Source organism: Pteronotus mesoamericanus, unplaced genomic scaffold, assembly GCF_021234165.1.
Source record: "Pteronotus mesoamericanus isolate MK-2021 breed Mesoamerican mustached bat unplaced genomic scaffold, CSHL_Meso_final scaffold_408, whole genome shotgun sequence".
In the NCBI taxonomy this organism is placed as follows: domain Eukaryota; kingdom Metazoa; phylum Chordata; class Mammalia; order Chiroptera; family Mormoopidae; genus Pteronotus; species Pteronotus mesoamericanus.
Genome location: NW_026555315.1, coordinates 3,377,121 through 3,505,443, shown reverse-complemented (window position 1 = coordinate 3,505,443; position 128,323 = coordinate 3,377,121). Strand labels below are relative to the sequence as shown.

The 128,323-nt window shown below is 54.5% G+C and overlaps 6 protein-coding genes across 18 annotated transcripts; 2 read left to right on the top strand and 4 right to left on the bottom strand.

The window, feature by feature from the left end:
• Positions 1 to 14,880: 14,880 nt before the first annotated feature.
• ST6GALNAC1 (ST6 N-acetylgalactosaminide alpha-2,6-sialyltransferase 1) lies at positions 14,881 to 29,937 on the bottom strand. Its single transcript, XM_054593306.1, has 9 exons — positions 29,671 to 29,937; positions 18,714 to 19,359; positions 17,822 to 17,990; positions 17,489 to 17,660; positions 17,105 to 17,243; positions 16,777 to 16,880; positions 16,568 to 16,657; positions 16,392 to 16,491; positions 14,881 to 16,137 (listed from the first exon to the last, which is right to left on the bottom strand). The coding sequence occupies exons 1-9, from the start codon at positions 29,796 to 29,798 to the stop codon at positions 15,895 to 15,897; spliced, it is 1,791 nt and encodes a 596-aa protein (XP_054449281.1). The 5' UTR covers positions 29,799 to 29,937; the 3' UTR covers positions 14,881 to 15,894.
• A 14,597-nt stretch (positions 29,938 to 44,534) lies between these two features.
• On the bottom strand, positions 44,535 to 69,385 carry MXRA7 (matrix remodeling associated 7). 3 transcript variants are annotated; one of them, XM_054593062.1, is made up of 5 exons: positions 69,068 to 69,385; positions 56,099 to 56,171; positions 52,502 to 52,598; positions 51,342 to 51,422; positions 47,386 to 48,565 (listed from the first exon to the last, which is right to left on the bottom strand). In XM_054593062.1, exons 1-4 carry the CDS (start codon positions 69,332 to 69,334, stop codon positions 51,389 to 51,391), a joined length of 471 nt encoding a protein of 156 aa, XP_054449037.1. In that variant the 5' UTR covers positions 69,335 to 69,385; the 3' UTR covers positions 47,386 to 48,565; positions 51,342 to 51,388. The 3 variants fall into 3 exon arrangements, with proteins under 3 accessions (XP_054449036.1, XP_054449037.1, XP_054449038.1); XM_054593061.1 differs by lacking the exons at positions 47,386 to 48,565; positions 51,342 to 51,422 and adding an exon at positions 44,535 to 45,906; XM_054593063.1 differs by lacking the exon at positions 51,342 to 51,422.
• Positions 69,386 to 74,525: 5,140 nt separating this feature from the next.
• On the bottom strand, positions 74,526 to 79,721 carry JMJD6 (jumonji domain containing 6, arginine demethylase and lysine hydroxylase). Of its 2 annotated transcripts, XM_054593046.1 has the most exons (6): positions 79,380 to 79,721; positions 78,491 to 78,879; positions 77,926 to 78,212; positions 76,996 to 77,131; positions 75,597 to 75,735; positions 74,526 to 74,944 (listed from the first exon to the last, which is right to left on the bottom strand). In XM_054593046.1, the coding sequence occupies exons 1-6, from the start codon at positions 79,506 to 79,508 to the stop codon at positions 74,813 to 74,815; spliced, it is 1,212 nt and encodes a 403-aa protein (XP_054449021.1). In that variant the 5' UTR covers positions 79,509 to 79,721; the 3' UTR covers positions 74,526 to 74,812. The 2 variants fall into 2 exon arrangements, with proteins under 2 accessions (XP_054449021.1, XP_054449023.1); XM_054593048.1 differs by lacking the exons at positions 74,526 to 74,944; positions 75,597 to 75,735 and adding an exon at positions 76,415 to 76,517 and having other exon boundaries at positions 79,380 to 79,720.
• A 178-nt stretch (positions 79,722 to 79,899) lies between these two features.
• Positions 79,900 to 84,454, top strand: METTL23 (methyltransferase 23, arginine). Of its 2 annotated transcripts, none has more exons than XM_054593129.1 (5): positions 79,900 to 80,254; positions 82,170 to 82,274; positions 83,746 to 83,983; positions 84,062 to 84,146; positions 84,289 to 84,454. In XM_054593129.1, exons 2-5 carry the CDS (start codon positions 82,191 to 82,193, stop codon positions 84,452 to 84,454), a joined length of 573 nt encoding a protein of 190 aa, XP_054449104.1. In that variant the 5' UTR covers positions 79,900 to 80,254; positions 82,170 to 82,190. The 2 variants fall into 2 exon arrangements, with proteins under 2 accessions (XP_054449104.1, XP_054449105.1); XM_054593130.1 differs by lacking the exon at positions 79,900 to 80,254 and adding an exon at positions 80,877 to 80,931.
• Positions 84,455 to 84,692: 238 nt separating this feature from the next.
• Positions 84,693 to 88,160, bottom strand: SRSF2 (serine and arginine rich splicing factor 2). Of its 8 annotated transcripts, none has more exons than XR_008530824.1 (4): positions 87,588 to 88,160; positions 86,607 to 87,302; positions 85,864 to 85,955; positions 84,693 to 85,353 (listed from the first exon to the last, which is right to left on the bottom strand). XR_008530824.1 is itself a non-coding variant. In XM_054593127.1 (3 exons), the coding sequence occupies exons 1-2, from the start codon at positions 87,947 to 87,949 to the stop codon at positions 86,999 to 87,001; spliced, it is 666 nt and encodes a 221-aa protein (XP_054449102.1). In that variant the 5' UTR covers positions 87,950 to 88,160; the 3' UTR covers positions 84,693 to 86,710; positions 86,992 to 86,998. The 8 variants fall into 8 exon arrangements, 4 of the variants coding, with proteins under 4 accessions (XP_054449102.1, XP_054449101.1, XP_054449099.1 ...); XR_008530823.1 differs by having other exon boundaries at positions 84,693 to 85,955; positions 86,607 to 86,710; positions 86,992 to 87,302; XR_008530822.1 differs by having other exon boundaries at positions 85,864 to 87,302.
• A 276-nt stretch (positions 88,161 to 88,436) lies between these two features.
• On the top strand, positions 88,437 to 104,129 carry MFSD11 (major facilitator superfamily domain containing 11). Of its 2 annotated transcripts, none has more exons than XM_054593123.1 (14): positions 88,437 to 88,454; positions 89,068 to 89,238; positions 89,741 to 89,796; positions 91,358 to 91,465; positions 92,039 to 92,118; positions 92,241 to 92,337; positions 93,387 to 93,445; positions 93,965 to 94,109; positions 95,852 to 95,892; positions 98,551 to 98,616; positions 100,056 to 100,181; positions 101,993 to 102,167; positions 103,027 to 103,162; positions 103,675 to 104,129. In XM_054593123.1, exons 2-14 carry the CDS (start codon positions 89,143 to 89,145, stop codon positions 103,837 to 103,839), a joined length of 1,350 nt encoding a protein of 449 aa, XP_054449098.1. In that variant the 5' UTR covers positions 88,437 to 88,454; positions 89,068 to 89,142; the 3' UTR covers positions 103,840 to 104,129. The 2 variants fall into 2 exon arrangements, with proteins under 2 accessions (XP_054449098.1, XP_054449097.1); XM_054593122.1 differs by lacking the exon at positions 88,437 to 88,454 and adding an exon at positions 88,587 to 88,604.
• Positions 104,130 to 128,323: the final 24,194 nt, after the last annotated feature.

Here is a 128,323-nt window from a genome sequence, read left to right as displayed (position 1 = left end):
CTTGCGAGTGAACACTACTTAGAATTGGTGGTTTCAAGTTTGTTTGTTGTTTTTTTTAAATTTCAATCCTCATGGTTGTCAGGCTTCAAAATCGCTGCACGTGTTACTTATTCCTAATCAGTGCTTCCTCCCACTTCCTCAGTGGTTAATAAAATAGCAGACCCTCTCTTCAAACCCCTAAATCCCATGCCCACCCCTCACTCTGAGCAAATGCCCCACCTCGGCACTGGGTCCCCGCCACAGCCCAGCGTCCGCCTGCCTGGCTGGACTCCAGCCTCCAGTGCGCTCCAGGCCACCGCGAGTGCTTCAACGGCCATATTCCATGCAGACCAAAGCCTCCCGTCCACCCACCTGCAGTTCCCATCCCTACTCTGCAGCCTCACGGGCCCCCCAGCCTCTCCGGCCTGCCGCTGCCTCCCAGCATAGCAGTCAGACCTGTGCCTGAAGCTTTCTTCCTACCCAGGCAGGACCCCGCGGGTCATGATCTGAGCTTCTGTCTCGAGGTTACCCAGGTTCTCTTGTGTCCCTGGCTTTCTGCCCACGGGGATTCCCGCTGGGACCAGCCTGTGCAGCGTACGCCCCCCTGTGTGGCCTGGCTCAGTGCAGCTGCCAAGACCCCATTGCAGAGGAAGGTACCACTCCTTCGGCAGCAACCCACGCCGGCCTTCTCCGGGCCATCTGCCCGGCCGTTTCCAGGACACCGACAGAAGACCCAAAATTCCTGGGTCAGAGACAAAGGATTTTATTGGCACAGCAGGCAGCGCTGGCTTCGTGATGGTGTCGCTCCTCCGCATCACTCCCCGCATCACTCCTCCGGCCCCTCAGCCCCCGTGAAGGCGAGGCTCGGGGCCCAGGAAGGGCCGCACGGTGGGCGTGCTGTGCCGCCGAGGAGCCCTGAGCCAAGGGAGCCCAGCGCTTGCCCCGTTGCCCTGGGCAGTAGGAAAATCTGCCCTCTGCTCCTGAGGAGGACACTGTCTCTCTTTTCCAAGGTTGTTCGCTCTACCGACATTTTAAAAGCGGAGTCTGGAACCAAAGGGCAGTCAGGGCCTCTGCTCGTGAGGCGTGCAGAGATGTGACAGACCCACCAAGAGCGGCTGCCTGGCGTGTTCGCGCACCCTCGCCCGCCTGCCTCCAGGCTCGCTTCCCCGGAGAGCTGGGCTCTCCGCCTGCCGGTCCTCCTACCTGTTCCGGCCGCGCCTGGACTGCCACCCTGTCCTCTCACACGAGATCCTAGCCCCAGCCTGTGAATGCACCCCCAATATCTCATCCTGACCAGCAAAACAAAGTCCAGCAACAACCTCTGTGGAGCTGGCCCTCCTCTTAGCTACTCACTTTTCTTTTCATCCGAGTTCTTGGCAGGGGAGGGCCCTGCTGTCTCCAGTTCTCTCTCTGCTGCTTCACCTACCTCGTCACGCAAACTATCCCCACTGAGGCCACCAGGGGCCTTCATCACTCCCAACGGAGGAGACGTCCCCCAGTGTACAAGTCATGCTTGCCTGCTCGCCGGCTTGTGCCATGCATTTCTGTTAGAAACTGGACATTTTACATAGCACAGTGTAGCAGCCCTGAGTACCCATAAGGCCCCGCCCCAGGCTTGCTACTTGCGTTTGTCTAGTGGCTGGCAGGCTTGTTTTTGTGAAGGGCCCACCCTCCAGTCCCTTGAAGTGTGAGACTTGGATGTGGCTCTGCAAGGACAGGCCCTTTAAGGTGTGCCCATTGTCACCTGAGGTGGCAGTGATTTGGGCTGGGCCCTCTTTACCTCGTTCCCCGATCACACCCCACTGGTAAGCACCACGCAGTGCCAGTGCGAGCTGATTGCCCCATGTTTACCAAAGTGCCCCGGGGCACAAGTGGTTCTACAGGCCCAGGCCCCTTTGCAGGTGGAGCTCCGGGGGTTGCAGGACCTCAGTGGGCGCCTCCAAGCTGTCCCCTGTCCCCGTTGCCTTTCCCCACGGCTGCCACTGTGTTTGAGAACACTTCCAGGCTTGAATGTCTCCACCCTCTGCTGCAAACAAAGTGTGTTCCTTGGTGGAGAGATTAGGACCTGTCTGTGTCACAGCCTGCTTTGGTCCCGAGGCCAATTCTCTGAGCCTGGGCTCTGGAGCTGGGGTGGGGACGATGGTGTGTGTCCCTCTGAGTGACACCCCCGCTGGGAGGCCGGCACATGGTGGACGGAGGCGGCAGCCTCACGTCTTCTTGGCGTACCTCTCCCGGCATGGAATCGCCCCCCGTATAAGCCAGGGCCAGGATGGCCAAGGTTCCAGTGCCCAATGTGACATTGTGCCAGGGCAGAGCCTCTATTCATCAAGTGGGGGCTGAGCAGAAAAAAGGAGTCCTCACCGTGTGGCTTTGCCCCACAGCACTTGCCCCAGCAGCAGGTCGCTGGGGGAGGAGAGGCACCGGGAAGGAAGCCTGCCTGTGGCCGCACAGATCTCGGCAGAGACTTTTCTCACGGAGCTGGGAACGGGGAGAGAGGGAGCCGCTTTGGCTCCAGCACCACAGGCTGGTGTCACATTTTAGTAGATTTTCTTGACTGGATGTTTCTTGATGCGCCGCGGGCCCTAAGCAGCAGGTGCAGACTCTTTCCGTGGCTGTCCTCCACCCTCCACCTGGCGCCCAGCGCGGGGCTGCCCAGCGTCTGGGCCCTCACGCTGCACGGCCGTCTCCTGCTGGGGTTTCAGCTTCACGTGGGCTCCCCTGTCGACTGTCTTCAAATGCTGCTGTTCAGCTCAGGGAAGTTAGAGGGCAAACTGGGTGTTTGGGGAAGCTAACGAAGCATTTAGTTTTCAAGTGTGATAATAGTACTGTGGTTCTTTTAAAGAGGTTATTACCTGTTAGTCATACATATTGAAGTATTTACAGATGAAACAATGTGATGCATGCCTTGTGCTTAAAATAACCAGGTCCGGGCTGTAAGTGGGGAGGGGTGGGGGTACAGATGAGACAAGATGGCGATGAGTTGATCATTATTATGTTATATTAATAATTTTATAGATGATTATTATAGGAGCTATAAACGGCAGTCCTTTACCCTATCCTTTTTACTTTGACTATGTTTGTATACATTTGTTTTGTGTATGCTGGAAGTTTTCCATCACATAAAGTGAAATTTATTTCTTTGTCTACATGCGAAATATACCTCATCAGGTGTTTTTAGAAATAAGGTCATCATCCAGTTGAATTAAAACCTTGAAAAGTATATATACATACTTTTCACCCAGGAGTTGCATTATGGTTTTACAAAACTGAGAAATGAAAACTTCAAGTATTCCATGTTCTGAAACAATCTTGGGTAAGCATCTTTGTGGAAAATGTATTTTTACTAAAATCAGTTTATTTCTTGCTATCTGAAACAGCATGAATTTCAAGCTAGTTCCTAATCAAAGTTTATTAGATGTTGCAATGGTATCTCACAGGCTGGTTTTGTCATTTCAATCAAAACCATTCTTAGATGATTAATTATTTTATGAAAAAAAGCCATGATGAAAAATTGTTCCAGTTGTATTTCCAGAATTTATACTAAGACAAATTTATGCACCGAATTGAAGCTGAGTAGCAACTGAGCTTGCGAAAGGAAAATGCAGTTGATGACGGAATCCTGAGTGTCAGCTGCGCTGTTCTGGGTCAGCGTGCGTGTGGATTAGCACTTGTGATTCTAACAATTAGAGCCTAATGCTCAAGATTTAAAAGCGTTTTAAATATTTTTTTTTCTATAGGCCTATTACTGGGAAGTTTTCTTTTTCCACCTCGTGGAAATGTCAATTTCTTAAAAAGATAAATGATAGGTGTCAAAAATGAGAAACTAGTTTTGACAGTAGATAATCTATTTGCCTCCTTGTTTTCTTCAGTGCAATTGATAGGTTTCCACAGTTACAATTGCTCTTGGCAACACTAGGAAACAAACATTTTAAAATTACAAAATTTAAAAGGATTCTATTGTTGATCTCATTGTGCTGCCATAATATTTTATTTATTGTGATTCATTAACTATTTTAAAATAAACCGTAGTGATTAAAATTTTTTTAATCTGTGGCCCTTAAAACTGTCAACAGCATTTTTTTTAATGAGTTTGGAATCCAAATTGAACCCATTTGCCATCTTGGTCCTAAACACTTTTCATGCGCGTGTTCATCTCTCCACCCACGCTACACGCAAGTGGCTGCCTCCGCCTGCATTGCGGTTGTCTTCGAATTCACTTGCCTGCCTTCCTGTTTGTCCTTTAGCTTCACTTTTTACTCACTGGCTGCCACTGTGACTGAGGCCTCTAAGGTGAAGACCTGACCCTACGTGCCCTCTGCTTGAGAGTCTCTGCGGGTCCAGGGCACTGGCAGTGACTTCCCAAGTGCAGGAACGCGGACAGGAAGACCCCGCCCTGCAGTGGGAGAAACATCGTGTAGACATTACATTGCCAGTTTCAGAGATTCTAAATAATTATAAATACAAATGTATTTACCCGCGTGGCTCCTGCTGGGGATACTGAAGCCACGCGGCCATTCTTGCTTGTAAGGGTCCAGATGACCCAGAAGGCCTACAGTGAACTTTTAGAAGGACATCATTGAAAAAAAAAAAAAACACTGAACTAACCTTCCTCATAGGGTTCTGAATGAAGATGACCGACTGAGTATGTGCATCCAATTCTGTTCCCTCTTAACTCCCCACTAAGATGCTACTAAAGGGATTTTTATTTTATTTTTTTAAAGATTTTATTTATTTATTTTTAGACAGGGAGAGAGGGAGAGAAACATTAATGTGTGGTGTGCCCCCTGCTGGGGACCTGGCCGGCAACCCAGGCATGTGCCCTGACCGGGAACTGAACCTGTGACCCTTTGGTTTACAGGCCAGCACTCAATCCATTGAGCCACACCAGCCAGGGCAGGGATTTTTAAAAGCATAAACGTACACGGTAGGGGAGGAGAGGCCTGGTGAACCACAAGAACACAGCTCTGAGAATTGGAAGCAGAAGATAAGAGGTAACAGATTTAGCATCTCAATATTTAGTGGGGAGCCAAAAGCCAAACCAATTTATACTATAAAAACTTCAAAAGGGTTAGGAATGTTTGGAATCTGGAAATGGGATGAGGCGGTTAGCTCTAATAAGGACTGGTAGAAGTCTGTTTAAGATGATTCACTTCCACACACTCTTCAGCCATTTGACGGCCCCTCCCAGCCCTGGCAGAAGACCAGAGGTTTTCCCACTGGCGTGTTAAATGGAGTCTTGCTTGGCCGGGAGGACACCAGGCAGCACTGAAGATGTGGTGCATTAGTGAAGTCAGGCACGTTAAGGGAATGAGTGAATACTGAATGCTTTCAGAAAGGAGGGCAAAGGAGACCAATGGATAGAAAATAGGAGGAAAAATTAAGAAAAATTATAGGGCAAATGTAGGAAACTGAACAGCCCAATAATAAAAGTTCCAAAAAGAGTGAGAACGTGGAAGGGTATAAATCATCAATGAAAATAATCCCATAAAATTTCCGAGCCTTGAAGGACACGAATTTCCAGCCTGAATGGGCCCACAAAGCCCAGAGAAGATTCTACAGGATTCCAGAGGAAGAAAAACAGGTTACATGAAAAAGACCTAGAATGGCTTTGGATTTCTGAAAGGCAAAAGCAGAGGCCAGAAAGCAATGGGGCAATGTCTCGAAAACTATGAAGGAGAACAAATTTCAATCTAGAATTCCACACCTAGCCAAATTATTGATGCAGTGGAAGAATAAGGTGTTTTCAGCATTAATGTCTTTAAAATTTTCCCCCTGTCCTACTCTTTTATAAAGGAAGCTCCCAGAGGACTTGCCCCACGAAAATGAGACTATAAACGGAGAAAAGGAAGACACGGGGTAAATAAAGGAGACCCAGTGCAGAAAAGCGTGGCCAGGGCCTAGTGGAAACAGGGCCGGTAAGGAGGGCACCGACCAGGCCAGACGGCAGGAGGTCAGCTCAGGGACAGATTTCCTCCCCAAAATAATGACACGGATAGAATCCCTGGTGGCAATCAACAGCTTGAGTGGATAGTTAGGCAACTGGCAGAAAATTCGAGATAAAATTTGTGACACCTCTATAATCTAGATGACAGAGCCAATCCCCACATATAACAAGTCAATGCCAGGGCCGGGTGGGGGGACGTTGTGCAGGAAAAATACTTAAGAGTTCACTGCACGGCCTCGCTGTGGCTAGCATCTCCGTAGCTAGCAATGGGAACCCTCAGTTCTGAGCTGATCGGAGGAAGAGCGCGACCACGCAGGGAGCCAGGGAACGTGCTCATGCGCGGTGGGGCGCGAGTTGCGCGGGCAGCCAAATCCCGGGGTGAGCCAGACACCTGGTGAAGTTGCTTCACTCCCACACATGTGGGATGCCGGTAGGTACTGCCTAGAATCAAAAACATAAGGCGTCTCAGTGCCAGCGTGTCATTTAGGAGTAGGGAGGGAAATGCCCAAAGGTTCGCCGGAAGACGTGCAAGCGTGGGCTCTGTACAAACGGCGGGGGAGGGTGGCTGCGGACCACTGACTTTGAAAAACCAAAGCCCCCCCGGAAGGTACAGAGGGCCTCGTGTCTTCAGGCCCAGTGCTTGCAGGACACGCCCGACCTCTGGCTCTTCTCGTGCCAGGCCGTCCGCGCGCTGGGCCTGCGGCTCTAACGACGTTCCTGCCGCCCGTTTTCTGTGCCAGCGCCACCTCCCTTCCTGGAGGTCTCACTGCGCAGGCTGTTCGCCCACTAGGACCCTTGCCTCTGCGCTAGCCCTTGTCTGGCTTGTTTCTTCTCCACCCCCCCACCCCCCACCCCCCACCCTTCACCCACCCGGCTGTCACCTTTTTTCCTGCCTTCCTGTGCGTTACTGTACTTTCAGCATTTCCTTTAGATTTATCTATAGTGTTTTGAGTCTATATCTTTATTCAGCCTTTTAAAAAAAGTTTATTTATTTTTAGAGAGAGGGGAGGAAGGAGGAGAGGGAGAGAAACATCAATGTATGAGAGAAACTTTGATCAGTTGTCTCTCGCACGCCCCCACCCTGGAATATGACCCATAACCCAGGCCTGTGCCCTGATCGGGAATGGAACTGGTGACCCCGTGGTTCGCAGGCCGGCGCTCCGTCCACTGAGCCACGCCAGCCAGGGCTGTGTCTAGCCTTTTAAGTGCTTGCTCTAGGCATTAGCTCTCACAGGTGTGTAACTCGTTGCAGCCTATTGCTTCCCACACTGTACCGGTTTGTGCAAATGTATAAACCTTACTTCCGTTTAGGGCCCTTTAGTCTCCACCGTTGTAATTCCATTGTCTTAAATATTTCTCTTTTTTTGGGGGGGGGGGGATTTTCATAAGAGGTTTTCTGAGCCCAGCTGACGGCATGTGCTCGGGAGCAAGATCGGAAGCGCTCCCAGCCGGCTTACATGTCCCTCCACGCAGTTAGCACCACAGTAGACAGTGGTATCATTTTTGGTTTAAACCATCAAATGTTAAAAGGGGGAAAAAAGGAACAACTGTCATAGCGTAATCAGTAAATACAATAAATATACTTGAAAAATAAAAGTAAAAAGCTCCGGAGGAGACGGGCCCCCTTCCTACGGCCCCCGTGTTGAGCCTCCTCTCGCTTCCCTGTGTCCCGACATCCCACGGTCCCTCCTTCCACCCTTTCCCGTCTGTCGAAAGCCTCTCCTCTGGCCGTTCGCTCAGGGAGGCTCCGCTGTGCATCGCGCCTGGACTCCGTGACCGCGGCCAGCCTGCCCTGGGCCGGCACCACGTTGCCTTAATCAGCGTTGCTGTGTACACATAGGAGTGTCTGGCAGGGCCAGGCCTCCCTGGCCGTTGTGTTTCCTCAGCGTTGCCAGGGCTACTCTTGGCCTTTTGCATTTCCGCATGCATTTAATTTTTTAAATTTTTTTTGGTTTTATTTTATTTTGTTTTTAGTCTTTACTTTTTTATTGAACTTATTGAACTCATTGATTAATGAAATTGTACCAGTTTCAGGGGTACCGTCCTGTAGCACGTCATCTGTATATTGTACGGTGTGTTCACCAGCCAAGCCTCCTTCCACCGCCATTTATCCCCCTACATCCTCTCCTCCCTCCCCCACCCCCTGTCCCGCTGGTAGTCACCATACTGCTGTCTTCCACTTGCATTTTTAGAATCAGCGTGTTGATTTCTATGAAAACCTATTGGGATATGACTGGGGTCACGTTAAATCTATAGATCGATTTGGGTGGATGGGATGTCTTAACAATATCGAATCTCCCAATCCATTAAGATTGTTTCTAGTACCACTTACCTGGGTTCTTTAGTCTCTCAATAACGTCTCATAGTTTTCAGTGTAGAGATGTGGACACATTTCTTCTTAGATTTGTTCCTCCTTGGTGCCTTTTGATACTATCTGAAAAACTTGTTTTTGAAAATAATGTCATTTGAAAATTTTCGTTTCTTATTGGTTTGTCGCTGACATATAGAAGCACAAGGATCTGTTTACCTGACTTTGTATCTAGAGATCTTGCTAAATTCCCTTATTAATTATAATAGTTTAGAGGTCATTTTGGATTTTTACGTGTGTGATCATGTGGCTGGAGAACAATGCCTTTCCAATCGTTATGCATTTGATGTCTGTTACTTGCCTTGTTGAAGTGGCCAGCACACCCAGGCCAGTGCTGAACAGTCACGTGACGGCTGGCATCTCTACCTTCTGTCCAATCTCAGGCAGGAAGGTTTTCATCAGCTTCTTCCACGTCCACCCACTGGGGGCAAAGTTGTTAATATTTTGTCATTCAGAATGATACTTGTGGCTGGCTGACTTTTTTTGGTAGCAGCTCTTTATCAGATTAAAGAAGCTCCCCTCTCTGCCTAGCCTGCTAAAAGATGTGAATGGGTGCTGAATGTTCTCAATGCGTTTCCTGCTTCAACTGAGAGAATCCTGTTCATTTTGTTAATGTGAATTACAAGGGACTGCTCTTGACCATCTCCTGCTTCTCAGTACCGACATCTCAGTCTAGTTTAATGCAGTCTGGCTACCACCCAGACCCATGGAGCCCATACCCCAGCCAAACCCAGACGTTTCCATGATCACAAAGAGTCCCCTCGCTGCCCCTCCGGCCGGTGTGCCATTCTGGAGAAAACCACTGTTCTTTCTCACATCTAAATTGGCTCTAATTGTCCTCAAACATCACGCAAGTGTAATCATACACTTGAGATTGTGGGCACTGGCAGTTTGTTCCCTTTTTCTGCATTTATCATTCTATTGTGTGACTACAGGGCACATTTTTTTATCCATTCTTAGTGGTGGACATTTGGGTTGTTTCCAGTTTCCAGCTATTATGAACAAATCTGTTACATTTTGTACAAATCTTTTTGCAAATACCTGGTGACAGCCACACAGAGGTGCTGTCCCCAGCGGACGAGATCTTGGACATAATCTGAGCTGCCTAAACATATGACCGCCTGTTTAACTTCCTACCTTGTGAGAGCACCACCTGAGAAAAATAGACATAATTCAAATTGTGTGTGTGTGTATCCAGGAGGCGTGGGGCGGGAAATGCTAACAGCAGTGTTCTGGAACTGGGCGACCTGCCCCACCCTCCTGTCCACTCTGGCCAAGTCCCCTGGGGCACCAGTGGGCTGCGCTTTCTCCCTCAGCGCAGGATCCAGCACGCTCTCCTGTCTGCTGCTGGTCCCTGGCGGGAGCCCCCCACCTCCGCGCCAAAACACATCAAGTCCTTACCTGCTCCCTTCCCCGGGGAACCCTGGAGCCAGGTGTCCTTGCAGAGCCCCCCTGGCTGCCTTGCTACTTCAGAGAGGTGACCGGGGAGAGAAAGAGGCGGGGGCATGTGCTCCGGGTCCTGCCCTCCTCACCCCTGATCCCTGAGCATGGCCCCCTTGGGTTAGACAGAAGGCGGGAGGAATGCCAAGGAGGGGGATCCTTGGATCCTTCCAGATGCCTCTGAGGCCGACTTGCATAAGGCGGCAGAGCAGATGTTCAGGAGGGTGGGTTGCAGAGCCGGCACTCAGCTCTACTGTCCCCCGACTGTGCGGGCTGTGACGGGTTCCTTACTCTCTGCCTCAGCTTCCTCAATCGTAACATAGGAACAGTAACACTACCCGCGTCATAAAGATGGCTGTGCTCATTCAAGGAGCCCGTAGCCATCGCGGAAACGTGGGAAGCGCTGCGCCCATGGCGCCTGTTGTGGCCCCTGCAGACAAAAGAGTAAGGTGTCGGGTGTTGCCAGCGGAGACCGCGAGACGGGTCCTCCCACTGTGAATGCCTTGAATGCTCCACTTTCCACAGGGGCTCAGGCCCGTTTCGCCGCTTTGACCCTGGGCTGGCCTTGTGACTTTCTTTGGCCAATAGAATGTGGTCAAAATGACACCAGGTGCCGCTGACAATTGGCCTCAAGTGGCCTTGCAGCTTCTGCTCTGGGAAGCCCCTGCCACCACGTCCAGGAGCTCCGTCCAGCCCCCTGGGGGGCAAAGGGGAGCCGAGGCAGCCGGCTGAGAGCCGCGTGCACTGCCAGACCGAGGGCTGAGGCGCCTTGGGTCACCCAGCTCCGGGGCGGCCCCGGACGTCCGCAGCTGCGTGGGTAATCCCCGCCCAGAGCAGGAGGAAGCTGATCCCTATGGCTGATCCATGAAATCAGGAGCAAACACATGGCCATTTTTTGAAGCCTCCAGATTTTGGGAGGCGTGGAAGGCAGCTTCACAGGCAGCCGCAGCACTTCCCGCAGGGCCTCCGCAGAGGGCTCCTGCTTGGCTCTTTGTCTACCCTTTGCTCACAAATGTGGAAGCTGTTATTTCTGACATCACTTCTGCTCGGATCCCAGACGCCCGGCCTGGTCGCTGACGAAATATTGGCTTGGCCAAAAAGTTTATTTGGTTTTTTTCCGTAAGATGGCTCTAGTAGCGCTTAGTTGTCTTTAATATCATCCAAAACAATTTTGTTAGATTGTATTGTGACAGCCGTCATATCAGCATGCTTTAAAAAAAAAAAAAAAAAGCTTGTCAAAACTGGTGATTTTCCGTATAGCCATTTTAATATTGAAATGGAAGAAAATAAGCAACATTTTTGGCATATTATGCTTTATTATTTTAAGGAAGGTAAAAATGCAACTGAAACACACAAAAAAGATTTTTTTTTTTTTGTCGGGAGAAGGCACCGTGATGAACTGAATGTGTCAAAAGTGGTTTGCAAAGTTTCATGCTGGAGATTTCTTGCTGGACAATGTTCCACGGTCGGGTAGACCAGTTGGAGTTGATAGTGATCAAATTGAGACATTACTTGAGAACCAACGTTAAACCACACAGGAAATAGCCGACATACTCAAAATATCCAAATCAATATGGTTATTGGTGAAAATGAAAAATGTGTTTTCTATTTTACAGAAAAAGCTAAAGGGACTTTTTTACCAACCTAATACAGAGCCCTAAGCAGGCCAGCAAGATTGGCTTCTTTAGAGGATTGCACAGCCAGAGGGAGGAAGATTGAGCTGACACCCAAAGTGTCGCCCACTGACCCAGAAAGAGGGAAGGACCAGATGGGAAGAGTAACCAAGCAGCAGTAAGAGTCCTTTTAAGAAGATCCTATCAGAACATTCAAAAAATGTTCTGGGACAAAACAAAAAACAATAAACAGACAAATTTTAAAAACCCGTGATTTTTACGTTAAAAAATTTTATTAGATAACCTGAAAAAAGAGGATAGTCTTTGCTGATATCCAAGTAATGGGTACACAGGGCAACAAAGAAAAGTTAAAAAGATGTAAACTACAAAACAAACGAGACTTGGAAGCTAGACCTCTAGGAGAAGACAGAGAAGATGTACAGTGATTGGTAAGTGATAGAGATGGCGCCGATATGACACAAAGGGAGCCGGGTCTGCAGCTTAGCGGGGACTCACAGACCCCCGGCGGGGCTATCTCTGAGAAGATGGGCATCTAGACCTTTCCCCACGAACCTCCGGAGCCCAGGGACAGTGAAGCTTTCCACAGCAGCCAACTTCAAAGACGCAGGAATTAGCCTAACACCGGTCTTGGCCTAGTCCCTCCCCATTGCCGGAGGCTTGAAGACAGCAGGCAGGGCAAGGAGGCTCCTGGGAGTTGAGCTGTGTGGGTGTTTATACATTCATCAACTCCCCCAGCGACAGATGACACGTGTCTCCACACCCAGCCGAGCTCCCGTTGTCTAAAAGGTGTCCATCGAAGTCAGAAAGCTGCCTGTTCCCTCACCCGAACCTCCGTTGCCCAGCCCCTCTCTCCGGGACTCACGTCCTATTACCTGGATGTGTTTTTTAAACTCTTCTTTTGCCCCTAACGCTGGGGTACCGATAATTGCTGCAGTTTTGCGACACCCCCAAAATGACAAGCAACGTGAGAGCCACACGTTGACGCAGCTGGTGGGGAGGAATTCTCCGCGCGGGGCGCGGCTTGGCTTTCGGAGGCCGCGGCGCCGGGGCCTGCTTGTTTTCCCAGCACTCCGGCCAGCGCAGCTCGCCGTGGGAACTCCGGTCGCGCGACGTCCTGGGTGTGCTATTCGCTTCCGGATCCTGCGGGCGCTAGTGCGTGTGCGCATGCGCGTGCGCGTGTGCGTGCAGGGGTCAGGGCAAGGTCTCTGTTGCCACGTTCCCTGCTCCTGTGTGTGCCTGCCGAGAACGTGGTGGTCCGGGGCGTTCCTTGTTTTTGTATAAACTGATGTGCAAACAATTTGGGGGACAAGGTGTATCAGTCCCCAGGCTTGGTACGATATGCGTCTCTCCTGGGGACACAGGTGCTCGGCTGTCACCTTTCCTTCGCGGGCCGACGAGCCCGTCGCCCGAGGACGGCTTTGAGGGCGGCCCCGGCCGCCGCCAGTCTCCAGAGGCAACTCCAGGCCTTCCGCCACCGGCCCAGACCGGCTTGCGCCCTGCGTGTCCACCTTCCTCATTTGTGCCATGCCCTGCACACCCAGGGACCGCAGTGTACCCTGTCACCCACTCTTGTTTCCATCAACTTCGAAAATGCCAGAAAGCTTCCTCACTACAGAAAGAGCAAAACCGAAAACTGCCGACCCAGAAGTGCGGGCAGAGCAGAGGTGGACCAGCAGGAAGCCGTGGGAGGCGTCAGAGCCGAGCCTCTTTGAGGGGGTTGGCGCTGTTCATGTTTTGTGCTATTTTTCCATTGGGTTTTTGGTCTTATTTCCTTCCATGTTGAGTTGTTTATATATTAGAGATGTTAATTCTTAATCTATGATAGATGTGGCAAATATTTTTTTTCTCCAGTTTTTAAAAATTTGGCTTTGGCCCTACGATGATTTTTCTTTTTTGGTCAAACAACATTTTATCATTTTTAGTTAGTCAAATTTATCAATTTTTTTTACTGCCTTTGAGTCATATTTTAAAAACCGTTCCCTACCCCCAGCCTATGAAGTGTTCACCCGTAAGGTCTTAGTATGCATGTCATTTCATTTTCTTTCACGTAGACCTCGGAACCGTCTGGAGTTCATTCTTGTGTGTGGTGCAGGTTGTAGACCGAGTTTGATCTCTTTCCAAATGGCCATATGGTGGTCTGAGCACCATTAGTCACAAAGTCTGTTCTGACCCAGTGATTTCTGTATGTACCTGGGTGGATCTCTGGACTTTCTATTTCATTCTTCTGGTCATCTGACTACGGAAAGACAAATCTACCCAATTTATTCTCGGCAGAGGACCTCCAAACCCACCTCCTCAAATTTAAACTCAGGATACTCAGACATAAAGGCTGGGCCTCGTTTATCTGGCTCCAAAGCGGAATAAACTGTTGAGTTTACTCACTCTGAAGGTATCAGTCAAAAGAATTAGATAAGCAGCAGTTAGAGGCATAAGAATTAGAACTCTGCATGCAGATGATATGACAGTATATGACAAAATCTACTACATATTATTGACATAACCAGGAAGCAGGATATGGAATTCACATAGAGAAATCCGTACCCTTCATATATAATATAGAGAAAACCCATCTGCAGTAGCGACAAAGAGGATAAAATACTTATCAATAAATTTACCAAACATGTTCAAAACCTGTGTGCGGGAAGCATTAAAACATTCCCGAAAGGCACAAAAGTAGATTTGGACAAATGCAGAGTTGTTGGAAAAGATGACTCAGTGTGATCAATTTGTCGATTGTCCCCCAGAACATTTATACATTTAATGCAGTTTGAATACATACCAAAACATTTTTCTAGGTCCTAAATGGATACTAAAATTCATATGACAGAATAAATATGTAAAAGGAGCAAGGGAAACGGAAGAAGCTGGGCACCCAGGAGAATGGGGTACCAAGATGCCAATGCCGCCACCTGCCGCCTTAGGCTGGTACTGCACCCTCATTGAACGACACAAATCCTGATCCTCTCAGTATTGATTAGCTTTTGGACCCTGACCGTTGTCTGAAAGGAAGCTTGCTGCTGCTGCTGCTGCTGCCGCCGCTGCTTTTGTTTGCCTTTCACTCCCTCACTAAGGGCCCATATTCTGTTTAGCATCTTTAGAGTTCTGGGCGTCAGAAACCAAACCCTGGAGACAGAGCTCAAAGCAGTAAGACACACTGAAATATCTCTGGTTTAGCCCCGATCCTTATCGTGGGGTTTGATTGATGGGAGACTAGAAGAATAAAAGAGGAAGGAAAACTAGCTCCTTGTTGCATCCGATGTTTGAGACACAGGATTTTTTTTTTAATCCGTGTGAAATGGATACCCTAAAAATCATGTTACAGACTAGAACACAGTAGCCTAAGAAAATGTAAAGGGATGTTTTTTAAAGGGTAAAATTGTGACTCATACACATACAAAATGAATACAGGTCATAGATTTTATTTAACTCATTGATGCACGAAGGAACGAGTGAGATGTCAAAACTGGTCCCCAGGAGGACACAGAGGACAGACACACAGACTAGAGACAGTCAGGGACGTCAACAGGAGCTTGCTCAGCAATGAGGAACGGGTCGCTGTCCACGGGGGGATCATCCCCTGTGCCTTCCCTGTGCAGCATTTGTGTACATCTCCGTGGGCGAGGACTTTTATTACCCTCAGTTTTCTGCCACCCAGGGAGTTGTCAAACAGCCCAAAGACAAGGAGTGGTGCAGACTGTTTTAGAATCAGGTAACTCCTGGAAGGGTCCTCGAGGCCAGCAATTTTCAACCTTTCTCATCTCACGGTGCACGTAAACTAATTAACATTCTGTGGGACACCAAAAGATATATTACATTTTTTGCCAATCTGACAAAAGAAAAATAGGTATAATTTTGATTCTTTCACACCAGATGGCTATTGGCTCATGTCATTAAATTTTTTTAAAAATTCATTTCTAGGTCCTATTTATTTATTTTTTAGGGAGAAGGGAAGGGAGGGAGAGAAATAGTGATAGACTGCCTCTCTCACATACCCCAGCCGGGGACCTGGCCCACAAACCTAGGCACGTGCCCTGAGTGGGCATTGAACCAGCAACCTTTCGCTTTGCAGAACTACGTTCAACCAGCTGAGCCGTGCCAGTCAGGGCCACTCTTGTCATTTTTTAAATTTGACAGTCTAAAGAAGAAGGGGTCAGTGCCCCTGACTAAACAGTCAGGTGTTCCACGTTTTAAAAATCCTTGCGGTGCACCGGTTGAAAACTGCTGCTCTGGACAACACAGAGTGAAATGCACAACCACCTTCAAGGTTTCACAGCTGCTGAGTGTAAGACCTGAATTCAAACCCAAACCTATGGTTCCCTAAATTCAGCCTCTTTCCTCTGTGTCAAGTGGCTTTCGGATAGTGACGGGTGATTCCAGCAGAGATTTGTGCTGACCGCTCATCACCCCATTTCGTTAAAAACCCCTTGGTCTCAAGAAGGGAGCCCTTCTTCCCCATCCTGGCAACAGAAACGTCGGCAACGTCCCGAGGTCTCCAAGCCACTCAAGGGCGACCCTCTGTACCAACATCCTCAGAGGCCTGGAGAGGCGGGGAGCCTGGTTGGGGCCTTGGAAGGGCCCCAGTCCGATTTTTGGTTGGAAGTGATGGGGCGCTGGTACAGTCTGATGATGCCTTCATCGTGTAGCCGCTTCCAGAGCATTCTCTCTAAGTTGAAGTCATGGTTGATGTAAAAGACTGTCTTTTTCCACGATGTGTCATAGTAGTGATCCGAAAAGCGCTCGTGGCCCTCGGTGATGAAGCCGTAGGCACTCACCTGTGTAAGGGGAGGGGGAGGAATAGGGCCTGCCTTGCTCCCTCCCAGGCCCCCTCTCAGGGGCTCGCTGTGTGTGGTGGGGCGGGTCCTTCACCCGGGTTCCGCCCCTCGAGGTCTGGGTGCATGCCCCTGGGTGCACCCGCGCCCACTCCAGCCCAGCCGCCACCCCGCACTGAGCCGGCTGGGCTGGGAGGGAGGCGGGGAACACCTCAGAGCGGTTCCCCAGGCCCTCCTGCTTTGGGAGCAGGCCTCACCTTGTCACAGAGCTGAAGGGCGGTGAGCAGCAGGAGGGCCCCCGTGGTGGGGCGGTATAGTCTCCAGTGAACAGTGTCCAGGGTCTTAGACCTCAAAAACCTGTAAAATGCACCCCCCACACTGTCAGAGGCTGCCAGGACGAGAGGGCCCGGCCCACCCCTTCCTCTGCTCTCACCTGTTCTTCATGTAGCGGATCGCGTCTGGGTGCAGCAGCAGGTACTGATCCAATCGCATTGTGTCCCGGAAAGCTTCCTGGGGCCTGCTCCTGCGGGCGGGCGGCTCTTTCAGGCTCAGTTCCCCGCCTCATCTGGTGGGGGCCTGTCCCACCCTTCTAGCTGCTGGCTGCACAGCCCAGCCTGGGGGGAGGGGAGGGCCTGTTGGTACCTGTACCAGAAAAGGCTCTTTTTCACGAAGGTCTGGTTCAGGAGCAGAGTTTCCAGCCAGTCGTAGTCCCGGGTGCCTTCCAGGAAGTGCAGGTAGTGGATGTCCTGGCGACCAAGGTCAGCAAGTGGCCCAGGAGCACCGCCTGCGGGACCGCGGGCTGGGAGGCCCGGCTCTGACCTAGGTCTGCCCAGGCCTGGTCTGGCATTGCCTGCTGCCGCGCTCCCCACCCCCCCACCCCCCCACCGGCCACCTCGTCCCTGCCCTATAGGAGCCTGCACCGGCCCCTTCTCCCGAGCCTGTGCGGCCAGGCCCATTCCTCTTTGCTCACCTTCCCCAGCGGCACGTGCGGGAAACCCCGACGGCCCAGCGCATAAAGTGACTGAGTCAGGGAGAAGGCCGTGAAGCCGTAGAAAGATGTCCGGGTACCCACGTCCTGTTCGTAGCCCTTAATGACAGCGCCGCTCAATCTGTGCAGAAAGACACGGATCAGACAGGACACAGGAGGCAGGAGGCAGGAGGGAGCTGTGTGGAGGCGGGCAGCAAGAGGAAGGGGAAACGGGGAGGCAGCGGTCATAAGCGGAGAGTCCTGGGTGGCCCGGGAATTGTGCCTTCCAGATGCAGGCATGGAACACCTATCAGCTTGCGGAAGAGCCTGTCTCTGCAGGAAAGGTGTGGCGGGGGGCGGGGCGTGTCGCCGGTGGGGGTGGCTCACCGGAACACGTAGTCATGGCTGTCTATCTCGTGGCCCACGTGGGAGTTGTTCAGGATGCCCCCGTTGCCCACCACGGCACAGGTGATACACTGGGTGCTCCCAGCAGGGAGGCGGGCCAGGAGCAGCTGCTGCTGGGCCACTGGGGGGAAGCGCGTCACCACCTTCTGCACCACTGGAACAAGGGGGACCTCCGTTCAGAGTGGGGGAGGGCCAGGGGTCTGGTCCGTCATCTTTCCCAGGGCGCGTGGCTCTCCCCCGCCCCGGGGAAGAGGCAGACCCAAGGCCCAGAGCCACAGCCGAGCGTACAGCCAGGCTCCCGGGGCCGGGACTCACAGGAGTAATTGAGCTCCATGAAGCCGAAGGGGGGCACGAAGTGCTCCAGGCGGTCCCACTCGCTGCGGTTGAAGCGTCTGGAGTCCAGGAAGAGGGTGAGGTTGGGCAGGAAGAGGTTCTGGAGCCAGCGCGACTTGGAAGCTCTCACCTTCACAGAGTCCGGGCAGGTCTACATGTAGAAGCGCAGGTCAGGCAGGGCGCGGCCGGGAGGGCCGTGGCCGTGGCGGGGGGCGGGGGGGGGGTGCCTGGCCGGCGGCTGGGCTGGGTGGCAGGGGCCGACAGCTGGCCTCGGAGTGAGGACGGAGGTTGTCCACCCCCTTTGGCAGGACTGCCGTGGTCCGGAGGCTGCTCTTGGCCCTCAAGGTAAGGGCAGCCTTGTCCGTGCGAGAGAGACGCAACAGCCAAGGACATGGCGTGCGTTCCTGTGTTCTGCCGTGCGCGTGGTTGCAACTATATGTGATCAGATATATTTTCAACGTCGTCCCCTATGGGTGTTTTTCTCAGGGGTGGGAGAGAGGGGAGGGGGTGGAGTTTCCTATGCAGAGGACAAGGTGTTCCCAGGTGGTACTAGCGCTGGGCCCTGGGTCGGGTATTCTTGTCTGCTGTTCCCTGCCCCCTTGCCCCCTTCCCTCCCACAGGTGCCCAACCCCAGAACAGGCTGCACTCTGCCACCCCGAGGGATGGCCCTCCAGGCCTCCCGGGGGCTCCTCACTCACACCTTTCCAAGTGGCCCGGCAGGGACTCGGGGGCCTGCCTTCTCCTCCCTCACTTAGGCCATTAGGGGAAGGAAGGGTGGGGGGAGCCTGGGAGATGAGGGAGAGGGCGGGGTGGGCTGAATGCCAGGAGGCGCTTCAGAGCAGCGTGGCTTCGAGCGGGCGTCGGCAAACCTCACCGTCTGCAGGCTCCCCGCGTCGAGGCTATAGTTTTCCTCCAAATCCCACTTGGGCTCAGACTTGAAGTTGGCGGCCCGCAGCCAGGGACCTGTCTGAGCGGTGGGGCCCCGGGAAGGGACTGAGCTCGGGGGAGCTGGGGCTCGCTGCTTGGGCGGGGCTGCTGCCGTGGTCACTCCTTCTGTGGTTTTCCTCGGGGACAGTCCTGGTCCCCCGGCGGTGAGCGCCTCCGCCTGACGTCCCAGCACGGTTGTCCTTGCTGTGGGTGCCCGAGGCTTCGCTGGCGCTGTCCCTGCTGCCGTGGGCTTTTCGTTCTTGCCCCTCTCTCCTTTGGTTGTCCTCACGTCCTGCCTCTTCGACGACAGTGCCTCTGTCCCCTTGGGGGTCCTCCCCCTGGCCTGGCTTCTCTGGGATGGCGTGTCCGCCGTGGTGTCCGCTCTCTCCTGAGTCCTGAGTAGTGCCGTCCTTGCTGTGTGGGGCTCTCTGGCCTCGGGGTGGCCTGTGACCCGGGGACGTGCCGCCAGGGTGCTGTTCTCTGGTGCAGACCCTCCATGGGCAGGCGTCCTCCTGTCCACGGTGGGTGTGGGGGGCGGGGCCTCTTGGAGCAACTTGGAACACCTTTCTCTAATGTTCTCTCTATTCTGAGCCCTGGGGACAGAGATAACTTTTGATGAAGGATGAAGGTTATAGACACAGGGTAGAAATACAACTAGTATTTGTTCCCACGCTTTGGGTGGACTTCAGATAAGTGTCCACGGGGCTGCGTGGGGTGCTGGGAGCAGAGCTGAGGCGCTGCGGCTGCTCCAGGCACCGGTCTCCGTGCTGGCTTCTCCGCAGCTCCCAGCGGACGCGGGGTCCCAGATTGAGAATTCTAGAATGAGTTGGTGTGGCCCTGGTCTTGACACCTCATAGCTGCCTGGCTCAGTTGACATTTTTATTTTTATTTTTTAAAAGATTTTGTTTATTTACTCTTAGAGGGGAAGGGAGGGAGAAAGAGAGGGAGAGAAATATCCATGTGTGGTTGCCTCTTGTGTACGCCCAACTGGGGACCTGACCTGCAACCCAGGCGTGTGCCCTGAGTGGGAATTGAACTGGTAACCCTTTGGCTCGCAGACCAGCAGTCAATACACTGAGCCACACCAGCCAGGGCTTATTTTAAGATTTTATGTGCCCTGAGCGGGAAACCAGCGACGTTCGGCTTTGCAGGGGGATGCCCAACCCGCTGAGCCCCCTCAGTCCGGGCCCTGGGACGTGGAGTGACCAGGAAAAGGGAACAGCCTATAAGCCTTTGTTCTTCTTCTGTTTTTCATTTTTGGCTAAGTTAAAAAAAAAAAAAAAAGGGAAATTTATTATAAGGCTAGGTAGTGTCCTGAGGAGCCCAAGAGCAAGAAGTGGTCGAGCCTCTGGAAAGGCCCGGGGCCGGGTCTCCGGGCCTTGCTCTCTGCTCCGGCCTCTGCCTCCTTCTCTCTTCCCCTCCGCTCTCAGCCAGCCCGTAACACTCGTTCTGGGGGCTGCTGGCTCTCCATGCCCCCAATATGTAATTCTGCAGGGAGAGGCTCTCACCCGCTTGGGTCCTCTCTCCGTCCCTGGCCAGGGCTCTGGGTGACAGGGTGCGTGACATCCTGGGGCCCACCCCGTGCCTGGCAGGAGGGCAGTCTCAGGAGACGCTGGGGGTTATTTGTCAAGAGCCACAAGGCACCCTCGAAGTATTTATTCTGAAAGAACGCCGCCCAATGTGTGACGGACAGCCCGAGTTAGCGCGGAACATTCGTGATCGGCTTGTGCTGCCTTTGAAGAGCTGAGCCCGTGAGCTTGGGGCTGAGTCTCCCTGAACGACCTCTTAAGCTGATAATTGAGCAGCAGCTCCGAGGACGGCACAGAAGCCTAGGTGTTGACCCCACTTAGCGAACAGCCCTTGTTACCAGGCGGGGGCTCTCGGCAGAGGTGCCGCCATCTCCGCTTTCCAGCCCCAGACCTCAGGAGGTCGGTGGGAGGTGTCCTTTCTGGCTGCGAGCCCCTGATGCGGCTGTGGGTGGGGAGACAAGGTGGGTGCTCTTTTACATTCCACATGTCCCACGCGCAGCACGGACAGCTGGCCACCTGCCTGGCGGTGACGTGGGCCTTGGAGTGATACAGCACAAGACACCCCTCTGCAGGACCATGTTGGGGCAAGAGGACAGCGGCCCCTGGCGGGAGGGTTCAGCCTGCAAATGCTGCAAGTTCTCGAAGACTCCTTTACATTTTACAGGAAGTCTTAGCAATGACCTGGGTGGTGACAATTGTATCATTACATTTCATTTCAACTTTCTGTAATTAAACAGACCAGTGATTGCTAGGAACGTGGGCATTTACAGATTCTCACCTATTCTCAGGTGTGGTGTTTACTGAATATCCTAACTGCTCCTGTCTACATGTTGAGCGCCCTGCATTTGCTTTGGCCAGAACTTACGCACGCTGGGCCGGGCCAGGCCAGGGCAGAGGGTGGGGTGTGCAGGATCTTTTTTCTATTATGAGCCCCTAGTTCAAAGGGACAAGCAAATCAGTCACGGATCACATCCAAGCCAAAAGCTATTTCATTTCACCATCTATCTGGGAAGTAAAAATATAAAATGTTACACTTTGAAAAATAAAGGTATCCTTCAGCAGGGCTCGGTAGAGCTCTGGTCTGTAAGTGAAACAAATAACAGTGATTCTCTGTCACCCTCCTGGAGAAATTCCAAACCACACACCACCAGGGGCCTCTGGAAGCAAAGTCATGGCAGAAGGTGCAAAGTTCATTTACGCCTGAAACTGTGGAGCCACCGTTGGCGGGACCACAGTCCTCCCCCAGGGTGGTGGGTCCAAGAGCACGCCTGCCCGTGTCGCGCCTGCGCTGTGTGGGCCAGGACCCCGCCCAGTTACTGGAGACATGGAGACAGATAAGACGGCTGGAAAAAACCGACTTGGGGTCCACGGCACCGTGACAGCATGGTCGTGACCGACAGCGCTGGGAGGCCAGCCTGGGGTCACGGACTCTGGAGCTTGCGCCCACGCGGGTTTGAACTGAAGTGGCCGGGTGACCGTGGACAAGTCGCCTAACCTCTTTGATCTGCAAGAGGGGGTCGGCGATGAAACAGAGCCCACCTGAGGGGCTTGAGATGCGATCAGCAGCCTTGGCTGGGAGGAGAGCCCGGCCCACTGGGGGCGTCTCACCGTGTCCGTTAAGTCGGCCGTCGGTCAGCCTCCCGTTTCCAACCGCGTCCTGCCTCTTGCCATTTCGGCACCGCTGCGTCCACGCTCCCTTTGCCTGCCGTGTCCCCGCTTGCCCAAACGTCACCGTCCTCGGGCGCGGTGCCAATGCCACCTTCTCTGCGGCCTTCCTGCCCGGCCCCCCCGGCCCCCCAGTGGTTACTTGGCGTTACTGCTACTCTCACACGCAGTCGGGTTAGCCTTTCTGAGCCGCCGCCTCTTCATTTTTGTAAAAGACTAAACACCCTAATCTCGGGCAGCAATTGCGAAGATGTGAGACAACATGCAGAAAGCCCCTCGAGCCTAGGTTACCACCTGGAAATCTTCTGCAACTCTGAAATGGTCATGAAAGTGTGATACATGGCCCTGGCCGGCGTGGCTGCGTTGGCTGGGCATCATCCCGTACAGCAAAAGGTCGCTGGTTTGATTCTTCCCTGTCAGGGCACAGGCCTGGGTTGTGGGTTCGGTCCCTGGTCGGAGCACATATGAGAGCAACCAATCTATATTTCTCTCTCACAGTGATGTTTCTCCCCCTCTCTTTCTCCTTCCCCCCTCTCTCTAAATTAAAAAAAAGAAAGTGTCACAAAAGCGGCAACAGCACTTTGATAATGACTTTCACGGACCATGGGAAACAACTAGCGGGCTGATGGTTTACAGCTCCATCTTATTTCTGATTTTCCTCTCGCCTCTGCCTGGGCAGCTCCGTGGGAAGTGGTGTCCCCTGCAGGTGTCTCTGTCTCAAAACTCCTGTCACTTTTCCTCTCCCTCGGGACCTGTCCTGATCTCCCACGTGTTTCTCCTCCACGGTCACCATCTCAGGCCACGTCCCCTTCACCTTGTGCTTCGTGGCTGGAGTTGCCTCCGGGGGCACCTGCGGGCCTTGTCCCTCCCTTCACGTTGGGATGAGCTGCCTGGGGCGTCTGTCTGTCTCCCACCCTGGCTTGCTGCTCAGGCAGGCTGGTGACTCACGGCTGCTTCCGCTTCCAACCCAGCCGATCCCCTTCTCACAGGCTGTCGGCTCCGCCGTGGCCCTCGTGCCAGGCCCCCTCCCTGCCTAAGGGCCCTTTGTGGCCACCCTCCACCTTCCTAAATGCCCTCCCTCTGCTCTGCAGGGCGAGCCCTTCATTTCCGGGCGGCAGGTCCTCCCGGGCTCAGCCCAGAGGACTCATTTAGGTCGCCTCCTGGTTGATCCTGTGCTGGCCACGCGCCTTTCCCCACTGTCTCCCAGGTTCCTTCTTTTCTCTGAAGCTTTCTGTAGACACTGACTCTGCCCCCCTCCCCCCACCTCTCTCCCAGCGGGCATCCTCGCTCTATTTGGAATGTCTTCTGTAAACAGTACATGGAGAAGTCTCAGCCTGGGGCCCCGTTCCTGTCCCTTATTGTCTGGGCCAGTCATTAACCTTACAGCCACTTTTGATGATGAAAACTCCGTCTAAACACTGAAAAGATGGCCCCCAGCAGCCTCTCAGAGGACAGCTCCCCACGGTGACCTTGGCAGCCACCTCCCAGCCCTTGCCCCAAAGCTGCACAGCACAGCCTTTCCCTGTGCGGCTCTGGTGGCCGCTGCTCCTGGGCCGGAGCCCCCGTCTCTGGGACCTGCATGAGTTTAGCAGCAGCAGCGGTACAAGAAGGCAGAAGAAGCCCCCCAGGCCCCTGGGGTTGCCCCTGGCAACCGGTGCCCCTGCCCAGAGTCCCACCTTCTGAGCAGTCCCCACCCCTAAAAATTCCGCGGCAAAGACGGCACTTTCCTGTGTGTCTGAGTGATTGCTCTGTGTGTGTGTGTGTGTGTGTGTGTGTGTGTGTGTGTGTGGCAGTTTTTCCTTGGCTACCTACAAATAAATTGTAGGTGTGAGGCCAGGCAGGGGCATCTGACCTTTTGGCGTCTCTGGGCCCCACAGGAAGAAGAGTTGTCTTGGGTCACACATTAAATACACAAACGGTAACGAAACCGGAAAAAAAATCTCATAACGTTTTAGGCAAAGTTACGGTTTTGTGTTGGGCTGCATTCACGGCCCGCCGGGCCGCGGGTCAGCGCCTTGGATGGCTTTCTGCAGTTTCCCAGTTTGGGACGTCGGGGTGGGGGCCGCAGCACGGACTGACATTGAGCCTGCGTATGCTTTGCTGAGAACTAGAGACTAAACTGCTGAGGGTCCGCTGTCGGACTTTGCCCCGCGGAAGGGACGCTTGTTACAACTGGAGACTTTGTTTTGCTCACTCCTAGGGCCCCAGCATAGGCTTGGCTCAGAGTCGGGACTCCGTACATTTATTGTGAATAAATTCATCTGAATATATATGTATTTTAAAACCTCAGTGTAAACAAAATTACAAGAATATTCCTTCCCTCACCCCCAAATTCAGTCTAATACAGTCCATGTCTGGTTCAAAGCTCTTTTCCTATCCACTCCCCTGCCCTCCTCCGCCAGCCAGGCCAGAGCTAAGGTCCTAGCTCGGGTGGGCGAGAGGTTGGGGAATCTGGAAGGAGGGGCCGCAAGAATTATGGTCAGGCCGTGAGAATACCGCCGCTTCCTTTTGAAAGCCTTGCTCTGCAGGTGTGATCGCTTAATTGACCACCTGTCGGGGTGGGTGGGGACAGCCGTCTCAGCTTGCGCTGCAGTTCATGGGCTTCTGTCTGATGCTGACATGGTGGGCTCTGCCGGGTCAGTACATGTGGTTTCCCTGGGCGGGGGGCGGCTCTCCTTTGACCTGAGGATCTCCTCACGGAGGTCTCCCGCAGGACCACGGGTCCTTCTGCCCCAAAGCTTTCAGTGTTTCCAAACGCTTTTCTGGAGTGCATGTCCCATTCCTGGGTGGTTCTGGGGCTCTGATCGCTCCATGGCACCAGGGGATGTGCCGAGCCGCCCTCCACAGTCCTCTGGGCTGCGAGGACCCCGGGCCGGGGCAGGATGGCGTGAGCCTTCTTCCCGGCCACACTGCACCGCGGACGATTCCACCACCTTCCACCTTCAGAAATCTCTAGACCGGAAACAGAAACCCTGCTACTTGCATCTCCCTGTGGCCCTGGGGCATAAGGCATCGGCCAGGGAAGGGGACCAGGTGCACTGGCCAGGTGAGTGGGTGTCCCGCAGCCTTCTCCCACCCCCAGAGGGTCGCGCCAGAAATACCAGAACCCTCTGAGCTGCTCTCCCTCCCTCACCTTCTGGTTTAAACTAGAGCAAGTCAGGTTTTTGTCACTTGCAATCAAAAGATTTCTGAGATCTCAGAAAGATGGCGGCGTAGGCAGGCATGGTTTGCCTCCTCGCACAACCACATCAGGATTACAACTAAAATGTAGAAGAACTGTCACACAGAACCGTCAAAAATCAAGCTGGATTATGGAATAAAGAAACCACATCCATCGAGACTGGTAGGGACAAAGATGCAGAATGGGCTGGCCCCACATCCACATGTGGTAGATAAAACTTCAGGAGGGATATCTTGGGAGCGAGGAGTCCCAGTCCCACACCAGGTCCCCAGCCCAGGGTTCCAGGGCCGGGGAGATAAGTCCCCACAACTTCTGGCTGCAAAAACCAGCAGGGATTGAGTTGGTGGAAGAAACTTCTGGAGCCCAGGCAGCTCGTCTTTGAAAACCCACACACAGACTCACCTACTCAGACTCACGCCCAGAGAGCTCCAGCGCGGAGGTGGCAGCATGAAGAGCTTCAGCGGTGCACAGGGAGAGGCTGAAGTGTGGCATTGGGGAGAGCGGAGGCCACTGTCCCTTTCGGAGCCCTCCCCCCGCAGAGCCATGGAGCTGGAGTTGGCAGAGGCTAGTGCCATATCTGAGACTCCACCAACCTGGCTAACACCGTTTGATCTGCCTTGGAGATCCTCAGAGACTCTGCCCCACCCAGTTTATAAACCCACCCAAGCTGCTTTTCCATATAAATGGCCGATCTTGGCTCTGCTTCACAGCTTCCTAAATCCTATCAAACAGTCAACAGCGGGCCTCAGTGAGCCCCAGGCCCGGCACTAGCAGCAGCCAGGTTAGATTCACCTGGTGAAGCTGGGCTTCACCTGGGCATCTCCAAGCCCAGCATGAGTAGCCGCCATCTCAGGTTGCTTTATAGCTCAGGCAGGGCGGCCCTGGGCAGAACACAGGAGGGGGCTGACCTTGGCCTGCATCACACAGGAAACCCCAGGGCCTGCGCACTCACTGGACAGCTACAGTCCACGTCAGGGCACCACCACCCTGCCCCTGCACCGCTGATCCTCCAAGAGGGGTGGAGGTTGGTGGTCAGTGGTCACAGCCAGTCCTTGCAGCTGACTGCTGGCCTGGGTAAATCTCTCCCATTGATCTGCCCACAGCAGCCAAAGCTCAACTGCAAGAGGAGGGTGTACTCAGCCCACATAGGGCGCACCTCAGTATCTAGCTTGGGTGATAGGGGAGGCTGTGCCACTGGACCCTACAGGACACTTACTGCTGGGAAACGCCCTGTCTGGTTTCAGGGACTGTAGCCCCGCCGACAGGCTGGAGGGCCCCAAGGCTGGAAATAATCAGGAGGCCTTGGAGAGGAGGCTCCTGAGGAGACCTAGCCTGTCCCCCTGGCAGGAGCGTGGCTCCTGCCTCTCTGCTTGGCCCTGTGATGGTCGTTTGTTGATGGTGGGTAAGACCCCTCGAGGGAGGGGCGACCTAAGCCAGACATCGGCCGGTACAGGAAGCGGACCAGAAATGGGAGGACAAGGAGAAAGGGCAAAGAGGCCCGCACCCCTCGGCTCGGCTTGGACATGGCCGGAGTCCTCTAGCGGGAAGCAGTCTCCTTGTCTCTTGGTAGCTGCCTCCCTGCGCCTGGCTTAGGCTGGAAACAATACAGGAATCAGCCCTAAGTCAGATCTGGTGGTTCCGGGGAAAATCAGGGCTAAAAGTAAATTCTTTAAACTGTACTTTGTTCTTCCCTCAAAAGCTCTAGCCAGCTCAGGCTGAGAAGGACATTTACATTATTCACAGATTCTAACCCTATACCCTTAGGCGCTCTTATGTTTACCATGCTCTCAAGTTTAGTCTCTCTCTTGTTTATACTAGTCTCCTCTCAGACCCACGTAAATCAGTGTATTCCCGCCATTTGTTTTCTTCAAAACATCACCCGTTCTCTGTGAACATTAACATGGATGTCATGAGCTAACCTGTGCATTCCTGTTAACCTAGCCCCACTGATAACCTTTTCAATAAAAGCCTTTGGACAAAGGGACTCGGAGCCTTGCCCACCAGAAGGCTGTGCCACTGCCTTCCCCACCGGGGGGAGGTGCCACGGGGCTTCTCCACTAAGGGGGAAGTGCCATGTCCCCTCTCCCAGCAAACAGAGAAGTGTTTGCGACAATTCGTGTTTATCCCCCTCATCCGTGACAACCTCCAGGCGGGCTCTGCAGAATCCAGAGCCCTGCTACCACCTCAGCTGGCCCCTGCCAGTTTCCCTCTGATTCAGGAAGCGCCACGCTCCCCTTGGCTCCACGCCGCCCCCAAGCGGCGGTTGGGGTGCTGCCCGGCCCGGAGGAGCGGCGACCCCAGTGGCACTCCCCGACGGCGGTGCGCCGCGTCTAGCCGCTGCGCAGCACAAAAACCTACTACATTAGGCCACACTACCAAGACAGGGCATCCTGACAGCGCTGCCTAATACATAGAAACAAAGACAGGGAGGCTGCCAGAACAAGGAGACAAAGAAACACGGCCCAAAGGAAAGAACAGAGCAAAACTCCAGAAAAAGAGCTAAACAAAATGGAGATAAGCAACCTATCAGATGCAGAGTTCAAAACGCTGGTTATAAGGATGCTCAAGGAGCTTAGTGAGGACCTCAACAGCATAAAAAAGATCCAGTCAGAAACAAAGGATTCAGTAATTTAAATAAAGGACAATTTATAGGGAAAAAACAGTAGAGTATATGAAGCTGAGAATCAAATCAATGATTTGAAACATAAGGAACCAAAAACAACCAACCTACTAATAAAGATATTAGTAGAAGATATAGAGGATAATTTACATAATTGTGGACTGGGACAGAGTTTCCTAAGAGCTGCACAAAGTCTAGTGGCCATAAAAGAAAAAATAGACAAATTTTATCTACATAAAAATCACTTGTGTATGATATAAGATAAATGATACAATAAGAACAACTTCCCCTCTCCCCCAAATATCAGGCTGGAGAAAACATTTGAAGTATTGTTATGTTTATAACAGGAAAGGGTTAATATTCCTAATATACCAAAAAGTCCCTACAAATAAAAATAAATACTTTTTTAAACAAGTAAAAGATATGAACAGGTCATTTCATCCAAAAATACAATTGAGTAATAGACTTAAAAGGATCCTCAGATTCACCAGAGGCCTGAGAAATGCAAATTAAAAAGAGGAACACCCTTTCACGTATCAGAGGATTAGACGTAAATATCATGATATCCAGCGTTGCCACAGAGAACAGAGAAGTTCTCACAGCAGCTGATGTAACCTTTTCAGGGTGATGGGACGGTATCCATTGCTATTTAATGTGAACAGAGCCATTGTCTTGGCAATTCCACTTCTAGAAATCTACCTGCAGAAATGCTTACGTAGGTACACAACAATGCGTGAAAGTGAGCAGCCACCCAAGTGTCAAGTGATAGGAGCTGGTTAGATAAATTGTATCCATTCTACAGAACACTGTATACCCCCACAAAAAAGAAGTGGGGAGCTCCCCGTGTCCCGGGGGGAGGATGCCCGCGACACAGTGTTGGTTTAAAAAGTCAACCTGTGGAACAATGTGTATCTGTCTGTCTATCATCCACCTCCGTCCCTCCCTCCCTCCCTCCCTGTCGACCTACCGACTTAGCCACCTGTTGTCAGGGCTTACACAGCATAAGGTCAAGAGCACAGGGTATGGAACCAGAACGCTGGGTTTGAGTCCTGGCCCTGCCACCTCCTAGCAGGGTGAACTGGGTGTGGGTGAGCCCCCTGCGCTTTCAGGGCACACGCAGTCGTACGAATTAGTGAGTTAGTGCCCGGAAAGCACTCGGGACCGCGCCCGGCATCTAGTGCTACAATGGCACAGTAACGATGTGCGTGCCCAGGCATTGAGAGCGGTCAGCCCAGGGGAACGAGTGGAGACCGGAGCACGTAATGGGGAGGCCCCCCCGCCATCTTGCTTTGCCTTTCTGTGTTTTTTTTTAAACTTCACAAGAGCACATATTACATTCCAGTGTTAAGAAGTGCGAAACAAAACGTTTAAAAACTGCATCTAGAAGGCACAGGATCCCTCGCTGCTGGAGATGGGCTTATTCTGTCAGAAAACTGGTCTGGAAGGTCCTCCTGCAGGATTAATGGGGAATCCAGAATTTGAGCTGCATCCCCGATTTCTTAGGGAGAGTATGGTTTGAAATGAATGGAGGACACAGGACAACTCTTTCGCCCCAGAACACAGAGAGTGGCACATAAGAATCAACCCCAAAGCCGCCCTCCTGGCTCACAGTCCCGGAGGGGAAGGTAATCCTGTTCGGAATCCCTGCCTTCCAGACACCCCGCACCGTACTTTCAGGCTTCTGCCTGCGCTTCCTCAACCACGAGCCCCATGGCCTCGGGGCCTTGGTTTCCTGCTGCCTCCACCTCCACGTTCCCCGGGCTTCCCCTTCGGTTGTTTTTGGCAGTGGTCCCCAGTCCCCGACACCCCGTGTGGATGCAGCGGTGGGTCGGAGTGCCCCAGTCCTCTCCACAGAGTTCCAATTTCCTCTGACAAGTGAGGACAAGCTGGGAAAGGGTCGGGATCTTACCTGGTAGGCTTTGTGTTAGGTTCCTTAATGAAGGAGGGCAGGGTGATCAGCAAGAAAACCGACATGGCCACAGCCAAGGGCCAGACGGCTTGGCGCAGACGGCTGGGCCTCCACAGGCACGACCTCATGGTGGTGCATCAGGCCCCCGGGAGACTGCTGTGCGTCCTGGGGCTTCGACACAGACAGCAGCGAGACTGACCGCTGGGCTATCTTGGGTTGGGGAGCACACGCCCTTTGTCCTCATAGTAACCACTCTGATAAACGCCAAGCTGTTCCACCTTTGCCAGGGGGAGGAGGAGCCACCTTGGCCGCTTTATGGAGGCTTACGGGCTGGCACAACTTGAAGGAAAACCCCTTCTGTTCAAACAAGTTCCCATTCCTTTTCTTTGTCACTGAAGCCAATTTCCGACGGTAGAGCTTTACGAGAAGCAGACACACGTTTGATGGAACGTCACGGTCATTAGGTTCCAAATCCCCCGGACCTCTGGACAAGGGCACAGGCCCGCAGAGCCTTGCGTGGCCTCCAAGCTCAACGTGAGTTTTACGGGAAGGACAGGGGGACCCATTAGGGGCGAGGCTGCCTCATGATCACTTCCCTGAGAGACCATCCTGAGTGTTTAGAGGAGCAGTTGTCAACCTTGGGTCACCGCAGAGTCACCTGAGAACCTTGGTAACGTCCTGACACCCAGGCTGCGCCCCAAACCAATGAAACTGGGCCCTTGAGGGACAGGTGTTTTTCCAGATGTGGGTATTTTCTCAGGTCTCCGGTGGACTCTTTCATGACCTCATTGATAACCACTGATTTATGGGCGTTAGAGCATTGCCAGAGAAGTGGCTATAAATAAGTAAGGTTGATTATACCATGTGCTCATCAGAAGCCGGTGCCAGGAACTGACCTTTGTGAGCTTCCCACGGAGTCGGGTGGTCTGCTGTCCTCTTCCTCTTACCTCGGACAAGTTCCTTAAACTTCTGGCCTCACCAACAAACAGGGAAAACGAAGCGTCTACCTTGTGGAGTATGAGGAAGGCACTATTGAAGGGCAGGCACTGCCCTGTAGTTCAGCCTTGTCCCCTGCAGCGGCGAGCAGGGCAACAGCCCGCACGCCCGCGGGCGCGCTCGGAGCCAGGCACCGCGGGGCGCCTCCCCACCCTCGCCCAGACTGTCAGCGGCCCCCCCGTCGCAGCCCAGGCAGTCACCCCTGAGGGCGAGCAGCCCTGCCAAGGTGGGGGAGCGAGCCTCTGGCTTGCGGACCAGATCAGCTGACCCGGAGGCTCGTCCTTACCCGGAGCACAGTGCACCCCTGAGAAATCGTGAACTCTGTCTTGACGTGAAAAGGAAAATACATAACACTTGGGACAAAGGGACAGCTCAGAGAAATGAGGTCAAGCTCAGTTGTAGAAAACAACACGTTCGGGGAAGCAGCAGGTTGTTCCCTTTAAACCTGTCACTCACAGCACATAGCGCTGGCACATAGAACAGGTGTTTTCAAGGAGGGATGTGGCACAGGTGTGGCTTGGAGGCGCTAAGCCCGCTGCTCACACGTGGCCTTTTCCTTTCCCCTGAATGCCATTTTCAATGCTGGACCCAAAGTCCTTGGCCTGGCCTAGGTGTGCACCCACAAATGCTCCAACAACCTCTCCCGGGAGGATGGAAGGGTCAGAATGTGGCTCTGAGCAGCCGAGAGGAATCCAGACAGCTGACAGGCTTCCTTTCCCCGTGCCTTTCGCTCGCTGTCTCCCGGGCGCTAGGTGGGGCGAAGAAAAGCCTGTCCTGGTGCCGATGCAGCCTGACTCTCTGAGCGCACCTGGCCCGTCAGCGCTCGCACGCAGGCTCTGTAAACAGCTTCTGAGCAGGCCTGAGTCAAGGCGCAGGTCCGCCCGGATTGACCCCTTTCCGAGTTCGCCTGCACACTTGGCTCAGGCATTTCCCCTCCGCCCGGGTGCCCGTGGGCAATGCGACGCCACCCAGGTGCACAGTGGGAAGGCACTTTCTTACCCACAGCACCGGTCTGAGTAAACAAAGAGTCTTTCTCACCTCACTTGTTGTCTGAAGAAGACACAGCTATCAGTGTTCCCACAGAGTGTGGAGGTCTCATTGACCTGTGGGGTGCAAGCTGAGCTATTGTGCACGACCTATGCTTCTACCCTCTTGGAGGGGGGCACTGAACTTGGGTGTTCAGGAAGCCAACGGTGGAGGCAGGATTGCCCCGAGTTCTAGCTTCCTGGTTCTTAGGTTCCAGCCCAATGCAGCTGGGTCGGGTGCCTTGACAGATCGGGAGTTGCAAAGCAACACAGATTTTAGTGGAAACTGACTTTCCAAAAGTTTTTAAAACATCGTCACAATTTGCATGTTTAATGAGGTCTACTTTCCTTTTTAAGCTAAAGCTTCTGACTTCAGTCTTTTTTTAAAGAAGATTTTATTTTTTTATTGTCACAGAGGCGAAGGGAGGGAGAAAGAGAGGGAGAGAAACATTAATGTGTGGTTGCCTCTCATGCCCCACTACTGGGGATCTGGCCTGCAACCTGGGCATGTGCCCTGACTGGGAATCGAACTGGTGACCCTTTGGTTCCCAGCACAGTACTCAGTCCAGTGAGCCACACCAGCTAGTGTGTTTCTCTCTTGCTCCTCTCTCTCCCCCCCCACCCTCCTTCTCTCTCTCTCTCTCATTTTTAATGCACCAGCTAATAGGATGTGTGAGAGCTGAAACACAGAGATGAGCTCTTAGGTGATGTTCAGAGAAAGGTAAGATCATGACCCTTATGTAGATACGAAACATGAAAACGTGTTTTAGATTTTATTCTACTCATGACAGACCCAGGCAGATGTGATAGCCGATTTAAAAGAGAAGTGCAGTAGCGTCAATGAATAGAGAGGAAGGATTATTAAATTGAATTGCAAATGGGGGCAGAGCTGGTTTTTCCACAAAGAAGAGGGGGTTTGCAAGGCCCCCAGCTATGCTCAATTTACAGAGCAGTAAAATAGCCCCGAGAGGAAGGGAGGTTAAGATCAGCGCCCCCGGAGGGCTGCTCTCCCGCGCTGCAGGGCGCGCCTGCGCAGCCGGCGTGTGCCCGCACCTCCTGGGCCCACCGGAGTCAGGGCCGCCCCGGGAGGGTGCTTTCCGGCTGTCTCTTTCCCTCATCTCTTTGCTACATTTATGGCTGGTCTGCTATTTTTTCTTGTTTCTACTGGTATCATACTCAAAATGCGCTTGCCCCTGAAGAGCCAGCCAATACAGCATCCAGACACTTGTCACTTCTGATTTCAAAGACATAGGACAGATGAAGAGGCCTTTCTCTGAGACCCGAACAGCTGTTCTTCGTGAAAGCCCATGTGGGCAGCTACGGGTCGTGCTCTGCCTGCCCTGAGCCCCAGGCCCAAGGGGTTAGGTGCACCCTGCTCTTCAGTAGGTTTGTGTTTGTATGTTTGGGTCGGGGGGCCTTCTGAAGCGCAAGGTCCAGGGAGGGGGCTCTTCCTGTCGGTGGCTACAGGGGACACTATCCTACACTCCCCTTTGGCCAAACTGTTTTTCCCTAGTTCGAATGCCCCTGCTTCCCAAAGACACACTAGTTACATTTGGCTTTGTAACGGGCTCCATTGGCATATCCATTTCTTAGAAGTTTCTCAGAGAACTACAAAGGCGATGATAATGCAGCTTGGTAAAAAGACAAAAATAGAGCTTTCACTCCTGACTCTTCGCTGCCCTCTGCGGGAGGAGGTGACGGAGGGTGCCCCAGGCCAGGACTCGGCAGTACCGCGGCTCCCCAGTCCTTCTGCAGTGCAGGGTGTTCCGCGGCCGGGTGGCCACGGCCGGCAGCGGCACCCGCCCTGCCGGGGGGGCCGGACGGGACGGCCTGCTGAGAGCCCCCCGGGTTGCTGCGGCCTTCCTCCCCGGCACCTGGGGAGGCCAGGCGGACCCTCACGAGCTTATCTGACGACATTCCTTCGGTCGCTGCGAGACACCAATGTCGACGAAAGAGGCCTCGTTCATTCTCTGAGCTGATCGCTTCCCTGTCTCCAGCACGTGCCAGTCACCCAGCCTCTCATGGCCTCTCCTTTTGGGGGGATGAGTCTGATGGAAGGAGGTGGACACCACAGCCCAGTCTCACGGTGACCGGTGCTACCCAAAGGAAACATGACATGAATTTTAAGTTTTTGCTGGTGAATCCATTTATTTTCTGTTTACTAGGAGATTTCTGCATGCTGGACTCCTGGGGTACGAACTGTAGACTGCCGTGTGACCATGTGACAGAGGACCTTCGGGGCGCTGAGGCTTTCAGGAGGGGGACCTAACCAGTGTGCGTGCAAGGCGGTTGCTCGTGCCACGTTCCCAGCGCGGCCGGTGAGGCCCCCAGGATAACATGGGGCAGAGCCACGCCCAGGCAGCCGCGGGAAGCTGAGGGAAGAGCAGAGCGGAAAACCGCCCTGGTCACAGCGAGCCCGGTGAGCGCCACCGGAGCCCCGCAGGGAAGGGCTGCGCACCCGTGGGCCAACCGCACTGTGTCCACCGGCAGCGCTAATAATCGTGGCGAAGGCGTCTTTGGGAGAGGTTTTCCGGGTTGACAGGAGACTGATTTTTAAGGCTATTTCCCCGACACCAGGCAGTGGTGGGGCTGCAGGTGCAGTGCTGAGCGACCCAAAGCGAGTCCTGGCCTCCGGGGCCGCCCTCCCGGGGCAGGGACGGGATGGAGTCACTTGATGAGGCAGTGACTGGAAAATGAGGGGGGCGAGGCGGAAGCAAAGCACAGGAGTGTGGAGCAGAACCTGGGATGAGCTGCAGAAACCAGAAGTGCAAGGTCGCGAGGCAGGCGCCTTTGCTGAATACAAAGGCAAACGCAGAGCAGGGCAAATGAAGGGAAGCAGGGTGGAGGGTGACCTCGTGTCAGAAAGAATTAAAACCAGTGACCCAGAAAAGCTCTCCACAAAGGTGGAGGAGAAAGAAAACAATTTTATCGTTGAGTAAGCACCCAGCCAGCGCTCCGTGGACGCCACAGAGATCGCACCCACTAAAAGATCGCAGACAAAGACAGCTCGCCCTTTTACATGGGCGGCCTGACACTTCTTCCAGGCGTGTTTGCGACCTGAACAATGACTGGTCCTTAAGCGGGAGGACTTGACGATGGTGTTTGTCACCCACAGGGTCCTAACTTCACTGGGTGGTTGGGGTGCTATCATCTTTGATTACATTTCAAAAAGATGCTCCTGGTCCTTAAGAAAGGCGCTCTGGCAAGAGGATTCTCTCGCTTTAAAAGGGTTTGTATACACTTCAAAGAGAGGGGAAGGACTTACAAGCTTTCTAAAGCAAATGCTCTAAGAACAGCCTTCCCTGTGGGGGTGTACTTATTGCTTGATTTTAATCGGAGTTGAGTTTTCTGTCACCTCTGTTTGTACAGGTATTTAGACACTCCCTCGACAGCCTCCTAATGCTCTGAGTTTGCATTTCCTGTGCCGGTTAATCACGACCGATAAGAAAAAGACAAATACAAACCTCCTAAGCCATTAAATAAAATAAAGCCTGCCTGGGGAAAAAAATGAGTAAGAAAACTCATTTTGGGGCGAGCTGTACCCAAAGCCACTCCAGTGGACAAAGGCCACATGTCCCCCAGATTTTCCAAGTGGCAAAAACTGGTCCACAAAGCCAGCTTGAAGCCAGGTCGGGGAGGGGGTCACAGTCAGAGAGACAGCCGCCCCAGCCAGGTGTTGCGCACCCGGCCGCAGCCACAGCTCACACGCGGCCCGTCCCCGTCAGCAGCAGCCGCATCAGGATTCAGTTCCCACCTCTAAGCACTGCCCGTGTGGAGAAAGGGCTGGTTGGGATGGAAAGCAGAAGGCGCACAGCACTGCCCTCTACCACGGTTTCGCCTTCCCAGTCCTTAGTTCCCTGTGGTCCGCTGTGGTCTGGAAATAGTAAGTGAAATTTATTAAGTGAAAATATTAAGTGAAATTATTTCTGGAAAATGCCAGAAATAAACCATTCATGAGTTTTAAAATGCACACCGTTCCGAGCGGCGGGCGGCAACCTCTCGCCATCCTGCTCTGCCCCCGGCCCCCCAGCCCCCAGCCCCCAGCCCTTCCTTCAGCGCCCCCCTGCGGTCGACTCCTCCCCTCGCCTTAGTCACTTAGCAGCCTTCTCGGGGGGCAGATGGACTGTCACGGCCCTCGTATTCCGGTCACCCTCATTTTACTAAGTAACAGCCCCGAGGCGCAGGAGTAGCAATGCCAGAAATTCGGGTATCCCCCAGAGAAGCGGGAAGTGCTTCCTCTAAGTGGAAAGGTTCTTGACCTGAGAGGGCGTTTTATCCTCTCACATTGTCACAAGAAGGCGGCGAGCACGTTCCCATCGGCAGCGCGCAGCGTCCCGGTTCCCCCCTCTCCCCAGCGCCTGGCGTTCTCTCTGTTCCTGGATGATATGCAGCCTCATGGGTGTGAAGGCATAATACCCAACATTTTCAAATGTCCCTATTTTGGCATTTTTGCTTCAGTTACAAAGGTATGTCATAGAAACAAACACACCTTGTAGTTGAAGTTGAAATCCTCCTGGCTCCCCTTCCTAACTCCCTTCTACTCCCTTCCTCCCAGAAGAGCGATCTCGTGAGTTTGATCGCGGTCCCTGTTTATGTATGTTTAGCACGTGCGGGAAGGAGGGCCGGCCCGGCCAGGGAGCGTGGTTGAGCAGGTCGCCCTGAGGGCCAGGCGTCAGGGCTGCTGGGGGGTCCAGGGGGCAGGCTGGGGCATTTCTCCAGACTCCCGTTGGTGGAGGGTTGCCCTTGCACTTCCAGATCATCCGAGGGGCCAAGTTCAAAGAGAAAAGGAGAGGACGCAGAAGGTGCTCGAGGAGGTGTCTGAGCGCCACAGAGTTGCTGGGCAGGCCGGGCGCTCGCGGAGGGTCCTAGGTGGGGCTGTCGGGGAGGCCGAGGGCAGGATCGGGTGCGGAGGTGCCGCTCTCCTCCCAGGGCCACTTCTGGCTCCCCAGCCGTCCTGGGGTGCCGCGCTCCCAGCTTCCTTTTAGTACATTCCTCTTTCTCATACCTCTGCCAGCATTGGTTCCCGTTACCAGTACGAACTTGCACCGATGCAGCGTGTAGGTGCAGAACAGTCACCCCCGTGTGTGTAGAAATGATTTCCTCCATCTGACCCGGTGTTCGGTGTCTGCTGTCTACAGTGTTGGTGGAAGACAAGGCACTCAGCACGTCAGCCTGGCTTCCTGTTACACTTGGCTGCGAGCTCGTGGCCCCATATAAGATTCCTTGTTCATTTGTAACGTGGTCTCTGTTCATGTTACAATGCCTACTTATGTTACATGGGTGGGGCGGGGGCGTTGGAAACGGCAGGTGATATAGAGCATGTCTTCTTTGGGAGGGGAGCTTGGCGCTTTGCGACTTGTCAAAGGGGTGCGGAGGGGCCCGGCCAGTCCTGCAGTTCCCCAGCAAGCCACCTGGATGGCCACTCTCGAGGGGTGCATGCTCCAGGGACCCACCAGGCCCGGTGTGCAGCAGCCCTGGGGGGAGCGGTCCTCCGCGGTCCCCTGGGCTGCATGTTCCTTTGGCCACCCTGACCTGTAGCGGCCCCTGGGGCAGAGGTAATGCGGCTGCAGGCCCTGGCTCTGCAGCCAGCCGGCCGGCCAGTCAGGGGATTAGGTGCTCCCAGCGACTCCCCTCCTGCCCCACCAGCCTAGTCTCTTAGCCTCTCTATGGCTCAATTTTCTTTTCTGTAAAATTCAAACCATCATCCTCATCGACATGGTGGCTGCCCTAATGTGCTGCCCAGACTTCCCCCCGCTGCCCCCGTGCCCCCCGGCAGGGAGCTGCCTCATTGGAAAGAGCGAGCCTGTCCGGGGCGGCCGGCACCCAATGGCTGATGGGAGGGGTGGACTGAAGGCCTGGCCCTCACACCTCAAGGGCTCCAAAGGGCCATCCCATCTTCAAAACTCCCCACAGGGTCTGCGGTGGCCTCCGGCCTCGGGGAGTCGTGGCACAGCCCACGTGTCCTGGGCCCAGTCCCGCCCCTTCCCCTCCCTCACACAGGCGCCACCCCGGAAGCCTCTGTCTATGCCCATCTCCCCCGGCAGTGGGTGTCCGGGGGGCCCAAGCTGCCACATGCCACTTTCCTCATAAGAGCAAGTTGCACAGGGGATAGAGTTCTCATCACTGAGCCAGGCCCAAGCACCCGATAAACCTCAGCGTTAGCACATCCCCAAGGCATGTCTTGTTTCCCCCACCATTATGGGTGTTTTTAAAGACTCCTCTCAAAAGACCCAAAGAGGCAACTGAAACTCTTTTTGACTGGAATGCCACCAACAAAAACAAAAACTGTATATATTCAGTGGATTGAAGTGTAATTCACATGCCAGGCAATTCAACTATTTAAAGCACACACTTTAATGGCTTTTAGCACATTCACAGAGTTGTGCAAGCATCACCACAACCAATTTTACAACATTTTTATCCCTTCCCCAACACCCCCTGTACCTGTTAGCCGCCACTCCTCTGTTCCCCTCCCAGCTCCCAGCCTTGCGCGACCACTGGTCTACTTTCGGGGTCTCTAAATGCACCGACTCGGGACATGGCATATATTCGGAATGACACAATGTGTGACCTCTGTGTTTGGCTTCTTTCATGCATCATTATGTGTTTAAGTTCCATTCACTTTGTTTCATGTAGCAACTTCATTCCTTTTTATTGATGAATAATATATCATTATAGGGATATACCACTTTTATTTATTCATTCATCAGTTGACAGATGTTTGGGTTGGTTCCACCTTTTAGCTATTATAAATAACGCTACTACAAACTCTCATGCATAAGTTCTTTTTTTGTGGACATTTGCAGGTTTTGTTTTTTTTTTACAGCTTTATTGAGATACAATTGGCATATGATGTTGTGTAATCGAAGGTGCACAATGTGATGATTTATTATAGTTCTATATTGTGAGATGATTTCCACCATGGCGTTAGCTCACACTTCCATCTTGTCACATGACTTTCCTTTTTGGGGCGAGTGTGGACATCTGTTTTCATTTCACTTGGTTATCTACCTAGCAGTAGAATTGTTGAGTCATATGGCAATTCTTCATTTAATTTTGGAGCAACTGTCACCATTTTCCAAAGCAGCTGCATCATTTTATCTCATCAAAAGTGTGTGATGGGCCCTGGCTGGTGTGGGACAGTGGACTAAGGGCCCGACTGCAAACCAAAGGGTCGCTGGTTCAATTCCTACTCAGGGCACAGGCCTGGGTTGCGGGCCAGGTCCCCAGTAGGGGGCGCTTCAGAGGCAACCACACATGGATGTTTCCCTCTCTCCCTTCCCCTCTCTAAAAATAAATAAAATCTTAAAAAAAAAAAAAAAAAAAAAAAAAGAGTGTATGATGGTCCCAGCTTCCCCATAGCCTCACCAGGACTTGTATCTTATCTGTTGTTTGTTTTTTTTATGGCCATCCCAATGATTGCGGTATCTCCTTGTGGTTTTTTTGCATTTTATTTGCGTGTTCAACACCTTTTCATGTGCTTGTTGGTCATTCGTGTATCTTCTTTGCAGAAATGATATTCAAATCCTTTGCTCTGTTTTAAATTGGTTATCTTCAGTAATATGAGTCTCGTGTTTTTCTTCTGCTGAAGGAGAACCTTACTTCTTTGCAATGGAGTTGGGGAGGTTCAGGAGAGCACGGACTGGCAAGGCCCCCGGTGCTCTGCACATGGCATGTGCTCTGAAAAAGCTAGTGAACCTTCATCTCACCTTGCCTCCAAAGTAGAAACCAAGTTGAGTTTACTTTGCATGTCATCATCTGGCATAGCGCTTTGCATGAATGTACACGTCTGAAAAGCATAATGTGCCAATTCATACCACTCAATAGTCAAATTTCAATCCTAGGTGCTTTGCCCCCTTGCTCCCATTTCTTTCACTGGAACTTTTCTTCCCAGAACAATTTTCTTAATTTTATTCCCCTTGCCAGCTGCCTCCTTTCCTGGAATTTAACGTGCAGTATCATTGAAGCTGAGTACAAGAGACACCACCTAACACAGCTCTGAGGTGAATAGGATAAACCTTTGAAGGAGCTCAATGACTGTCAAAAGAACCTGTCCCCTTTTGGAGGGCTTGACAAAAAGTAATTAAAATACTGAAAGCAGTGGCAGAAGTGAGGTTTTTAAGAAACCTGATTGCATATTGACAGAATTATTTAACACAGTTCAGTAACCCCTGGTGACCCAGCTGGTCTGAGGCTCGGCCGCCTTTTTCATTTGCAGAGGACCCGGACCACGGCCAGGCCCCCAAATTGAGGTTAGTGGTACCCCTCTCCAGGGGTGCGCAGCCTGCAGGGGGCTGGATTTGGGGTGGCGGAATGGCAACAATTTGATGATTCAGACCGAATGGTGAGTCCATCTCTACTTCAGACTTACTCAGAGGTGCTCGACTGAGCCCCAGCTTCAGTGCCTGGGGCGTAACGGGAAGGGAAAGCATAGGTGAGAGGTGTGGTCCGTTCGCTTTGCACCTTCTAAAGTCAGCCCAGTGCCAAAGACACCGCGGTGAGAAAATGGGTGCGTGCCGTTGCCCAATGGGAAGGATTTGCTGGATTTGGCTTTAGGCGCAGGGATAACGGGAATGTGAAAAACAAGGGATGGAGGGAGGGGAGTTACTGGATTCGGCTGCAGGACGGTGGTCTGAGACCCCAGGCCACTCTCTTGGTCCCGCTCTAGAACAGGCCCGGGGAGTGTGGGTGGAAGGTAGAGATGGTTGGATCCTGGGGTACAGGGTACGACTTGAATTCGTCTTCATACTGAGGGTCTAGCACGGTGCTCAGGGGCTGTCCCGGCCTCCGAAGGGAAGCTAGGAGCCAGCCCCAGGCGGGGCAGACCGCCAGGTCGCATCCAGACGCGGCAGGGGACTCAGTGTAGGGACGGATCTCCAGGCTTGTACAGAGACAGGGTGCCGCGGGGCTGGGATCGAGCTCTGGGCAAAACCGAGAGCACAAATGCCGGCCGCATCTGGACACTGCCGACCCAGCCCCCTGCAGCCGGCCTCGGGGGAACCAGGTAAACCATCTCGAGCTCCTCATTGGACAAAGGCCCTTGTCCATCACTGAAGGATCGCGACGAGACGAGCCGGACATCCGGGAAGACGCATCTCTGCGCTAAGTGAGGGGAGGGGGAAACGACGCAGTGCCCAATGGCAAGCAAAAGCTTCGCTTCCGCAGAAGATTGGCAGGTGCTCGAACCACTGAGGCACCGCGGAGGGATACCGGGCGTGGAAAATAATGCTTCCCTTCTGTGGCACGTGTGCGTGTTTTCTGTTAGTATTTGAAATGAGAGATTAATTACCACGTAAATGCAGTTGTGCTGTGGGAGGCTGTTTTTCTAACTAGTATTTTGGCTTTCAGCTCGGGTTCCCGAATTTGGTAGTTTCTGAAATTATCTAGATCCTCAGGTGCCCCTTGGTGAGGCGCCCCCTTCCCTATGAAGGATTAGAGCTGGACTAACCCGCGCCGGGCCGAAAATGGTGGCCAAAATCATCGGCAATGTGCGCTGCTGGGTGAATGAAAGCCAAGATCGAATGGATGATAGTCAATAGAAAAGAGGAAGAGAAAGAAACGGACAGTTTTCAGGGGGAAAAAATGTTTCCAGGAACCCTTAAACATTTGAATGGATGTTCAACCTTTTTGATACTAAGAAAAGTGCAAGTTAAAACCCCTAAACTAACATTTCTGACCTATCAGACTGGTAAAAATCCAGAATTTAACAAGGTACTTCATTAAAATCACCATAGAATCTGGCGCTGTAATACATTACTGGTGGAGTACAAATTGGTATGGGGGTGGAGGCTGGGTAAGTAATATTACAAAATAACATGTCAATTTAGCTTTGAACTAGCAACCCATTTCCGGGAATCTACCCTGAAAACGCACTTCCACAGACAGGTGGAAAACTTCCACAGTTTTATTCATTGTAGTAGTATTTGAAATAGCAAAAGATGTCTCTTAATAGGGAAATGGCTGAATAAACTTCAGGGCATCAGCCCTGTATGGTAATATTATACAGCAGAATTTGCAGCGTGAAAACAGGTGAGGAAGCCAACAGGTGAGGAAGCCAGCAGGTGAGAAAACAGGTGTTTTCTATGGAGCGATCTCCAGAGACATTGTCAATGGGCGGCTACCTTTAGCAAAAGGAAGGGCGAAAAGGCCCAAACCAAACTACTAAAAATGGTTTACTCAGAAGGAGACGTGGAGGTGGGGGAGGGTCTGGTGGAAGCCTGGGGGCGGGGGATTAGAATACAGTGATAGTACCGATGACCGTTAGAGAAAACAGAAGTGCACAACACAAACATCTGCGACAATGGCAGTTTGCTCAGCTCAGCCCCTGCTCTCCAGGGACCCAGGACTAGACCCCGGAAGGACAGGCATGCTTGGCTGGGTGAGCCTCAAGCTACCTATAATGGGACCTTGCTGCACACTGGGCTGAGGGTATCTGGAGGGGACAAGGGGAGAAAAGAAACGGCTTTCACCGGCTTCAAGTTACTACTCTCCTTGCACAGCGAGAAGCAGAGCCTGGATGTGGGCCGCTGCAGACGGCTGTGGGGCCCGGCCGCGCCGGCCGCCAGGCAGCTGCTGCTCAGGAGGAGCAGGGCCGCTCGCAGCTGTTCTCCAGGGCCTGATTCCACACACGTGACGCCGTGGCTTCAGAACAGGGGCCCCATGGTACAGTTGACGTCTTCCAGGCCCGGACAACTGCCCAGAAGATAGACTTTGTCAAACGGTGAGTACAGGGAGGTCCTTCGGACAAATGTATGTTCTTATAATCAAATCGGGGGAGAACAAAACAACCGCAATGTGATCTGTCCTTAGGAAAACGATTTACGTTTCCAGAGTTAACAAAATCGAAAACAAGTCAAAATCAGCCAAAGAGTGGAGAGCAGGCTGGGGGCACGGAGCGCACAGCAAGCTTGCCCTTAGCTTTCGTCTGCTCTGACAGCTGCTTAGAGCGCATGTTTTCTCAGTACGGCCAATCAGAAAGGCTGTTACTGAAGGACAGGAGGTAAGGAGACACCTAATTTTGTCCAGATGATGGCAGTTAACAGGCGCTTGGAGGGAAGGAGGAGGTCCGGAAAAGCCTCGGGCCCAGAGAGTTTGGTGACAGAAACAGACTGTCTGGGGACACGGTTTGTGGCCCACTGGAGGTGTGTGATGGGTGACAAGCCACTGCTATTTGTGTAGGCACCTCTGGAGTAGGGTGCTGACTGGAATGTGCAGAGTGTGTGCGTGGAGGGTGTGGGCGTGGGAACTTGGAGGCTCTGAGTGGCTCTCTTTGCTGGTGGGGCCTGAGCCCTGAGGCCTCTGAACCTCCAGCCCTGGAGACAGTTCACCCCGGTTGGCCTCTGTTCGCCCCTGTGGCTGGCCCTGTGTGGCAGTGACACGCTGGGGGTGGCCGCCACAGCCCGCCTTGTGGAAGTCTTACCTCTGTTTACTCCCCCCACTCCCCGTGCCTGCTGTTTCTTTCTCCCTGACCTTGGGCTTTTTAGAGGCTCTAAAGACGTTAATTTGTTCTCCCCTCAGCAGGTGGGAACAAACAGGGTGTTTCTCATCTTGGTTTCAAATTGCAGGGTGGGGATGTCATCTCCTGGTTGTGTGTTAAGTTCTCACCATCAACTCCAGGAAACTTGTAACAATGAGTTTGAATCAACAAGTACATTTTTTTTTTAAAGGCGCTTTAGTTTTCTTGACCCGTAGCAATACTGGTATCTGGGGGGACATAGGGGTGTCAGTTTGAAATGGATTTTAAGAGGACTCCCTAGCCACGAGTGGACTCGAGGGGGGTCCCAGCGAGGCAGATGAGGCGACAGGAGCGGTACAAACGGAAGGGGGTGCTTGTCTGGAAATGGCATCGGAGCCCCCCGCAGTTGCCAGCGGGGCTTCCTGGGAACTTCAGAGGTGCAGGAGAGTGTCGAGTATGCCAGGTACTTCAGACACTGGCTTCCACGTCCCTGGCAGGTGACAGTGATCCTGGTGTCTATCCAGGACCCCCCCCACCCCTCCTTACAGAGCCCAGTGGGACCCAGTTACCCTCCTCTGAATGACCACGTGTTCAGGGGACCTGGCCGCTTCCCCGGGCATCTCAGCCAGCCACCGTGGGCCGTGCTGGTGACCCGTTGAGGCACGGACACATGATGTATTCTGGCTAACTGGTACGTGAAGGGAAGACCAGTTCCCTCTCTCCTGGAGACACAAGCAAGAGATGATGACCCTTTCCTGCTTCTGGACATGACACCTGAACTCCTAGGCCCATCTCGCAACCACGAGGAGAGGTGGCCGTGACAAAAGCCCGCAATGCAAGGGAGGTGGCGCCCAGTCACAGCCTGGGCCCGGCCTCCCCGGACCTGCAGCCATTCCGCCGAGGGCCCCTCGGAGACCTAGTGCAGGAGGCAGTTCTGAGCAGCCTCCAGCAAGGAGGGTCTGGGAGAGGGAGCGGGACGGGGGAGGGAGGAGCGGAAAGGGATGCACGGAGCCAGGCAGCGCCGGCTCCACAGTGCAGCCTGGACATCCTCCCGGCCACCGTGTGCCCCGGGGGCAGGAGGTAGCACGGCCGAAGGGGTCCCTGAGACCCCCGAAAGGGAACAAACAGTTCTTAAATCCTACAAGTTTTTAAAAGCATGGCAAAAAAGATAAAAATACATGTTCAAAAAAGTAAAAAGCACTGACAGCTGGATATAACAGCAGGCCCAGCAGCGCCCCTGCTGTACGCATTGTCGGCAAAGAAGCCCAAGGGGTCCCAGCGCCAGGGGCGGGGGCCCGAGAGAAATGCCAGCGAGGATGAGATGCTGGAGGGAGGGTGGCCGTCCCCATCGTCGCCAACTTCAGGGGCGCCCAATGCCATGGCTTCTTTTAATTCTGTTTTGGTTTAAGTTTTCAAAAAATATATTTTATTTATTTTTAGCTAGAAGGGAAGGGAGGGAGAGAGGGAGAGAAACATTGATGTGCAAGACAAACATGGATCAGTTGCCTCTCGTATGCACCCCATCCAGGGACCTGCCTCGCAACCCAGGCACGTGCCCTGGCTGGGAATTGAACCGGCGGCCTTTCGCTTTGCGGAATGATACCTGGCCCACTGAGCCACACCGGTCAGGGCTGATTTAGTTTTATTTCAGCAAATAAGTATTTATAAGAACTTCATGGGTTCCCCCTCGCTCAGTTGGCTATGAAATTTTCTGCCCGTGGGGTGATCAGAAACAAGGCCTGAGCCGCACAGAGGCACCCCTGTGATTTCCGACGTCACGCACTCACCGATGCACAGGAACGCGCTGCTCTCATACGGTGTCCCAGGCCCTGGCCCGTGAGGTCATTCTGGCGTTTTACCGACTGCGGCTGGCGTGGTTCCCCTCCCTGCACACGTGCCCGTCTGCTCCGAGGGACTCTAACCTTCCTGAAGGTGGGCACTGTGCCCCACAGTTTCGTCCTTCTGTCTGTAGGGCCTCGCATAGTTCTAGGTGCGTCATAAGCACTCAGATAAGCCTTAATTGTGTGTAAAGTAAGTCTTATGTTTAAATGAAACTCTTAAGAGGGGCTTAACTTGGGTAGTTGTTTTGTTCCAGGATGGAAGGTGAGATTGAATTAGCCTTTTTGCTAAAAGGGTGCTCCCCTGCTGCTGGCTTCATACAGTTACAGAACCTTCCAGAAATCCTCCTAAGGCAGAGCGAGAGCGTAGTGTTATTAGACAGGACCCAGGCCGCAGGCCCTAATGTTCGTCTTCCCCCCAGCACCCTGCATCCCTTCCGCAGCATGTTCTGGGGGCTGTGCCTTCAAATCGTCCCTCCCAGGCTGCCACCTGCCCTGGGTCTGTGTGGAAGAGGTAACTGGGATCAGAAGACAGCCTTGGAGGGGAGCCTCGCCCGCAGGCAGAAGCCAGAGAAGTCTGGGACCATCCCCCCTGAGGACCGAAGTCCTGATTCCTGTAACGTGATACAGAAATTGCAAGAACTGAGCAAATCTGTGTATCAGGTACCTCTGCGTCTCTACATCTGTGGGTATAAGATTACATGAAGACTACAGAAGTCTGAAAGTAACCAGGGCTGGGGTCACGGGTCAGGGCAGAGTCACGGCGCAGCAGTTGTGGACGTCGCGCTGGGCGGCAGGGGTGGTAGCCTACATGTCGTAGAGCCTGAGCTGCTCTTGCACGTCGCCGTCGGACATCTCGCCGAACGTCTCCTTGTTGTCCTTCATGAGCTTGAAGATGGCCGCCAGCTGTTCTTTCTGAACTCTGTTGAGAAGAAAGGATACAGTGGAAAAAGATGCTCCTGACCCCAGGTTGGGGGAGAGAGCGAGATGCCGGGAGCCTCCAGTGGAGTCGGGATGCTCCTCTCCTGGGCTAGTGCCTTAGCTTTCCAGGACAAGAAGAAAACCAGACTCAAACACAACTCACTCAAAGCACAGGAGCTGGTTCTAAAACTGGAGTTCTAAGTATTGGGTTTACCCTGGAGATTTGGGGACCCCCAAGTTATCGCTCAAGTTTTCAGAACTTGTTTCCCATGACCCCCTTTTACTGTTGGCCGTACATCTCAGGAAGGGAGGCGGCAGAAGGTGGGCCCCACTGGTGGCCAGCGGTTCTGTGCGGAAATGTGTTAGAGATGGTCCTGGTTTAGAGACATGAGCAAAGAGTAGAGGAAAGGAAACGTTATGGGCTGGGAAACAGGGGAGCTTCTGAGCGCGCTTGGCCCAGGGGCAAAGGTTGGGGGTGGGGTTCCGCTGCCCAGATGGAGGGGCGCCTTTTTCTAATTAGCAGAAAGACACCATGTGGCCGGTGGGTCCCTGCCTCCCTGCCAGGGAACAGGCCCGGCTGGAGATAAGTGTTATCTTTATGAGGCTCAGCCACAACACCTGGCCAGCGCAGGACGATGCCCACAGGTGCAAACATGAAGGGGCGAGGTGACACTTCAAGGGAAAAACCCGGACGGTTTGGTCCTGGCCTGTTCTGCCCTGGTTGGCTGGGCTGCCGCGGGGCTGGGCCCTGTGTGCCGGGCCCGCCCTCAGTCTGGCTTTAGGCTTCTGCACGTCCTCCCTCTGTGCCGCGCCACAGGCCTGGCACCGGCCACTGTTAGAGGGTGTCAGCCCGACAGCAGGGTGGGACCTTCCGCCCCTCCCCGCAGCCAGGCTGCAGTGGTCACGGCAGGCCCAGCAGGGCAGCCTGCGGCACAGCCTCCGGCCGCCGTGGCCCTGATGCTGCCCGGGCAGGAGGTGTCCCGCTGTCTCGCCTGACACAGTCCTAACACAGTCCTGCGGCAAGAACCCCACTTCCCACACCCAGCAGTTGGTTTTCTGACTAGAGTGGCACCTCCAGGCAGAAGTACGCAAGTCCCAAACCCCAGCCTCTCTTTGTCACCCTGGGAAAGTTATTTCTGTCTGGAGGAGCAAGAGCCTATGATAAGCACTCTACTGTCTGAAGGAAGGACAGTACTGGGGATGGAAAGGGTGTGTGCGCAGCTCCTTGGATGGACTCGGGGACCGGATGAGCGCGTGGGCCCCCCCCCCCCACCCCCCGTGAGCACGAATTCTCTCCTGTGTTCAGGCGGCCCGGACACTTGCGTCTTTTTAACGGGGGGATGTAGGACTTCCGACTCTGCCAGAGAGTACCAGGCATCAAAGTGAAAGAAAGCACACATTTTAAGGGGTTTAGTTTGTTTTTTTTAAAGCAAAAGTAAAAAAAAAACACAATAATCGAGACCATCTACTCAGAGTTTATTGGACTGATCAAAGGCTGAAAACACAGATCCAGGCCATCAGAGTATGTGAGGCTTGGTGCCTACGTTCAAAAAGTTTCCAGGCAAAATTAGATTACTAACCTGGAGGGGGTCACCTGCTTATTGTATCAGTAAGAGCCCAGCCTGGACAGGGACATGGGTCCTGCTGTGTGGGGACAGGGGCGCTCACAGGAGTACACCTCCTCCTCTACGTGGCTGTGGCTTTGTTGCCCGTTCCGCCCGAGGCCCCTAGGAACAGAACACGCCCTAGAGGTTGACATTGGACATCTCCCAGCCTGCCATCAAGTGGAAAATTTTTTCTATAAAGTCACTGCTTTAAAAAATGCTCTAACATCTAAAAACTGTAGGCTCGTTTGGCATAGTATAAATATTGTCAAATATAAAATTCCAAGAGTATCTACTGAAGGGCTAACTCATCTCTGAAACTTCCTAGGAAAAAGCATCATCGGGAAACCTGTTTTAAGCAAACACTGTTATTATTGCTTTGGCCAAAGCAAAGGTGGAGATTTGGCTGAGCCAATCCGGACACCAGGGAAAAGGCCTCTCAGCAGCAGGGGGCTTCTCTGAGCCCCTCTGCAGGGGAAACAAGGGTCCTGCTACATCAATAGGCAGCTCCGGCTCCTTGCCGCCTGGCCGTCAGCATAGCATCTCCCACGCCCAAGGACCAAACCAGACAGAGCAAGAGGGGAGTGGCCCCAGGTGGGGGGTGGGGCCATGGGCTACCGGTGACCCAGCTCTGTCCCCTTTGTCCCTCACACCTCAAAGTCTTTCAGGATTGGGCTTCAGTGAAGGAAAAAGCAGAAGGGCTGGAGTACACCTACACCACCGTCGTAAAAACGATGGAGTGCACCCCGTGGCGTGCTCAGGTGTGGAGGGCAGGGGGCGAGAACAAACTCTTAAAACCCGGCAGCTTAGCAAAGCGGTCCGCCCAGACAAGGAGGAACGCCCCGGCCCCAGGAGAGCGGAGGCGTCCCCCAGGGTCCCTCGGCCAAGGGGATGCCCTGCCTGAGGGCCTGCGGCGCGGCGCTGCGCAGGCGCGAGGCACCCTGGGAGCCTGCAAGGCTGCCGTGCGGGGGGTTCGTTCTGTCTCTCAAGCCTTTAAGATGCCAAATGGAAAAGCCTTTGGGAGGGCGCTAAGGGTCACTTCGTTACTCTTCAGTTCTGTAAAGAGAAATGGGGAGAGAAGATCATGGGTTTCACTCGTCCATCCCGTGAGCACCATGGTGGGGGGGGGGGGAGAACGGATGAGGGAGGAGAGCGGTTGGAGTTGCAGAAGCCGGCTGGGCGCTGGCTCTCAGACACGCGGGTGCTTCACACTCATCACCCTCAGCAAGGCAGCCTGTCCCACCGCGCCTGCGGGCCGCCCAGGGGAGCCTGTGCAGGAGCCCAGCAGCCTGCGGCCCCCATCCCAAGTCTGCGTGGCAGCTGGGTAATTAGGGCAGAGCCTACATTTAGGTGGTTAGGCAGGCCGGGCACGGGACACTTCGACCTTGTGGCTGTGCTGGGATGGTCTTGTCACTCTAGATTATTTCCTGTTCCCGCTGGTCTCATGCCCCTCCACACGAGGCCAACAGTGTCCCCCCTTTTCTAAACGACACCCCCGCCCCCCCGCCCCGCAGAACGCAGGGATTCACTTTTGTGCGTCTGGCGCCCTCTCCTGGAGGTCAGAGTCAGCGCGTGTTTTTAGAAACGGACCCTGGCGGATGTCGGCAGCAGGCACTAGATCATCCCACAGCCAGGGCCTCTCTGCCTCTTCTCACCCTTGCCCGTTATGCCACGCGGAACGCCTTCCACTAGCATCGTGTCCGTCAGTCCTGCGGACCTTCAGAATGGAGCGGGCGCTGGGGTCCCGGCCCCTCAGCTGTCAGAGCCCGCCTGGAGTGCGGCCTGGGTTGCATTTTCCCCTGGACCAGAGCTGAGGGGAGCGGGTGGTGCATGGTGAGAGGGGTCATCTTTTCCCTGCCAAACTAGGAGCCAGCCAAGCCCACCAGCTCCACCAGCTCTGGGGTGCAGGGGACATCCTGCTGGGGGGCACAGTCGCCAGCTGCAAGCCCCTCGTCCCAGCCGTACTCAGGCTGGGTGGGGCACCTCCCAGAGAAGCTGCGGTGGGGACCCAGGGAATCCCCCAGCCAGGCAGGGGCAATGCCAAGGATGCCTGTGAGCCCCGCGCCCCAGCGAACTGGGAGCGGGGGGAGGCGGTGACAAAGCAGACCTCTCTTAACCAGCTGCTGCCTCCAGATTGACAGACCCCCCCACTCGGCCCCTCGGGCGGAGGACTCGGATCCGTGAGCAGTCCCGAGGGTGGGGGCGCTGCACTAAACGCGCGGAGGAACACATTCGTGGTCTCCGACTTTCAGTCCTGCCTCTCGAGGGCCATTCCCTGAAAACGCGTAACCTGGGGCGTCTGGGCCACGTGACCCCGAACAAGTTAGGCTCTGGCTGCTGTGTGTTGGTTGAGTTAATGAGTTAAAGCCAGAGGCTCGCTGTATTTACTTGGTCACTAGCTTGCAACTTGCCTGGGGCCGAGAGCTGGGAAAGGGATTAAAACCAGGCTGAGCTCGGCTGTAAGAATTTGGCAAAGAAGAATGCAGCCTTCACTCGCTTGTGGTTTTAGCGGTTTGACAGTCATTTGCGTGTAGTTTCCCACACGGGTGCTTTCAGGGAGGTCTTCGGGGCTAAGCTGGGACCCAAGCTGCCTCTCCTCGTCAGGGGCCCCGCCCCTCAGAGCTGTTGTGCTGTGGATGCAAAGTCAAAGCCGACCTGCCAGCCTCTGCAACCCAAACATCGCCATGCCAGGAGCGGGGGGTGGGGGGATGGTGGGAGGGGCAGATGCAGGAGGGGTGGCCAAGGGGCCCCTCAGGGCCGCGCGAGCTGACCACATGCAGGGGCCAGAGAGCGAGCAGACGTCACAGGCAGATGTGTCGGCAGCCACAGGGAGCATGCTGGGGGGTGGGCAGCGATGCAAATGAACATGAACTCCAGCCCCACCCTGTGAGTGTCTGTGTTCAAGGGCCATATAGTCCACCTGTCCCTCCCTCTCAGCTCAGGATGCACCAGTGACAGCCACAGCCTGTGGGCGAGGAGGTGAGAACCCCTTTACCTCACCAGCAGCGCTTGGGCATAATCCCTGCCCCACAGAAAGTGGAGTGGGATCGGTGACCTAGGGACCCTCAGAGACCAGTGGCAAAGACTCCCTTGGGCAACGCAGGGACTACCGTCTGAAAATAACAGGAGGGGCTCGGTCTCTCCTGCTCTCACACCTCAGTGCACGCAGACTGAGGACAGGGTCCTGGTCACAGCCTCTGTCCACAGGGACCTTCGAGGGACCGCATGTGTGCCAGCCCCTCTCTGTCCTTTATCCAGGGGCTGCGGACTTTTCCTGTGAAGAGCTGACTCTGAGGCCTGGTGGGCCACGTGACCTCTGCTGCGGCCGGTCAGCCTGGGCCGCCACAGAGCGAAAGCCTCTGCAGGCCACAGGAAAAGGAGCCTGGCCATGTTCCACTGTACCTGGACCTGCAAGACCAGGGCTGAGGTCGGCCAGACTTGCTCTGATCCTGAAAACCTGCCTGTCCGGCACCTTCAGGCCACAGGGTTCTGCCTGGCACTGTCCTACAAGCTGTGTCACCCCAGGATAGACCTAAAGCTGTGGCTGTGATACCTTGCGCATCCTGCAGCCCCTGCTGTCCCCACAAGAGGGCGCTAGCCCCTACCAGCTGGCCCATTAGGCCCACTTGCCTCCAAGAACCCGGCGCCGGGAAGGGGGCCTGTTCACCAGGCCACCGCTGCGCCTGGGAGGATGGGAGGCCTGGCGCACAGCAGTGCGCTCACTGGTTGTGAAGGCGATGGAGGAGGGGAGGCTTGGCCACGTCAGCTGTGTGGGGGACACGCTCACAGACAGGATGGGGGAAGCACCGCTAGTCTAAGTCAGTCTTCTTACCAAAAGGATTTGCAAGAGCGTTTGTGGCTCAGGACCTAAGGAACTTGCTACAGGGAAGTGAGGTCAGAGGTCAGCTCAATCCTGAAATATAAAGGCAGCAAACCGGGTCACACGGAGGCGGTGCCATCGCAGGGAGGAATGGGTGCTCCCCCCGCCACCTTCCCCTGCACCCGGTCTCCCTCCACTGGGACGGCACTGCCACCCTCCTCCGGCCGAGGTGAACTGCCATGGAGCCAGGTCTGGAAGGACCGGCGACCGCTCCAGGTGGGGAAGTGGGGATTCTCGCGGACAGAGGAGCTTCTGACTTCCGGTGGATACCAGGTGGCTGGTGAGGGTCATGAAAGGTGGCCGAGCCCTGCACTGCTTGTAGGAATAATATGCCCAATGTTCCCCTCTGGTGCTGGGGAGCGGGGGCTCGCCCAAGCCTCCGAGGGTGGCCGGACAGAAGATGCACAGCAGCCACTTGGACTCCTGCCAGAGCCAAAGGACTCCAGGCCCTAGGCCGCCCACGTGCACGGGGACAGCTGGGTTCAGGGTCAGGCCTGGTCTCTCCCATGGCCTTCCTGAGCTCCTTAGCCCCTGGCAGGAGGGGATGGCCAGGAAATGCGGAGGGGTGCCCGTGGTGTGCACTGGGTGCTGGCTGGGGAGGGGGTCAGTCCGATTCTAAAAATGAGACGCCGTGCAGCTGCAGCCGCCTCAGGGCTCTGCTGAGCAGAAGAGATGAAAAATGACCGTGGGCTCCAGGCTGGGAGGGGCAGGGGCGGCTGCCACACGGACGGGCACGAAGCAGCGCGGTCTGCCCCGGGTGATGGATTGGTTTTGTCATGAGCTCCTTGTGTAAGTGAGCAGCTGATCTGCTCCAGGCCCTTCCCTGGCGTCTTGCCTCTTTTCTCTTTTCTGTGGGGGCAGGGGTGGGTGTGCATGTGCTGGGCTCAGCACCATCCCCTCCAAGGGCCCCAAGGGGCCTGTCTCCGGGGAAGGCGAGCCTGTGTGAGTACTGCCAGGGCGGGAGGGACCCTGGAACGAGCGGACGTGGAAGCGCTCAGGGCCGTGCAGCTCGCAGGGCGGGCCCGCCTCCCGGCCCCCGGGCCTCGCGTGTGGGGTGAGACCGCAGGGCCCCGGCGGAGTGCCGAGCGTCCCAGGGCAGCGAGGCGGCCTACCTCTGCTCCTCCTCCAGCTCCTCTTTGGTCATCATCTCCTTGTACTGGTTCCCCCGCAGCTTCCCGGGGCTGTACCGGAAGGAGAAGGCCTCTCCTCCTGCGGAGAGGGCACCGGGTGAGAGCCAGCAGAGGTTGGGTGCTGAGCCCCTTCCTACAGGTGGAGTCCCCTTCCCCTTTGTGAGTGTCAAAGGACCATCTCGGCCAGAGACCCTCTGGTGCAGCCTTGGCCTCAGGACGGGACCCCCCGCACCTGCACCTTGAAGGTCCTCCCACACCCCTCCGTCCCGTCCTACTGAGGCATCGCCAGAGAGAAACAAACGACCACTGCTGGAGTCACACGGCTCCGGCCCCTGCACGGCCCCCTCCCGGGGCCAGGCTGAGCCACCCGCAGGCTGGCTGGCTGCCAGGCCTGTGTGCCCGCGTCAGGCGCCCCCGTCACTGCGGTGCTACCCACAGCCAGACGGAGGGCGCTCGTCTCCGGGGCGCAGGCCGCGCTGAGGCATGGGACACCCTGCAGGGAGCCTGGGCGCCTCTCCTGCCAGGGTCCCCCGTCTCTCGGACTTGGGGCGCATGCCCTGCAGTCCAGGGGTGTCGTGTTGCCAGGCTCATCCTCTCCACGCCACAGCTGCCTTCGAAAGCACAAAAGGGCAGCTCTTGAGGCCTGAGGAAGGGCAGCAGGGGGTCTGGACGAGGAAAGTGGACACACGTGGTGTGGAGCAAAGGCAGGCGCCGGGCACACAGGCCAGAGGCAGGCGGCGCATGCAACCGCGGGCTGCAAGGGCAGAAGAGACCGAGTTTCCACGTGGAGAGAGCCTTTTGGGGAGCCACGGCCTTAGGGCTCCTCAGCCTGGCGGGGGCAGGGCCCAGGGCCTCTCAGCAGCCCAGGGACCGGAGCCCAATGGCTCGTCTGAGCTCCTCCGCATCAACAGCGGAAGAGCTGAGTAAGAGAGCCGCAGAGACCAGCAAGCCACCCTCCCACACGGACGTGTTCTTTTTCAGTCCTGTCCCAGAGGGTTCACCTCTCTCACTCTGGTGTCAGGAGTCCCAACCACTTCCACGTCCTGCCCGCCAGGCCGTCCGGACCCCCAGCTGCCACCCGCCCCACGCGATCAGATAGGCTGATGGGGCCCGAAGGGAGGAGGAGGCCTCTGCCTCTCGGATTCTTGTTTTTTCTGGGCCAAACCAAGAGGGTTCTGGATGCAAATCGAGAGCCCAGCCATTGTGCTGTGGGGGCTGGCCGCCTCTCAGCAGCGCCTCACGCGGGAGGAAGCTGGCCCTGGCGTGCATACCGCTCCCCGACCCCTCCCCAACCCGGGGGCCGAAACCGCTCATTTGGGAGCAGCTACCCCTTCTGCGCCAGGGTCCACAGGTCTGCGTTCACCCACAGACGCTCTGCGAGCACTGTCCTAGGTCCCAGGCTGAAGCAGTGGGCGACACAGCGAGCAAAACAAGAGGAGTAATTAACACGCAGGCTTTACAGCTGGTCACGTGTGCTGGCCTCGGGAAGAACCGCAGCGGGGGTGGGGGCCAGGGAGGGCTTTATAGAGCCAGCCAAGCACGGACGCCTGGGGGTGGAGGGCCAGGGACGGGGATGGTGGCCTGGGGTGGGGGGCCCTAGGGGGCCCAGCTCTTCCTCTGGGTGAGATGGGGCCCTGCGCAGATAGCTGACCCCCACTCCCATTAGCCCACTCTTCCCTCCAGGCTGAGCTCTGGAGCGGGCCAGGGGCACTGCTCCTTCCGTGCCCACAGGCTCAGGAGCTGTGAGCAGCACAGGGTCTGGGGAGCCAGATCTGGGGTCCAGGAGCTCTGCTGAGCGCCTCGGGGCCGCTGTTGGAGGGCCAGGGCCCCGGGAGTCACCCCGAGCTGCAGGCTCTGCTGGGCTGGCTGCCAGGGCTGGCTCTGGGCCTCCGCAGGAGGCAACGAAGCCAGCTCACCTCCACGTCAAGGTCACTGTGTCGCTGTCTCAGAGAAGCAAAACGTTGAAAGTGCTGCCAGCTGGGCTCCAATTTATGGGGCAGGGCTGATCAGTATTACATTTTCTGGCCAGAGAGACTTGAAAAGGCTTTCACATAATCCCTTGCGTGTACCAAGCCACGCACAGCCGTTTCCAATTTTGCCAGACCAGGCGGGTTCTGTGTTCAGCCTCTGGGGAGGGCGGGCTTCCTCTTGCCCTCCTCCTGAGTCCCCGGAGTGCCCATGGGGCACAGTCGTTAGCTGGGGGCTGCCTCGGAGGGCCCGGCAGCCCGCCCCTGCCATCTCCTCCCAGCCGGGCCGCAGACCTCCCCCTCCTCGGCAGGGCCGGCAGGAGGTGGCTGGGGTGGGGGCGTCCAGGGCAGTCAGGGAAGGAGGGAGGCCCAGGGACTGGGCCCAAGGCCGTGGGTCGAGCTCCAGAGAGGGGTGCACTGCCTCCCCTTGTCCTGGCCCAGGGGCCTCCAGTAGCCTCAGCTTTGCTCCCTCAGTCCCCAAGTCACTAACGGGGCTCACTAACGTGGCAGAGACAGACAGACCTTGGGGCCACAGTTTCTGCAGACAGTCTGGGAGAACCAACAGCTGGGAGGGAGGGCCCCTGGAAGGGGCTGCTGTCCCTTGCACCCACAGCCCCCTGCCCTCCCCGTCCCCCTTCCTCTGAGGCCAGGTTGACAGAGCAGCCGGCCCGGCCCGGCCCCACCCACCCAAGGCTGGCCTTGGTTACTGCATTCCTGCAGCCCTCTCTCTCCACGCTCCTGCCAGCAGTCGGCTTAGTCACAGTGACAGCCTCGCCTTTTAAAAATTATGAAATATTTCAAACACACACAAAGGTACTGCAGTAAGCCCTCCATGTACTTGCTATTAGATAAACAGATGTTGACATTTTGCTGTTTTTTGCTTTACGTTTTGTTTTTTGTTTGTAAAGAGAAACAAAACATGACAGATGCAGCAGAAGCCGCATCCCATGTTGGGTTCCGTCGCTGTCTGCGCAGGGACCGGCGCCCTGGGTGGGTGCCCCGGTCAGGTTTGAGTCAGTTGCGTCCTCAGCATTCCTGGTCACGCCCTGTCTCGTCTCCCGGCCGCCTGGGACCTGGTGGTCAGGGAGGCCTGGCTGGCTAGCTAGGGCTGCTCAGAAGTGAGGCATCCCTCTCCCGGGGCGCTTGTTCCGCAGGAAGCCGGGCCAGTGGCCTTGGGCTCTGTGGAAGGGGTCGGAGAGACCTGGGGAGGAACGGGAGATGCCCAAGGCCGTGCCCCGCGGGGAGCGGAGAGGCTCCTCGGGAAGCAGAGGCGCGGGGTGTCTCTCCGTTTTCAAGTCTCTCCGTTTATTCACGAGATGGGCACCTGCGTTCGGACACAGCTCACATTTTATAGGTGGAGAGGTGGAGACTGAAAGAGCCAAGGAGGGGGACGGGAAGTGGCACAGAAAGGCCGTGTCGGCGGAGGGGCTCCGACCCGGGCATCCTCGAGGCTGCGCGGGGCTCGACGTCTCAGCCCCTCTCCCTTATTCTCGCCCCATCCCTCCACTGCCCTGTACTGCCACTCGGGTCCTCAGCAGGGGACCGACCCCGAGGGCCCAGCGCAGCCGTGGGAGGGGTGGAGGCGTGTGGCCTGGGGACGGGGCGCACTCACCATCCTCTTCCTCGGGCTCTGCCGGGGTTGTGTCCTCCTCGCAGTCCTGTTCCTGTTCCTGCTCCTGCTCCTCCTGCGGGACAAGGAGCATGTGGTCAGTGCCAGGAGTGCAGGATGGTTAACTCTCCAACGCCTGCGCCCTGGGCCCACCTGCAGGAGGGATATCCCACGGCAGCGTGGGGGCCGGAAGTGAGTGACCGCCCGGGCGAGGGGGCAGGACGTCGGGGAGAGAGGAAGGGACCGCCAAGGGCCAGCCTGACCATGAGCGTGTGCGGGTGGATGGAATGGGGACCACGGCCAACAGCAGGGGAAACGGTGACATCGGCGCACACGCCGTTTGGCAGGGCGAGGGGGAGGCCCCAGGTGGAGGGACGGTGTGTTTGTCCTTGTGCCTCAGTCCCTTCTCCAGCTGGACACTGGTCAAAGCATTTGGGTGTCATTTTGATAAGTGGACTGGGGGACCCATGCCCTCACTAGAGTGAGGAACGTGGGCGGCTTCCCTGAGGCCAGAGCTGGCCGGGCCCCCCAGAGAAGCTGCAGTTAGGTCACAGGCTCCGTCCGCCTCTGTGTCCCCTGACGTCGTTTCTGTCCCTAACCGTCTTCACCAAATCGGAGCTCTGCTTCCTTCAGCCCGGTCCTCTCCCACACAGACACGTTGAGCAGATGGCTGGAGGGGACACCCCAGAACGGCCTTGGTGGAGGGAAGGAGTGCTGGGGGATGAGACGCGCCAGCTGCTCCAGCTCCTGGGGTGGGAGGGTGTGGCGAGGGGAGCGACGACCAAGGAACCGTGACTTCGAAGCCCAGCGGGCAGATGCGGAGACACCTGCAGGTCCGAGGCGGGGCGGGGGCATGAGCCCCAGGGGGCTGCCGCCCTGCGGAGTGGGCTGCACAGAGGACAAACCCAAGGCTGGGCTCTTAGGGCTCCGCCTCTGGGGGTCCGGTAGGCCCGCTGGGGTGAGGCTGGCAGCCTCAGCAGGAGCACTGAGCGGCAGGCAGGCGCCAAGCTAAACAGAGCGAGCTGAGCTGAGAGGCAGTGTTCGCACAAGCCCAACAGCTAGGGGCTGTCTCGCTCCTGGCCCGCACAAAACGCAGTCGGGGGGCGGGGTGCTGGGCAGCAGACCACGCTGGCTCTCCTCCCCCGGGCACGGCACGCTGCTCTGAGCGCCGGTCGGCCCCTGGGCCTCCGTGTCCAGCGCCTCCCGGGTTTTGTGCCGCTCTGGGGGAGCCGCCATGGAGACACGCCTTTGCCTCAGCAAACCCACTTCCAGGGGTGCTCTGGACTGGAAAACCGTCTTCCTGGGCCTGCATACAATGACTCTGATTGTGTGTAGCAGAAAACAAAACAATACAACTACACGTTTATCGTAGGGTTACATACATTATAGTTAAGTATGTTTGGGTAATACGTTCACCAAAACAGTGAACGTAGGGTTCACCGTTAAGTACGTTAGGGTTAAATATACTGTCGGGCACACAGCCCATGCAGCACCTAACATGCAGAAGGAGGCAGCCTGACAGAGCGACATGAAAGAGCATCAAGACAAGTCCCCAAGAGGGAACAGAAGCAGCAGCCGGTGGGAGGGAGGCAGCCCCCAGTGCGAACGTGAGGGCGGAAGTGCTCGTATATGCTCATCAACGCAGAGAGCGTCTTCCAAGGATAGCAGCTACCCCCAGGGACGGAAGGGCAGGCTTTACTTTTCATCTTACACATTTCGGTGTAATTTGGATTTTATAAATATGCATGAAGTACTCTACCGATTTTCAAAATGCTATATATGTGGTCTCTGAACAGTGAGATGGGGCCGGTATATATTTTTTCTTTTCTTTTCAGTAGAGAAAGAGACAAACAGCCATTAACCTACTCAGGGCTGGGCCCCGGGAAATAGCTAAATACCGAGACTAGAGGGGAGGTCAGTTCTCCAGTTCCGTTCAAGGAACATGAAGATTAAAAAACAAAATAACAACAGAACCCAGCACAGTCTCTGCCCTGGGGGAGCTCGTGGTCCCTGAGGAAAGAGAGGCACACAGGTGGGTCAAAAGCCACGGCAGACCCTGTCATCCCACAGGGACCCGGCGTCCGCTGGCCGGACGGCGCCCTCCTGGGAGGGGCTGGTCTCCGTCTGGACTTCTCGCCTGGCTCTTGAAGTGCGGTGCTTTCTAAACAGGGCGTGACCCATTTGGCGATGGCCACTATTATTTTTTAAAATATGCAGCCAGTCTTAGTGCCGTTTTAAACTTTAACAACTTCAGAAGCATAAATGCTGCAAACATACCAAAAAATGACATTTGAAAGGTTATTTACATGTTAAGTATAGCGACGTTTCTTACTCAAACTCATACAAGACACCACCTAGTGCTGTCTGACCATAGTTGGTTTTCAGACTCTGAAAACAGGTCCATGGGCTGATGATGGTCCGCAGCTGAAGGGGCTGCCTTTGTCATTTCAGCCCCATGAGGACCGGACGCACATGTGGCAGTTTGGGCACGGGGCGCTCAGGAGAGGTCGACCGGCTCTCCACGGTGCCCGGGGGAGGGGCTTCCCCTCCCTGCCAACCCGGCCAGACCTGGCACACACAAAGGATTAGAATGAAAAACTTAGCATTCAAATGTCACGACACTGAGTGTAAAAGGCATTTAAATAAGTAAATATTCAACGGATGTGCTTTGTAGGTTTGTAGCATTTACACTTCTTAAGTTATTGAAACTTAAAACTGCACTAAGGTTTTGAGGGCACCCTATACCCTAGAATTGAATTAAAGGCAAATAGTGTGGTGTGTATAGGAGAGGCAGAGAGTGTTTTACAAATTCTGGTGTGGTTCTGTCACTTCAGATACACAAATTAAAATCAGTTTTTCATTGTGAGACTTAATGATGTTGAGGACACACTGTCTGCACAGACACCCCCTCCTTCCAGAGGGTGTCCTTGGAAGCCTGTGGTCTCAGGGCGAAGTGCCAGTTGGGGCAGTGAGACCCTCCCCCGTCCACACACCAGCAAGTGGATGTGACCCGGGGCCCACCTTCCCGTGGGGACGAGGGAGACACGTGGAGAGGCCCCAGAGGCTGTTCCACCCCTGCCGTCCTGGGGCGTGGGCCACTCAACTCCAAGTCCTGTCTGCAGCCGCCAGCGAGTCCCGACCACTGTCCCTGTCCTCTCACACGCCCCTGGCAGGCCCAGAACGGCGCAAGCGCCCCGGGCTGGGGGAGCGGGGTGGTGCCGGCCTGTGTCAAATCCCAGCAGGGCGGCGGCTTTGAAGGTGCGCTCCAGGGCCCCACGTTTGTCTGGGTCACTCACTGGGCTTTCAGACAACATCCTAATAATGGGAAAGATTCCATTATTTTGAAAACAAAAGTGCTAGTACTGGCCATAGAGGCAGAGGGTGGGTTTCAGAAACCAACTGAGGCGAAGGTGGAAACCCTCCTGGGAGACGTAGCCCGCAGCCCGAGGCCAGCGCTTCCTGCTTCAGAACCGTGGGCCCAGGCGAAGTGGGGATGGGGGGCAGCCCGGGCCTGAGAGCGAAGGGGGATGGGGAAGCCCGCACGAGTGCCGGGGCTGCGTGGCCTGGCCTGCACCTCTAGGAGCCGTCGTTAGGGACTCTGCCTCCGCACCGTCTGACCTCGCGTTCCATCTCTGGTTCTCTGGCTCATGCAGTTTTGCACGTATGTCTTCAGGGACACCTGGTGCATGTAAGCCACACAGAGGAGTCCTAGGAAGGAGGCTCGGCTGAGCCTAAGGGACCCAGGGAAGGCCTCGGTGGGGACAGGAATGCTGAGCCGGCTCTGAGAGCGCGCCAGGCACGGAACACCGCGGCTTTTCCAGGGACTCTTGGGAGCCTTGTGGGATGGCGGGGCGAGGCGGGGCCAGGAACGCAGGGAGATCTGTGAGGAGAGGCGGTGAGGGACCACCGGGAGCTTTTACACGGGGAGAAACGGGACTGGAGCTGGGTGGTGGAGCCGCACGTGGGACCATGTGGGCAAAGGGCAAGCTCAGGGGGGCGGGAGGAACTCTGAGAAGAAGGGTCAGAGCTGAAGGGAGAGATACAAGAGGCTGAACTGAGGCGCTGACCTAACCCGGCCCCCAGGCCAGCCCTCAGGGTCGCGCGGCCCCAGCCCCACTTCCGGGCTTGCTCTCGCCTGGCCCGAGGGGCAGCCTGAACCCAGCCGCTGCCCGCTGCCCGGAGGGCTGGCCGCAGACCTCACAGGAAGGCCGTCACTGCCGAGCACATGGATGCCCTGGTCACAAGTGACGCGCGGTACCCACGTGTTACTGGCTGAGTCCCGTCCCTCCCCAGGTTCATGCTTAGGGCTGAAATCCCAGGACCTCAGACTGTGAGTGTATCTTCTGAAAAGAATTCTTATAAGAGTTTATTTTAGCCCAAACTGACGACAATTGCCTGGAAACGAGATCTAAAACGCTCCCAGACTGTGGCTGAATTTGGACAGAGGGTCTTCAAAGAAGTAGTTGAGTTAAAATGAGGCCATGAGAGTGGGCGCCGATCCAATCCAACCGGTGTCCTTCAAGGAAGAGGAGACTGGGGCACAGAGAGACACCAGGGATGCGCCCGCACCGAGGAAAGTCCATGTGAGAACACAGGGAGAAGGCGGCCGCCCCAAGCCAAGGAGAGAGGCCTCGGGACGAACCGCGTCTGCCGACACCTCGACCTCCGTTCTGGAGGATGAATTCCCATCGCTGGAGCCGCCTGGTCAGCGGGGCGCCGTCACGGCCGCCCGGGCGAACTGCTACACCGCGCTCCGCTGACCGGGTGTCGACCAGCGTGGCGCCCGCTGGGAACTGGTGACACTTTGAAGCAGACAGCCGGCGCCGTCTGGGCTGGTCCCCATGGCAGGCCCGGGCCAAGTCCTGTCCCCAGTCACCGCGCTGACCCGTCGCGGCTTCTGCTACTGGGATGGTGCCTGAACTCCACGTGTACGGCTGTTTCCTCCAGGGGAGGGGGCGGGGGAAGCGCCTTCTGTGACATTTCCACGCTGCCGCAGGCCCAGTACCTCGGTCCCTCAGGGACGGGGGGCGGGGGGTGGAGTGGTGGAGGGGCAGCCAGGTGGCTGTAGGGCACAGAGGGACCCAGAGGAAGCGTCCAGGAGCCACTGAGGGCTGGACACACACCCTACAGGCAGCACATGCCATGAATGGCTGCCCTGGCGGATCCAGCCCCGGAGCACGGAGGACGAGGGAGACGGAGGGAGGCGCAGGCGCCTTTGTGCCCGGCTGCCTGCCTGCCGGGGAGCCGGCTCTGCCCTTGGGTCCTGCGGACAGGATTGCGGGACCCTGTGACCAGCCACCCAAGCCGCCTGCCGCTGCCACCGCAGGCCCCTGGTTAATCTGGGAGGATTTCAGAGGACCACGTCTCCACTAGGCAGGCGGAACCCAGGGAACTCCCATGGGAAGGCTGGTCCTTCCCTCCCCTGCAGCCCGGACAGAGATAACAGGGAGCTCTCGAGGGGCGCACACTGCCCAGCAGTGGGGGAGGGGTCCGGTAGACCCCGCCACCTCTGGAGGGTCCCAGATGGGCACTGAGAACAGCAAGGGGCAGGGGCTCCCGGCTCTCGCGGCAGGCTGGCCGGTCGGACAATGCTCCCTCCTTCCAGAAGGGGTCCGCGAGGCAGGCAGAGGAAGTGCTGGCGCCAGGCGGTCCCCTGCACACAGGCCCTCAGCTCAGCTACCGCGGGCTCCACGGCTCCGCTCCAGGCCGCGGGCGCTCAGGCCGGCTCTCGAAATCCACACTGGCAGCTGGAAAGCACGTCCCTGGTGACAAAGGATCTTAGCGTCGTCTTCTCCCAGACTGGCCCTGCCTCGCCTCGTCAGTTTTTCTGTGGTCACAGCATCCTTGGCATTTGTCATGGCCCAGGAAGGTGGGCCGAAGCCCGACATTTCCTTTCCACTCCCACTTCTCCGCTCTCCCCGCCCTTGGCAGGTCTCTGGGACTCGCCCTCCCCTTCAGGCCCCTGCTGCCGTCACCCATTGCCTCACGCGGCCCGGTCCCCAGCTGCACTCTCCTCCCGGTCGTCTGCCCAGGGAGCCCCTTCAAGTGCCAGCTTCTGAGGCTTTTCCTGCTCAGAACCTCTTAGTGACGACTGCCACGTTCAGTTCAAGTGCTCCCCAGCTTTGCAAGTTCTCCTGCTTCCAGATCCAGGAAGTCAGCCGGTCCCTAATGGTTCCTGGGCGTGTCGTGGAGTGGGAGGCGAGCTGGAGCTCGGGTCGGGTCATCCTTGGGACCAAGGCCTCCCCTGGGCACAGTGTCCTTCCCCGTTTACCTCTGGGCCCCTACCTGCCTCCATCTGGGCAGGACCTCCGAGGTCGCAGGATCTGGCGTGGACCCTGGCTCGTCCTGAGCTCGGTTTTTATCCTGACCTCAGTGGGTAGAGCCCAGGAGCTCGGGGGGTACTGACTGCGGGGGCCGTGCAAGGAGGGGGCGCAGGGGCGGGGCCCAGACTCTTTCCCCCACCCCACGCAGCTCTGTCTCTGCTTCGCATCCTGGCCTCCACCTAAGGTTGAAGAGGAGACAAGGTGTCCAGTGCTTTCAAAAATGTCGATAAAACCTTGGATAATTGCCAGCTATTTGAACTCTCTCTGTTTGAATACTTCTAGCCTCGGGGTGCTCACTACCGGCCAGAGTAGTCTGCCTCCTTGGGGCGTAAAGGCGGCTCTGAAGCGACCTGGGCCGGAGGCCAGGGGCGCGAGGAGAAATAAGCAGTCTGACAAGCAGGCAGCCCCCGCCTTTGACAGGAGCCAACAGTGTCTCCTTTCTTGTCCTTGCTATTTAAGCTTATTCGTTCACAAAGCCAGTGTGCGGGGTCTGTTGCAGGAGCTGGGATGCGGCATGAGCAGGGCGGGCGAGGACCCTGTTCTCATGAGCCCATGAGCCTCTGTGACGACAGGCACACAGAGAAAAGATGGCCTCAGGCCGGGTTGCATGCCAGCCCCACCCCACATCCGCGGAGGTGGTCAAGGACTCGGGGACCTGGCAGGTGAGGGGCGATCACGTGAAGACGGAGCAGGGAAGGGCTGCCAGGCAGAGCGAAGGGCACACGCCAGGGTCCGGGGCTGGGGCAGGCCTGGCATGCCCGAGTGCTGGGGGACCTTGTGGCTGCAGCTGGCGGGGGTGGAGGGGGCTGGTGGCCTGCGAGGACCGGGGGCGGAGCCTGCAGGCCCTGCCCAGCTTAGCCGGGTAAGAGTTTGGAATTTGCTCCGCATGCACCGGAAGCCACTGGAGGGCTTTAGAGGAGGACGTGAGCTCAGTTTTCCATGTGCTGAGATCTACTGGGTGTCGCCCGGCAGGGGGTGGGCGGTGGGAGAACAGCCCAGAGGAGTCGTGGAACTGGAGCAGCAGAGGCGGGAAGATGGAGAGGGGCCCCGATTTGGGGTGTTCTGCAGACGGGGGTGGGGGGCCAGGTCGTGCTGACGGAGCAGCGTGGGCGGGAGAGGGGAAGGAGACAGCGGGGGTGATGCTGGGCCCTGGGCCCTGGACCCGGGCGGCGGAGGAACCAGGAGTGCGATGGAGGTGGGAAGGGGGACAGGAATCAGGACTCTTCTCAGACTTCTTGGTCTGAGGTGCCCGTTCCACAGCCAAGGGCAAGTGTCCAGGGGGCTGCTGGCCTGCGAGCAGGAGCTCAGGGCGAGGCCCGGGCGGGGCGTCGTCCGCTGCTGCCCGGAGGGCGGCGGCAGTGGGGCCGGCCCAGAGGAAGGCCGGGACTTTCCTGGGGGGACAAGGAGGAGCAAAGAGCACTGGGTACCCAGACTCAAGGAGCAGGGAGCGGAGAGGGTGGGAGAGGCGGAGGCTTTGTGTTCCCGCTCAGCATCCAGGGCAGAGTGGAGCCAGCCTGCAGGGACACGTGGTCCCATGTCCAGACTAAAAGCACCTCCAGCTTCACGTCCCCCCTGAACATACTGTGGCTCGGGTGACCAAGCATGCCACCTTCAGTCCTGTCGGATTAGTGGGTTTTGCCATCACCCCTACAAAGAGGAGTCCGAGAACATCAAAAGCTTCCTAAGCAGCCGGGGGAGCCCTCTATCTGACCCTTAGCAATCGATTTTCAGAGGCAAATGTCAGACAAGTAAGTTCCCTGGATTCCTGCGCTGGGTTTCCTGTGGACTGTCTCAGCTCAAGAGGCTTCCGCTGCACCCTCCCTGGCAGGAGGGCAGCCACGGCTGCAGACAGCCTCTGACCTCCTCTCCAGCCCGGACCAAGCCCCAGGCCCCGAATGCCAGCGGGTGCTCTGTCCCCTCGTTGACGCCCTTCAGGAGGTGGTTCAGCTTGCTGGCCAGAGTCCTGCTCATTCCTCTGTCCTTAGCAGTGGCAAACTGGGCGTGGGCAGCCTCAGGCTGTTCCGGAAACTCTCTGGAGGCCAGGGCTTTGGCCTGGCCACGCGGCCTCGCCCCTCCTCCACCCCGCCTGTCGGAGAGCAGGGCTACGGAAAAGAACCTGTCTACAGTGACCGGGCTCCACATTTTAGTTCTGACTCTCCAAAGCTAGGCAGCCTTTTTTTTTTTTTTTTTTTTTTTAAGATATGTTCTTTAAAAATGTATTACTTTGAAGTAGAAAATTCTGACTGACAGCTAAGTTTTCTCTCTGAGAGAAAGAACAAAGCTTAGCCATTAGGAAAGCCCCCAGCCTCCTTCTTGCAGGAAAACAATCTACATCCTGAGCTCAAACAACTTTACAAAAGACTCACCCTCCCCTTGCTGAACACCGAACTCTGTCCGCAGCCCCCGCGGCATCTTCAGCTCCTGGCGCACGCCGTCGGCACTACTGCAGTCGCGCATGACTGGCTTGTGTGCTGCTTGCCTCCTTGCTTATTTCAACCAATTTCCTAATTAATCCAGTGTCCTAAATCATGGACAGTTGGACTATTTCCAGTTTTTCTCCTGGAAAATCACAGGACCTGTTAAAGACGGCATGTTTGCGTCCCCCAGAATTCCTATGTTGAACTCCAACCCCGCAAAGTGATACTACTTAGAGGTGGGGCCTTGGGAGGAAACTAGGGTTCAGTGAGGTCAGGAGGGTGAGCTCCTGTGATGGGATCAGGGCCCTTATGGGAAGAGACCAGAGCTCCGTCTCTGCCGCGTGAAGTCCCGGCAAGGAGGCGGTCGTCCGTCAGCCGGGGAGAGAGCTCCCCCCAGAACCAAATTTGCCAGCGCCATGCCTCTGAATTTCCAGCATCCAGAACTGAGATATAAATGTCTGCTCTTTCAGCCACCCAGTCTGTGACATTTTGTTGGAGCATCCAGAGTTGACAAAGACAGGGTTCCAAAGTGACATGAACAATGCCAGAGCCCGATCTGGGCCTCCACTATCTGGCTCCCGCTTTTGTTCCGAGAACGGAAAGTGGGGCCACGCCAACGTCACCAAGGTCAGGACTGATGGCGGGGGGAGGGGGCGGGGGGAGCGGGGGGCATGACCGGCTCCTTGATCATGCGGAGAAGGCTTCGGGCTCTGCACCTGGTAGGGGGAGCAGCACACCTGTGACAACAAGGCAGGCAAGGGTAGGCGACCCAAGAGGGACGTAGCTGCAGGACAGCCTCGCGAAGGCGAGCCAGGGCCCGGCGGCACGGTGAGGGCAGACCACGAGGCCGCGCCCCAAGTAGACGAGCGGCACCCGAGTGTCCAAAACCCAAGCCCTTTCCTGAGAGATTCCCCACGGGGTTCCTTTTGTCCAAAAGGTATTTTGAAAAATCCCAGATCTACAGGGAGGTTGGAAGAGCGACAATGAACACTCGCACCCGTCACCTAGAATCGCCTACTGTTAACACCGCACCGCATTTGTGTCTCTCTCTCGCCATACACACCCGCGCGTGTGTGTGGCTGTTTGAATCATAACCCGTCATCCCTAAACGTTTCAGCAGGCATCTTCCAAAGAATGACATTTGTCTACATAACCGCAACTCCAGAAATTGAGCATTGATACGATAAAGTGATCTCAGAGACCATTCATTTGAAAAATGTCCCAATCATCTCCCAGATGTTCTTGAAGCTCCCCACCCCCCACCCTAGCCCAGAAGCCAATCAAAGATCAGGCACTGCATCTGTCTGTCATGTCTCTTGGGTGTCTCCTTTCATCTAGAAGAGTCTCCAGCCTCTTTTGTCTGGTGACACGGGGCAGCTGCCTTGAAGGAAGTCTGAGTAGAGCCAGGACCTGAGGGTCCAGATGCCTGGGTTCTGGCACAGACACAGCAATTTAACACGAGCACGGCTTGAGCACCCCTTGACCTTCGCCCTTGACCGTTGTCTGGGAATCCTCAAACGTAGCCTTACTAGAGCCCACGCCTCCATGAGGCAAGAAGCCTGGCAACCCTACACTCCCAGCCTAACACCAGCACCAAGAAGCACTGCCTGCTGGCCTTCGCAGGGGCCGCCGTTCTTGGGGACGGGGCGGCAGGCCTGCCCCGCTTGCTGCCTCCACTGACCACCCCCACACCCATGCCTGGGAGAGACGCAGCAAAGGGGCGGTTCCCATGCTCTGACTCCGCTCTGGCCTCCCTGCCCTGGCCTGGCCGATCACCCACCCCCACGTCTCCAGTCCCTGCTCAGTGTCCCAGCCTGTCAAGGGCCCTCACGCTACTTTGTTCCCCAGCACCACGGGGACACTCCAGCGACCCACGGCCGCCTCAGAAGGCTGCTGCTTTGGGCTCCAGATCCTTCTCAATAATCAGCTTTGTGAGTCGAGGCAGCAGCTGCCCCAGGCCTGGGGGCGGGGTGCTGGCAGGAAGGGAGCCCATTCGGATTAGAAGGGATGCAGTTAATGGAAAGGCAGGGGGAGGGGAGAGGTGAGTTAAGTGCTGGAGTTAAGTGCTGCTCTCCGGGCAGTGACTTCCGGCCCCCCCCTCCGCTGCGGACCTTCGCTTAGTGAGAGGCCAGGAGGCTGGCCGCCGGCCTCACCCCTGCTTCCCCTGGGCTGACTTATTTCCCCCAGGGGTGCTTCAGGCTCGGGGAGCGAGCTGATCAGAGGAGGGCACGGGCCTGCTCCTGAAATGCGCAAGTGCACTTCCAGACAACTTCTTAGCCTCTTCCCTCCAGAGGTAACCCCACCACTGGGAGGCAGGGGAGTTAGGGGACAGTGGCTCTCTGTGTGCTCCCCTCCCCCAGCACCTGAGCCCAGGCCCTTATGCTCAGCAATGACTTGATAGTTGCCAGCTGCAGTTACGGGGCGCTGGATGGCCCAGAAAGGGCTGGGGACCTGACCCCAGAGGGGAAGGGCGAGCCCACTGAGTGAGGGAGCCACCCCGTGGCCCTCTGTAAGGTGCCCTGTCCTTCGAGGCCCCCCTCCCCCGCCACAGGACCATGACACGCGTCCTCCCAGCGGCAGGCTGTGCTGTGGCTGCTACTGAAACAGCACAGAACCCAGGCCATTAGGTGTCCCACTGCAGAGGCCCAGGGCCCTGCAGGAAGTCCTCTCAGAAGCACAGCAACCCGGAGGGTCAAGACGGGGCAGGGCGCCACCAACGGGCATTTTAAACTTCAGTCTAGAAGCTGCCACTGGGCAATGAAGGGCCACCGTGTGAACTGTAGGAGCAGGGTGGATGGAGAGCAAGCCGCAGCCTGAGAACAGCCCACCCCTCTCCGTTCCCAAGAGGCCTGAGCACAGGCAGGAATCCCAAGAACGGGAGCAGACCCCACTGCCACCGCCACCAGGGAGGCCAGCAAGAGCAGGGGGGGCCTCAGCCCCCCTGGACCCAGAACCACTGTCTGTCCTGTGCTGAACACAGCAGCCCTCCTCACGCTGGCCAGAATCCGCGCTAATGACACAATTAGTCACCTGCTTGTCAAGCAAAGCACCTGCTCAGAGGGGGTCTGGTACACTTACTCCACAGAGAGAAAAGCTGCTGCCAGCCTGGCTGCTCCCCTCCCCCGCCCCCGGATTCTCTCCAGTGTAACCATCGAGTCCAGCAAAATTCAGAGCGGGCACTGCACACACGCTGAAAATGCACCAAAGCCGCTTACTCCTGGTTTCCCCGCCCTGGCCGTCCTCCAAGAGCAGGAGCTCAGGAGAGAGAACCAAGCTTTCTGATCAGACCGGGGCCCTCCGTCGTGGCCTGGAGGGTTCACGGTGCTGAAATCCCGGGACCGTGCCTGGGCTTCCGCCTGGCGCGCAGGGTTCCAATTTAAAGAGGGGCTTGGGCAAGTGTATGGGGCTGGGGTTGAGTGCTGGCGAGATACAAGACGCCTCTCTAGGTGCCCTGCGGCAACACAGGGGTCAGGACGGAGCTGGCTGATGGGCAGAGCCGATGGACGCGGCCCGCAGTGGGCTTGGGCACCAGCAGGAGCGCGAGTGGGGGACGCTCAGCTGGGCTGCAGGAGCTTGTCTGGCTTCTTCGCTCCACACCGGCCAGGCGGATCTGCTTCCCCAGGGGAGACCTGCCAGGGCGCAGGTGCAGTTTGAAAACGACAATAAGAATGGCTGCGACTGTCCGGTGCCTTGTCTCTCAGTCCCACCCCACGCAACATGACATCACCGACTCTGGAATCTGGCATTCGAATTGGCCTACAAAGAAAAGGCAGCTTCCCTTTCTTTTTCTTTAAGTATTACTGTTTTTCTCACAAGCAAGACAACTCTCATTACCCGCCTTGGAATACACCACTTGCACGTGGAGTGGGAACCCGTGGGCTGGAGGGGTGGGGCGTGCGTCCCGGGAGTGAAGCTGCGGCGAAGCAGCGACCGTACGGGGGAGCAGGGCGCCGGGCTCGGAGGCGCCGCGAAGAGGAAAGCAAGCAAAACAACAAAACACAACTCCGACAGGCTCGTCTCTGGGCGACACTTTCGGGAGCAGGACGGTGCGTTTGCTCGCCGACCCTCCTTTCCTGCCGGACGCGGGCTCTGCCCTCTTGGGGGTCGCCCCGCCTGAGGCCGGAGACCCGGTTTCCCAGCTCCGCAAGGGGCGGCAGAGGCGGCAGGAGTGGCGAGAGCCAGGGAAGGGGCCGGGGTCGGGTCGGGGGCCGGGTCCGGGGCCGGGTCCGTACCTGCTTCGCCTCGGCGGCCTTTTCCTCCGCCTCCACCGGCCCTGCGGGCTCCTCCCGCTCCTCGGGCGCGGCCGCCGGCTCCGGGGCTCCGGAGCTGGGCGGCGCGGAGGTCCGGCTGGCCTCGGCCGGGGGCGCGGGTTCCGGGGACGCGCCGGCGGGGTCCGAGCTCGCGGCCGGTGCGCGCCGCACCAGCAGCCAGGCGAGCAGCAGCGCCAGCACGGTGGCCAGCGCCGGTAGCGCGGCCAGCAGCTCCGCCGGCGCCTCCATCGCGCCGCGGCGGCAGGAGTACGCGCCCGCGGGAACCCGAGGGAGCCTTAGCGCCGCGCCCTGCCCCGCCCCGCCTGGGGCGGAGCCCCGCCTTGCCCGGCCCCTGCCCCCGATTTCTCCGCCCCCTGGGGTGGCAGACCCTGTGGGCGGGAACCCTGAGCCTTTGGGAAGCGCATCTGAGGCTGGAGGAGGGTCAATCCTTCTTTGCCCCAGGGAGACCTGACGCTTTGAAAACTGGTCAGAACTCATCGCTCAGGTGCCGTTAACTTGTTGGCATCTTTGGGCATCATTTTAGCCCCGCGCTGAGGGCCGACTTCCAGCGTTTCGGAATGGAAGCGCTAGTTTGGGCCAAATAAAGCCAGGGGGGCTCCTGTAAACGGCCCTAGGCTTCCTGCCGAACAACGGACAACCCAGACCGCACAGCCACCCCGCTCACTTTTAGCCACTTTATGGACATGGGACAGAAGGCTCTTCTGTATGGCTGCCCTGAGTCATTTTCACAAAGAGGCCATTTCCCAGCCACTGAACGCCCCTTCGGGGCTGAGACCCGGCAGCCTTCAACACGCACGGCCTCTGTGTGAAGAGCTGCTCCCCCAAAGACAGGTTTTTGGAGCTCAGCTCCAGCTGCGGGGGGGCCAGCTCTGTGTCTCGTTTCGAACCCTCTTTGCATGATCCTGGATGTCTGGGAGGGCAGAATGAGGTAAAGGAAGTCTCCTGTTCTTCTTTCTCCAATCCTTCCAGGGTCTGTGGCTGAACCGTGTATATTTAAGATAAATATGTTATTACCCAAAACATGATGTCTTTACCACTCCGAACGCCCCACTGTAGTTATTTTAAATAAACATGGGGCTGGCCAAGTTTGTCAGGTGCCATGGGAAACACAAGGCCTCCTTTTGAGAAAATAGAGCCCCAGTTTTTGCTGTAGGTGCATTTAATAGTTTTGGAGAAACTGCCATGGCTGCACTGACATCTGATGTGAGCTAAGCTGCTAGTGGAGGGCTTCCTTTTAAATGGAAGGTACAAGTCTGTCCTTGGCTTCCTCATGAGCTCCGGTCAAGACGAACAGGATTCCATGACATCGTGAGAGCTCAGTCCTGCGGCACCCATAATATTAAGGGGAACAGGCCAAATAAAAAACAAACAAAACTTCAGAGCTGGTTGATGAAAATGGCCCACAACTGTTACATGGGAAATGAGGCTTGCCTCTCAGCCACTGGCTTTTGACCACTGGGGGACTTTCAGCCAAAGTGTTTAGGCCTTATTTTTGTCCCTGTCCCTACTGTTTTAAAATATATATTTAAGAAGACCTATTGTGGAGGCAAAAACTCAGTTACCGTGAAAAGAAACGAGGATAAAACAATACAAAAAACCCAACTCCAAGTTGCTTTATTTAAAACGATGAACAAGTTTCATCCAAGTGAATGTTAAAAATACCAGTCCGGGGGCAGACCCACCGCGAGAGGGAGCCGGGTGCGGGCTGCTCAGAGGTGTGCTGGGCGGCAACAGGGGCTCCGGGCACGCAGCAGGCGGTCCCAGGTCGTCGGCCGCGCCCAGCCCCCTGAGAGGCAGTGAGCCCCGCCGGCTCTCCGGGGGGTGTCAGTGGGGTGGGTGTCCCGAGGTTTTGAACGAACAATGAGACAGCCCTGAGGGCCGCCACCTGAGGACACGGAACACGCGCGATAGCTTATTTGGGGAAGGGCTCCATACCACTCCAGGAACCTGAGCTGCCTGCATATATGCCCACCTCCTAGACAGCACTTTCTACAACATCTATGTAGAACTCCTGTTCCATCCTACACTCTTGTCTGACGTCCTGAATCACACCAACGCTGAGCCTCAAATAAGTCTGTAAAGTGCTTCCACTAAAAACCTGCTTGCTGGTCCTTAAGGACCTTCAGTTCATGTGCAGAGAAGCCACACCAGGTTAGGAAGATGGGTCCTTTTATGAAGACCTCACACACGTGCGTTCGGTAGGGACTTCCACACGCGGCTGCCCAGACCAGCAGCCCCGGGAGCGGCACCCTCGCTGCCCCAGAGACTCGGCCAGGCCAGGCGCCCGGCTCGGCACGGCTGTGCCTCCAGAACCAAGGAGAGTGCCTGGCAGGCAGATGGCGGCTGGATGCTTGATGTTTAATAAACGGGCGTGTGCAGACCTGAATGAAGTGTGATCCGTGTTCCTGTTTGGGTGGCTGTCCCCTGAAAGGTGTCACCTTTGACAGCACAGATCTCCTGGAGACCCCGGAGGCTTCAGGGTGACGGAGAGGCCATGGACACCTCTCCCGTTCCCAAAGACCAGGACCCCCTTGATGCCCCGGGGTCCCGGGTCCCTGCTCGCCACACCCCTCTCTTCCTCCTGGACAGTCGTGTGGTCCCAGGTCCTTCCTCTCGGGACCCAGCTTGTTGGTGTTAAAATTAGCTGGGGAATGGTCCTTGAAAACAGTTGTGCCCTTCACTGCTGTTGACCCCACTTAGAGGAGCAGCTCAAGCCAGGCAGGTAGAGGGCTCACTGCACCCCTTGTTCCCGGTCCTCTTTGGTCCTGACTGCCCAGCCCCGACTCCGCTCCTTCGTTGCAGTCTCCCCATCTCACCCCCAATCCCTTATTTCTGGATGTTGCTTATCAAACAGGGGTCACTTTTGGCATCTGGGGAAAGCAAACAGGGTGGCTCATCTCTTAAGTGCAAATCGCCAGGGGACCATCCCTGCCACTGCTCCGTCTCACTACGCCCCCTGGCGGCAAACAGCCTCTTGGTTGCTTTAAAGTGATTTAGAGAGAAGCCCTTGGTGTGAGTTTGAGAAGGTGAGTGTGAATGCTGGTTAGCAATCCTGGGGGGAAGGTAAAAGCACTGTGAGGATAGAAAGAAAAGTTAAAAAGGAGAAGGAGGAACACCGTTCAGATAGTAACACAAAAAGATTATGGCTTCAGGGTTTGACTCTGCTCTCACCCAAGCACAGGCCGGGCCCCCCTGGCACTGGGGGCCCTGCTGCCTGGCGGGGGAGGGGAGGGCAGCAGCAGGCAGGGAGAGGGCCAGGTGCCGAGGGCAGGAAGGGAGCCGCGTTCCATCCAGCCGGCCACATACTTAGGTTGGCGCTTTGGGATACAGAGAACTGGACTAAGACACAATAGGGACAAGCCTCCTACAGAAAAGTCACATGAACAACCCAGTGTCAGGAATGCTACGCAATTCGTTAAAAACGTCACACTTGGCAAAGATGACTGGATTCACCTGATTACATCCATTTTTTTAGGAGGGATTTTGGGAGGCGCCGGCACATGATGCCAGCCTGTGCACACAGACTGTGCCTTACCTGCATTCCAACCCGCAAGGTGCTTTAACCCCCTTATTTTTATTTAAATGAGGGACAGATTAAGGCAAGCAGATGCTTAACAAGAGATAGAGCCCGTTGGTCAATCCCCAGGTGTTTGTGTGAGAACCTGCTAGAAGCCGGAACAGCTCCCCAAGAGCAGGAGCAGCACCTCTGAATTTGTTCCTGGGTGTAACACAAGCCACCCACCGGATGCCTTGCAGGTGGGACCAACAGGGGCGCTGGCCCTGAAATCCCTCACGGCCTCGGAGAGCTTCTGACTTTGGATCACGCGATGGGGGAGAACAGGGCGGGTCTCGCAGAACTCGGCGCTGACCATCACGTTCCGTCCTGTGATGAGCACACGGTGCACACTTCTCCCACTCCGTTCCTAAGCGACCAAGCCAGATGTCGGCTGTCCCCACAGTATGCCACCCAGAAGTACCCCTGGAATTTAACAGCCTCTCTGACGGTGGAGAAAAGATAACGAATCACAGATGGTACCAGGCAGCAGCGACGGGTGCCGGGCACGCTGGCGGGGTCAGTGTGTGGCAGATGAATAGCGACAGACACCGGGACGCAGCAGCCTCACAGCGCTTCTCCCGTGTAACTGGTTACTCCCACAAAAACTCAAGTCCACCCGCTCGTCAGTGTCTCCGTGTCCACGCAGCTGGCTCTGGGGACAGTGCAAATTCCTCCCCAACATCAAGGATTACAGCCCGCCAGCCTCGTGGTCGACCGGCTTGGTCTCAAAGGAGACGCGCCGAAGCCTCTCACCCAACATCACGCAGCCTTCGCTGCTCCACTGAGCGGGCCGCTCGTTCCACTTCTTGACAATTCTTGCTGAGCAGTGAAAACTGCCCTTGACTGTAGACAGAAGCTGGGACCGGAGAGGGATGATCCCAATTCCAGCAACACACGGGAAGGGCGGAGCCGACGTGGAAACTCAACCGGGTGGCCACCACAGCCGAGGAGAGCGCCACCTCGGGGTTCCGCCAGCGTCCCTAACCCGCCAGGGAAAGGGCACCTGCCCGTGGTCAGTGCGTGGACGGCACAGCTGTGCGCAAAGCAGGAGGGCGATGCCACAGCAGGCCCCACGGGCCCCCACGTGGAAGCGACGGCGGGACTCCCTCTAAATTTTTCTTACAAAGGCAGAGGCGCGCCTCACGGGCAGCCAAGCTCCACAATAGCGGAAGCCTGGGCACAGTGTGCGAAGGGCGCCTCGGGCTGGGAGACGCACAAGCAAGCCCGGTCAGGGCACTAGGATACGGCACCTGAGTTTTCCCGTGGAATTCCGACCGGGCCACAGAGAACGAGGACAAACGACAGAAGGGAACGCAGCCGCTCACAGATATGCAGCGGCCAGGAGCAACGCTGCCCAGGCAGCAGCTAAGGATGCCAGGCTCTTGCGCTCGTGAACGCCGGGCCCTCGCTGTCTTCCCAAAGCCTCCCCCGTCTCCGTGCGGACACACGGAGCGCAGGGCCTGGGGCCCACGGACCCGGGCGCCCGAGCCACCAGACGTCCCTGTGCGCTGGCGACGTGCCTGGCACCAGGGCAGGTGCCCGCACAGGCTCTCCCTCACTGATTTCACTTTAAGGTTTAAGTTATTTCAATCAAGTCTGGTTTTTAAACATTGGAGACATGATTAAGATTTTATTAAAAAAACGTGAGGTTTCTGCTTTCGTCCGGCTTGGACCAACCATCCAAGCGGCCACGACAGAGCGGGAGGAAGGGCCACGCCTCAGGCCTGGGACGCTGGGCAGGCCCCGGCCTTCCCCTTGGTGCTGCGACGTCCCCAGCAAGGGTGCGGAGCTGTGCGGTCACTCCTTCCCCCGAGAACATGACGAGAGAGCAACACAGGAAGGTTCTGGTACTCTCAATGAAAAAATAATCAGAGCTATAAAATGCGTCTCACTTTTATTAAATAGTGCACGGGCTGCCTCGGCACCGCCCACACAGAGCGTTGCCTCTGCGCACACAGCACGTGGGCTTGCGCCGGGAGCAGACACAGAGCCGCTGCGCAAACGCTAAGTGAGGGGGTCATCCCAGGCGCGGCCTCGTTCTCTGGCTCCTGCCGGCCCTCCCTGCGTTTGCAGGGGCCGACAGGCCGCCCTCCCTGGGCCCTGCCGCGGGCCGCAGCGTGTCCTCCGACGCAGACCGGCGCCGTGGTTGGTCACCTGGAGGAGCTGCGCTCTTTGCTCACGCAGTCGTCCTGGGAGGCGGTGTCCCCGTTGCCCACCATGCTGCAGGTCCTCCTCTTCTTCCTGCGGTGCGCTGTGCCGTCGCCCTCAGACCCCGACTCGCACTGGGCACAGGAGGGAAACAGGAGTTCAGCCTGGACCGAACGTCCGACCTCAGGCGACAGCCCCCATGCTGCCCGCTCTCCCCCGGAGCAGAGCAGTGGCCTGTGGCCGCTCCACAACCCCGCGCCCAGCCCCTGCCTCCCCCCCCCCCGCAGACCATCCATAAAATGTGCCCGCCCCGCTCCCACCCAGGGGAAAGATGGAGTCAGTAGGGTGTGCGGTTGGGGAACAGAAATCTCATCTGCTAAGGGTGCAGGACCCTCTCACCCAGTATTAGCGTAGCTTTGGGCAAGCCTCTGAATTTTGGGTTTCTAGGCTCACAATTTACCACCCACAGGAAAAATTCTTAGCCTGGACTTTGAGCTCAGAATGCTCGGAGTCCGGGTTTCCGACACTGCTGTCTGCTGGCTGTGTGATCCGGGCTGTTTACTTACTGAGACCCTCAACTACTCCTTTAACCTCCTAAGGCTATTGTAACGATATTCTCTCCCCCCCCCCCCCCCCACACACACATGCACGTGCGCACACAGAGCCACCAAATGGGCAAAGGTCACTCCACAGCAGGAATGACGGCAGCTGGACTTCCCAAGGGAGTCGCCTCTGGTTTCTGTCAGGGGACCGGCCCTGGAGGCCTGGTGAGGGAGCGGGCCTCACCTCTGAGTCCGAGTCGGACGAGCTGGAGCTGGAGGAGCTGGACGAGTCGCTGGAGCTGTCCGAGGCGATCCCTGTGGATTCCTGAAGGTCAACAGAGTCCGCCAGGACCGCCAGCTCGGGGCGCTCCTGTTTCAAGATCCTGAGGCACAAGAAACGCAGTCCTCAGTGCTGGGACAGGCAGCGACGGCCACGCACAACAGTCCAGACTCAGCGTGGAGGCGGGCCCCTCTCAGAGGCGCCCGGGAACGCCAGGTGCCCGTGCGGAAGGAGGGCCGCAGAGTGGCGAGGATACGCGGATTCTCAGGCCGAGAGCGAACGCCCTACGCGCTGCTCGGTCAGGCTGTTCCCAGGGAAGGCAGCTCCGCGTGACTTCTCGCCACTGCGCTGGGCCGAGGCGCACCCGCTGTGAGGCAGCGGCGCCTGGGCTTAGTCTGTTTTTGCCCCTGGGGAGGAAGTCTCTCGTCCTCATTTCTTCCCTGAACCTTTTCTAGCTAATTTTTTTTTAACCTTCCTATCCACAGCACAGCACTTAATGGTTGGAGTTGGGCTTGGTGAGATTCTGCTCGTAAGAGGAAACGACTAGGTCTGTAAGATGTGTCGAGTAACAGTGGGTCCCCTCACTTGGGGACGAAACTGCGCTGGATGGTCGGAGGTGGCAGACCCCCAGGACCTGCTGCGGTGTCTGCTGTGGCCCGGGATGAGGCCCTGCGGCAGGCGAGGCCGACGGCGCCGCGGCAGCCTGCCGGGGGGAGTGGGCCTCGGGGCCCGAGAGCCAGCCTGCGGCCCTCGGCGGGGGCTGAGCACTGACCCAGCCGGAACCCCCCTCTTACCCCAGAGCCGGTCCCTCCAGGTCAGGGTTGGGACACAGAGGCACGGGTGGCTGGGGTGGCGTGCACTGCCGCTGCCCGTGCTGTGTCTGTTCTGTGGATAAACAGAGGAGCTAAGTCTCCGGGCAGTGACCTCGCTCACAAGAACTGAAGGTGGTAAGTTCAAATGGGAATAACGCTTCTGGGTAAGAAAAAGAAACCACCCAAATAAAACCCAAACAAAACGACTTCCTCTGCTTGGGCTAGCTCGGGGGGTGAAAAATCAAAACCAAAAACCAAAAAAATAAAAAAAAACCAACCAAAAACAGAAAACGAGGAACAATCCCAATTACGACGTTTTGACTGACTGGCTCTGACTGAGCATGCAGCGCCTCCGCCTGTCCCCTGAGGCTGGCCAGCACCCGGACGAGCCCTGACCTCGGGCCCGCTCTCCGCCACCTGAGAGCTCCTGCAGCCCGGCTTCGCCGGGCCTGTCTGACCTCGGCACGCGTCACCGCGGCGGTGGGCTCTTTCCATTTTATCTCTGTGGCAGACGTCAGAACAAGCAAAAATAAGAAGAAAACGTCTCTCACCTATACCATTTCCTGGACAACTTTGGTCTCCCTCTTACCGTCTTGTGCCATACAACAGGGAAGTTGGTGCTGCTGGCAAAATTCTGGGTGATGGCAATGGTAGTATCAAGATTGAGGACGACGTGCCACCAGCCTCCTGAAATCCAACAAGTGAAGAGTTCAGCAGGGCCGGGCCCTAGCCACCACTGTAACGCCAACTCCACGGAACATCTAGCGGGGACTTCAGCAGCAGGGATTCCCAGCTGCGAGGGAGAGCCTGGGAGACAGGCTGCCGCGTGCACGCGCTCCTGGTCGGGGGCCGGCGGCGGGGGGGAGGGTGGCACAAGGGACCTGCCTATGTCCTGTTTTACTGCAGCAGGGCTGTGCCTGCTTGTTTTGGGATTGCCTACAGCTGCCGTCCTGGTATAGGAGCAGAAAAAGTGTCTCCTCTCCTGCTCGCCTGAAGCTGTGACCCAAACCATAAAGGCAGCCAGTTCTTCGGCCTCTAGCAGGAGGACGCCTGACCGAAATACCTGTATTCCCCACACCTGACGTCTCAGCGACATCGAGTGTGGGGCTGATCTCCTGCCTCTAGGTTCCAAGTCACTGTTTCCTGACTCAGCCCACCCATTGCTACGTTTTATCAAAACCCCAATTTAGAGAACTTACAGAAGACACTAAGTAAACACTGAGGTGGTGGGGAGGAGTGAGTAGGAACTTTACATGCAGAAAGTTTATCAAGAGTCATTATGTATTTAGGTGATAAGTGGACAGCAGCCCCCTAAAAACCTGCCAGCACAGTGACCTGTCACTCGCTGTCGGAGGCGGGCGTGGGCCAGTCCATTCAGTCCGCAGGCAGTGGGATTTCTCTGACTCACTCTATAGGCCGTTCTGCTCCAAAATGACAAATCACTAAATTCAAGGAAAGAGCCTGTTTCAGCTCGTCTATACCTGGTACAAAGACAGTCTCTCCTGGTTTTTGTAAGATTTCCAGGGGTTTGAATTCAGGTGGCCAGGTTGGAAGCTGTGTCCGGGGATAAATGACATTAAACCAGGTAATAGCTTCATCTTGCTGGTTCCCTCCTTCTTCGCGGGTCACCTTGATGAGCTCCCTGGGCGTGCTGGTGGGGAACAGGCACCAGCGCTTGTGGCCCTGAACCAAGGCATTCCAGGCACTGGTTCCCAGGGGGTCGATGTGAATTCCGGTTCCAGAGCGTGGCGGCCCCATCACAAACCACCTGAAGGACAGACAGATCCAAGACATAAAGAGAAATTAAACCACACACACAGACAGGCAACACAAAATAAGTATGCAATTTTACATAGTGCATTATGCTACCTTTGTTCCAAAGACTACACAAGTTTTGGGACATAAAAATGCCGAACTGTGCATGCACTGATCCCTAACAGGAAAAAAGAAAAATCCGTGCGGTGGCTTAGTGCTAGGCTAGAAAGCCGCAGCTGACCAAACGGGCTGCCACACGTGGTTGTAGAGGAGACTGCCACGGCGCCTCACCTGTACGGGGGCCTGCGCTTCTCCCCTGCGTACTGGAAAAGGTCGTCAGTGAAGAACTTGGGCACCTTGTAGTCTTCCAAAAGTTTCCTTCTTTTGGGATGTTCACCGTAGCTACTGTCAAAAATGTAAAGGGGGCTGTCATCTCGAGTGCTCTCCATATACTCGATGTAGTATTTCATCTTCATCTTCACGGAATAGCCATCGTTATCCTCCCCACACTTGAACTTCTGGTTCCGGTACTTCCTTTTTAGGCGTTCCAGAGTCCATTTCTCCTGCGCAGACCAGCCCTCCTGGGCATTGAGCAGAACCACGGGCTTGTAAGGTCTTTCATATCGCTCTACAAATTCCTCCACCGACAGCTGTAATGCATCTGCCCTCTCCACATTATCCTGAGAGAATCAGAAAAGATCTACCCAGTTAAAAAAAAAATTTTTTTTCAGGCAAATAAGGGTGTCCCCAGGGCCAATTAACAATGATATATCTAACGAGCCAAATTTTTGTTCTGGCTTCGCCGCGGGGGGTGGGGGGAGGACCTGCGTGAGTTCGAGCACGTTGTAGCCTAAGCCACCGCGCCAAGGGTGGCTTCGCATCTCCCACTTCTGTGGCCTTTGACAGCCAGGTCCCCGAGGGCCCCGCCGTCCAAGGAGATCAAGGGGCGACAGGACTTCTCTTTAAGGGCGCCAAAAACGTGAGAGTCCAGTTGCCCGCGCAGGGGAAGAAGAAAACCCTCCCTGGAATCGCGGCCCCGATGACCCTGATCTCCGCGAGGTGCGGGTGAGCCCATCGGAATCCCGGGGTGCCGCGCTGCGCGCGGGAGCGCTGTGCCCCGGCAGAGGTGCGCGACCGCCCGGGGACACCCGTGCTCGGCCCGCGATCCCCGCGCGCTCACCGCTACGGCCGCCGGGTTCAGCGAGAAGCTCTCGTAGTAGTTGTGCCGGGTCCAGTCCAGCGAGTCCTTCAACTCCGGTCGCGCACTCCGCTTGGCCTCGCGGATCCGCTTCTTGCTCTTGTGGTTCATCCTGCGGGGGTCACCAGCTGGTTCCGCGACGACCTCGGCGCAGCTCGCTTCCGGCCACCAACGCGCCCCTTCCCGACCCAGGCGGCGGCCGCACTTAAACGCCCTACGCCTTTAAAGCCGCCTTCGAGAAAATTCACTCCCCGACCACCTCCCGGGCTTCGGGTTGGGCGTGTGGCTGCCGTCTTCCCCGCCCCCCGGCCTCTCGCGGTCGGCCATTGGCCTCGGCGCCTCCAGGGTCCGCCTTTACAAACGCCGGGTTTCCGCCATGTTGGGGAGGTCAGGCCTGCCAAGGAGCCGTCTCACCGCGGCCGTCTCTTCACGCCTGCTTCCGGTTACGTCATCTCCGGCAGCGCGCAGCATTTCCGCTTCCAACTTCCGCTGGCGTGCTGTGCTGGTCCCCTGTTCTCTGTCTCCTTTACCTACCTCCTGGTGGTTCTGCCCTTGCTGCTGCTCTCTTGCCCGAGGGGTGCTTTTCCTCTTCTTGCTGCAGGGTTTTAGGGACCCAACGGGCCCCCCGCGCAGGACCACGTGGTGCCGGGGAGCGACCCTCTTAGGCCCAGGGGACCCGAGCGTCAAGGCTGGCGGCCCGGCGCCGTCCGCCGCTGCCGGCCCACGTGGGGACCACCGACTCTCTCCTGGGCGGCCCTGGCCTCCGAGGGCATGTGGTCCTCACCCAGCGCTTTCGGTTCTCGGAGGAGCAGGGCCTGGGAGCGGAGGGGGCCGTGCTGGAGGTGTGCGTCCCGCAGGTGCGTGCAGCGGCACCCGCTAGGAAGCGTCTCCAGGCCTTTACGCCCTACTTACCTCAGGAGCAGTTCTCAGCCCATCTGGGTCGGGTGGGTGGTGGCGGTCGCGGCTTCCTGACTTAGGGTGGACAGAGCGGAACGTTTGGTATGAAGCCTTTGGACATGTCTTTCAGTAAGGAATCTGGGGACGTCGCTAGCCAGGGAGCCTCGCCACACTGGATATTCCTGCCATAAAAGTGGAATTCTTGATACCCAGTATTTCCTTTGATCTTGTTGAAGGGCTTAATTAATCTTTACCTGGGACCGGAGGTTCTAACCCTCTCTGCCCAAGTAAAGTTTTTGGGTTGGGACATCTTTCAGCTCAACGGTTGTCCCCAAAACTCGTAATTGTACTTTGTGTGTCCGATGTCTCAAAGCATTTTCACGTTGTAGTGTTTGATTTTAACAGCAGCCTGTGACGTAGGTATTAGGAATAATAGTTTAAAAATAAAAAAACAGCTCAAGCGGAACCTATTTCTAATAGTTTCTAATGCCTTTACGCTGAAATAACCATTTAGATTTCTTCCCAAACTTAAGGAGTGAAGATACTCCCTGTGAGTAGAAAGACCTCTTCTTTAGACCCAAGTCTGCACGGCTCTGGTCAGAAATCCTTCGGTGCCCTCCTGGGTAAAATCTACCAGGTCAGGCATTTTTGTCTCTCATTCATGCTGTACACCCTGCAGTTAAGACAATACCTCGCATATTTTAGGCACTAATATTTTTGTGGAATGGCTTAAGTTCAGACCTTAGCTCCTTCACCTTCGATATTTTTATAACTTCAGCCCCTTTCCTACCACCCCACTAGGGGCACCCTTTATTCTAGAAAACAAAGATTTGCAGTTTAATAATTGCTAACTTTGTATGCTTATTTTGTGCTTGGTACTGTATTAAGTAGTTTGCACTGAATATTCCTAATCAGGCTATGAGATAGTATTTTGTAATTGAGGGAACTAAAGCACAGACTTAAGGAACGAGAGTGAGGTCACAGAGCTAGTAAATTCCAGATCTGGAGGTTGAACTTGGGCAGGCTCATGCAGAATTGTGAGCTATGTTGTCTTGCGTAGCTCAATACCATGCTCTCGCAACTCTGCCTTTTCAAAGGCTTTGTAAACTTGCCTGCCTTCCTAACTCCAGGATTCAGGTCCACTCAAAGCTCTTCCTGGATGTCTTCCTAGGACCACATCGTTTCCCATTAGCCTACCAAGGCATGCGTGTGCCTAAAACCCTCCAGTATCTTCATGCATTTAAAATATAAAGCTAAAAACACAATAAAAAATAAACTTAAAAAATAATACAGGAGCCAAACTTCCTGCGGCCTGTAGGACCCCACACATCTGGCCCCGCCCTCCCTGTGAGCTCTGCGCACTACAAAGCCCTGCCTCCACCCCACAAGCCTGGGTTCTCTGTTGTCCAGCGAGGAGCTTCAGTTCTGGCTTTGGGGCCTTTGTCTGAATCATCCCCTCTCCCTATCTAGGGCAGCCACCTTGTGGTTATTGTCCCCGCACCCGCCCAGCCCCTGGCCAGCACGCTCACATCACCCTGTTTTACTGTGTTGATAGCATTCTCACAAACCAACAATACTTTTATTTGCTTACTTGTTGCCTGTCTCTCCCTAGTGGGGTATATATGCTCCACGGGAGTTCCATCTTCAGCCTAGAATAGCTATTAAGCCGCTAAGTCCCTAAATAAATGCTTATTGAATAAATAAATAATGAGTGCTTATTACTACATGGTATTGCAGTTTATGCCCTCCCATACGGTCTGAATTGGAGAGCAGGGAACAGTCACCTTGTGATGGGCGCCAGTGCCACTCAGCCGTTGTGTAAGTATTAAGACTCTAGCAGGTGAGTTATTTACGATGCACAAACATTCTTTTCAGGTCCTGCATCTTCAGTACGGAATGTACGTATGGCCCTGTGCTGTGGTCCTGGCCCAGTACCTGTGGTTTCACAGAAGCTCTCTCCCAGGCAAGGCTATCTTAGAGGTAAACGTGCCCTCAAGGTTTCAAAGCCCACGCTCAGATTGAAGTCTACGTGCCATTCACTTGTGTCAAATACGGAATGGGGCAAAAGTAGGTTTACAGTTGTGTGCCAGTTTACTCTTGTATTATTTTCCATATGAACTGTAAACCTATATTTGCCCCACACTGTAATTTACTTAAAAAACTTTTTTGTTGACACTATTACAGACGCCCACCATTCCCTCCCTGTCCCCCAATTTGTCCCCCTTCACCCTGCCCCCGTCCCCACACTGTATTTTTAAATTGGGTAACTTGGCTAGCTTGTAAGGCGTGTGAGCTGAGAATGAATTTTACATTTGTAGTGTTTTTTGTTGTTTTTTTTTTTTAAGTGGCCCACCATGACTAAAATTTTTACCATCTGACCATTTCCAGTTTGCTGACTCTTAATTCCAAGTGAAGCCCATTGACTTAGCAGGAAAACATTCAAGGCCGTCTTCCTATGTTGTGCCAAAGGCGTCATTGGGCTCCAACACTGTTGGTCTATCTCACAAAATAGCTTTCCCATTTGTGGAACTCTTGAGATTTAAAATGTACCGCAGGCTCTTCCTCATCACTCTACCTGACTTGAGACTGCTGGCGGGTTGGAGAAATAAACCTTTGTCAGGGTTGCAGAAGTGGTACACAAACCGGAAACTTAAGGACACCTAATTTTTGCAAAACCTGTAAATGAAGGGTAAAGGCATTTTGGCATACCTGTCCCCAAATAGTGGCAATTGTGAGGCATTCAGAAAAGATTGAGAATCTATGCTCATCCTCAAATTGGAAAATAGGGAGCTTTTATTTTAATCACTGTTAATACAAAGGCAATCCTTGATAGTATTCCTTAGTGTATTTAAGGGCCTTTCAAGGCCCAGTTGGAAAATCCCCTTCTGTAGGAAGCCATATTGCAGACCTGCCAGGCTTTTATTCACATAAAACTCATTAAAATCAGCACTGCCCTGACTGGTGTGGCTCAGTGGGGGTTGGGCAGTGTTCCTCCAACCAAAAGGTCCTGGGTGTGTCAGGCCAGGTCCCGAGACGTGGATATTTGTCTCCCTCCCTCCCTTCCCCTCTCTAAAAAGATCTTTCAAAAAAGAAAAATCTTAAAAAACCACCACCAGTACTGCCTCCTTGGGTGCATGTCAAGTTACTCAGGAGGCTTCTAGGGACCCAGCATCCTATGAAGATCACGGTGTGTCCCAGACTGCCTTTCTGGGCACGTTAGCAATGAAGTGGCCACACGTGGAGGTTGGAAGCACTGGCAGCCGCAGAGCACAGGGCCTGCACGGGACTACAGCTGCCCTTTGGCCCAGTTACCAAGTCACAACTCGTCTGAAATGCCGAGCCCAAGCATCCTTCAGTTTAAGGCATTTTTAAAATGGGAAACTGTCTGCTGAGACCCAAATTCTTGCCATCTCTAGACCAACTCTGAAATGCCACCTTCTAACCTTTTTAGGTTGGAGCTGGAGTGAGCCTTCCAGGAATTCTAGCTGCAAAATGTGGTGCTAAAGTAATACTGTCTGACAGTTCAGAGCTGCCTCACTGTCTGGAAGTCTGTCGGCAAAGCTGCCGTATGAACGGCCTGCCGCAGGTGCGTGCTGTAGGACTCACATGGGGTCACGTATCTCGGGACCTTCTGGCTTTGCCACCACAAGATATTATTCTAGCATCGGATGTGTTCTTTGAACCAGAAGGTAAACCTTTTTTAACAGTAAATTTTGCCAGAGTTGCAATGTAAGTATAAATCTTATCAGGAAGCCCTTTCTTCCCAGATTTTGAAGACATTTTAACTACAGTGTACTTTTTGATGCAGAAGAACCCCAAGGTCCAAATGTGGTCTACTTACCAGGTGAGAAGGTAAGCATTATTAAACCTGGTTTACTCAGTTTTTATTCAGTTGAATTAAGCCTTGACAATGCAGTGTCAAAGGATAAAATGAAAAACGCAGCTGAAGCAAAACAGGCAAATCATAACTTAAAAATCAATTTATTTTCCTCAGTGCTGACTGGTCACTTGAAGCTTTGCTCTACAAGTGGGACATGAAATGTGTCCACATTCCTCTGGCGTCTTTTGATGCAGACAAAGAAGATATAGCAGAATCTGCCCTCCCAGGAAGACATACTGTTGAAATGCTGGTCATCTCCTTTGCAAAGGACAGTCTCTGAATCATACCTACAAGGTGTTTGGGGACACTGTCAATATTGATTAGCAACCTGGCATGCCCGTGGGGACCCAGACCTCTTCAGCTCCTTGGCAAGTAAAGCAGTGAACCTGAAGATGGTCAAAACTGTGGGCCTTGGATCGTGGCGGGGCACCTAGACGACACATGGGTTATGGAGCGTGAAACAAAAATTAAAACACCTATTAAGAAAAGGACTCAGATTGTTCCTAAGTTATTAAAATGGGGCAAAATTTAGGTTATGACAAGGAGTACCCCAAACTCAAGAAAGTGCTACCTTAGGGCATCAATTTTAAGGACAGTGGATTCTGAACTGGCATTTTCACTGTTAAGTCAGCTAAACATTTTATTTTCATACGATACAGTCAGTAACATTCACAAGAAAATTGCACAGGTCTTTAAAATAAGGGGAAGAAAAAAAGACAGACATATTCTGAGAAAAGCTAACACCAAGAAAACGTTTTAATTAAACTATAGAAACAATGGTTATAGTACAGAATATTTATGAGCAAAAAAGATACACCATGTTTTAAGTACTTACAAAGTTACAAACCATTTGCTTCCTTAACATTTTTCATATTTTAAGTTCATACATGAAGATGATCATTTTTACCATTTGGTGGAGTGGGAGTAGAAAAAAAAAAGGTGTATTTATCATCAGCTAGATGTGCTCACTGTATGCTCCGTTATTTATATGCAAGGCCCGGGTGACTGGAAGTGCAGTTGTCAGGCATTTTAATAAACTGGACAGCCATTTGTTTCTGCACGACAAGGCATCTTTACACAGGAGCAATCGGGAGAAAACAGGAAACAGCCAAGCACTCTGCACTGCAACACGCCACCTTAACAGCTAACCAGCATTACTCAACTGCTACACAACTGCGCCTAGTGCACAAAAATACATAAGAGAAGAGATTAGAATTGTGTTTGGTAAACAATCCTTTCAAAAAAAAAAAAAAATCAAGTCTTTTCACCTGAAGTCTTTATACAAATTTGGGTTCAGATTACCATTTAGATCTGCAGGTAAATAACATACACAAACAAATTTACACCAACTTTTGTAGGTTTTTAATTCTAAGGAATGAAGGCAATGCTGAGTCAATCTCTGGACAGCTTTAGGCTGTGTGTAATGGCTGCATGTTTCCTTAAAAGTCAGGAGGCCACAAATTAGGTTACCAATCTGTTTAATTTCAAACAAAAAAAGTCAGCACTATATAAACAAAAAAGAAATTTTACCTCAAATATCCAAGCCAATAATGAAATCTGAAGTTCGTTCACCTCACTAAATTACAAGAAATTTGAATAACAGCAACAAAATGGCACATAAAATGAGGCTTGCCACCTGAGGCGAAGCTTAAAACAAGTAAAAAGTTAGACAAAATGTTACAAAATAACCTTTTCAACAGCCAGTTGCTTGTTCCAAGGACTCGCTGGTGGACTGAGCGTGGGGTCCTTCCGGGCTGTCTGCCGCGCTCCGGCCGCCACATCTAGGTTTGAAAAGAAGCCAGGTCAGCCTACCCTCCAGCGCGGGGACGCCGCACAAAGCGCACGTGGCTTCAAGCTCGGGCTGGTACTTACTAAGTTAGGCTCCGGTGAAACGGGTCGGTTACACAAAGGTTCCACCCAGCCGTTCTCACAATTTTTAAAGGCCCAAATTAGGAAATTCTCACAAAGGCTACCGTCAGCATTTACAAGCTTGTGCTTTCTTGGCCAAATAACCAAGATGAAAAATATTAAAGGGGGGGAGAAAAGAAAAAAAAAACGGGGGAGGGGAAAGAGGGCTGTGTCCAAATATCCAAACAAAAACAACTTGAAATCAGAAAAATCAGTCTATATTTCAAGATAAATTTGGTTTCCAAACAAAACATTTGGCAATTGAGAACAATGCTTTAATATCTGAGCTACTTAGGGCCCTTCCTTTTAAAAAATAGGACCAAACAATTTGAGTTAAAGACACACTATCCTTTCCCCGCCCAGTGCAATACCTGTAAACTTTTTTTTGGGTTCCAAGTTCATTGCTTCGTTTGCAATTCGTTTGCCACATCCATTAGAATAGTGAAGTCCCAGTCAGTACAACAATAGTTGAACTGACAGTTTTCTCTAAGAGGATAGTGCATCTTTAACATTTAAAGACAAACCTGCTCCAATACACGCCCACAGAAACTGGTCCCTGGAGGATCAGCCAAATCAGTTAAAATCTGCAATACTGGCCAATATTCTTTTATCAAACAGGAGACCGCAGCTTTAAAGGGGAAAATGCAGACGTTGGATAAAAACAGCAAGAAATAGTCATTTTCATTAATAGGTCTCAAACAGTTTACGAAACAGCCATTATCATCTAAGCTTTAAACACATCCTCTTTCTGCAGACCCCTCTCTTCAGTTATCAGTCCCAAAGCCGAGTTAGTTCAGAGCAGCGCTCCCAACGTTAGGAGTCACTTGTCTATTAACACGGACCAGAAACGCTACTTCAAACCCCATTTCTGAATTCAGGTCATGCGTCTCGGATCCCCGTGGACATTACCGTTTGCTTAAGAGGACACCGCTCCTTCCTCCTCCGGAGACTTGGGGGGGCTCTTGGATCGCGACCTGGACTTGGACTCCCTCTTGGACACGGGCGGAGGACTCCTGGACCTGGACCGGGACCTGGACCGCGAGCGGGATCTGGAAACCGAGGAGGACTTGGACTTGGATCTTCGCGCCGACCTGGATTTGGAGGTTGACCGCGATCTTGAGCGAGTGCGAGACCGAGACTTGGAGCGGCTGTAGCGAGATCGACTCCGGGACCTGGACCGGCTCCGACTCCGGGATCGGCTGCGGCGACGCCGCCTCGGGCTGCGGGCGGAAGCAGCAGGCGTCAGGGCTCCGCGATCGGCCGCGCCCCGCCCGCCCGCCCGCCCGCCCAGGCCGCCATTATCTCGCCGCCCGGCGCCATTTCCCTGGCCGCGCGCCGGGGTCGCTCAGGCCTGGAGCGGCCCGCCCGCGGCCGCAGGGGCACCGCGAGGCGGTCGGGCGGGTGGCAGGACCGCGGGGGCCCGCGGCGAGCGCCCGCGGCCTCGGCCCGCCACCACGTGTTTCCGAGAACCTTTGTGAGTCAGCCCAAGGCCCCTCCCCGTTTACCTGCGGCTCCGGCGTCCGTAGCCGCCACCCCCGTACCTGCGGGGTGGCGGTCCCCGGCGGCTGTGGTGCGAGTCGGGCGGACGGCCGTAGCGCGCCATCTGCACCCGCAGCTCACGGCCATCCAGGACGGCCCCGTCCATGGCATCCATGGCGTCCTCCGCGTCGCGCTTGTCGTGGAAGCGGACGAAAGCGAAACCGCGCGACTCCTTGGTGTAGCGGTCCCGCGGGATATACACGTCCCCGACGCGCCCGTACTTCTCGAAGACGCGCCTCAGGGTGTCGGGCGAGGTGCGGTAGGTCAGGTTGTCCACCTTGAGGGAGGTCATGCCCTCCACATCGGGAGGCGGACGACCGTAACTCATGGCTCGGGAGAGTCGGCCGGGCCCTGCGACTGAGCGCCGAAAAACTAACGCCCTGGGCGGGCCCGCGCGTTCGGCCGAGGCGGCGGCGGTTTCCCCAGACTAGCTCGGCTCGACGCCGCGCCTCTTCTCTGGCAGTTGGCTTCCTCGTGGAAACGTTTCTTAAAAGTCCAACACACAACTAAAGAGGCCTACTTCCGCAGCAGAGAAGCAACTGGGCAAGTGGCCAGCCCCAGGCGTATTTATAGTCCCCCTCACAAAATGGCGCCCGCGCCACCCACAAGTGAATCCTCTGATTGGCTGGTTCCGCAACGTCCCTGCTGCGTGCCCCGCCTCTGTCTGGCGCGCCTGCGCAGAGCCGGGAAAAGCGCGGAGTCACTGCTACTGGGAGGGGGGAGCGACTTTTGCCGGCAGTTGGAAAGCCCGCGAAACGCTTCTTCCGGCTGGGTGCTCTCGGGCAGGAGGAAGAGGAGGCGCTCCCGTCTTGGGCTCCGCCTTTTCCATGCTGGTATCGGAGGTCTACGCAGCTTTTCGGCTTGGGCCTCAGCTCCGGCTCTGTTACAGGCCATACTCCTTTCCCTTCTTGCGTCTGTCCCCAGTCGCCTCGGACCCCGCTATGTGGTCTCCCGGTCCCTTCTCGCAATTCCTCCCCCTTTCGGTCGGTTCCACTTTCGGCCCCTTTTCGCCACCCCCAGCAGGCTTGACTCCGCTCCCCTCGGGCCAGCGAGCTCTCGCGACGCTCCTGCCAGTCTCGAGCCGCGGGGGACTGCATTTCCCAGCGCGCCGAGCGGGCGGTGCCACGCCTGCGGTCAGGTGACCGGGTCGTCTGACCGGCGTTGAGTCAGGGCTGGGCGGGCGGGGCCGCGCCGGCCTCTGCGAACTGCCCTTGGTCCCTAATCCCCCCCGCGGGCCCCTCAACCTGGGGCGACAACGCTCTTGGCGCGACTCCGCGTGCCGGGCTCTTCCCGACTCAGATCGTATCCTAGGAATGTCCTGACTGTGCCCGCGGGGAGAGCTGCACCCTAAGCCCGGGATTCCGATCCAAGAACTGGAAGTCGACAGCTCGGCTGCTTTGCTCCTGGAGCTGTCTGCCTCCTCTCACCGTCTCTTCAATTCCCCAGGACTGGCAGCGGGTTCGCTCCGAGGAGAGCCGCCTGCCCTGGCCTGCAGCTGACCTCCGGCAGAGTTGAGCCAAAATGTCCCCGGAATCTAAAAAGCTTTTCAACATCATTATCTTAGGAATTGCCTTTATGTTTATGTTCACCGCCTTTCAAACTTGTGGAAATGTGGCGGTGAGTTGGGATCTGCTGCCCCTCCTTTGAAGTGCGTCTCCTAATGCGTTCCAAAAACGAGAATAAATGTTAATTATACGCACCCGCGCGCTTAACTTACGCCTTTTAGTTTCACAGCCTTCCTCGTTTTCTATGATTAGGTCTGATTTCCTGTATCAGACATTTCTTCCTAACATACGGGGACGTGAACGTGGCCGTTTAGTCCTCTGATTGGGTTTTGGGTTTGGATGTTGACCTACTTACTTTATTCTTCTGTGTTCAGGTCTACATTGAACTTGGAGAGTTACGGCAGTAAACTCCAAGGCATAGCTTCAGTTCTCCCCACGCCCCAGTCATTGGGTTGTCTTCTATTCCGTAGTCCTATTTCTTCTCTCATAGCCACTTTTTTGTATTGAGCCTCTTCAATTTTTACTTTATTCTCAGTAGTTGGAGACTTTCCAGGGGGGAGGGGGACTGCAAAACCGTTCCGTGTGGTTGTTGATGAGTTTTGTCTTCCGCACAGCAAACCGTCATCAGGAGCTTAAACAGCACGGATTTCCACGGCAGTGGCTATACCAGGTATCGTTGCTGTGTAAACTGGTTTTCCTTTTTTCTATGACAGTGTTTGTTTACATCCCATCAAAATCGCGGGCAGTAAAATTCTGGAATGGACGCGTAGTGGCCGCTCTTTCTATCTAGAGTATTGGGGGAGAACATAAGAGAATGACAGGAGCGAGTTGAGGTTTCACGTAGACACCAGGTTTGGAATCCTGGCTTCGCAACCTGACTGCTGCGCGGTCTGAGGCAAGCTGCTTCGATGCGCCGGGTTTCCTTGCTCAGCTACTGCCCCTAAAATGCTTGGCACAGCACCTGGCGCTGAACAAGCGCTCAAGGATTGTCACATTGCAGCCTCCCCGTCTTCAGCAGAGGAGGTCTCATGGGACTCTTGAAACACTTGGTCTTTCTCTTTTCGTGATTTCATAGTGATTCATACGCTGTCATCAGCAGCTTTTAGCCTTTTATTAAGGTATTTAGTCCCAGTTTTGCACATGGAGCAAATGAAGTGGAAGACCTTCCCAGGTCACTCGCCCTCCGTGACAGGAGCCGGACAGTAACGGGCGCCTGCATCGGCGCCCAGGCGGGGCTCTTCCTTCCTCCTCACTGCGGGGGGGGGGGGGGGATGCCTGCCGGTCCCGCGAGTGGCCTCCCCGCATCGCCACCCTGTCAGGGTCATGCTTGCTTGCCACCTCTCCTAGGCCTGGCCCTGTGTGTGATAGTTGAGAGTAAAGGGATGGTGATGGCCATTTTTCTGAAGGATTCGTAATACCGCAACTTTGTATAGTGCTTTGTATTTTGCATAACCTAAAAAACAAATGAAAGAACACTTGATATTTGAGATTTGTAAGAGCCAAAGAATAATTTACTTTGAATTTGTAAGTGGTAGTTGAATGCAGGACCTTGGAAATGGTTTTAGTCACACTTTGTCACAAGATACAGGTATTAGGTCGGGCTGGGTCTATACTAGCTGAATAACATTCAGTGAGACCATTCGGTTGAGCTAAATAAACTCTGGCTTAAGCAAGTTTTAACTCTGTGCCTGTTATTTTTAGCTGCGTGCTGGGGCCAGGAGTTGCAGGATAAGTTTGTAGCGCAGGCTGGTGGCCGAGGGCCTCTAGAGTCAGATTACCGGGCGTGCTCCCTGGCCCCACCGCTCACCTGGCACCCAGGTGGGCTTCGGGCAGGTTACTTAGCCCCTCTGGGTTTCGGTTGTCTTTTCCGTAACATGAGGACAACATCAATGCCTTCTTCACAGAGCTGTAGGATTCCAAGCAAAAACATGCCTAAAGTACTTGGCACAGTGCCTATTACATGTTACATGTTAGCTGTTATAATTTACCAGGACATCAAAACTGTGTCATCCAAGGCAGACTTATTCAAAGAAACATTTGATGAGATATCAGTATATTGTGCAAGTGGAAACTTTTAATGCAGCATTCAGTTTAAGGGTATACTTATAAATGCTGACTAAAGAATAGGAATGCTCACTGCAAAACACCTACGGACTAAGCACATCTGGGAGAGTGAACTGTGGAGACAGTGCCTCAGGGGTTCGGTTTGGTTTTGTGTGTTCTGTACACAGCATGGCGATTATTTATGGAGTGTTCTCTGCCTCGAATTTGATCACACCCTCGGTGGTTGCTATCGTAGGACCTCAACTCTCCATGTTTGCTAGCGGTTTGTTTTACAGGTGAGTGGTGTAATTGCCTTTCATCCATTTTCCGTAGAACACCGTCCGCCTCTCTCAGGCACATGGTGACGCTCTGACAGGGACTTGCCGACTTGGATGGAGTAGAACAGAGGCACCAACTTGGGGATTTCCCTTCTTGACTCTCGGGATAACATAAGGTTTTAATGTGATTGGATGAGTATATACTTGAGTTCGTTTTACTACCGATAAAAAAAGTATCCAAAAGTCTCTTTCTGCAAGAGTTGAAGAGAGCTTCCCATGAAATAATATTATATTTTATATCAGGTTGGCTAACAGGAATTCAAATGGCATAGTTAAACCTTTCGTGTGGGCCGTAGAGCTCCAGTCCCATCATGGGCTAAGCAGTTGGCGAAGGCCAACTGCAAACCGTCCTTCAGTGTGTGACTTTACAAAATCTGAACGAGTATGTTAAGGAATGAGGAGGCCACTTCTGCCCCTTTCTAATTGTTTTGTTTTCAACACTGGAGTCCTTTATGTTGATTCCTAGAAGGCTTGCTTGGCGTTCTGTGTCAGGTGTTTTTGACTATAATACGTTGACCTGTTATATTTTAGCATGTACATTGCCGTTTTTATCCAGCCTTTCACGTGGTCCTTCTACACAGCCTCTGTTTTCATCGGAATCGCAGCTGCAGGTACGTATTTTGATGTTTATTTTCTTCGTTTTCTGGGGCTTATCTAAGAGTAGCCTTTGCGCATTTAGTATGTACAGCTAAGGGATTTCATTCCCCTGATAACCTTTTGGTTTGAATTTTAGTACTTTGGACAGCACAAGGAAACTGCCTGACCATAAATTCAGATGAGCACACTATTGGGAGAAACAGTGGAATTTTCTGGGCACTCTTACAGTCTAGGTAATAACCCTTTTAGAGCTCGATCTTTCCTGTAGTATTTTTTGTCACATCATAGTTTTAGATCTTTGTTGTGTTGAAAACTCAGATCTTCCATGTTGTATGACTTGTAAGTTCCTGGCTGCATACAGATTAAGCATTTCATAGAATTACTTATAATGCACAGATCTACCTCAGAGGCTCTAGAACTTACGATTACCAGATAGAAACTGATATTAACCATAATATATTTAGTATTGGCTATATCTCGGGGACTGTGGGGCTCATTACTTAATGTCAGTAATCTCCACAGTCTCATGACATGAGAAGACATACAGGTGAGAAAACAGAGGCTTAAAATCTAAGTAATTGATCTCATTGAAACCATCATTATCTGGATTCCAAAGGCCGCATGGCCTGAGAGCTGTTAACAAACACCTATTTAAATTTAACACTGGACAGCCTCGCACGGTGGACGTTTCCCAAGAGCGGCCAGTCATTCTGTCACAGACTCTGTCCCGAGGATCTTGGATCAGGGCACCCTCCTGGATCTTGCCTGAAATTTCGGCATTGATAAGGCTTACCAAATGCAAAGGCTGAGTTTTAAGGGATTGGATACTAAGGAACTGCAGTGTGAGTGATTTCTTCTCTAGGAAAATTTGCAAAATAAGTATCTGATTAGACGCAGATAAGTAAATCACGGAATTTTTTCATAGATTGTTTGAAACGTAAGAGTTTAGAAGTAGCGTGCACGTGTTCCCAGGGAGTCATTTTCAGTGTTCCAGTAGCGGATCCCATGTGTCAGCGTGTGAGTCAAGGTCTCCGAAGGGCGGTTCTGAATCAGGTCGCTGTCACGGGAGGGAGGCTGCGCTCCATCTGGGTCAGTTAGGGTTTTCAGAAAGTGTCCGGGCGGAGTCTACACTGTTCAACGGTCTAGGGCAGGTAGATACGTCTAAAATTATATAATGCCTCCAGCTTTCTCTTTCTTTTTAATGTATAATGGGAAAATTGTTAGGAAACTAGAAATGTGAAGATAACTTCCCAACATTCTTGTCTTCCTTTTTTCCCCTCAGCTTATTCTTTGGAAACCTCTACATATATTTTGCTTGGCAAGGAAAAACTCAAATATCAGGTTTGTTTTATTCAGATACGTGCAAAGTGTAATAGCAGTTTCACAAAAATACCCATTGTTCCTTTGTTCAAAAGTGTTCTGATGAACCTTGGTACCTTAAGTCTTCTCAGATTTTAGCTTTTAGTCACTTTTCCCCTTGGATTGTATTACGAAGCTAGGCCTGTAGCCGGTGGCTTTGTGTGGCGCCTCAGGGCGCGGGAGGGTTCTGCTGCGGGCGTGAGCACGGGGGTCCGCGGCCAGACTGCTGGATTGTTGATTGCTTTGTGTGCTTCTTGACTCAAAGAACAGGATTAAGTTATTGTACTATTTGTTTTTGCTTATTAGTATTTTTCTAAGTGGAAAACAAAGGTGGGGACATCCCATTTCTCTCCTTGCCCTAGGTTTTTACTGATGCAATAAAGTAAAACTTTAATCAGGAAGTATTCCAGTGGTTAGAAACAAGCTCTGAACATCATGCTCACTCACAGTTGTTCGTATGGTCAGTGCTATCGACTTTCTTCCTTTTTTCCCCTCCTCCAGAGAGCGACCGGAGAACAGTGTTTATTGCCCTGACGGTGATTAGCCTTGTGGGGACTGTTCTTTTCTTTCTCATTCGGAAACCAGACTCCGAAAACATCCTGGGAGAAGATGAATCCTCTGATGACCGAGACCTGGACATCAATGAGTAAGAAGCTGGAAACAGTCCTTTTTTTTCTTTTTGAAAATATATTTTAAGTAGATGTAGTCTAGAGGTTACCAGCCTTTTTATAGCCTAAATGATATCTGATACTGGGCAGAGGTGAGGGAAAAGTTTTCAAGCAAATAAGGGGAAGAAGATAAAAGAGAGGAAGAAGGAAAAGGAATGGGCGATAGCATGCCCCAGCCATACCCGCAGGACCTGGGGGCTCATTTTAGAATTCCTGGCCTAGAAGTGGCTTCCTGAGCTGAGTTGGGAGTGACCGGCGTGCACCTGCGTGCGGGCCGTTCAGCCATGTGCTAATGGTCTACACAGCGTAAATCGGTTCCTCCTCCTCTGAGGCCCGAAGTGTAAAATACCCAAATTCTACATCCGATCCTGTCCACCTACAAGTGAGGGTACTATTAATTAAATGGAGTCTAAATAGTTATTTGTTTTCAGGGAAGCCATGAGTTTTCAAGGTGAGGGAAAAAGTTTTCCTGTTGGTTAGAACATGCTACCTTTTTTATATCAGTCATTTATTTATTTAAATCAACAAGCCCTCCATAGGGTTTCTCCCCCCACCTTTTTTGGTAATCAAATCATTTAAAGATATAGGAGAAGTAGGTATTGCCCTTTTGACTGGTAGGCTAAGAAGTGTGATCTTTTAAAAAAATTAAAAAAAAATTTTTTACTCACTCAGCTGCTGAGCCTCAATGGACTGAGAGCACCGACCTGCGAACGAAAGGGTCACAGTTTGATTCCCAGTCAGGGCACCTGCCTGGGCTGCAGGCCAGGCCCCCAGCAGGGGGTGCGTGAGAGGCAACCACACATGGATGTTTCTCTCTCTGTCTTTCTCCCTCCTTTCCCCTCTCTCTAAAAACCAATAAATAAAATCTTTAAAAGTTTTTAAAAAATATTTTTATTTATTGATTTTTAGAGAGAGAGAGGAAGGGAGTGAGGAAAACATTGATTTGTCGTTTCATGTACTTGTGCATTCCTTGGCTGATTCTTGTACGTGCCCTGATCCGGGATTGAACTTGGCAACCTTGAGCTACCGGATGATGCTCTAATTAACTAAGCTACCCAGCCAGGGCAAGAAATGCAATCTTTTAAAAACTTTCTTACCATAATCATCATAAAGAGCTACACTTAAGTTACATTAGCTCATTTAATTCTCACAGGTGAGTGGTAGCGTCTCTATTTTATAAGTGAGGAAATGAAACACTGAAATGATTTGTCTAAAACCATGCAATTAATAAATGACAAAGCAGTGCTCAAGACTCGGAAGCCCACATTTTTAGTCATTAGATTATACTGCACCCCGCCGGGAATCACAGATGGTAGTGTTGCTTTTGAAGAAGTTTAACGCGAAAGAAGTTCTTTTTACAGAGTAGGAGTGGCAGAAAATTGAATTCCCACACATTGTTTTTAAGGGTGAAACAAGCAGGGTGGAGGAGACTTCTGTGGAAAACACGTGCATGACTGTGGGCAGGAAGCTGAGGATGGAAGGATTGGGTTCTGTTGTTAATAAGGAGTCATTGGGTAGCACTTGGACCGCATGCCCTGGAGCAAGGGTGTGCGTCGTGAGGGACCCCTGCAGCACAGCGCCCGGAGGGCGCTGGGAAGGTTCGCCAGCCTGTGGAGAGGGCAGAACTTTTACAAACTCAGTAAAAATGTGGTAGTTTTTTTTCTCTTTCAATTTTCAGGGGATAAAACATTATTATTATTATTTTTTTTTCTTTTACCAGGTCTGCCCAGAACAATATGACGAAGGCAGCAGATGCATTTAGTAAGTATTTTCTGTATCTGAAATGCGAGAACAGACTGTTCAGGAACAACGTCAGCATTGGCCTTTCCCTTTTCCCTGGTAACTTTGGATTGACGGTGCCCCGGTATTTTCATTTTTCCAGGTACGCGGCGTATCTGGAAAAATGGAACACCGGCACGGGGCACGGGGGTGGGGGTGGGGCGATCCCCCAGCCTGCACGCCTGGGGGCGTGGGAGCGGCAGGGCTGCAGAGAACTCAGGAGCTGGGGGTCTACTTGAGAGAGTGAGGACACAGACGCTGTGTTTGGCCGCCCTGCTGCCCTGCTCCCCGCTTGGAAGGGAGCCGGCGCTCTGGGGACCCAGGAGCGAGGGAGAACACTCTTGTCTGCTGAGGGTTCTTCCTGGCCAGACCTCATTACCTGTTTCATTCTCACAACAGTTCTGAGTACTGTGCAGCACGTATGGTGCAACCCGTAGGTATAACCCATCCATACCCCCACTTTATAGAAGAGAAACTGAAGGGCAGAGAAACTACTTACCCGAGGTCAAACAGTGAGCACGTGACTGAGCTGGGATTCGAGCCCAAACCGTCCGACCGGCTGAGCCGCTGATTCCCAGAATGGCCGTCTTGTGGCTCCTTCAGAGAGGCAGCCAAGCCTTCTGGCTTGGAGGAGGCCTCATGTTGATCAGCTCTTTGCTTCTGCCTGCAGCTTTCCACCCTCTGTCTCCGGGGGAGAGAAACCTGGCTGAGGTGGCTCCTGTGCGGGAGGCCGCAGCTCTCTGGGCCACCGCCTCTCAGTAAACCCCTTACAGGCCCCTGGGCCCTGCGCCTGTGTCGCTGTGGCTGGCCCACAGGCCGGCCTAGACGGGGGTGCATATTCTTGATCTCACCAGCTGTGGCCAGATGGCACCAAGCACGCCTGCCCTCGGCAGGGTTCCTGTGGCCCCTGTTTTTAGAAGGGCTTGTGGGCGTGGCAGTCTATGCCTTGCACACACAGTGCGCCATTGTTAGGGCTGTTTGATCAGGCTTTTGTTATGTGCATCTCTCCTGTGGCAGGAATGCATTCATAATTATACATTGAGCTGCATGTTGTAATTAAAGGGGATGTAGCCTGCCTGTCCCCCATCAAGGTGGGAAGTCACCCATCAGAGGTCTGGCTTTCAGCTTTGCAGGTCTAGAAGCTTAGCACGCCGCAGTCCCCAGAAGGGCCCTGGCTGGGTAGCTCAGTAGGTTAGAGTGTCATCCCGATACACCAAGGTTGAGGGTCCGATCCCCAGTCAGGGCACGTACAAGAAGCAACCAATGAGTGCGTAAATAATGGAAACAGTAAAAATCGATGTTTCTCACTCTTTTAAAAAAAAATTTGGGTGTGTGTTTTCGCTAGACTTCATTTTTTAGAGCAGTTTTAGGTCCACAGCAAAATTGAAAGGAAGGTGCAGAGGTTTCCCAGGTACCCGCCCCTCACACATGCACAGCCGCGTTCGCTGTCAGTGCCCCCGCCGGAGAGAGCGGGGCACTTTACAGTTACAGTCGATGGCGCTGCGTTGATTCGCCACTGCCGCTTGGCGCCTGTAGTTCCCGTTAGGGCTCACTGTTGGTGGCGCACGTTTTATGGGTTTGGGCAAAAGTATGATGACATGTAACTGCCCATCTAGTATCATACTAGATTATGTTTTAAAATTTCTCTATGTTAGCTAAATCTTTCGATTATTCAGAAACAAACCGGCCCAGTTAATGTAACTTGTTTAACTAAAAATTGGTTTTAAACTTTGTTTAAAACATTGATCATGTATTTTTTTTTTCTGGAAAAATGTGAAAGTGATTGGTGGAAATATCTTACTGCATTTAGTGTGGCAAAGAGAGAAAAGTGTCTGCCTGGCACATGTAGAAATTCAGGACAGAGTGTTTGTGACTTACGTCAGTTTCATTCAGCTGGATAAGAACTAAAATCTGGGTCCAGTATTAGTTTAGGGTGCTCAAGGAGTGGCCATAAGTTATGAAATGTGAGCCAGTTCAGAATGACACTTGAAATACACAGTTTTTAGGAATGCATTTTCCAGTGCAGATTTCAAATAAATTGAGCAGCATGAAAACAAACAGGAACGTGATCGTAACCAGGTGTGCAGAACGAGAGGCAAGGTTTACCCTCAGGCTGGAGTGAGAATCCCAGGAAGTGGCTCCAGCTGCTGTGTGGTCAGGCAGCTTCCGGCGGCTCTACCCCAGTCCCTCCCCGAGGCCGCCCCACGATGGTAGTTCCTTAGGGCAGCCCGCACTTCGCCAGCTGTCCGTTACCTGAACCGCCAGCCTGTGATCGAGGCTCTTAGAATATTCTGTCGTTCTGTTTGTATTTTCTCCATTTTGTGATTTTGATTTTCTTAAAGTTAGAGCTGGAGACTGTGTTGAAGAAAGCATGACTCTAGAATATATTTAAACGGTTGACATAAACAGGTTATAGAGCAGATTTAGTTCATACCTTAAACATTTTAATCTGAATCACTAACCTTTGTCTCGGTGTATTTGTTTACTTGCATTATTTTTTTCTTTTTTTCTTTCTTTTTGACTGACTTGCATTATTGGCCAAGGGGAGTTTGGGTTGAATAAACATTTTAGAACTGTTGTTTGATTAATTAGAATCAAGTTGAATGCCCCCAAAATGTTTTCTTTGTTTCTTTTTTACAGAAAAGTCTCTCAGACTATGTGTCACCAAGGAGATGCTCCTCCTTAGCATTACAACTGCTTACACAGGTGAGCACTGACAGGCTATGAAGTTTTGTTCTATTTTTCTGTTGCTGAACAAGGACAAATAAGGGCTAAAAACTGCCGCCATGTTTTTCTTTCTCAGTTCTGTGCATTGACTGGGCCCAGGGGAGCAGTGCTTTGGGGGGTCGCAGTGGGGGTCTCTTGGAGGGCAGCCTAGGCCAGAGGGTTTCGTTTGCTTGTCTGGACGGGTCAGACGGCAGGCGGGGTCTGTCCCTCTCCAGGCAGCTCTGGGCGGCTGCAGGACCCCTCCCACGTGGCTCCCTCTGAACGGGCGGAAGGGAAAACGACCGCCCCCTCACGCTGGCCTGGCCCCTGCCCTGCGTCACCTCCACTGCAGGTCACGGGGCCAGCCCGCACTCAGTGGGGGAGGGTCTCATACACGGGCTTAAAAACCGGGGCACGGCTCACCCCAGCCAGGATTTTAGGGCAAAATGGGGCACTACCGAAAATAACAGGAGTACATCTTTGTAATTTTGTATAGATCAAGAACATTTCTAATGACAAGAAGTGAGCTCTGTGGCTTGCTGCCAGTCATGTGGTGTGAGAAGGGCGGGGGGGCGCTCTTAGGTCCTAAGAATGAGGCAAACATCTGTTTCCTCCTAAGAGCGCTGTGACGGCGCGGCTTGTGCGCGCAGTGGACTGAGCGCCGGCCTGCGAACCAAGGGCCTGCTGCTCTGTCCCCAGTCAGACCGCTGCCTGGGTCGCGGGCCAGGTCCCCAGTGGGGGCGCGTCAGGGGCAGCCACACAGGGATGTTTCTCTCTCTATCTGCCTCCCTTCTAAGAATAAATAAGTAAAATCTTTTAAAAATTATCTTTAAGAAAAAAGTGCTGTAATGTGCCAATTACTTTTGCTCTTCTCTGCCTCATAGGTATGCACATCTTTTTACGAGAAATAGAATAAATATTAAACTTTTTTAAGTCAGGAAAGGTTTGTAGCATTTAGGAATCAGGTCTTCTACTGATCTGCCCTAATTTTTACCCTAATTTTTTGAAATTTTTTCCTTGGGAAAAAGGTTTAATTAAAATGTTATTATGTCTTTAAGCACAAGTGGATAGTATGTATTGGTTTTCCAAATGGACCTTCCTATGCCCTTGGAAAGCTATTACAAATTTAGGTTAATTATATCCTCTGCTCATTTCCTGTCTACACACAGAGTGACCATTTGTAACAGAAGGTTGTCTTTGCTTCTCTGAGTTGATGTTTGTCTGAAACCTGTGACATCTGCCACCTTGTGGCTGATTCCGTTTTGTCAGTTATACAGCATAAGACTTACACTGTGCTCAGGGGTAACATTACAGCCTGCGTGAATTTTTGTCTTAGATGTTCGTTTGGTGTGTACATAGCTCAAATACTACTAGGCATAAAGCAAACCAAGGAAAGGGGGGATGTGAGTGTATAACTTAAGTCTAATTTTTTCCTAAAGGTCTGGAATTGACCTTCTTCTCTGGTGTATATGGAACCTGTATCGGTGCCGTAAATAAATTCGGAACAGAAGAGAAGAGCCTCATTGGACTTTCCGGCATTTTCATCGGCATTGGAGAAATTTTAGGTTAGTTTGTGGAAAAAATGCTTTGCATTAAATCAGTTTGTTGAGTTATAACAGAAGTTTTAAGTGTACTTCACCTCTCTGTTCTTGAATTTCTGTTTCCCTGCTTATTTTTGCTCAGATGGATAGGTCTTTGTTTTTTATTGTTACTGTTTTAAGATAACTGAATTACAAGACATTTGCCAAATAATTCACAGACAAAACCACGCACAGGAAACACACGGCCTCTCCCAGCTTTCCCTCATACGATGCTAAGGGGAAGTGCCTTGGGGTCCCTGGCTTCCCTCTCCCTTGTCTGACACCAGCCGGGTGTCCAGCAATCCAGTCCGGCTCTGACACTGTCCCCCAGGGCGGGTGTCACACTCCGCAGGTTCAGGGGCATCTGCCCGCACTTCGGACGCCAGTGGTAAGTTCCGGGGCCCCGGACTGCCCACACTGTCTGCCCTGGCAGTGAATTCGGGGGTTCCCACAGCCCCCCTAAAACGTTATACTTGATATGAAAGTTATTATAAAGAACAGAAATGCACAGCCAGATGAAGAGGCACACAGGGCAGAGTCCTGAGGGGTCCCAAGTGCAGGATCCTCCGTCCCCGTGGAGTTGGGGTGTGGCACCCTCCCAGCATGTGGAAGCTCTCCCAAAGCTGTCGATGAGGGGGTTCGACGGAGGTTTCTCCCTGCACGCCCACTTGGCGAAATCGCTGGCCACTGGTGATTAGCCGCCCCCAGTCCCCGCTCCCCGAGGGCAAGGGGCCGAGCGCGGACTCTCCAGGCTCCTGTTAAGGCCTGGTCCTGGGCAGCCGGCCCCCACCCTCCGCTTGCCAGGGCCGCCCGCCCTCCGCCCAGTGGCCTCATTGGCATGAACTGAGGTCCCGTGGAAAGGGGTTCCTGCAGGTAACAAAAGACACTCCTAATACCGAGGAGTTTCCTAGGGTTTCAGGAGCTCTGGGCCAGAAGGGGAGGGGACAAGGCAAAGCCCAACTGTGTCATTATACTGCGCTAATTTCTCCCCGTTCAACAAAGATTTCTTCAACTCAGTATGTTGGATATTAAAATGGGTTGGGCAGACCTGGAGCAGTGCTCAGACTGGGGGCTAAGCTCTGTGTACCCCCTGTGTGAAGGTGCACCCCAAGTGTGAGAGGACCCTGCTGTGTACCCCCAGAGCATGAATGGGAAGATTTCCGGTCCAGGGGGTGGGACCTGGCATGTTCCCAGCCCAGGGCGGGGCACCACTGCCTCTAACCCTGTGGACGCCTTCTCCCCGGCTCTGCCCTCCCTGCCGGCTCACTCACACTCTGCCGGGCAGCACTCGCTAGAGACTAGGGGCACCTCTGCGCCCTCCGGGATCGTCTTGGAGCAGCTTTGCCTGACACCCTGTCCTGGGCACTCCAGCTCCCGCGCCCCCCCCCGCCCCCCCCCAGGCCCCAGACTCAGCTCTGTGCCCTCAGCTCAGAGGGCGGTGCCCTCACGCACCCCCCGCCCCCTCCCCAGCGGCCAGCAGGCTCACCGCGTTGTCCCCTGTCTCCCAGAGGGCACTGCCCTTTGATGCCTGATGGCTGCTCCATTTCCAGGTCCACTGCCGCATATTTTTTTCTACATTTTTAAGGCAGGGGATAAATCCAATCCTTGTTTTTCCATCTTATGTAGAAGTCTGTTCTGATTTTTAAAATATTCTTCTGTTTCAATAGTTATTCCTTATTTTATGTGTTTCCAATTCAACTAGCTATTGATTTGTCCACTTACTTTTTTCAAATCAAGATTTTGATATATTAACTTGCTCATGGGTTGCTCTGTTCTCTACTTCACTGCTTTCATAGGTGGAAGCCTCTTTGGCCTGCTGAGCAAGAATAATCGTTTCGGTAGGAACCCAGTTGTGCTGCTGGGCATCCTGGTGCATTTCGTCGCTTTTTATTTAATATTTCTCAACATGCCCGCAGACGCCCCCATTGCTCCCCTTGAGGGGACCGACAGCAGAGCTTACATCGCATCCAGGTAGAGCGACTGCCCTTTTTCTAGTGATTTAAGGAAGGGCGGAGATATCGGATCTAGATCTTTAAAAGGGAACAGTTAATCCTTTTCTGGGAGGTCTGTTATCTTTCTAAGGTCACCTGTCAAGTGTAATGGAGCCAGAATGAGTTTAGGTAGAAATCCATATTTTACCTCTGCTTTTTTGAGCAATGGAATCTCTAGCAGTTAGGGCCTCAAGGAAGAACAGTGAGGACCAAGGGATTGTCGGGCAGCAGGGAGGACAGCCAGTCCTCCCGCAGCTGATGCTAAATGTTTTGGGGATACTTTGCTCACCTCGCAAATTTGTTATAAACACATTTATGTCCACATCCACAGTCTAAGGGCAACCCTGCCCAAAACAGTATTTGCTTCCCAAACCCTTTATAGCCTGGAGTTTGCTAGACTGTGAACATGAGTACATTTTTAAAAAAAGATTTTATGTATTTATTTTTAGAGAGAGGAGAAGGGAGGGAGAAAGAGAGGGACAGAAACATCAATGTGCAAGAGATTCATTGATCAGTTGCTTCTCGCTCGCCCCCAGCTGGGGACCTGGCCCACAACCTAGGCATGTGCCCTGGCTGGGAATCGAATCAGCGACCTTTTGGTTCACAGTCTGGCACTTAATCCACTGAGCCACGCCAGCCAGGGCATTTGAACATATTTGAACTGTGAGTGCATTTGAACATAAGTTCTTCCTTTGAAAAATCCAGTATTTATTTATTCTCATTTCAGAGGTTTAAAACTTGGAAGGTAAAATGCTTTTGTGGGCGAGTTGCTTTTCCATTGTAAATGGCTCTGGCAAATATCGTTGATACTCATTCTAAATTAATTGTGTTTTACTCAGCAAAGAAGTGGCCATCTTCTGCAGTTTCCTGTTGGGTCTTGGAGACAGCTGCTTCAATACCCAGCTGCTCAGTATTTTGGGTTTTCTCTATTCCGAAGACAGTGCCCCTGCATTCGCAGTCTTTAAGTTTGTCCAGGTAATCTCTTGGCAGATTGTGTGTCCTTTGTTTTAGTGCTTTGACTTCATTTTCCTAACGTCTCTTAAATGGAAGTCAGGGCATCCTTTAAAGTGATTTGTGATAGAATTAGGAAGCAATGAGTATAGTGTGATCCTCCCCGACGTGTGTAAGAGATTGTATGTTCTGGTCTCTCCGATGCAGATTAGACACTTCCTTTCTTAGATACCTGGAGTCATTGACAGTGTAGACACTCCTCACTGTGTCTGCACATCCCTTTATTATTCCAGTTTTATACAAGATACTGTTTCAAGTAACATTGTACCTTGCTTGATGTTTACCAGCTCTGGGAGGAGGTTCCGGTGCGTGTTTGTGAACTGGTGACACGTGACATGCTTTCTAGGTGCAGGAAGGGCACCAAGCCTGTCGGCACAGAAGGCTGAGGGCCTGTCGGCTGTAGTGGGGCGGGGGGGTCTTACCCGGGAGCGCGGGTCACCTGTGTGCATATTGTGACTTGTTTTCTTTGTTCTCAGTCCATTTGCGCAGCTGTGGCATTTTTCTACAGTAACTACCTTCTCCTTCCCTGGCAACTCCTGGTCATGGTGATCTTCGGGTTTTTTGGAACTGTGTCATTCTTCACTGTGGAGTGGGAAGCTGCCGCTATTGTCGCCCGGGGCTCCGACTACCGAAGTATCTGACCTGGGGAGCCAGCTACGGGAGGGAGGCGGAGCCTCTGCATCCTGCACTCCGGAGTGGAGCCAGGAGAAGGTCCCACCTTTGGCTTTCACAGGACAGGGAGGACGCTCAGCGTGGAGAAATCGGAGGGGCCGGACTGCTCAGGCTGCCGGAGCTGGAATTCCAGTTCACAGATGTTCACTCCTTAAAACAAGTGGAATAAGGGAAACTTGTGCTGTCAATTATAATCATTCAAAGATGTTTTTTAATTCATCTGTCGCGAGTTCCTTATAATCACGTTATCAAATGTAAATGTTTTCCTCTCCCTTCCGTTTCCTTGAGCGATCTCGCCTCAACTCAAAACCCTAGGCCATATGTCACGTAGAGATCTCCTGCTGGGTGTCGAATTACGTGTTACTATGTAATAATAGGGAGCATATGCTGCCCCACATGTGTGTCTGGGAATGACATTTGAATAAATCCCGAGATGGGGAAATGGAATCTTGTCTTTGAAAGGAGTTGCACTTTCTTCCTCTTTAAATGTTTTTTTCTGATTAGTTTTCTTACCTTGTAGTTCATAGGAAGGAGTGGCTCATTAAGTATTGTAAAGTGAGGTAAAAATTGTATTCAGTCTTAACGATGGGAATCTAACATTTGTAAATGAACAAAAACACTAAAAAATACACATATTTCCTGGAGGAGGATTTCTGCCAGCAATTTTCCTAGAAGACGCGACGCAGGAGAAAAGGGAGCCCTGAGCTCCACTGCAGGCTGCCGCGCGGAGCCGGCGCCAGTCGCTTGCAGCCCGGGGCGCAGTGCGGCGGTTTGGGCAGATGTTTAAATGGAGATGCTAACTTCCCTCCGTAAGAGCTTGCTTAAAAATTTTTGTAAATTTATATATAGTTCAGAAACCATAAAATTCACCATTTTTAATGTGTACAATTTAGCATTGTTTTTTAAATAGTAAATTCCCAGGACTGTCCCCCTGTCACCATGCTCTAAGGCCAGGACGCTTTCACCACCCCCAGAAGAACCCGCGCCCGCTGCCGTCGGCCCCAGCCTCTGGCCTGGCACGGGCAACCCCTAACCCGCTTCCTCTCTCCGTGGGTTTGCCTGTGCTGGACGTTGAACATGAGTGGGAGAGCTCGCTTTTAAATGTGATTTTTTAACTGTACAAACGAAGAAATTTATGGCAAAGTACGTTAATCCAAGAGAACAAAAAATACCTTGTTTTCCTTTTTTTCTTTTTTAATCCACTGGAAACTTAGATATTTTGTGGCTGGCTTACACGTCCGAGGAAGTCCAGTAAAGTCAGGCTCGCCGGCCAAGTGCAGGAGGCGGGCCGCGAGCTGGGCTTGTCAGAGAAGGTCTGTTTGTGTGCGGCACTGAGCTCTCTTGTTCCATGTGCTGAAGTTTAGATTTTCTTTCTTGAAGTTGAGATAAACCCAGTTGCTTAGGTGATCCTGTAGAAATAATTTGTGAATGCTGTTTCAAAAATAAGTGATTTTATTATTACCTATTGAAGCACATTATTGTTGACCCACATGTATTCTAATCATGGTATAACAAAGTGGCCGACAATTTAGCTGCTTGAAACAGCACACATTTGTCATCTCACACTTTCTGTGGGTCAGGACTCCGGGCGTGGCCAAGCCAGGTCTGTCACAAGGCTGTGGTCCAAGGGCCGCCTGCGGTTCACCCGGGGGTGACCCCGCTTGTCGGCAGCAGTCGGCTCCTCACGCTGTTACAGGACTCAGGGTCTTGGTTTCTCATGGCTGTTGGCTGAAGGCCACCCTCTGTTCCTTGTCCCCTGGAGCCTTGTCCCCTGTCAGGGCAGCTCACCACATGGTGACTGTCTTCACCAAAGCAAGCCGGCAGGGGACGACAGTGCTGGCTGGACAGGAGTCCCCGTCTCCCCTAACAGAACCTGGGAAGTGACATCCCAGAGTCGCGAGTGGGATGGGGCTGCGTGAAGGAGCTCGGGCCCGGGGCCGGGGACCCTAAGGACCACTCCACAGCGCTGCTCGTTTTGCATTTAAGCCAAGACTGGGCCCTCCACGCCCACGTCGCTCATTTTCCCGGGCCGTCCACCAGGCTGGCAGGAAGGGCTGGAGGCCTCCGTCACTGACACTGAACACTTCGATCCAAGGAAGCCGTGGCATCTCAGCTCCCCCCGCGGGATTCCCGGTAACTGCTGCCAGAAGGGAAATGAAAGGCGGCTCCCGGTGCGGCCTTGGGCTGCCTCCGCTGCCTGGGCAGCCCCGCCCACTCTAAGTGCTGAGCTCGCCCCCTTTGGGGGGGGGTTCATTCAGTTTTTAGGTCTATAAATAGTGTTCTTGATGTGCTCCTTAGATGACTGGTAACATGAAGCTCATCTTTGAAATTTCTATTATTATTTGAGTTAAAAGTGGAATGTGACAATGAAATAAAGAGTTGAATTTTCATGCTTTTATCTTATGTATTCTGTCGAATAATTCCGCCTTCACGCCTCTAGGTGAGGAAAGGCCTCTGCCGGGCCGCACGGGGCGGTGAGCGTGTCAGCGTGGCTGTGCTGCTTTTATTGGAGATTTTGTGTGGTGTGCGCTGAGATGTGGCACAGACCTCGAGCAGCCTTACTGACTCTCAGGTTCTCTGCGTGGGAAGACCTGCCCCCCCACCCCACGCAACACCCAAAGGCTTGAGAACCTTCAAACCTGGGCTTTGGGGTTGATACCGAGCATCCCTTCCCTTTGGGAATGTGGTTGGTTTGGCTGGTTGTTGATTTGCGTGCGAAACAAATCAGTCCCAATGAATAGTTTAAATATCTTAGAGCCTCATACCCGTTGGGATGGCTACTACTAAAAAAAACAAAGTAAGTGTTGGTGAGGCTGTGGACATGGGAACCCTTGGGCACTACCAGGGAGAATGTACAATGGCGGAGCGTCCATGGAAAGCTGTGGCAGTTTCTTAACAAACTGAAACTAGAATTCTGTGTGACCCAGCAGTCCCATTTCTGGGTAGGTGCCCCCGAGGAACTGAACGCAGGGACTTGAAGAGGCGTTTACACAAGCACAGCTGTGGCAGCGCTATGTACCGTCGGCAAAAGGCGGACGCAACCACACTGTCCGTCCACAGGGGACTGAATAAATGAAATGTGGTCTGTCCATGCAGTGGGATCTTACTCAGAGACCCTTTCTTCTTTCCTTTACGCTAACATCATCCTGGAAAGGTAACACCATCGACCGCCGCTCCCAGGCCGTGGCTAAAGCAGGCTAACCTCTGGATTTAGGGCAGGATTCAGGGGTTGACTCTTGTTTGTGCTCTGTTCAGGGAATTGAACCCGCAACCTTGGTGTAGCGGGACGACGCTCTAACCCAGTGAGCTACCCGGCCAGGCCTACAGGGCAACCTTTTATTTCGGGCTAGGAGAAAACCCAACTGCCCCCTGGCTTGAAAGGGCCACCGTGCCCTGATGGGATGTGTCCTTGCCCGCAGTAGCGGTTACTCTCCGTGGGCCTGTGAACGCCTCCGCTGGTGGCCAGCCGGGCAGGGCCCCGAGAGGGTCCCGCTGTGCCCCTGACTGTCCCAGGAGGGGCTGCCGGGAGCCAGTGCTCGCTTACCGCGGCAGGGCCCTCTGTTCCCGGTGGGGAGTGCACTGAAGTGGGGATCCCCTTTCCTTGGTGCTCGGAGACCTCGAGAAGCCCTGGACTGTCCTTCGGCTGGACACGGGGGTGTCTGCACAGCCGGCACTGCCCGGTGTGTGGGGGCAACGCTTCTGGGGAGGACCAAGCTCTGTCAGGTAAACCATCACTGAGTGTGCGATGTGTCTCTGATTGCGTTGGGTCTTGGGGACCGTGGCTCGAAAGTGCACGCCAAACCCTGGGAACGATCCTACTTGTGGCTGCCGGTGTGGACAAAACAGGGAGCCACACACCAGACCGACAGGCCCCTGGGAGACTTGCGTGGCAGCCTAACAGACTCGGAGGAACCGCGCAGGGCGGGTCGAAGGTAAACACTCCTGATTGAAAGGGGGTCAGGGCAGTAGTCACATCCTAGACCTGTGGCTTCCTTGACAAAGGTCGCCCTTTACCTTTGAAATTGTCTATCCTCTCTGTGCAAGGAAGATAATGAACCTTTGCAACGTCAGCATTATCTCTGTCACCAGACCCTGGGAGGTGTGACCTTGGCGCCGGAGCTGAGACCGCGCTGTTGTCTTGTTGCCCACGCCCACCTCTGTGCCCTGTAAAGGGCCTTTGCTAACTTGGCACCTGTAACAGGACACAGCCAGGCCCCCCCAAAAGGGATTGTAACAGGGCCCAGAAATTGGGCTGTCCAAAAAAATGTGGAACATTCTCACCTCCCTCTCCCAGCGGGCTGTGGGGGTGGGGGGGACAGGGAGCAGAGCCTTGGAAAGTCATTTTGCATGTCAATAAGAGGCGGAGAGCCAGTGAGAGTTACTTGGGATGTCAATAACAGGAGAATCGCTTCATATATCATATGCAAAGATGGTTATTTTGCATATCAACAAGGCTAACCAGGAAGGTTTGCATAACTTTAACCCAAGAGGGCACTGGGAAGCAGCCCCCCTTCCCCAGCCTTACAGCGCAAAAGAGTCAGTAGGAGATGGGGTGGGGGGAATTCACTCAGGGGTTTAAAACCGGGGCGTGGTAGCCACGCTGGAGGCTTTGTGACCACGCGGCTTAGGAAGCAGGATGTGACTGGGAAGGGGAGACAGGGCTTGTGGGAGAGACAAAGGGACACAGGCTCTGGGGAACAATGTGAAGACCATGCGGGGAGAGGGGAGAAAGGACTCTTGCTCGTGGGCCCTGAGAAGGTGCCACGTGGTTCTGGACTAAGAACTGGAGATCGTGGGACGCGGCGGATGGTGCCGGGAACTGCCAGAGGCCTGCCTAGCCGAGCCCCGGGCTTCTGTTCTTTTTCTTCTGAAGGACGGTACCCCTGGCTGGGCGAAGGGGGGAAGGCAGGACTGTGTGTGTTGGTTGGTGTTTTAAATGGTGAGTGTTTTGAAAGTATTTTGAGATTTAAGGGCAACATTTAGCCATCATTCAAAACCTGTATAACTTTTGAGTAGATAGTTCCTTTCCTTTTCACCAAACTGTGCCTTTGAGAGCCATACTTTCAAGGACGGCGGGGGAAGGACCTGCAACCAAGGGACCCCGAGGAGGGGGCGGGGCATTGGTTTGGTAATAGCATCGGGCACCCCGCACCCAGGGATCCACTCTTAGGTAACACGCCCACCCGTGCAGGAGAAGCGTGTATCTCCACGTTTCACTCGGTGTCCACTCTCAAGATTCCCCGCTTTCCTTTCTTTCACCCCCTTAATCCGCCACCAGTGGATTTCATGTAACCCCCTATGTCTCCTTTGATTCTAAAATATAAAATAAGATGCAAAACTGCCTGTCTCCGGAGCTTTTTCTCAATTTGTTGAGATTTTGCTTCCTGGCAGTTGTCAGGTTGGCTCCAATACACTCAAAAATTCTCTACAGGTTTGGAAGGCTCTTACGGCCACATCGTAATACCCTGCCTCTGTAGTCCCTCGAACGCTTTAAATTCATGTTTGCAGCTGCTACCTGCCAAGCAGTTGGTCTTCTGAGACTGGGAAGTCAGAAAGGGAACAGGGAGAATGGCTGGCTTTAACGATTAGGAACCTGGAAGGAGACCTGTGAAGGTCACAGAGGTCACGCAGAACCAGGGATCCGCCGACCTGCCCAGGAGGCTGGAGTGACGCCGATCCCTTGACTTTACCTCACCTCTCAGGAGAGCTTCGAGGAGGCTCAAAAGCGGGGGTCGTTCGAGAGAAAACCACAGGCTCCGAATGGCGTCGCTCATGCTGATCGCCCGTGACCCCAAACCCAGACTGACCTCTGATGTAACCCTGTTTCAGCCTCTCCCACAAACATGATCTCAACCCGCCTGGAATGGCCTGGTCAACACCAATGAGATCCTCTGCCATCCCTCCCCCCACAAAAGACGTCCTGCTCTAAAAACAGTTCTATTCTATCATTGGGCGTTCCCGTGCCCCACCCTTCTGCCCGCACGAACCTTCCGTTTCGCAAGAAGCGTCAGAGTGCCTTACAGTGGTTCGGCGGGTGCTGCCTGGCTCAGGAGCCGCTTAAGAAAGCCAGTCAGACTTCAGGTTCACACTGTTGAATTTCGTTTTTTAACAGCCCTAATTCTGTGTGAACTGGGAAAGATAATTAAAAAAAAAAAATGGATTGCCTTTTCAGAGACATCAGATCCAAAAAAAAAAGGCCCATTTGAGCATTTCTTTCTTTACTTCAATTCATAGTTCCTCCTTTTTTCCTTTTCTTCCTTAAAATGTTGTCAGATAGTCCCGATTCTTCAATCTTCTTTGTTTATATTCTAAGCCTGTTTGACTTTTCTTTTTAAATTGGTTTGGTTCTCTCCGTTTTACATTTTAACAGGATCTTTTGAGATAATTGCCACAGAAACTGAAAGCAAAGTCTTGCTGACTCATCTTGGAGATACTGAGCAGAGCGAAGAAGAAGCAGCAGATGTCTTTTTCTCGCCTCCTTTTGTGTGGTTATAAGCCTTTAAATAAGGAGCACGGCGAATGTTTGCAGTCAGCACGTTGGACGCGTCGCCTGCCACGTGGATGACACCGTCACCGTCACCGGGAGCCGCGGGGGGCGGCAGGCCTGACTCCCCTGCAGGTGGCCAGGCCCCCTGCGCTCCGCTCCGCGGGGAACCGATCTGCTTTGCCGCCAACACTCACTGGAGACCGAAGGTTGTTGCCTTGGCAGCAGCAGACCCTGGAGCTGAGGAGCCATTTTGGCCTGTCCCGTTATTTTTCAGGTTCAAGTGTGTTGCGTTTGGCACACAGTCTGTTCTCTTTCCTGAGGCATCAGCTCCTTGCTGGCATTCCTCAGGATGCGCGTCCTGAAGCTAACGTGGGTGACACAGGGGCTCTGTGATGAATCTGCCACATGTCCAGTGACTGAATCACCTCCCAGGGTGGCGTCACCAAACGCCCCTAACTGGGCAGGTCCGGGTGGGTCGTCACGCCCCAGGCCTTTAACTTCTTTAGAAAAAGATTTTTTTTTAAATTAAGATTTTATTTATTTTTAGAAAGGGGAAGGGAGGGAGAGAAACATCAATGTGCAAGAGAAATATGGATCAGTTGCTCTGCCACACCCGCAACTGGGGACCTGGCCCCCAACCCAGGCCTGTGCCCTGACTGGGAGTTGGACCAGCCACCTTTCGGCTTCCAGGCCGGCGCTCAGCCCACTGAGCCGCACCAGCCAAGGTGAAAAAGGCTGGACTTTGCCTCCTGCAAAGCCCTGCCCACGGTTCTCGTGCATCCTGGTTAAACCGCCTTTGAAACGCCTCTTCCTCAGACCCTGGAAGTGTGGCCGCCCTCGAGGAGGCACAGAATCTTGGGACCTGTCCTGCTTGCAGCCACCTTCATGGAATCTTACTTCCCTCCTTAATGCCAAATAGTGTATAAAAGGAACCTCAAAATGGTTGTTCTCCGACCATTTTTCTGTCTCTTGAGACCTTGCTTGCAGGCCTGGTCTCTGCTTGGCTCTAATGAACTCCAATAACCTCTTGGGGAAACTTTCTACAGGTCCGGATGGTTTATGTTGACAGTAGCGAGAGGTGAACAGCCCCGTGCAGGACGCGATTATTTGTGTCCCTTCATGCCAGACACGCACTGTGTGCCAGCCACCAGGCCCATCAGGGGCCCGACGCTGATTTCCTCCGTTTACAGATGTCACTAATCCATCTACAGTGTGGCTGAACCTCAAAGTGTAAAGGCAGCCAAACACAAAAGACCACACAGTTTATATAAAGTCTCATTCATGTGAAATGTCCCGAAAAGGCAAATCTATAGAGACAGAAAGCAAAGGAATGATTGGGGGCGCCACCAGGTGGTAACTCAAAAGTATAAGGGAACGTTTTTGGGGGTGATAAAATGTTCGAGAAATGGATTCTGGTGATAGTGTACAACTGTGGAAATTTGCTGAGAAATCGCTGAATCGCACATTTACAACGAGTGAATGGAACATCCATTTTTTTAAAAGGAGGGGCTCTGAGATGCTTGAGGTGCTTTCATGACGGCACTTGGTAGATTGTCCTAGACAAGCACTTTCCTGTCCTTTTTGTTAGAACGTTTACAGGAGATGGAGTCCAGGGCGCCAAGTGAAGATGGAGGCCCGCAACGGGGAGTAAATGAGCGCGGTGTCTGCTGAAGGCGTTCGTGCTGGGCCATTACGTATCTGTGGGTGCAGATGTGACTTGTTTTCACTATCGCCTGTCTCTCCAGCCTTTGTGTAGAGCCTCAGGCTTGCCTTTTTTTTTTTTAGGATTTTATTTATAGAGAAAGGGTAAGGGAGGGAGAAAGGGAGAGGAACATCGATGTGTGAGAGATACATCGATCGGTTGCCTCTCGCACACCCCCAGCTGGAGACCTGGCCTGCAACCCAGAGCCTGTGCGCTGACTGGGAATCAAACTGGAGACCTTTTGGTTTGCATGCCGACGCTCAGTCCACTGAGCCACACCAGCCAGGGCTTGTTGTCCTTTCTTCAGCAGGTCAGACCCAGACTAGTAAACATGCATCAGTTCCTGAGCCGAACCAAGAATAACGGGGTCGTGTGGGCGTCAGCTGGGACTCATCACGTGTGGGTGTCAGTAATGAAGGGAGAGAAAGGCTCCAGCCACAGGAGGAGATGAGTGGAGCTCCGGCATCCAGCCAAGTGACACGGGAGGCACGCGCCTGCTCACACTGGTGCGGCACTTTAACACGGCCAAACACACGTGCCTCAGCCCAGCTGCAGGGGCTCATCTTCCTGTTACCACACGAGACACGATACTCACGCAGGTGCGGGGCGAGTCTGCAGCTGGGCCAGCGCAGGCAAGTTCAGGTTCGGGCTGTGTCCTCTCCCGGAATCCTGGGAGGGTCAAGCCCTGAGGCTCTTCCTGCTGCCTGTTCTTTTGAGTGAGAATTCTTTTCCTGCCGCCTTACCAGTAGAACAAGATTTTTATAACCTGACTTTGCGGAACCCTTTCATGTACATTTTTACTCCAGCCTCCCAAGAACTCGGCACAGAGGTTAGGGGAGAGGGATCCGCATCCCCATATACAGCTCAGAACTGAGTGCGGAGATGGGGCGCTTGGCTAGAGGGGCAGGGAGGCGGCTCGGGCTCAGCAGCTCGGAATGGGCTTCTCTGTGCCACACGCGGCCCGCGTGCCTCTCGCCGCAGCCTTGGCCTAGGCACTCATGAGGTTGTTAGATCAACAAGAACTTCAGAAGCTGAATTCCGAGCGCAGGGCATCTTTTTCCTTTGACCTGGTCCGAGAGAGAAGTTACCGTATTTTGCCGTGTATAATACACACCCACTATACATGGGATTATCATGCCTGTTACTATATCCATGGTATGTAATCATTGTACCCATGTATCATGTGCACCCCTATATTTCCCTCAAAAACTTGGGCAAAAAGTGTGCGCATTATTCACGGCAAAATACAGGGTAGTCCCTGAGCCCCCCTCGGAGAAGCCTGCGGAGGTGTTGCTGTAATAGGACGGCCAGCGTGTCCCGTGGTGAGGTTTTATGGACAGTCCCGTATGAATGAGCAGGTGGCGAAGGTGGGTTGGAAGATTCTGGAAGCATGGAGGACGTCGGGCATTTGTGAAGGGGAGCCACCGAGGTGGCGGCGTGCCTCCTGGCATCTCCCGGGGCCGGAGCTGTCCCTGTCACTGCGGTTCTGGGTCTCCTGGGAGACCCCTGCGCAGCCGCATCATCCTGCTGAGCACAGGCCTGCCTCCTGCCCGCCTCTGGGGCCTTTGGCCGCGGGAATCCGGTGGCGGGAACACCGATGTCATACGTTCATTAGGTTTCACTTAACTTTTTATTTTGTGCTTTTTTTAAAAAAATCCTCACCCGAGGCTGTATTCACTGACTTGAGAGAGAGAGGAGGGAGAGAGACGAAAAGAAAAGAAACATCCATCGGCTGCCTCCCACGTGTGCCCTGACCAAGGATCAAACAACCTAGGCACGTGCCCCGATGGGGTTTGAACCGGCAGCCTTTGGTGTCAGTGAGTGGAAGATACTTACCCGGCCAGGGCCTAAAATTTTTTTAAGGATTTTTAATAGACTTAACTTTTTGGAGCAGTTTTAGGTGGAAAGCAAATGGGAGGAACATACAAAGAGCTCCCATGTAGTCCCGGCCCCCACGGCCTCCCCGCACCGTTCCCATCCTGCGCCAGATGGCACATTTGTCACAGCTGGTGCGCTTGTATCAACACATCGTAATCGCCCCAAGGTCGGGGGTCATTCTGAGTGTTGTGCGTTCTGTGGGTTTGGACAAGTGTGTAATGACATGTGTTCACCACTTGCCATTACATAGGACACATGTTCGCAAGTGTCACATGGAGCAATTTCACTTGTCATGCAGACTGCAGACCCCAGGAAATACGCTGTGCGTCCGGATCGGCTTGCTCAGGCGGTAGTGGGCGTAGTGCCTGTACGGCTTCACCCGCGCCTGGAACTTTGGTGAGTTATCTATTGAGTGTACATTTTTGGTATGAGAAGGAACGTGAGAGAGATGGGAACCAGGCCAGCATAAAATCCTCCCAACTGCATGGAAAAAAAACTTTTAAAAGTTTTTATTTATTTTTAGAGAGGGGAAGGGAGGGAAAAAGGGAGAGGAACATTGATGTGAAAGAGAAACTTGAATTAGCTGCCTCTAGCACGCCCCCACCTGGAGGCTGAATCCATAACCCAGGCATGTGCCCTGACCGGGCATCAAACCAGTAGCCTTTTGCTTTGTGGAATGACGCCCCACCTACTGAGCCACACCAGGCAGGGCTGTGTGAAAACATTTTTTTAAATAACGCTCACTTACTGGGATAAACTCAGCAAATACCGAGCACCTACTGTATGGTAGTGAGCAAAAGCCTCCGGAACGTCCGGTCTAGCATGACAGCATTTAGGGAGCCTGGCAGGCATTGGATCCAAACCTGCTGCGCTCACTTGGAACGAGCCAGGGTTCGGCCAGAGACAACAACAACAACGGAATTTCTCCGACAGGACAGCGCGGCCTTGCGGGCCGGATGGTAAGCAAGGCCCCGCCGAGCTCCAGGATGCCCGCTGCTGGGCCAGGGGTTCTTGCCCAAAGTCCCTTCTTCCCTCCAGGGACGGCTGCGTGCTCTTGTGGCCGATGAGGAGGGATGACAACAGAGAAACCAGGGTCTGCTTCCTGCTGGGCTCTGGCAGGCCGCTGCCTCCCTCTACCGAATGTCCTCCGCTGCAGATGAGGGTTTGGACACCATGGCTTCTAGCGTATGTGTTGGCCGGGAAAGACTCCGATTCTCACCCTGCAGGGAAAGGCCCTGCTGGCCCGGACCCTCTTCTCTTCGTTCCCACATCCCTGGTCCACGAAACACCCACCCCCTAGCTGGTAGCTCCAGGTTAATACCCAGGCCTGGGGAGAAAGCTCAGCCCTGACCCTCTACTCCGCTCAGCCGGTACTGCTCACACCACAGCTTGTCCCTTTCCAGCTGTGGGGGGGTGGGGGGTGGAGGAGTTACCCCGCTGGTTTTGGGTTCCTGCCAGAAAGAATCCCGGGAATGCAGAAATCGGCTCCTGTCCTTCCATGCCCTGCAGAGGGCGCCCCGCTCTCGCAGTTGTTTTGTGTGCACCTGTAAATAGCTGCTACACCGATTGGTGGTCTCAATTGCGCTGAGTTTTGCCTGTTTCTGTCCGCCGCTTGTCTCTGAGCTGGGCCGGGGAAGGGAACAGGAGTGGGAAACCTGGCTGCTCCCACTGTGCCGCAGAGCACGCGTTTTCTCGGCGCGGTCGAAGCGTCTGCAGTTTGGGCCCTGAAAGCTTGTCTTCGGGTGCCTGCTCGCTCGAAGGCGGTCCTGGCTTGGCGTCTTGCCCTTGGCTTTTCACGGGCTTGAATGGGGAGGGGTACTGTGGGGGGCACCTGCCTAAGTGATGGACCTTTTTAGCAAATCCGAATTTGCTCTTTTGGTCAATTACATCCTCTCTCACCCGTTGCTTCCAATCTTGTCACTTCCCCTGGTGTCTGGGACCTGGTACCGGCCGCCTCTGTGCTGCCGAAGTGGCAACAGGACCGGCACGACCCTGACAGTGTCCCTGGGGGGCCATGCCAGGGGCCCCGCCCAGCCTGGTCCCAGGGAAGGAGCGCACAGGTATGGAGGGCCCGCTAGTGTCCCCGACGGAGCTGGGCTCCCTGGGAGTAGTCAGTGCTCAGGGCAGGTCCGCGTGAGGCCCCGCAGTCCCCTTCGCACGTGTCAGTGAGAGCTGACCAGACGCGACACACACAGGAGACTGGCTGGCGCCGCGTCGGCCGGGCGTTAAAGAGTTGTGCCCAGATGTGAAGATGCCTTCCTTCTCAAGAAACTGTGTCGTCCGTCTGCACAGGAGGCCGGGTCTCCGTCTCTGCCGCTGGCTCGGCTCTCACTGCCCCCAGCGGTTCCCTTTGGCTGCCCCCGCCCGCCCTTCGGGTGAAGGGCCGGAGGGAGAGGGAAAGCGGAGTTCCCGGGCGGCCCCGCCTCCTGGGGGCCTGGCTATCTGTGCTGAGTCCTGCAGGCGGCGGTGGGGGTGCCCCCTCGGGGCTCCCACACCTGTCCGGCCCACCCCCCGCCAGAAGCCACCTCAGGAATATTTCTGGTTGGACCCAGTGGGTCCAGGGTGTCTGAGTGGGTCCTTTGGTGACTTAAGGTTTCAAACCAGCACCCCCGCCCCTGGAGCTCAGGGAGTGAATCCCTTTGTTCCTGGGGAGAGGGCCCAACTGTCCTCCCCAGGACGGAGCTGGCGGCCAGCCCTCCTCTGTTAGAGGGCGGAGGGGAGGCATGGGGTGTGCTGTGACCGGCCATCGGCAGGGCTTCAGGACAGACCCACCTCGACCTGGGTGTGTCCTGAGCCAACGTGAGGACCAGGGTTGGAGTCCACAGCCCCCTCCCCTCATCACTGAGCAAACTTCCCTGCAGCAGAGCACAGCCCACCGTACTGACTTCAGTTTCTCTAGTTATAGAGAGGCTCCAGCAGTCCTTCTCCCTCAATCTGCTTAAGGCAGACGCACCCTCCCCCATCCCCCACCCTCCTGACTTGTAACTTTAACCCCTTTGTTGCTGGGGGGGGGTCAGTGTCCTGAGCGGGCACCTGTTAGGGGCTGAATTGCGTCCCCTCCCCAGGTCCACAAGTTTAAGCCCTAACCCCAGGACCGCAGGGTGTGGTAATTCGGGTAAAATGAGGCCGTCCGTCCGGGTGGGCCCTGATCCAGTAGGACAGGTATCCTGAGAAGAGGGAATTAAGAGCCCTGGCTGGTGTGGCTCAGTCGATTGCATGCCGGCCTGTGAACCAAAGGGTCCCTGGTTCAATTCCCAGTCAGGGCACGCGCCTGGGTTGCGGGCCAGGTCCCCAGTGAGGAGTGCGTGAGAGGCAGCCACACATTGCTGTTTCTCTCCCTCTCTTTCTCCCTCCCTTCCCCTCTTTCTAAAAATAAATTAATTAAAATCTTCTTTTAAAAAAGGAGGGGAATTAGGACACAGGCAGACACGGAGGGACGACCGCGTGAAGGTCCCACACGCCAAGGGGTGAGGTCTCAGAAGGAACTGCCCGCACCTGGCCTCCCGGACTTCAGCCTCCAGAACTGGGAGAGAGCTGACTTCTGTTGTCTGAGCCTCCCGGCCTGTGGCGCTTCTCCGGCGGCCCGAGGAGGCTGACCCAGCGCCTTGGTGGGCGCAGCCACGTGTCGTTGCTTGACCACAGGACGAGTTCGCCTGCCCTCCCAGGAGGGGCCAGGCTCCAGGACCCGCCTGTGGTCAGTCGGCCAAGCACAGTAAAACTTGTCCTTTGGCCACCAAGGAGAGGAACCGCAGGTGACATGCTGGGACGGGCTCAGTTTGCAGCTGGGCTGGCCTGTGCGTGCAGGCGTGTCTCATGTTAGTGTGTGTGTGCGTGTATGGAGGGGAAGGACCAGCAGGCGTAGCGTTAAGCTCGAATTCCCTCCAGCCCACGGAGCACGCAGCATGCCCTTCTTTTCTTTAAAAAAAAAAAAAATCAACCTTACTGAAGTATAGCTTTCAGAATTAAAACACTCAAAGTTAAGTGTATCCACCCGTGTATTCACCCTGTCTTCAGCGCCATAAGACAAAGTATTTTTTTCCAGCCTCTGGAGGTATAATTGGCAGATAAAATTCTAATATTTTAGAGTGTACATGGTGGTGATTTTATATACGTATACATTGCGAAAGGTTTCCCTGCCTCGTAATTAACACATCTACCACCTCACAGTTAGTTGCCTTTTTCTGTGAGGACGCTGGACTTCCACTCCAGCACCTTTCAAGTATGCAACGCAGTGTTATCAATACAGTCGACAGGAATGGCCCTATTTGTTACATAACGAACTGTGTACCCCCGTGCCGGCCTCTCCCTCTTTTCCCTGCCCCGGCCCCTGACCGCCACCTTTCTACTCTCCGATTCCATGAGTTTGACTTTTAAAAATCTTTATTTATTGATATGTTTGAGAGAGAGAAAGAGAGACGTCAGTTTGTTGTTCTACTCATTTACACATTGATTAGTTGATTCTCGTATGTATCCTGACTGGGGATCGAACGTGCAACCCTGGCGTATCAGGACAGCGCCCTAACCACCGGAGCGACCCGGCCAGGGGCGTTTGACTCTTTTTTAGGTTCTACTCAGAATGACCCCGGGGAGTACCGCATTTTGCTGTATATGATGTGCACCCACGTTTTTGTTACAACACCCGTTACAACACCAATGGTATGTAATCATTATACCCATATATAATGTATATCCTTATTTTTCCCTCAAAAATTTGGGCAAAAAGTACTCATTATACATGGCAAAATACTGTATTTGTCTTTTTTTATCTGGCCTATTTTACTTGGCATAATGTCCTTCCTTTTCACCCATGTTGTTGCAAACGGCAGGATTTCCTTCTTTTTTAAAGACTGAACGATACTCCATGGTGTGTGTGTATCTCACATCCACCGTATTTTCTTCATTCATTCGCTCTTTGACGGGTAGTTGGGTTGTTTCCATACCTTGGCTACTGAGATTAATGTTGCAATGAACACACCGGGGTGCGGGCATCTCTTCAAGGCGGCAATTTCATTTCTTTTGGGTTTACATCCAGGAATGGGATTGCTGAATGACAGGGTCGCTCTATGTCTCATTTTTTGAGGAACCTCCATACTATGTTTTCCATAGTGACTGCAGCGGTTCGCATTCCCACCGACAGTGCACAAGGGTTCCCTTCCCCCCTCCTCAGCACACTTAGCGCTTGTTTTTGATAATAGACATCGAACAGGTGTGAGGTGACATCTCACTGTAGTTTTGATCTGCATTTTCCTGATGGTCAGTGACGCTGAGCTCCTTTGATGCACCTGTTGGCCATTTGTTTGTCCTCTTTGGAAAATAATCAATTCAGGCCTTTTGCTCATTTTTTAATTGGGTTATTTGTGTGTGTGTGTGTGTTGTTACCGAGCTGTATGAATTCCTTTTATATTTTGGATATTAATCCCTTATCAGATATGTGATTTGCAAATGCTTTCTCCCATCCTGTGGGCAACCTTCCTGCTTTGGTTGTGGTTTTCTTTGCCACGCAGAAGCTGCTTAGGGTGCTGTCGTCCCCCTTGTTTACTTTTGCTTTGGTTGCCTTTGCTTTTGCCGGGTGCCATTTCTACGAGGATGTCAGAAAATCGATCCGTGTCCAGGGGGGTGGGAGCGTGCAGCCGCCTGGCTTGTGTTTGCGTGAGTGTGACCGGTCCAAGTCATCTGTCCTGTGGCCAGTGCAGCGGGGTCAGAGCTCGTGTGAGCAGCCGGGCAGCCGAGCAGCCGGCAGCTGACTCCCAGCCCCGGCCACTGCGCTCTCTGGGGCTCTGAGCAGCTCCCCAGGGTCACAGTCATGCCTGCCTGGCACTGTCATTGTTGGGGACCTTCCAAAGGTCACAGCCAGCCGAACTGCGATCGCCTCACAGCACCGTGGGTCAAGGGGCGTCTTCCCCTTGCCAGATGAGCCCTGGGAGGGAGGCGGAGTGTGTTCTGTGCCGGAGAGAAGGGCAGGGAGGAGGGCACAGCCGCAGCCGGCCTCCCTGGGAGCGGCTGGAACCTGCAGCCCCGGAACCTCGGTGACGGGAGCAGGGAAGGCCGCAGAGGGGGCATGGCCAGCCCACAAGGTGACCACAGGTGCGAAGGGGACTTCTGCCCTGGGTGCACATCTCCCGATGGCAGAGAACAGCCGGGAGGCCCGCTCCCAGCAGACTGTCCGCCCCACGCCCGACGCATGGCTGGGGTGTGGGACCCTTCTGCGGGGCGAGGCTCCGCACAGTGCCTCGCTGTGGTCCCGTCCTGCTCCCGGTCCCAGGTGACCGCTCTGCCGAAGGGGAGCGAAGCTTTCAGACTGTTGTAGCCAAGGCAACCCACACAGAGAGCCCTCAGCTGATTCCGATTTGGATGGAGACTGTTTTCATTAGGTTCCCCCTCGGTGCCCGTCTTCCTCCTGGGTTCCCACCATTCCCTTTGGTTCTCCAGAGTTCCGGGGTCCCTGAGGCCGCCCCCGTGTTTGGCGATTCATGAGGGACGCTCACAGGATGCAGGTGTCCTCACACTTTATTCCGGCGAAGGACCCATAGTAGCAGCAGCAAGGGGCAGAGACGCAGGCAGGGCCTGGAAATCTCTGTGCAGGCTTTTTGTTTTTTAAGATTTTATTTATTTATTTTCAGAGAGGGGGAAAGGGAGGGAGAACGAGAGGGAGAGAGGCATCCATGTGTGGCTGCCCCTCGTGTGCCCTCTGCTGGGCACCTGGCCCGCAACCCAGGCCTGGGCCCTGACTGGGAATCAAACTGGTGACCTTTTTGTTTGCAGGCCGGCACTCAATCCACTGAGCCACACCAGCCAGGGCTCTGTGCAGGCGTCTGACACTGCACTGATCCTGCTACCGGCGCAGAGAGACAAAAAACGCAGAGACACGTGTGATGTGCCTGTGTCCGCAGATGCCCACTGAGACTCCGCCCCCAGGTTCTTATTGGGGGTTGGTCCCGCACCTGAGCAACTCTCAAGATTCCAGACTCCCTTCGGCAAAGCCGGCGTTCGGTCGCCAACCAGGTGGCTGGCACAGACAGTGCGGCCCCAGGAGTCCTCCCGATCAGTGAGGGACAGCAGGGAGTGTGCCGGGCCCCGAGGCCAGCTCAGAGCCAGCTTTGCCTGCGGGGCCTCCGCAGGCAGCAGCCAGGCCCTGGCCAGGCCCTCTCAGCCGGCTGGCCTCACCTGCCCTCGTCTCTCCCCGTGGAAACGACCAAGCAGACCCCCGCTGGGGCTTCACTTCGGAGGCTTGGAGTTTTCCCCGGGGGGCTCACAGCCCGCTCAGGACGAGACCGGCGGTCTGGGGTCAGCGCCTGTGTGTGTGGGTGGCTCCCTCCCTGCGTCAACCTCACCTCTTCAGGAGCAACCTCGAAGCGCAGAATCAGAAAACCCCACCCTTGAGTTCACCGAGCTCCCCCTGCGGTCAAGGCCATGGCTGGTCGGGCCACGCCTGTGGGACAGGGGCCCCCTGGCGAGGCTGCGCTCGGCCCAGGACCCAGGCCGGGATTCCCTGAGGCTCCCCAGAGCGTTCCTGGACAGTCACATAAAATACTTCTTGCTCCCATAAGGGGGGGGGTAGTTCTGGAGCCCCCCAGGAGGTGGGATAGAAGCAGGTGGGGTCCTGAGAGAATTCTTGCCGGGCGACGCGTCCCTGGAAGTGTCTCCTTTCCCTCAGTGTCACCTCAGGCTGCCTCTTGTGCTGACATTCCTGCACGAGACCCAATTCATTATGATCCTAAAAATTGATTTAAAAAAAGAACCCGCCGCCCAAGGACTGCTGAGATCTGGGATGATGGATGGCTTTATTAGCATGCTTCAATTTTATATTTATCAAATTAAACCAGCAGCCACGGGGCACTTAATTAAGATTCTTTCTCGTCACTCATTGGAGGGAAGACGGGGAGAAAGGGCTGGTGGCTGTATTCTGGGGGCAAGTTTTAGGTGCCCGAGATAACACATAAGAGGCCTTCTCGGGGGCTTGGCGGTCACAGGCTGGAATAAGCGTTGCCTTCACGCTGGGAGTCCTGGGGCCGGTCCCCGTCCTACACTCCTCAAACGTTTTTCTTCCTCTGAGTGTTTGCCAGTCAGAAAAGCCCCATTTTTTCAGCGCCTGGTTCACAGGGCATCCTTGGGGCTGTGTGTGCAAATAGGTAAGAGCCCAGAGCAACGAGAGGCCAAGCCCGGAGACCTGGTTTCAAATCTCCGCTCTCCTCTTTACTGTGTGTACTTGTGGCCAAGTTTCTTCATTTTTGAGATATCGTTCACGTAAAATGTACCCCTTTGGAGTGCACAATGCAGCGGTTTGCAGCCTATCCATAGGGTTGTGGGAACCCCGCCTCAGCCCTAGACACTTTCATCGGCCCAGAAAGACACCCCCCACCCACTAGCAGCAGCTGCCCCTCAGGCCACCGGTCCACGTCCCGTCTGCGTGCCGTGGCGTGTTCTGGACATTTCTTACAAACGGGATCGTACAAGGTGCGGTCTTTGGTGCCCGGCTCCTTTCACCGTGTATAATGGTTCCCAGGTCCGTCCAGGTTGCGGCGTATGGCAGGATTCCATTCCTTCATAAAGAGCGAACTGTGGTAACACGCACATGACAGCAACTCTGCCACCGTGACCAGGTGTCAGCGCACAGCTCACCCGGTTAAGCACATGCAGGCTGCTCACCTCCATTCCCTTCGGGAGGGACGCACACGGAAATGCTCTGACCGATAAACCGCTCCCCACCCCGGCCCCCCGCCTCCGACACCCTCCCTTCTGCTGTCTCTAAGAGTTTGACTCCCCTAAGAGCCCCGTATAAGTGGAATCACGCAGTCTTTGTCCTTTTGTAGCGCAGGTGTTCCACTTAGCGTGAGGCCCATGTCAAGACTGATTCGTGTTGTAACCCTTGTCAGACCTTCCTTCCTTTCCAAGGCTGAACGCAATCTTGTTGTACGGACCGGGCGACCGCATTTCGTTACCCGTTTGTGGGCAGATGGACGTTTGGTTTGCTGCCACCTCTTGGCTACAGGGAGCAGTGCCGCTGGGATCACAGGTGCGCGCGTTTCCTGGAGACCTTGCTTTCGAGCCTCGGGCACATACCCAGAGGCAGAACTGCCGCGTGACATGGCCATTCTGCTTTTAGTTTTTTGAGGACTATTCCTTTTTGAGGCCGAACCGCACTCCCTCATCTGGACAAACCCCATTTTGTTTATCTGTTCATCCACCATGAACAACTTGGCTTGTGTCCACCTCCTGGCTGTTCTGAACCACGCGTCTGCGAACGCTGCACAGGCTTTGTGGGGCCGTGTGTCCTCGCCTCCCTCGGGCACAGGCCCGAGAGGGAAGCCACGTTGTCCTTTGAGCCTCTGTGTGTGTGCGTGGACAGGAGGTGCGACCTTGCACGCTTGGTACAAACGGATGGGTTTTGTGCGTGGTGCGAGGTGGCTGCCGAAGGAGCGGGAGCTATAATAACAGCCATTTTGTTCTTCTCTGTGCCCAAAGCTAGTCCTCCAAGACCTTATATAATTCAGTGGGAAAAGAAGACAAGTAAGCAATCAGCCCTTACTGTGTCTCAGGCCCTGTGAGGAGCCCTCAGGAGCGATCAGCACCGTAGAGACAAGAAACCGAGGCTTCGGGAGTGGCTTGCCCAAGGTCACAGTCTGGAGGGGAAGGCAGGGTTGGAGCACAGGCCCCTGGGAGCCGGCAGGCAGTGAAGGGAAGCTCGCTCGGGCTGGGACGGCCCCGCCCCCATCCTGCAGGCGGGGCCTCTCAGGTGCACAGGTGAGCATCCAAACCGCGGGTGGATAAACAGTCAGAAAAGGCCCGAATATCAAAGGGAAGCGATGCCCAGAGTGAGCGGGGATTTGCACAAAGGAACCAGGTTTGCTTGGGGGCCCAAACTCCCTAGGGGATGCCTGCCCAGGTCGGCGCCTGGGCCCCTGGGCCAGGGTTCTGAACCCGGTGAGTGACAGTGCGTAAGAGCCTGGGCCAGAGGTCTGCGGGGCCTGTGTTTGGAGCCCGGACGGGCAGCATGTCCTTGTGGGAGAGGCTCCCTCCCTGAGCCGCTCTTTCCTCCTCTGCGAGGGGAGACGCGGAGCATCGAGCCACACAGGGTCTGGCGGCAGTGGCTCCGGAAAGACGGGACATGCGTTTTCTGTTGCTGCTGTAACAAATAACCCCATGCTTCATGGCTTAAAACAACAGAAATGTATCATTTTACAGGTCAGGACATGGGAAGTCCAAAGCGTGTCTCACGGGGCTGAGATGAAGGCGTCAGGGCGTGTTCCTGGTGGAGGGTCCGGTGGGGGCGGGCCTCTTCGGCCTGTTCAGCCTCTAGAGTCTGTCTGCAGCGCTTGGCCTGTGGCCTCTTCCTCCATCTTTTTAAAAAAAAAAATGTATGGATTGATTCATCTTAAAGAGAGAGAGAGAGAGGAAGGGAAGGAGAGAGAGACATCGATTTGCGGTTCCACTTATTTATGCATTTGTTGGATTCTTCTCGTGCGTGCCCTGACCGGGTATTGAAGCTGCGGCCTTGTGGATTGGGACGATGCTCCAACCAGCTGAGCCACCCGGCCAGGGCCTCTTCCCCCATTTCAAAGCCTGCAACGGCTGCTGAGTCCTCCTCCCGTGGCATCACGCTGACACTCACTTCCCTCCTGTCTCTGTTTAAGGACAATTGTCATCACGTTAGACCTGCCCGGGTTATCCAGGATGATCTTCCTCTTTCAAGGCGCTGGTTCCTAACCTAGTGTCCTCGGCTGTCTCGATCCCATTTGCCCTGCAGTACCACACGGTCACAGCTGCCGGGGGTCAGGGTGTGATCCTCTCTGGAAGTGTGCGAGTCTGTCACCCCCAGGAGGCTACGGCCACACTCCTGCAGCGTGGCTTTGTGATGCAACCAGGGGAGCTGTCCAGAGAGAAAGGGGGTCGCTTTTTTTAAAAAGCTGTCCCGCTAAAGCAAATTTAAAGAAAAGAGCAGTGTGAACACGGTGACCCAGCCAGAGTGAGTCCCTGGGTCATCTCCTGGCACGTAGTAGGTGCTCAGTAAATGGGGCCTCTCGGTCTTGTTAAAGGGAGAGCTCGCCTGTGTCTCCAGTGCTGGGGTGGGGTCCACGTGGGAGGCCCCTGTCTGCCCTGGCCCTGGCTCCCCTGCCCTGGGACCAGACATTTACACGCGCGCACACGTGCACGCACGCACACCCAGGCACACGCACAGCAGCTGACGCCCCTGCAGAACAAGGGAAGCGCAATGGCCGCACTCCTGGCGCCCACAAGCTGTGCGGCAGAATAGCCTTCTGGCACAAATAAAAATAAACCCCAGACGCGGCTTTTCAACCGGAGGATTAGCCTGAATGTTGTGAAACAGAGAGCATGAAATATGCATGGAGGAGCGGCGCTCCGCGCCTCCGGCCTCCCTGCGCAGCTCGAGGCGGCTGGCGGCCGGCCGGCCGGCCGTGGGGCTGCCTGTGCCCACCCCGCGAGCCTGGTGGTGATTTGTGCACAGTGTCAGTGGATGCTGTTATGACATTATTAATGCTCCGCTCCCCAGCAAAGGACAATGGGCTATTGCCTCTTAATGTGCTGTCTGCTGCCCAAGCCAGGGCACATTAAATGGGGATTTCAAACACTGTAAACTCCTTGTTTCTTTCTTGCCTCCCCCCGCCCGCCCCCTGCCCAGGCCTCATCTGTGAGCTCCAGAAGCAGCCTCGCAGCCTTGAGAAGGTAGGGGCGGCAGCCAGGTCTCGTGCGCCTAGGGCGGCTGGCGGCGGGGGGCAGCGAGGCGCAGGGAGGCCCCAGGGAGCATTGCGCAGGGAAGGGGGTGGGGGGACTTCAGGGAAGCGGGATTTGCAGGGGGCAGGGGCTGGCGGGCTCCTTGCTCTGCCTTCTGGTGACATCCACAGGGGACCCAAATGGCTGACTTGCCAATGGATTTTATGAGCTTGCACAATGTTTAAAAAAAGTGGAGACTACATTTTAAAATTATGTGACTTCCCCCGAGAAGCCTAGATTTCCCACTCTCTTAAAATAGCCGAGCTCACACTCAGTCAAAGCGTGTGGCCCTACCATCCTCACCATTGTGCTCTGCTCTGGCCCCTTTCCGCAGCTGCCTGGCTCCCCAAAGTCGTGCCTGCCTGGGGCCTCAGATGGGGTCTCATTGGGAAAGAGGGTCTTCATCACTGTGTTAGTACCGATGAGGTCCTTCTAGATTAGGGTGGGCCTAATCCAAAGACTGGTGGCCTTATGAGAGAGGACACGGAGACACACACGCAGGGAGAAGGCCACGTGTCACAAGCCAACCACGCCGAGGAGCGCCGGTCCCTGCCCGGGCCCAGGGAGGGCCAGGGGACAAATGCTCCCTCAGAGCCTCACGTGGAGCAGCCCGGGCAACACTCTGGCGCCTGCCTCCCGGCCCCCAGAGCTCGGGGAGAACCAACCTCCGCTGCCTGGAGCCCCTCGCTCTGTTGTAATTTCTCACGGCAGCCCCAAGATGCTGCGACGGTCCCCTTTCCTTCCTCGTCTGGCCCTCCCTCTGGGCATTTTGAATGTAACGACCTTGGAGAGTTGCGTGTCACTTTCCTTGGGGTCCTGCCCCCCCCACCCCCGCCCACCCTGCCCTGTTCCTGGACAGACGGCCTGCGCTGCAGGCAAGGTGCTGGCAAGGGCCACCTGCTGGCTCCAGGCATCTCCCAATCCTTGCAGCCAGAAGGCAGCGGAGAGAGCCAGGAAGTGGGGCATTTAGAGCCCCCAGGCTGCTCCAGCCTGGATCCGAACCCCCATGTTGGGCTGGCCCGTGGTTCTGTTTCTAGCCTCAAAAGGGAAACACCATGAAGCGGGGAGGGTTCTGGGATCTTGTAGGGCCTGACATCCTCAGTCCCTGGATGTGTCCTCTGGCAGGAGTGGCCTTGGCCTTGCTCCTCTGTTTCCCTCCGCCTCGCTTCCCGGCAGGCAACGGGTGTCCATCCAGAATGGTGGGTCTCTGCTCCGGTCGGTTATGTGGGTGTACCCTGCGCCAGTAAAAACCAAACGTGCCTGGGCCTCCCCTTGGGCACCAGGTTAGGGCTCTGCTGTGTTATGTTCTGCAGGCCGTTCTGCTGTGAGCCAGGGCTGAGAGCCCCCAGCCTGGAGGGCGGGCCCGCCGGCAGCAGACTCTGGGACAAGCATCCCCACGCAGGTGGTTTACCGGGGGGGTGACCCTGGCACACGGACAGAGGAGGGGGAATGAGGCACAGAAGGCAAGGACGCCCACGTGCGGTGTGTGACGGAGCCGGTCGCCACGGCAGGCGGCTGAGCTCAGCCTCGCTGGGGAAGAGCGGGAGCTGGTGTGGAGCACGCCAAGGATCCCGCCCGAGGGAGAGGGAGGTGGGTATTTATTCATTCCTTGAGGGCCACTTCCAGGCCATTAATTTCTTGGCGCTCCTGCCTTGTCCCCGAGTGTTCGAGCATATTCCCGCTGCCAGAAACATAAGCCTCAGGCATGGTCCCCTGTGTCTCAGTCATCTGCCTTTGGCGTGTAGAGGTGAATGCCCAGGACACAGGGCCGGCACCGGCAGCTCTGCTGCAGGTAGACGAAACCAAGACCAACCCCCCTGCCGCTGTGAGGGCTCACAGGGGCCGGCGATCGGCAACTTACAGGTGTCACCAGGCTCGGTTCTCATCAGGGCGTGTGAGGCGGCTGCCTCTAGCCTGATGGACAGCGGGGGAAATCGAGGCGCAGAGGGTCATTCATACCTGAGGTTGCCCAACATGGAGCCCAGTTTTTCTGCTACCGCCTGGAGCGCAAGGGAGAACTGAGCTCTGCAGCAGGCAAGAGGCTAGCAGAAGGAACTGGCCTGGGAAAGGAAGGGGAGCGGGGGCCTGGCTCCAAAGGCGGCTTCACAGTCCTCCGAGGTCTCCCTGCGAGGCCTGAGCGGCAGTCCCGAGGCAGCCTGCGCTGCCCCGGGCCACCTCAGTGCCCCCTTCCAAGATCGCAAGGCCCGGGGGAGGCGGGGAGGACCCTCTCCGGCCTTCGGAATTGTGGCTTCCAGCAGAGGGAAAGCTGCCTCGCCAGAGTCGCAGCGGCTGTGGCCACGCTATGTCGGGGGAGACCCTTCATTTCTCCTCCCCTTTGGCCTAAAATGCCAGCCAACCAGGTGTAAGCGTGACCCTCTGAGCTTACACGAGAGACATGCATACTTGGAAGGGTCATTTTGTCCCTGAGCGTAGAGGCAGCTTTCGCCTCGAGATCCGGAGATCCCATTTCTGCCGCAGTACGTGGCGGAGGTAGCCGCCCAGGCCCCCGGTGAGGTTCAGAGCCTGGCAGGGCCCCCTCCGCCCTGACAGCTCCTCCGCCGGCCTGCCCGGGGTTCAATTCTCCCTTCACACTCGCCACTCTCCCGCCCGAAGGTATGGTCCGCATGCCCTTGTTCAACGCGCATTTGTTACCTAG

Excerpts from the sequence above, each read along its gene's own strand:
- ST6GALNAC1 (XM_054593306.1), bottom strand. The coding sequence starts at position 29,798 with ATGAGGTCGTGCCTGTGGAGGCCCAGCCGTCTGCGCCAAGCCGTCTGG. Across the intron at positions 17,991-18,713 it reads ACGCGGGGAGCCTGCAGACG|ACCTGCCCGGACTCTGTGAA; the intron begins GTGAGGTTTGCC and ends TTCTACATGTAG. Across the intron at positions 17,661-17,821 it reads CATGGAGCTCAATTACTCCT|TGGTGCAGAAGGTGGTGACG; the intron begins GTGAGTCCCGGC and ends CCCTTGTTCCAG.
- MFSD11 (XM_054593123.1), top strand. The coding sequence starts at position 89,143 with ATGTCCCCGGAATCTAAAAAGCTTTTCAACATCATTATCTTAGGAATT. Across the intron at positions 92,338-93,386 it reads TGGGCACTCTTACAGTCTAG|CTTATTCTTTGGAAACCTCT; the intron begins GTAATAACCCTT and ends TTTTCCCCTCAG. Across the intron at positions 103,163-103,674 it reads CAGTCTTTAAGTTTGTCCAG|TCCATTTGCGCAGCTGTGGC; the intron begins GTAATCTCTTGG and ends CTTTGTTCTCAG.
- SRSF2 (XM_054593124.1), bottom strand. The coding sequence starts at position 87,949 with ATGAGTTACGGTCGTCCGCCTCCCGATGTGGAGGGCATGACCTCCCTC. Across the intron at positions 87,303-87,587 it reads TACGGACGCCGGAGCCGCAG|CCCGAGGCGGCGTCGCCGCA; the intron begins GTAAACGGGGAG and ends TTCCGCCCGCAG.
- METTL23 (XM_054593129.1), top strand. The coding sequence starts at position 82,191 with ATGTACGTATGGCCCTGTGCTGTGGTCCTGGCCCAGTACCTGTGGTTT. Across the intron at positions 82,275-83,745 it reads CAGGCAAGGCTATCTTAGAG|GTTGGAGCTGGAGTGAGCCT; the intron begins GTAAACGTGCCC and ends TAACCTTTTTAG. Across the intron at positions 83,984-84,061 it reads TGTGTTCTTTGAACCAGAAG|ATTTTGAAGACATTTTAACT; the intron begins GTAAACCTTTTT and ends CTTTCTTCCCAG.
- MXRA7 (XM_054593061.1), bottom strand. The coding sequence starts at position 69,334 with ATGGAGGCGCCGGCGGAGCTGCTGGCCGCGCTACCGGCGCTGGCCACC. Across the intron at positions 52,599-56,098 it reads AGAGCCCGAGGAAGAGGATG|GAGGAGAGGCCTTCTCCTTC; the intron begins GTGAGTGCGCCC and ends CCCTCTCCGCAG. Across the intron at positions 45,907-52,501 it reads GAGCTGGAGGAGGAGCAGAG|AGTTCAGAAAGAACAGCTGG; the intron begins GTAGGCCGCCTC and ends TCTTCTCAACAG.
- JMJD6 (XM_054593046.1), bottom strand. The coding sequence starts at position 79,508 with ATGAACCACAAGAGCAAGAAGCGGATCCGCGAGGCCAAGCGGAGTGCG. Across the intron at positions 78,880-79,379 it reads TGAACCCGGCGGCCGTAGCG|GATAATGTGGAGAGGGCAGA; the intron begins GTGAGCGCGCGG and ends TGATTCTCTCAG. Across the intron at positions 75,736-76,995 it reads TTGTCCAGGAAATGGTATAG|GATCTTGAAACAGGAGCGCC; the intron begins GTGAGAGACGTT and ends CTTGTGCCTCAG.